General features: G+C 33.2%; 4 protein-coding genes, 1 long non-coding RNA gene, 4 other non-coding genes and 1 pseudogene across 9 annotated transcripts; 7 read left to right on the top strand and 3 right to left on the bottom strand.

The window, feature by feature from the left end:
• The first annotated feature begins 38,888 nt into the window (after window positions 1-38,888).
• On the top strand, window positions 38,889-50,972 carry LOC143057198 (uncharacterized). The gene is made up of 4 exons (XM_076230455.1): window positions 38,889-39,183; window positions 42,984-43,071; window positions 44,728-44,965; window positions 50,273-50,972. Exons 1-4 carry the CDS (start codon window positions 39,113-39,115, stop codon window positions 50,902-50,904), a joined length of 1,029 nt encoding a protein of 342 aa, XP_076086570.1. The 5' UTR covers window positions 38,889-39,112; the 3' UTR covers window positions 50,905-50,972.
• Window positions 50,973-62,495: 11,523 nt separating this feature from the next.
• Window positions 62,496-83,951, bottom strand: LOC143057742 (alkaline phosphatase, tissue-nonspecific isozyme-like). Its single transcript, XM_076231124.1, has 10 exons — window positions 83,679-83,951; window positions 80,080-80,300; window positions 73,657-73,831; window positions 72,268-72,437; window positions 70,406-70,516; window positions 67,067-67,169; window positions 66,040-66,180; window positions 65,493-65,684; window positions 65,046-65,183; window positions 62,496-63,132 (listed from the first exon to the last, which is right to left on the bottom strand). Exons 1-10 carry the CDS (start codon window positions 83,752-83,754, stop codon window positions 62,849-62,851), a joined length of 1,611 nt encoding a protein of 536 aa, XP_076087239.1. The 5' UTR covers window positions 83,755-83,951; the 3' UTR covers window positions 62,496-62,848.
• Window positions 83,952-98,314: 14,363 nt separating this feature from the next.
• LOC143057196 (large ribosomal subunit protein uL29m-like) lies at window positions 98,315-110,456 on the bottom strand. The gene is made up of 5 exons (XM_076230453.1): window positions 110,286-110,456; window positions 106,874-106,974; window positions 104,498-104,558; window positions 100,332-100,428; window positions 98,315-98,735 (listed from the first exon to the last, which is right to left on the bottom strand). The coding sequence occupies exons 1-5, from the start codon at window positions 110,423-110,425 to the stop codon at window positions 98,334-98,336; spliced, it is 801 nt and encodes a 266-aa protein (XP_076086568.1). The 5' UTR covers window positions 110,426-110,456; the 3' UTR covers window positions 98,315-98,333.
• A 46-nt stretch (window positions 110,457-110,502) lies between these two features.
• LOC143057197 (prohibitin-2-like) lies at window positions 110,503-123,324 on the top strand. The gene is made up of 7 exons (XM_076230454.1): window positions 110,503-110,699; window positions 112,905-113,066; window positions 114,493-114,617; window positions 115,366-115,555; window positions 118,757-118,860; window positions 121,094-121,171; window positions 122,924-123,324. The coding sequence occupies exons 1-7, from the start codon at window positions 110,570-110,572 to the stop codon at window positions 123,029-123,031; spliced, it is 897 nt and encodes a 298-aa protein (XP_076086569.1). The 5' UTR covers window positions 110,503-110,569; the 3' UTR covers window positions 123,032-123,324.
• Window positions 119,299-119,585, top strand: LOC143057970 (small nucleolar RNA U85). The gene has a single exon (XR_012972894.1). It is a non-coding gene; the product is annotated as a small nucleolar RNA U85 (small nucleolar RNA).
• On the top strand, window positions 120,620-120,906 carry LOC143057968 (small nucleolar RNA U85). Its single transcript, XR_012972892.1, has one exon. It is a non-coding gene; the product is annotated as a small nucleolar RNA U85 (small nucleolar RNA).
• Window positions 123,325-131,592: 8,268 nt separating the features above from the next.
• On the top strand, window positions 131,593-131,879 carry LOC143057969 (small nucleolar RNA U85). The gene has a single exon (XR_012972893.1). It is a non-coding gene; the product is annotated as a small nucleolar RNA U85 (small nucleolar RNA).
• A 1,034-nt stretch (window positions 131,880-132,913) lies between these two features.
• LOC143057967 (small nucleolar RNA U85) lies at window positions 132,914-133,200 on the top strand. The gene has a single exon (XR_012972891.1). It is a non-coding gene; the product is annotated as a small nucleolar RNA U85 (small nucleolar RNA).
• A 134-nt stretch (window positions 133,201-133,334) lies between these two features.
• On the top strand, window positions 133,335-135,622 carry LOC143056111 (uncharacterized). Its single transcript, XR_012972246.1, has 2 exons — window positions 133,335-133,465; window positions 135,222-135,622. It is a non-coding gene; the product is annotated as an uncharacterized LOC143056111 (long non-coding RNA).
• A 5,847-nt stretch (window positions 135,623-141,469) lies between these two features.
• On the bottom strand, window positions 141,470-143,132 carry LOC143057400 (uncharacterized; annotated as a pseudogene).
• Between the last annotated feature and the right edge of the window lie 1,047 nt (window positions 143,133-144,179).

Raw genomic sequence — 144,179 nt, 5'->3', positions numbered from 1 at the left:
TGAGTATTAAAATAGCCTTTGTATTGGGTTTATATGAACATCAAGATTATGTAATGTATGTAATATAGGCTGTTTTCTGTATGACAGTCCGTATTTGCATGTCCCTACCATACATTGGTCCGGCAATTATTGTAATGTTTTTTTCCAACTTTTTATCGCACGAACTTTGTGATTGGATTTTACGAAAAAATTAGGCGAAAGACACCCATTTTTTATTTGATCATTAGGAAGATTTATGAAAACAGTTTCTAAAAAGGTATCACTCAAAGGCATTGAAATTCTTGTTTGATCAAATTTTGAGGGGACATGTGACATGTCCACCCCCCTTTTTGCAATATTTTATGGTAAATAAATGCAGAATGTTGCCATGGATACACATAAAAGGAATTAATTTTCACTCTTTTAACTTTTGAAAATCAAATCTATGGAATATACTGATTATATACATATGCACATGTACAACACAAACAGTCAGATTAATGTAATAGAAATCCAGGAATAGGAGATGATAAAACATTTTGTGGCTCATTTTTAATTTTATTTTCTAACTGTGGAGTGCTACCAAATCCCTAACCACAGAACCGAAATCGGGAACGTTACGGTATTTCCGTTTCCTTTATTAACATGTTTGAGGTAAGAAAATAATACATACAGACTTCGTCCCCATTCACAGGATATGCCTGCCTCATATTATGGTTAGGGACATTTTTTCCGGAACTTTATATAAATAAAAGGAGAATAGGATATAGCAATTATCGTTATTAAGTGATGAAAACATCAGGTTACTCAATGAAATATGACTTATAGTAGAGGGGGCATTAAGTTTTGCTAGCCTTGTCCGTGTGTATGTCCGTACGTCAAGAAATTAGTTTTCGTTCTTTTATCTCGAGTTTGCCTCAACAAAATGTTATGAAACTTATACACAATCCGTATTACAACAAAATACATATCACATTTGATTTTGATGGAGTCATTTATACCATTCTAGGGTTATGCGCCTTAACAAATAAAAAAAAAAAAAAAATTCGTTTCTGTTTTCTTACCTAAGTTTGCCCGACACCAAAATCAAGACATATACAAAATAAATTTGCAACAAAGAAACAGCGTCTAAGACTTTATTGCTGTTCTTCATCTTGACAAATACAGTGAGATCTTCAACACAGAGAAATCATTCTCGTCTCAATAAAAGTTGCAAGACAGCCCTAGCACCGGTTTGAGCAGAATTGTTTGCTAAAGTCAATATCGTCACAGTTGTACGTGGCATAGAAGACACACAGATTTGAGGCAATACGAACAATTTAAGGTAGATTCATGGTATACCGCCATCTTGGATTGAACAATCACAGTAAAAAATCGGTCTAGTTATTTGCCTAAATCTGCAAATTTGAACAGATTTGCAATTTGATGGTTAGACTGTTTAATAAATATAAAGAAAACTTGGCAATTTATTGTATAATTCAAAATAATTAACCAAATATCATTTTATTTTGCTTTTTGAATCATTTTTTTCAAATGAGCCATTTCAGGGAAGATAACTCTTTTAGTAAAAAATTTATACTGGACAGATAGGGAATTTTTTTCTTTTAACTTGTAGCAAGAAAACAAGTTCGGTGACACCATTTTTTCTTTTTATTTTCTTAAAACATATGGCAAAACCTATCTTTTCACAATTTATTTCAAAATTTTATCTCATAGATTATTTTTTATGCACACAATTGTGTTTTTCCATGAACAATCTAACCAAATTTAGGCAATTTTCAACGACTCATAGCTTGAAAAATAGCACGGTGACCCCTACTTTTTATTATATTTTTGAAAAGAGCATATTAAAATCTTCATTCTGGCTAAGTATAAGAAAATTCTGTCTCAAAAAAGATTTACTTATGATCTACCTTAATTAATATGAACAGCTGACAAAGAAAGACTAACAAATCTGTCATAGATTGCCCGACAATTTTACTTATACATTAATATAAAATGAGACACATTTAAAGTGAAATACAGGGTAAGTTACTAGAGGTTGTATATATATATATATAATCCCTCAAAAATGAAGTTTTATATGGTATGTATATATGATTAACCAAGTGTGTTCCGTCCTGCCTGTCGATTTGTCCATAGATCTGTAAAGTACTAGTAGTTACATTATGTAGGTGGTCTTTTTTACCGAGCACAGAAAAAAAATCCACCATACATGTCATTTTTACCGCACTGAAGTACGTCCATTATTCATTTTTCAATATTCAAAATTTAATAATGAATAATGGAATAGTTCACTATTCACTATTCAATGTAAATAAAATAGTTTAGGTTTCATTATTCAAGTTGGAGCAGTGAATAGTGAAATAAAAATAAAAAATAAAAATAACTTACACTATAGCTAAGTTCCGTATTTCTAAATTCGTCATTTTGGTGTTATCAAACGAACATTCAAATTATTATAAGAAAAAAAGAAAAACACTCTGTAAATCTTTTATTTTATTTATTTATTTAGTTCAGGAGGATAAACTAAATGGCTTTTCCTTAACTATTTTTAACAGAAATTAAAATTGAGAATGGAAATAGGGAATGTGCCAAAGAGACAACAACCCGACCATAGAAAAAAAAACAACAGCAGAAGGTCACCAACAGGTCTTCAATGTAGCGGGAAATTCCCGCACCCGGAGGCGTCCTTTAGTTGGCCCCTAAACAAATATATACTAGTTCAGTGATAATGAACGCCATACTAATTCCATGTATCGACAACCTTAATAATACCAAAACATATATATCAAAATACTCAACGTTGTTTTTTTTTATTTCCCCTGGACCTTTGCTATTTTTCATCTTCTGATTAAAGATATAACAAGTTGATTGTGCAGCAATGACCATTAGAGGGATTACGGTGGACCTAAATACCAAAACACGCGTGAAAAATTAAGAAATAGCCAATTTTGAATAATGAAATGGATATTTTGAATAATGAAATGGACTGCTGTGACCCTTCAGCCCGTTATTGCAGATAAACCTTATACCTCATTCGAAAACTTACTAAGAATGGAACAAAAGGTATATAGTCATTATGTTTTGCAACGCATATTAGAGGAGTACCGACGGACATTTAAGTATGTGCCTGTCCCAAGTCAGGAGCCTGTAATTCAGGGGTTGTCGTTTGTTTATGTGTTACATATTTGTTTTTCGTTCATTTTTTTACATAAATAAGGCCGTTAGTTTTCTCGTTTGAATTGTTTTACATTGTCTAATCGGGACCTATTATAGCTGACTATGCGGTATGGGCTTTGCTCATTGTTGAAGGCCGCACGGTGACCTATAGTTGTTACTGTCTGTGTCTTTTTGGTCTTTTGTGGATAGTTGTCTCATTGGCAATCATGCCTCATCTTCTTTTTTATATATTAATATCGAAATACGCGTGAACATTGAGAACTAGCTTATTTGGAATAATGGAACGGACTGCTGCAACCCGTCAGCTCCTAATTCAGGAAAAAAAATATACACCAGATTAAAGCTTATTGATAGAGGAATACATTGAGAATAAACGATATGTGCCGCAATGACAATTAGCTGGATTGCGGAGGCCTAAATACAAAAATTAAGAAATAGCAAATTTTTAATACTGAAATGGATATTTTGAATAATGACATAAACAGCTGTGACCCTTCAGCCCGTAAGTACAGATAAACCTTAGCTTATACCTCACTCGAATGCTTATTAAGAATGGAACAAAAGGTATATAGTCAATATGTTCCGCAACGCATATTAGAGGAGTACCGACGGACTTAATATCGAAACACGCGTGAACATTGAGAAATAGCTTAATTTCAATAATGGAATAGCCTACTGCAAATCGTTTTATGAGCCCTTCAAGCTGTCGTTAATTCTCGTTGACCTCGAATTTAAGCCCTTATATAAGTTGAATATTTGTCTTTATACTTATAGAATTTTATCAATAAAACGACATCAAATATTCATCAAAGATGTAATTTAATATATGATATATAAAACAAAAACAAATACCGATCACTCCATGACATTTAGAAATATAAATAGAAATATTTATGAAAAGCCAAAAAAGAAATGTACAGTGAAAACCTATCGCTTACGACCGCTTAAATGATGTTTGAGACCCCTCGGTCTTTCAATGTCCTACATTTGACGAAATAATAGACTCTGTAATATATAAAACTTATACCAAATGGATGTAGATACACACGTGATTAAAAAGGAACTTGGGTTCTGGGTATTGTATTCATGTTAAAGAGCAACTTTGAACCTCTGTGGGGGCCAGACGTGCCCGGATCTCGGAAAAATATCTAAGTGGGAAATAGCCTAGGTCAATACCTTTGAAATGAGCTAGGTCCGGTTCAGAACTTTGATGTAGGGATATGCCGAGTAGAACCGAATGTGTGGTTAATACGGAAAATTACGTTAAGGGTCACCTTTGAACCGAGCTCTGTGGTGGCCAGACGGGCCCGGATCCCCAAGAAATATTTCAGTGGGAAATAGCTTATGTCAATACCTTTGAAAGGGATTGACACAAGCTATTTCTCACTTAAATATTTTTCTGGGATCCGGGACCGTCTGATCACGATATTGAAATAAAAACAAAATACGGTAACAGAAACCAAATAAGGAAATCAATTTCGAATAAGGAAAAAGAAACCGAATAAGGAAACAAAAATGAAAAAAGGAAATGAAAATCAAATAAGTAAATAGAAACCGAAAAAGGAAATGAAAAAGGAAAAAGTAACCGAATAAGGAAATGAAAATCGAATAAGGAAAAAGAAACCGAATAAGGAAATGAAAATCGAATAAGGAAATAGAAACCGAATAAGGAAAAAGAAACTGAATAAGGAAATGAAAATCGAATAAGGAAAAAGTAACCGAATAAGGAAATGAAAATCGAATAAGGAAATAGAAACCGAATAAGGAAAAAGAAACCAAATAAGGAAATGAAAATTAAATAAGTAAATAGAAACCGAATAAGGAAATGAAAATCGAAAAAGGAAATAGAAAACGAATAAGGAAACGAAAAAAATGAGGGAAAAAAAATTTGAGGAAAAAAATTTTGAGGAAAAAAAAATTTGAGGAAAAAAAATTTTTGAGGAAAAAAAATTTGTGAAAAAAAATTTGAAAAAAAAAATTTTTAAGGGAAAAAAAATTTGTGAAAAAAAATTTTGAGGTGAAAAAAAAATCTGTTTGGACTCGTAATATTTTTCAAAATTTGAATATCGAAAAAGGAAAAAGGCAACCGAATAAGGAAATGAAAATCGAATAAGAAAATAGAAACTGAATAAGGAAATGAAATTTGAAAAAGGAAAAAGAAACCGTATAAGGAAATGAAAATCGAATAAGGAAATAGAAACAGAATAAGGAAAAAGAAACGGAATAAGGAAATGAAAATTGAAAAAGGAAATAGACACCGAATAAGGAAATGAAAATCGAAAAAGGAAATAGAAAACGAATAAGGAAATGAAAATCAAAAAAGGAAATAGAAACCGAAGAAGGAAATGAAAATCGAATAAGAAAATAGAAACTGAATAAGGAAATGAAAATTGAAAAAGGAAAAAGAAACCGAATAAGGAAATGAAAATCGAATAAGGAAAAAGAAACTGTATAAGGAAATGAAAATCGAAAAAGGAAATAGAAAACGAATAAGGAAATGAAAATCAAAAAAGGAAATAGAAACCGAAGAAGGAAATGAAAATCGAATATGGAAATAGAAACCGAATAAAGAAAAAGAAACTGAATAAAGAAATGAAAATCAAAAAAGGAAATAGAAACCGAATGAGGAAATAAAAATCGAAAATCGAAAAACGAAATAGAAAACGAATAAGGAAACGAAAAAAATGAGGAAAAAAAAAAATTCAGGAAAATATTTTTGAGGAAAATTTTTGGACTGGTAATATTTTTCAAAATTTGAATATCGAAAAAGGAAAAAGGAAAAAGGAAACAACTTGTGTCTGGTCAATACTTAACTGATTCTAATGTTTATAAAGTGTGATAATCTACGACGGTAAAACTACTTTTTTGACTGTAAAACCAGAAACAAAATCGTCAACTTTATATAAAAAATGAAATATAAATACCTCTAAGATTAAAAAATGTTTTGGTAGAGAAAAAAATTACAATAAAAAAAATTATTCCGGGTACTAGGCTTGAACTTATCACTGTTAATATCACACTCATTTCTTTCGGTGCCAACGACTAGACGATCACGGCAATGAACAGCTTACATGTTTCACTTCAAAGTTGACATAATTATATATTGTACATTTGTAGCAAGAGCAATTCTGATTGGGTTTCAGAATGCGTACCACAAATAATACTAGTTTATTGACTGATTGACGATGGATGCCAAATGTAATAACGTTAAAAAAACTTCGCAAAAAAATCAAAAATTGATATTATGTTCATTCTGTATAAAAATGCTCAAATTCATAGATATTAAAGTTTTATTCCGCTAGATAAGCGATCACCATCGATTTTAAATTAAGAGTATCAATTCTCTGCGTTCGGCCATTTTGTATTCTTTCCCGATTTATAACAACGATATGTCTATAAACCACAAAGGAACAAAACTACAGTAACCGATGTAATCGTAATTGCGTGTCGATATCTTGTCAATCGTACGGTTGTTTTATCCGACTCACTAACTTCTTATTTTTTAAATTACCATGGTCTGTTGTTTTTAAACTGTAAATATTGGAATTAGATAAAAAGTCAAAGTTGAAATCATATATAAGTGTTCCGTGAAAATTGTTTTCGAAAATCTAATTTGATCATAATTCTTTAAAGTAATAAACTTTTTTCAAATACATTCTGATCTTCCCTCATCTGATCACCAGCATGGCTGAAGGTATTACTTCCAAAGGTATTGTGAGGGGTGTGAGGTGACACGTCCAGGTATTCAAGCGATTTCCTGTCGGGCTTGTAAGTTCATGCATCGTTTCACTTCTGCAGGTATTAATCAGTGTACACGGCCGATAACTTATAACTTTCCATTTTGAACTATCAGATGCATAATAAACAGCTCTGTCTTACTTGTCATTACTAAACTCATACGCTTGTTTATAAATAACATGTATGGTGTAAAGAATATTATTCATAAAAATATAAATAATACCCAAAAAATAAGATTTGATGAAATTAAAATCTATTTAAATATTTTTTCCAAGGGTGAATTTGGGAAAATGTAAAATATACTCATTGTCAATAGTGAAGGACAGATTGGAACATACCAGAAATATTGATTTAAAAAAATGTACGCACTTGTCGACGATTCGTTTATACGACTGGGTAGAAAGTTACGGAACTATAGCGCAATTTAAAATATAAACATGTATAATACATTGAACATAAGAAAAAAAACATATATTTTGAATAAATTGGGGTAAAAGTAAGAAGAAGAAGAAGAAGAGGAAGAAGAAGAAGAAGAAGAAGAAGAAGAAGAAGAAGAAGAAGAAGAAGAAGAAGAAGAAGAAGAAGAAGAAGAAGAAGAAGAAGAAGAAGAAGAAGAAGAAGAAGAAGAAGAAGAAGAAGAAAAAGAGGAAGAGAACCAATTTGATTTAAATACAGGTTGATGTATAACTTGCTTTTGTTCCTCGAAGTTGTGGACATAGTAAAATCACAGATTTATTTTTCAATAAGATTGTTCTCGAACAAAGGAAGGAATTCGTCATCACAATTGTTATATATGCCACTGGACGAACACTAATCATCCCCAAGGGATGTGAATATTTTGCTGGGAAACTATTGAGTATCAAAGTTTCAAAAAAATTAACTTTATTTCGGGATTTATTTTCTTTCTTGGTATTCAATTACAGAAAAAAGAATAAATTACTTGTCCGCTAAATAGGGGTATTCTTGTCAGATAAAAGACTTTTAGTTATTAAAAAATAGGGAAATATGACATTAAATTGGTTCTGTCTTTTTTTTTAAACATCGTTAAAAAGTTGTGTGTCAAAGGTGAACGCCACAAGAACCCTGTAATACTAGTACGAGACGGTAAAGCATGTAAACGTTCCTTCTCAATAATATGGTTGTATTGGTAATCTTTTCATACAAATTGACAACTCATGGTCCGATATGCATGTAATATTTGCCACATGACGCCCATAAGTCTTTCTACCATCATCATCTTATTCTTTGATATTGCTGTAAACATGGATGGTTCACACCCAAACAAAATGGGAGTAATGTACCTTGAGATTTTCTCCGTGTTATACACTTGTGAAACTTAATATATAGACGAAATTTCTGTATAGAAATGAATCTACATCTCACAAACAGGATTTTCAAATAACGATTTTGAGTTATCACCTTACAAACGAATGTAGGACAGAAAGTCACAAGACAAAAAGTCAAAGACAAAAAGTCACGGACAAAAAGTCACAGGACAAAAAGTCACAATTCATTTTTTTCTGAATATTTTCTTTGAATAAAAAACACTTATTTCTATAAAAATATTTTTGTATTTTTCTGGAACTATTGTATATAAACCAACTTTGTAAACAAAGTTTATCCAAAAAATATCAAAGATGATCAAATAATTGTTAAAAAAACAAAATGCCAACGTGGCTTTGCACTTAAATGGCTTCATGGTGCCAAGAAATATACCCTTTGCATGATGAAAATTAAATAAATCCTCATTTTTCAAGTATAATGACACATTTCCTAAACTTAAATATGAACATTTGTATAAAAAAGCAAATATTTCTCTTATATATTCAAATAATTGTCAACAAACTTTTGTGACTTTTTGTCCTGTGACTTTTTGTACTACCAAATTTGTGACTATGTCCTGCGACGTTTTGTCCTTTGACTTTCTGTCCGTTTACCTTACAAACCAATATAAACGTATAGCAAGATATGACCATGAAGGAATTTAGTTTTTGTCAGACGCAAGAACTCATCACTATCATAAACGTATACGTATATATGCATGCAGTTTCAAATATCAAGAACAAGCGGTCGATGTCGATAGTCCGTTTTCTAACTGTTCAGAGTTAGACATGTCACTTGTCCATTCTTGGAAGCCTTCATATTCCCCGTCCAACGATGGGAACTCTTTCTGGTTGTGTTGACTATAAATGCTTGTATGGTAATTCTGTCGTTTATCTGTACAAGTGGTTGCATTTCCTCTCCTTTCCCAACAAACAAACTAACGAAACGCTTCTAGTCTGCTTTCACTGGAGCTCATCCTCAATGGCGCTTATAAGTCAGGAAACTCAAGAACAACGATGCAGGGACGAACTATTCTAAATTCGTCAATATCAGTTATGCATAACTAAAATATAAGTTTTATTACAACTACTGTATTGCTTATTTGGATTAATGACGGCTATCATGTTCAACATTGCACAAATATTATCATAGAATTTTTTTTTAAAATGTACAAAAATCCTCAAAAAAAATAATGCCTAGAAGTAGCTTAGATAATTGGTATTTTTTTCACAAAAAGTTCTTGTAAATAATTGTCAAATGAATTTAATTATGTAAGAATGAAATGTTAAAAAGAAACTAAAAAAAAAGTCATGCATGTTGTATGTTGTATTTTTTTTAATTAAAAACTTCAAAATTGCGATAGTTTTATCAGCATTTAAACACAGCCAGATTTGAATGCAAGTAAAGAAATTCCGGTAGAGTCAATGATATCAAACAGATGTACACTGGTATATCAAATTGGGTAATATTGCATTAAGTTTTGATTAAAGATTAAAACTACTATTTTTTACTTCATATTTGAATCTTTACGCCAATTGCCGCTAAGAAAGTAATCAAAAATTGTTTCCTTTTATTTTATACACTTTCGAAATTACGAATCTGAATTTTATTTTATACACTTTCGAAATTACGAATCTGAATTTTATTTTCAATTAATTTACACAATTTAATTATTGTATCTTTATTCTCATCGTGTATTAAATCTTAGTGTATTAAATATCAGCATACTCTTTCTAATCCTTTCTGTTTATCCTTTCCAAATAACAACATTCATACCTGTGTACGCTTGAACTCACACCTGCGGCTAAATAGCTACAAGGTAAACGAATTGACCTCAAGCCGAGAAATCTACAGTGACATTTACAAAATAATATACACACTCTGCTCACACATTAGTTGCATTGAAATGATTATCAAAACAATACCGGTAAATAGAACTGAAATATTTTCAGTTCAATATCAGTAAAAATGTTCAATAAATATTTTATGAAAAAATCTCAACAATAATAAAAGAAATTTATTCAAAAACATTTACTAGAGATAATTTTTTAGGAGTTTTATTCAATCAATACAAAACGGTATATGCATATTCATTTTCGTTCATTCTTATATTGTGGTTAATAACTACGACCATTCGTCAGCTGTGCGCTTTTAATTACGTATATTGTCGATAAGCTATAAGAGTTAAACAGATTTTATTTTTTCTCAGAATTCAACAAATCGGGCTAAAACGTCACGACCCACTCGAGAATTCAACCAAAAAATTTACAAATACTTGATTTTCTCCGTTATTAGAAGGAATATAAATTTAAAACTTTGCAAATGTGTTTTTATGTTAAGATGAACATAATAAGATGATAAGTAAAAAATCGCGGAATTTCCCTTTAAAATAATCTAAACATTAGGAAAGGGAATCAGTTTACACAACATTTATATGTAATTGTTCAATAAAGACCATTCGTTGCATGTTTTCATCACCAACAGGAGTATTGTGATGTCGTATTTTTACTTCATTTAGAATAAATACAATATTTATAGAGCGCATTATATAATAACAAAAATTACTCTAAGCGCTTCACATTTAAAAATATATAAATACAAAAATACATAAATCATAGATTACAAAGCACTATCTTAAAAGAATCAAACAAGCATATAAAAATTTATAAGATACTTAAAAAAGATAAAACAGAAATAAAAGAAATGAAAAATGCATGTACCCTAAAATATACAAAACTGTCTAAAACTTATGCAGTCAATTAAAAGTATATAAAATCTACAAGAAATCCTTAAAAGCAGTCCGAAATAAATGAGTCTTGAGTTGCTTTTTAAAACCATCTAAAGAATTTACACTCCGTAAAGACGATGGCAAATTGTTCCAGAGTGTAGGCGCAGCCATGTCAAAACGCCTCTCACCGTAGCTTTTTGTTCGAACGTCATTTGGAGGATGTAGAAGCATACTATTTTCCGACCTGAGGGATCTACGTGGCTTGTATGGAGTAATTAAATTTTGAAGGTAACTAGGAGCCTTGCCATGCTGTGCTTTGTAAACATATAAAAGAAGTTTATATTGGCAACGGTAATGTATGGGTAGCCAGTGTAATGATATTAAAACAGGCGTAATTGAGTCAAATTTCCTTTTTCGTGTTATCAAACGCGCTGCTGTGTTTTGGACCCGTTGCAATTTACTGATAATGTTGGTGTTAGTACCGTACAACAATGCATTGCCATAGTCCAGCCTTGATGTAACTAGGGAGCACACTAGTGTTTTACAGGCTTCAACTGAAATTAAAGCTCGAATTCTACCAATATTCCGAATTTGGTAAAAACAAGCCTTAGTGATCGCACTGGCTTGATGTTCCATACTGATGGTTTTATCAAAGTACATTACCAGATTTTTCACACAAGAAACGTCGCTTAACACTGTTCCATCAAATGTCAGACGAAAATCTGAAAGATGCTTCAATTGATGTTTTGGTGCAAAAATTATTAATTCTGTCTTGTCTTCATTAAGTTTCAGCTTGTTGGCACTCATCCAATCACCAATATCAGACAAACATTTTTCTAGGCTTTTTGACAGATCGCACCAGTCTCCTTTCGGTCTTACGATTTGATAAACCTGAGTATCGTCTGCGTACGAATGGTATGACATTCCGTGGCGCCTACAAATTTCGCCTACTGGTTTTACAAAAATACAATATAGTTTCGGCCCCAAGACCGAGCCCTGCGATACACCAAAATCAAGTTTGATATCGTCAGATTGTACTGATCCTATAGCAACACGTTGAGTCCTGTTTATAAGATACGATTGTAACCATAGCAAAGCATCTCCGGTAACGCCAAAAGAATATTCCAAACGATCAAAAAGAATATGATGGTCGATGGTATCAAAACCGGCCGAAAGATCGAGCATAAGCAAAACGGCACAACAGTTATTATCTAATGCATAGGCAATATCGTGATGAACACGTAAGAGAACAGTCTCCGTGGAATGACATGTACGGTAGGCTGACTGAACACTATCATGTAGAGAATGTGAACTCATGTGATTTTCCAGTCGAATGTCGACAACCTTTTCCAGTGTCTTTGAAATGAAAGGTAAGTTGGAGACTGGTTGGTAGTTTTTGAGGACCTCTTTATCTAGATTTGGTTTCTTAAGTAATGGTCTCACAACAGCTTGTTTGAACGACAGGGGTACACATTGTTCTGATAGCGATCTGTTGACTATATTTGTGATTGACGGCAACAAATGATCCACACAAGGCTTAAGAAGTTTTGTTGGTAACGGATCAAGTTCGCAAGACTTTGTTGGAGCAGCCAAGATGATTTTACGAAGTTCGTCATTTGAAACTGGCGATAACGATCTTAATGGTTCACCTTCGAATTTTATATCAGCTCTCATTGTATCACGGTTGTAATTTGATGCATCATTCTTAGCCGTGAGATTGTCACGAATGGCACTTATTTTTCCAACAAAAAATTCACAAAATTTGTCAGCCAGAACTTTTTCATCTTTATGCGAAGGTAGTATGATTTCTCGCCTATTGCCCATTAAGTCATTTGTCAAACGATGCAATTGCTTTTGATCATGTTCTATATCGGATATTTTTGTTGAAAAATAGTCCTTCTTGGATTTAAGGAAAAGCTTGCTTGCTTTCAGACAGGTATCTTGAAATATTTCAATAAAGAACTTAAATGCATTTACTCGTTTAGGTACGTATCATAGATACATGGTAGATCTAACAAATTTGACTTGCTAATATATATATGGAAGTGTTTAACGACCTTGACTTGCTATACAGCCCTCGCACGGTCGGAACGACTTGCTAATGCAGTTGCTAAATACTATATAAGTAAATATTAAAGGTTTCTAAATGTTGGTAATTAAATTTTTTTAACTTTCCAAAAAAAGATTTATGATTATATGTCTTTTTTAATAAATTATAAATACTAATTGAAATCTAATAAATATATAAAATTTGTTATGATTAAACATTGAATGAAAGAATTATTTACAAATATAAAATCTGGTATTAAAAAGGGGAGATAAAAACAAATTTAAGTTACATTGAACTTATATTAAGTTAAATTTAAATGTGAACTGTGTGGATCTAATCATTTCCAGCTATTAGAGAACAGAAAAGACAAAATACAAGATTATTTTGATAAAATTCCGTTGATTCGTTGTCAGATCATACAACAGATAGTTGTTTTACTAGAAATGGGTTAAGCTAGAGAATTGATAAGAAGTAGTGAATTCGAAAACGATAATCAACTCGCGACTAAAGTCGCTCGTTGATTATCGTTTACGAATCCACTACTTCTTATCAATTCTCTACTACAGATTGATTAAAACAAATATAGATACATAGAGAGCGTGAAGGCTATATCACAAATAATCATCTATCACTCAACAAATCGTGATTCAGTGATAAAATTGAGGCAAGTTTTAGAAAATATATAAAAAGTAAAATCACAAAAATACTGAACTTAGAGGAAGATTAATTGGGAAAGTCCATAATCACATGGAAAAATCAAATAACAAAACGCATCAAAAACGAATGGACAAAAACTGTCATATTCCTGACTTGGTAAACCATATAATTTCTATCAATAAGTTTCTATAAAATGGAAAAAGAGATGTGATTGAAAGTACTGCTACACTTCGAATTTATTAATGCTGTTATTATTTAAAAAGACCTTGACAAATTCTGATTCAAGTTACACTCCATTTCGTACAAGGAAAATAGCCTTAGGACAAATTGTTAAAAAAGTATCAATAAACATCTGTTTTGTTAAATATTTCATACAAAGTTTTTTTGATTTCTTGAGGCATTCATTATTAACAAAAAGTGAGCAAAGTTTAACATCATTTCATCATAATGTATTGATCTAAAATATATTTAGGATTTTTTAATTATTTCAATTTTTTGAAATTTATAATACCAACATACTTATTTGTGATATTATATATTGTTATTACCAATGTTATTTCAACTGATCGGGTGGAGCTTACTTTTTAATTTGCATTAGGACAGTCTATTTGAAGATGTGTGTGATAAGGATGATTGCCGTTATAATAATTATTGATTTATAATCACCTATCAGTGTCATCAAAGGAATTTACAAAAGAATGACTGGACACTTCAGTGATGAATTTATCATAAAACACCTATCTATAGATGGACTGGTTTATTATGAGCGAACCGGTTAAACCCCGCCCAGTCAAGTGAAATAAATTGAGTAATATATATATCATATACTATTTTATTGTTTAAGGACTAACGGTTGCTATAATTGCTTACATCCACTTCATTTGAACGTCGGTGTCTCATTGTCAATCATACCACATCTCCTTATTTTCATATTTTGTAACGTGCTTATTTTTTTTTAAATATTTAAGTATATAATGTAACCATGGACATAGTTGCAAAAGCGTTTTGATTGTTTTAAAATGTTCGTAACAATAGATTTGAAATTATGACCGAATGGTTGTGGGGTAATTATCATAAAAGTACCAAAAGCATTTTTTTTTATTCTGCAAGCACCGTATAATAATCTTGATGATAAAAAAGTATGAAAATATGGTATGGTTGCAAATTAGGTAAATATCCGCTCAAACCAAAATGAAGAAGAATTTTCTTATCTTAAAGAAAGACTTGAAACATTAAACACGGACTAAAAACACTGAATATATAAAAAAGAAGATGTGGTATTATTGCCAATGAGACAACTCACCTCAAGAGACCAAAATGACACATAAATTAGCAACTATAGGTCACCGTACGGCCTTCAACAATGAGCAAAGCCCATACCGCATAGTCAGCTATAAAAGGCCCCGAAATGACAATGTAAAACATTCCAAACGAGACAACTAACAGCCTTATTTATATAAAAAAAAATGACCGAAAAACAAATATGTAATACATAAACAAACGACAACCACTGAATAACAGGCTTCTGACTTGGGACAGGCACATACATACATAATGTGGCGGATTTATATAAGTTTTTCTTGTTTCCGAATGCCAGCATTTATATTGTATAATTATATTTCGTGCACTTTTTGAAAAATAAAATATTGTTTACACTAATGTGGCGGGGTTGAACATGTTAGCGGGATCCCAACCCTCCCCTAACCTGGGACAGTGGTATAACAGTACAACATAAGATAGACATATAAAAATCAGTTGAAAAGGGCTTAACTCATCAGATGGACAAAAATACAAGTGGACGTGGCCGGGTACTTGTACATCCCAACAACAAATTGACACTAGGAACAGACCCGAGAATACATGCAGTTAACTGACAGCTTGTTCAAAGCCACTAACAACTTATAAATAAATCATGCATTTAAGACTAAATTATCAATCCGCACACATCCAACATTTGATGGATTTAGTGTAAAGACGTCACACACAGTCAGAGAAAAACATGACCTTGTGCAATGCCAAGATACAGGTATCTACAGATTGTAGATCCATGAATGTATATATATATACATATATAACATACTAGTAATATTTGTTTGCTTTTAATTTACTGATAACAAAATCAATATTTATACCAATAAAAACAATATTCAATAATCTTATTACAGTGTTGAATTGGTAACCTTTTAGAATAAGTTTATTCAAAGGAGCGATAAGTTTACCAGGATCATTTCTAAATTTCCGGGGACGGTTAACAACATTTCCGTAAAAATGAGGATGTGCTATCCCGTTTGAAATAAGTTTTCTACAGGTACAACCAAACTTCAAAACCAAATCTTTATATCTATGAAAAATTTAATAAAGGTTTTAAGTAATTTATTGTAACGATATCTCTGGTTTAATAATTTGCCAGTAATAGACATGTTCACCATAAGCCGATACCGAAACCGATACCGAAACCCAAACCCAAAACAGTAGTGTTAAAGATATATGTTTATATGTTTAATTAATGCAACCCTATTATTCTATTATATTGTGTGAAATTTGAATACACTAGATAGAGTATTACTTCAAGTCAACAATTTAAATGGAATCTACTAGTATCTAAAAAGCAAAGTGAAATTCAACGAGTATTAAATATTAAACATAATAACGAAAGTAATATACAATTAAGAATGAAAATGCACACATGAGAGTATAAGAGCGGTACATTTGAACAAATGGTTTGATGTTTGATGCTAGCAAAGCATTAAAATTAATGATGACATGGCCTTCAGCTGAAGAATTGGATTCTATGAAGGGTGATTGGTCAGAATTGGAAGAGGTAATGGATCTATTAATGGCACCTCCCAAAGAATAAATCGCCCAACCAAAAAAGTTTTTTTTTATAGTGGTTATTGTCGTATACGCAATATTAATACACAAGTCATAATAGACATAGGAAAGAAAACAAAATACATCAAACCTGGTTTCCTAGGTCATAACAATGACGCAAAGACTAACACATTGATGGATGCGATCGGTCCACACGAGATATTTCCGTCTCCTACTGATTGCTACTTACTTGAAGATGCCATACATGCCATATATCCATCTGAACATCGTAATACACCAGTATATTCTATAATGCAGTTACCCAATCAAAATGCAAAAATCAGCTTTCAACGCAAATGTTTCAATGAAAAGATTCGTGCAAGAAGAGTTTATGTAGAACTAGAACATTCCATAAGACGAATACAAATTTATAAAATAATAGGTTCTCTTTATAATCAACAAAGTCGGAACGATTCTGCATCTTTTGTAAAACTATGTGCAGCCATTACTAAACGACGATACCTGCTTCAGAAATAATTGTTAATCATAAATGAATTGCATCAACATCTTAAATTGTATATAACTTGCATTTCTGTATTCAATAATGGTTGAATTTAAGTTTGTTCTTTTTCTTTTCATAAATTCATGTGAATTGATGAATTGAAGTACATAGTTATTATAGGTTCAAGGCTTATAATATGATAGAGTTAAAAAAATATATAAAGTTGAAGAGCATTGAGGACCCAAAATTCAAAACGAATTGTGCAAAATACGGCTTAGTATTTCAAATTATTCATGCTTTTTGATTAATACTCCATCTAGTGTATTCAAATTACATACAATACAATGGAGTTAAAGGGTTGAGTTAATTAACATTTTGAACATGTACCATTTACTTCACTACTATTTTTGGTTTCGGTATCGCTTTCGGTTTCGGTATCGGCTTATGGTGAACATGTCTAATACATAGAATACGTTCGTTAATATCAAAAACGTCACAACAGACACGGTCATAGCGAACGAGCTGTGCATGTTAATGAATAGAAATACTGTTTGATTTAAAAAAACGGAACGAGACTTACCTTTGTTAAGACTGTTATTGAATGACATTACAAAAAGTACCAACTGTGCCAAGTTGTAATTATATAAGTTTGTTAGAGTACAAATATGTGTATACTGTATTATATTTAATCATTGAAATACAGACATTTAAATTGATGAATTAAATAGACAATGATTGCATATTTCTAACTGTTAATGGCTCAGACGATTTGATCGACTGGAAGTTCAAAGTTTTAACATCAACAATGGTCAACCATTTAGGATCTGTAAATATTATATGAATATGAATGAAACTGTCAACGGACAACAAGAGCAGTTGCAAAGGGCCAAGTGAGCTTTTCTCGTTCGTCACTTGGCTTCCATGGTTCGTCGTCTGTCGTCCATCGTCGTTAACTTTTACAAAAATCTTCTCCTCTGAAACTGCTGTGTCAAATTTAACAAAACGTTGCCGCTATCATCATTGAAGTATTTAGTTTTAAAAATGTGTGCAGTGACCCGGTCAATTAACCAAGATGGCCACCATGGCTAAAAATAGAACATAGAGGTAAAATGTAGATTTTCCTCATATCTCTGAAACCAAAGCAATTAAGCAAATCTGGCATGGTGTAAACATGTTCATCAGGTAAAGATCTATCTGCCCTAATATTTTTAGATGAATCGTACAACCTGTTGTTGGGTTGTTGCCCCTGAATTGGTAATTTAAAGGAATTTTTGCCGTTTTGGGTTATTTTCTTGAATATCATTATAGATAAAGATAAACTGCGAACATCAATAATGTCCAGCAAAGTAAGATCTACAAATAAGTCAACATGACCCAAATGGTCAGTTGACCTCTTAATGAGTTTGCCTTTTATAGTCAATGTTTAACAATTTTTCATAAATTTTTGTAATCTTTTACAAAAATCTTCTCCCCTGAATCTATTGAGACAAATGTAACCAATATGTCCACAATCATAATCGCCTTAAATTACACCTGAAAATATATATTGTAATATTTTAAAGGATAAACATGTGTACTCAGTTTATGTGTCGGTTCTATTCCTTCCACAATATATTTATCATCATGCCTCTGTGTCCAATAGTTAACCTGCATAGTCGCATTTCACATCTTCGCTTTAGGCGTCCGTATATTGTTTCCGTCATTGGACTTCCGTTTGAGACAGTTCAAAATTACACAGGAGTTTGATATATTTACAAACAAACCTAATTCCTAACTTGATTGCATACAATGTTTTGAGTACCTGATCTACAGGAATCGATATCAAATATTTCTTCTGTCACTAGAAAAGTTAACATTCTGATTGCTTTTGACCCGTGGAACCGGTGTATAATCACGTTTTATTTAAGAAATTATTCATACAAGCAATAGATTTGTCACATGGCCTGGGTCGTTATATTGGAACTTTATCCCGATCGTAAGCAAGAGATAAACTTGACAAATATGACGACGCAGGCCTTGTGAAAACGAAAACAAACCATGGAATGCATGAATTATCTTTATTCGAATATGGTAAAGTGTCCAACTGAAAACGCTGACGCCATTGCAAATCGCGTTGTGACGTCGTCGATTTATATGGGGACGAAGTCCCCAATTACGGTAGAAAAATAAAAAAAAAATCTAAAAAAATCCGGAAAACTAATGAACTCAAAATCGTTAACTTTTTTTTCAGACTTTTTTAAATCCCCGCATCTGCGCAGAAATCTACTTCCGTTTCCGGTCTTGTTTGCATGAGACTTTGAATAAAATATATATTTATCAGTCTAAGAAAGGAACTAAATACATAATTCATTTTTAAAAAATTGTTTGTTATGAAAACAACGTTAACTGATAACAGCGTTTCTTTGTTTACATTGAATATGACTTCGTCCCCATTCTCAGGAAATGCCTGACTCATATTATGGTGACGAAGTCCCTTATTACAGTAGAGAAATAAAAAAAAAAAAAAACTGAAAAATTTCCCGAAATTTTCATTGTACTAATGAACTCAAAATCGTTCAAAGTTTTTTTGTCGCTTTTTTTAATTCCTGCATTTTCGCAGAACGCAGAAATCTACTTCCTTCTTCCGGTCTAGTTGTCGTGATACTTTGAATAGTCAAGTAAAATATAGGAATTCAAGGAACACAATACCGATATTTCATTTTTAATAATTCTTTGTCTTTGATATGAAAAAAACGTTACCTGATGACAGCGTTTCTTTGTTTACATTGAATACGACGTCAAAACTTAAATAACGTCACAACTAAATTCCTAACAACAGAACCAAAATCGGAAACGTTATGGTATTTCCGTTTTTTTTTTTAAACATGTTTGAATAAAAAAAAATCATCCAGACTTCGTCCCCATTCACAGGTAATGCCTGCCTCATATTAGTAGTTGTGGTATTTTGAGTATTTTATTATGGTTTTATTCATATCACGTGTTCTCCACCTAAGAATTTTCTTATAGAGAATCTAAATGAAGGACAAACATTGACTTCTACTTAAAGTGCCATTCATAAAATAAACCTGACAATATTAGTTTGTTTTCAAACACCATCGGACATCGATGGAAACACTTATTACAGACATAGAAACGTTAGACGATGGAAGAAATATAATGATCGACAATTCGTCAAACACACGTCTTGTTTTAAGTAGCCAAAAAAAGGTGAATCAATAAAATTATTCAACTAAAGGATATTTGTTTCGGTGTTGCAGTCATAAACACTACAACGATTGCTGCAATGTTAGTAAAAAAAGAAGAAAACTGCTATCGTCGACACCGAGGTAAAGTGTTATCCTCTCTCTGATAAAGTGTTGTCCTCTCTCTGGTAAAGTGTTATCCTCTCTCTGGTAAAGTGTTGTTCTCTCTCTGGTAAAGTGTTGTCCTCTCTCTGGTAAAGTGTTGTCCTCTCTCTGGTAAAGTGTTATCCTCTCTCTGGTAAAGTGTTGTCCTCTCTCTGGTAAAGTATTGTCCTCTCTCTGGTAAAGTGTTGTCCTCTCTCTGGTAAAGTATTATCCTCTCTCTGGTAAAGTGTTGTCCTCTCTATGGTAAAGTGTGGTCCTCTCTCTTGTAAAGTGTTATCCTCTCTCTGGTAAAGTGTTATCCTCTCTCTAGTAAAGTGATATCCTCTCTCTGGGAAAGTGTTATCTTCTCTTTGGTAAAGTGTTGCCCTCTATCTGGTAAAGTGTTATCTTCTCTCTGGTAAAGTATTTTATCCTGATTTAGAGTAATTTCTCGCAATTTGATTGGCTGATATTGTCCTAATAAATTTCAGTACAATTTTTTATTACGTCAATAGGAATTATCTCCCTTATTTATTACGTCAATTGGGATTATCTCCCTTTTACCATTGACCTAATAAAAAAATAAGTTGCTTCATAGTCCTAATATTTTATTTTTTCACAGTTTTAGATTAAATATCTAAAATATAATTGGTTGATATTGTCCTTACATTGAATTTAAATATAATAATATGCAATATAACAAAATCAGGATAAATTCGTTACACAGTGTTCAATTGTCCTAATACGGAATATATCGGGTCAATAAAATTCATATCGGGTTTGGCTTCGCCTCACCCGATATGAATTTTATTGACCCGATACATTCTCGTATTAGGACAATTACACACTGTGTAACTAATAATCCTCTCTCTGGTAAAGTGTTATCGTGCTATCTTCTCTCTGGTAAAGTGCTACCTTCTCTCTGGTAAAGTGTTATCGTGTTATCTTCTCTCTGGTAAAGTGCTATCTTCTCTCTGGTAAAGTGTTATCCTCTATCTGGTAAAATCTTAAAGCGTTATCCTCTATCTGGTAAAGTGTAATCTTCTCTCTGGTAAAGTGTTATCTTCTCTTTGGTAAAGTGTTATCCTCTATCTGGTAAAGTGTTATCTTCTCTCTTGTTAAGTGTTATCCTCTCTCTGGTAAAGTGTTATCCTCTATCTGGTAAAGTGTTATCTTCTCTCTTGTTAAGTGTTATCCTCTCTCTGGTAAAGTGTTGCCCTCTATCTGGTAAAGTGTTATCCTCTATCTGGTAAAGTGTTATCCACTATCTGGTAAAGTGTTATCTTCTCTCTGGTAAAGTGTGATCTTCTCTCTTGTTAAGTGTTATCCTCTCTCTGTTAAAGTGTTATCCTCTATCTGGTAAAGTATTATCTTCTCTCTGGTAAAGTGTTATCTTCTCTCTAGTAAAGTGTTATTGTTATCTTCTGTATGGTAAAGTGTTATCCACTATCTGGTAAAGTGTTATCCTCTCTCTGGTAAAGTGTTATCCTCTATCTGGCAAAGTGTTATCCTCTCTCTGGTAAAGTGTTATCCTCTCTCTGGTAAAGTGTATTCTCTCTCTGGAAAAGTGTTATCCTCTCCTCTATCTGGTAAAGTGTTATCCTCTATCTGGTAAAGTGTTATCTTCTCTCTGGTAAAGTGTTAGTGTTATCTTCTGTCTGGTAAAGTGTTATCCTCTGTCTGGTAAAGTGTTATCCTCTCTCTGGTAAAGTGTTATCCTCTATCTGGTAAAGTGTTATCCTCTCTCTGGTAAAGTGGTATCCTCTCTCTCTGGTAAAGTGTTATCTTCTCTTTGGTAAAGTGTTATCCTCTATCTGGTAAAGTGTTATCTTCTCTCTTGTTAAGTGTTATCCTCTCTCTGGTAAAGTGTTATCCTCTATCTGGTAAAGTGTTATCTTCTCTCTTGTTAAGTGTTATCCTCTCTCTGGTAAAGTGTTGCCCTCTATCTGGTAAAGTGTTATCCTCTATCTGGTAAAGTGTTATCCACTATCTGGTAAAGTGTTATCTTCTCTCTGGTAAAGTGTGATCTTCTCTCTTGTTAAGTGTTATCCTCTCTCTGTTAAAGTGTTATCCTCTATCTGGTAAAGTATTATCTTCTCTCTGGTAAAGTGTTATCTTCTCTCTAGTAAAGTGTTATTGTTATCTTCTGTCTGGTAAAGTGTTATCCACTATCTGGTAAAGTGTTATCCTCTCTCTGGTAAAGTGTTATCCTCTATCTGGCAAAGTGTTATCCTCTCTCTGGTAAAGTGTTATCCTCTCTCTGGTAAAGTGTATTCTCTCTCTGGAAAAGTGTTATCCTCTCCTCTATCTGGTAAAGTGTTATCCTCTATCTGGTAAAGTGTTATCTTCTCTCTGGTAAAGTGTTATCTTCTCTCTGGTAAAGTGTTAGTGTTATCTTCTGTCTGGTAAAGTGTTATCCTCTGTCTGGTAAAGTGTTATCCTCTCTCTGGTAAAGTGTTATCCTCTATCTGGTAAAGTGTTATCCTCTCTCTGGTAAAGTGGTATCCTCTCTCTCTGGTAAAGTGTTATCCTCTCTCTGGTAAAGTGTATTCTCTCTCTGGAAAAGTGTTATCCTCTCTTTGGTAAAGTGTTATCTTCTCTCTGGTAAAGTGTTATCTTCTATCTGGTAAAGTGTTATCCTCTCTCTCTGGTAAAGTGTTGTCCACTCTCTGGTAAAGTGTTATCTTCTCTCTGGGAAAGTGTTATTCTCTCTCTGGTAAAGTGTTGCCCTAAATGTGGAAATCTGATTAAGCGGAATATTGTTGCGTACAAATCACAAGGTTTATTCCATATTGATAAAATATTAGTAGGTTTTTTTATATGAATGGGATTTTGAATAAACAAGCATATTCACCTGCGGAAAAAGGATATTCACCGCGCAAAACGTCGCGTGCTTTTACGTGTATAATTTTGGTAAAAAACGTTTGATGTACAATTGGTTTTGGTAAATATTTTTCATTACATTCATTTCTCTCGGAATATGGAATAAAACATTAACTGTCTTTTGTTTCGGTAAATATGTGGTTTAATTGACTTTTATCAAGGTTTATCAAGCAAAAGCTAGGAATCAAGCAGTATAAGATACCAACATGACCTTGTGTAACAAAACAAACTCAGAATTAATCAAATAAGAGGCAAAAAAATCGCGATACAGAAAACTAAAGTTTGAGCAACATGACGTTGTAAGAAGGGCAAACTACCTACTCCATTTGTCCAGTTTTCAACCAAAATAAAGTTGCTTGGGTGATTATAGTATAGGGTGATTAAGGCGCATCACGTCAATTAAGCTCGAATTAAAACAGCTGAAAAGCCAAATTAAACATAAAGTTGAATATCACTGACAGCAAAATAAATCGAACAAATTCAAATTGTAGCATATACATTTAAGGTTATCTTACTGTGGGTAGAAACCCGTAAGTCTTGAATATTTAAAAAACAGAAAAGTTACAGAAAATGCTCGTATCACTGAATTTCAAATCAACCCATTATAGAAAAAGAATGATCATAGTATGATTAACTGAAAACTTAGAATTGATCATGTAAATTGGTGATTTAGAACAGTACGTTGATTTCAGTTTTCACAGATATGAACCTTAACTTTTGTACAGATAATACAATTTCATTAAGTTAAGTCATACGAAACAGTGAAAAATAATTCACCCATCCATGACAATCTTCAGAAGTTTTTTTTCCTTTCGGGTAAAACCAAAGACTTAAAAATTGGTGTTGTCTGTCCGTTAACCACGTGGCATGTAGGAGTAAGAGCATAGACTAGTCCGAATAATGTTTCCGAGAATGTTAGCATGTCATCCGGCAGACTTCTCATCCTCAATATACAACTGATTTGCGACTAAACGTTAACAAGCCATGCATCCATCTTCCTTATTATTCGAAGGAATCGAAACCAAACTCCCCTTCTAAGATGGAAATGACTTTTGGATATTATCCAATAACTCGAAAATTGTATGCTAGTGCCCAGCCTTTTAATCAACACGTGCATGCATGTATCACCCTCTTCCATGATATCATGGGTAATAGAAATGTTCTTACACAAGCAAAAGAGTCATGTAAGAGTCATGTAAGTATGAAAATTAGAATACTAGTATGTGACATGATTGCCAATTGAACAACTCTTCACCAGAGACAAAATGACGTAAAAGAGTACCATACGGTCTTCAACATTGGGCAAACTCCATATTGTAAAGCTAGTTGTAAAAGGCCTTAGTTTAATTTTATACAAATTACAAGTAATTACTGTTATTTAAGTCAATGGATGCGTGAACATGACTTCATTCAGTTTGTTCGTAAATTGTCCAAGTATACATATCCATAATTCGGACTTTATTTTAAGTTTGAGAGTGAACCGGTCGGAAATACTCGGTAAACAAACTTCTTCTATAATGAACTCCCTGATAAACGCACATTAAATATTTTGGTCATTCGATTTTCCATTGATGAGGCCAAAAACATATATATTCTCTTTTCCTGTCTTCTTGCAGAACAAAACAGGATATGCATAGGTTGGAAGGTAGGTGAAATTATATACTTTTTAAGATATATTTCACATAGATCAAGAAAACGTTTTGGACTTTAACGGTGCTTGGCCAAAATATATTGACTATTACTATAGTTTACCTGAAATATCTTTAAACTGTATTATCACTATCATGCGCTTTGTACTTTAAGTGTTGACTAGGGTATATAAATATGACTAGTTTGACTTCTACCAGTCGGCAGACGTTAGGGAAAAACAATTTTATAAACAAATACAGATTTATCTAGAGGATAATGTTTCTGATCTTGCTGTGTATGCAAACAAAAGGAAATGTTGTTTAATTGTCATTGAGATAGCTATCCAACAAAATAGTTGAATAGATCTACGAATATGAAAACCCAATACCATTTAGTAAGCTATGGATGGATGATTTATAAAAATAAATAAATGTGAAACAATTCGAAACTGATAAAAGCTTACAGATTTAAAAGATATGTCCTTGCTTGGTAAAGACGTTTGCACAGAAAGACATATTCATATCCCCTTATCAAGCTTCATATGCAAACATTGATAAGGCCTTTTTGCAAATGATATTCCATACATTGACTTGCCGAGACAACCTCCTTTATTCTCCTAATCCAGGATCCGCACCTGGGGCCGTGGCCCGTATGCATAAAGCTACTTAAGTTAAGATTTCCCTTAGTAAACACTCAAGTTAAGGAAACTCCGCCCTTTTTATCTAAGTGGTATGCATAAAAAATCTTAAACTAAGTATTTCCTAAGTAAAATCTTAGTTGTTTTAAGTCACGCCCACAAAACTTAAGTGGTATGCATAAAACTCCTTATACTAATGAAACGCCTAAGATAACACTTAAGTCTAAGGTACCTATAGAGCTACCTTAAATTTTCAAAAATAGTTAAAAATTAGTCGAAAGTTTGCGTTTTTGGTAGAACATTATTATGTTACCTACAAATTGATTGATTAATATATATATCAGTAATAAACTAATTATTCGTTTATTTATTGCTAAATAATAAGTAAATATTAAAGATCATCGTTATTTTCACGTATAATCAACAAATCAAGAAATAACAGTGGGTAGTTATATATACTATTTTCTAATCTCGATGTTATGTATACCGAAAAGTACTGAGTGCTCCACACATGTATTTCATGGTACTTTTTTTCTTTTGTTTACTTTGTACGTGCACGGTTTTTTTTTTTTTTAAATTATTAAAATACACCGCACGGTATCAATTTTAACCGTTAGTTAAAAACCGAATCAAGGAATGAAGAGAGCATGCATAACCACACTTTATATATGTGTGTGGGTGGTTTCTGTTTTGCCGGGTGGATGGGGTGGGGGGGGGGGGGGGGGGGGGGTGCGTCATTTGAACTTTCAATTCAGTTTTATTCTAAAGATGTAGGGCATACCCTAATTTTTTGTTCACTTACCGGGACAAAATCGAAAAGTTTTAAGACCTACCCAGAGGTGGATTTCTTTCATAAAGGGGGGGGGGGGGGGATATGAAACAATTAGATTGATTGTTTGGAATCACTGTTACGGCAGTCAGAAGTCCCCAAGGAATTCGTCGGTTATATAAGGTATTTGTGATACCTTACTCGTTTTAAATTATTTTTTCATATTACCTTATATATTCAGAGAGATATATTGCGGTTCGAAAATATTTCTAAGTTCGTTAAGATGTGGAGAATATACTTACTGTAATAATTTGTTTTAGTTAAGATTGTAGAACTTTTGAAATATACCCTAGTTTGTATATGGATTTCTGGAAAACAATCTACCCTCCCCCTTTTGTTGTTGTAAAAGGGAAGTGATAAAAATGTTAATTTCACATCAAAATAGATTTTTTTAAACTATAAGCAAATGTAGGCAAGGGTTCTGGACAGGGAGATGGCAGCGCATAATAAGCTCAACGATAAGTGAACATTTTATTGAAAAAAAGTGTTTTGTAAAATTATTTGTTAGCACATGCATGCTTACAATGCTGTACTCAGTCTTGTGCTACGCCACTGATTTAACCTTGATCATGTTTTGTTAGAGTTGAAAACATATTTTTGTCTCCAGAAAATATTACACCCATGAAAGATAATTAAAGATTAAGTAGAGGAAAGTTTTGGATTACCAATGCTCACCCGTCAAAGCATCAACCATAAAAAGCGTTGTCTTATAAATATGCGCCAATTGTTCATCATTAAACTACGTTACGTTCTATTGAATTGTTTTACATGCCTATATCAATTTAACCCCAGCTCTTTAAAATAAAAGCATGTATTGATCAATAAATTAAGATAATCATAACAAACTTTTACACGGATGAGTACATGTGATGAGCTAATATTTATCATACGGTAACTAGAGAAAGGTCCCGATTTAAGTATTCCTTAGTTAAGTGAATACTTAAGTAAGTTTATGCATACCATTTAAGAATTTGACTTAACTAAGGAAATTCTTAGTGAAATCTAAGTTTAAGGAATACTTAAGTTAAGATGTTTTATGCATACGGCCCCAGGGTCTTTAACGAGTAGGATTTACTCTCCTTTTTATGTTTATGATCTTATAATTGTATTCGCCGGAAGCGTTTAAAGTATTTTGTGGCGTATTGTTGTTGTTCTATTCCGTTACCCTAGTCTCTATATTTTTCTGTTTTCTGTTTTGTGTACGTCTGTTGGTCCGTTGTCAGTTTATTTGGACTAATGAGTTCGAATGTTTCTTTTGTTTATTCCTCCTCTATTTTAGCATGCTTGCATTAAGCTATAGTAATTTGACCACAGTTACATATTTATTTACTTGACCTATATAAGGCACAGTTTATATTAATTTCACCTACATAGTAAATCAAGATATATAATCGGATTATAACTAATCCATGCATATGTTCAAAAACAAAACATTAGTCTGGTCATACATAAATCACTATTAACAATAAATCTTGGATTAAAAACATTTACAACCTATAATTGATATTTTATTTATTTAATTTTATAGTACAAAACACATAACAAGGTAAGAAAAACATGTTATTATTCAAACTTCTCTTTTAATAATATTTTGATATGAGCGTCACTGATGAGTCTTATGTAGACGAACCGCGCGTCTGGCGTACTAAATTATAAGCCTGGTACCTTTGAAAACTATTTAATGACTTTTAATTTTGGGTTATTTGTCGGACCCTTTTGTAGTCTGGAAAGAGGAGGAATCCTTCATTTCTGTGCTCTTTATATTTTAAGGTAAATTTACTTTGGTCCTCAATATTTCTATTTTATCTTAGCACCATTATTCACCATTCTTTATCATCTTGTCCTATTTTTCTCTATTTCTCGTTTATTTTGTTCATTTCTCTGTAGTACTGGTTTACTATTCACTATTCTGTTTATCCCATCCAGATCTTCGTGTTGTACTTCCGGTTGCAGAACAGAATGTCAAATTTTGATCTAGATAAGGATTTACAAAATAGAGAAATTCAGTGAATGGGAGAAAAATATAAAGAATGAAGAAAAATGGACCAAAAGAGTAAAGAAGTCTTATTAGATAATAACGGGGTGCTAAAATATATATATATAAAAAAGAGAATTTTGGACAAAACATATAATGATTTGGACATAATAGCCGAAAAAAATTAAAGTATACACAAATGAGGGACACTCATCCTCATTCTCATATATATATATATAAATCCAAAACATAAATAAAAACTAGTATCTCAATTGTTTGTTAAACAATTGAAAGGTCTTTCCTGTAAAAGTGATGTTTTCGTAATGTACTTTGTACGATCTTTCGTTTGATATACGACAAGCATACCTTCTGAAACTTTTCGCTTTTTACACTTAATAACCTCATCCTCCTACATTTTTAAGATCGGAAGTATAGATATGTAACACAGGGTAGATGAGCTTTCATTTGATATGCGACAACACCATGTTCTTGAAAGTTTGATTTTTGCACTTAATAACCCTATCCAACTAATTTTTGGAGGTCGGGAATTTGATATTTCAAATGTACACATCATGACCTTTCATTTGATATACAACAACCCTACCTTAAAAGGACATTTATGTTTTGCACTCAATGACCCCATCTAACCCATTTTTGGGAGACGTCAATTCGAAATTTGAAATGCACGCTTTATGTTCTTTCATTTGATATGCGACAACCTTACAATCTGAGAAATTTGAATGTTTGCACTAAATGACCCCACCCGTCCTCCTGGGATGAAAAGGGGGATTAAAATTTTCATTTTTAAGTAGAGTACATTTAGACCTTTAATTTGATATATCAGATGACCCCATTTGACAAAGTGCAAAAAATTATGCAATATCAACTATATAAATAGAAGTTATGAAACTTACAAAGTCGATGCAAAACTTGAAAATTTCAAATTGAATTTTTGGCGTTTTTTTTCCATGGAATGTTTTTGGTATTTGGTCAAACATAGAACTATGTTAACCTCTTCAATTTCTTAAACATTTTAAGAGGTACGCTCTTGTTGATTCAGAAATACATGCCTCCGCTCGCAAAACTTCAAACTGCATTATCTCTACAGCAACAATAGATATCTCAAATCTGTTAAATGATAAATGAACTACAGTTGAAGGACAACATTATAGAAAAAGAATTGGGACAATTTCAAAGTTCACCAAGGTCACAATTAATCATCAAATATATGATGCAATACCAAACTTAAGAACCGGAAGTCGTAGAGACACGGGACTAGCACCATTCAACTCAGGACTACTTGACCATTCAAATATCACAAGGTCAAGGTCATAGTATACTGTGAAGGTCAAGGTGAAATTCCATCATGACCTGACATTGACCTCAAATTGAAGGTCTTGAATAACTGATCATCTTTGCAGTTTATAGTATGTTGATATCTGTTACCTTTTAAAAGATATACACAAAATACTAAAATTTTAAGAATCATCCCGTTGTAACTTTTGAATAGACGGTCGGACCTTTATGGGCTTATAATATAAAATGTAGAGCTCGTCGAGAGGAACATTTTATACGCTGTATGTTTTCAGCAAAGTCTTATCGTTTTCCTAATATGTAAGCTTGAAATTGCAGCGTAATTTTATTTTGCACTCGGTGACCTTTGACCTTGGTTACATATTGAAGGTCACATGAATTAAGGGCATACGATACAGTTTTGAACCTGTATTTACAAGTTGATGAAAATTTGCATATAGGCTATTTTTTACCTCATTAAATCAAATATGTAGTAAAAAATATACCTTCATGTGCTACTTTTTGAGTAAAATGAGTTCGAAATTTTGTATATTTGCTCAAAATTCAGATTTGTGTCCGTATTTTCTTTTTCGAAAGAAAGACATAACTTTTTGGTTTTAAAAGATACACACAAAATGGTTTTTGTTAAATAATCGGTAATTTCTGTATTTTATAAGTATCATTAAAAATTATGCAATTTTTATTCCGAAATAACTCTATATTTATCAAATGTTCATGAATAGAGGAAAAAACGTCATTTTTTGCTGAATGTTTATCAAAATTAAAAAAATTGCGCTATTTACAGTTTTATAAAATTTGGGTCACATAATCTCCTTGCAAAATGAAACAAATTGCTGTTTTAAAAAATAGGGGTCCATGCACTCGTTTTCAAATTAAATCAGTTTGAATGATAAAACTCAGTCGAAAAATGCATCTTTTCCCGATAAGTCAGAGTTTGACGTCGCGAAAATAACATTTTACGTTAGCAACGTCATTACCTTCCCTGTAACTGTATCGTATGCCCTTAAGGTAACACGATACCGAATGACGTTACGCCATGAGTTATCGTTCCTGACGTTATCGAATAACGTTCACACATATATGCCAATGCAGCGGGTTTTGTGTGACATTTTTAACGGTAACTTTCCCTAGATGCAGAGTGCCGAGAGTTTTGATGCAATACGTAGCGGTTATTTGACATAGATTGTTTTATCGTTTTCCGGCAATCATTCTGCTCATTGTTAATCTTTAAAAAGTATTACTTTACTTTTTAAATATTCTGTTTCTTTGATATTTAAGCATCTACACGCTTTATCTATATATGTTCTTATGCATAACAGACACAGTTTTATCACTTTATTTTTATTCTTGGTATAGATATAGGAAGATGTGATGTGAGTGCCAATGAGACAACTCTCCATCCAAAAAACAATTTATAAAAGTAAACCTTGGTTTATTTTTGCAATAAGTACTTATTCATGATTCACGCCGTATCCCCATGAAATTTTGTTTTGAAAGTAGAAATCTAATTCATAGAAGCTTAGGATGATGTGTGAAAAAAACGGGGAATTTTACAACTATTAATTCGTTTTAAAATGGTCATCAAAAACACCGCTCGGACAAAATTGAAATTTATTTGGACGAGAATACGGATATAATTAGGGGGGAAAGCACAATACAAGCAGACGTTGAAAATCATACAGAAAATAGTTTGTTTGTATGGAATGTAAAAAAGTGGTTATTTAGCCGAATAACTTTTCCTGTGTTCCATGTGTAAACAGTCTCTGAAATTCATTGGTCTGTACAGAGTAAATTCGATATAGTTTTGGAAATATTTTAAAATACAGCGCCAGCTTTGTAATCGTATAAACCACGTCTACTCAGGACGGACAGCAACATCGGAATGAAGCATTAGAAAGTTAACGAAGGCTGAGAAATACAATGGCACTTGATTCGGCAGAAATAAAATAACAAAATTCAGGTTCCGTTACAGTCAAAATAAAGCCAGCCCCGAGTATCCACTTGCGTCTACAAACGCAAGTTGATAGTTGGAGCTGGCTGTAGTCAGACAGGTTCCGTGTTCCCTGATTCCGTTATAATTTTTTTCTCGAAATTTACATGCAAACGACTTTTTATTATTCAAACGGCAAGAGACTGTATAAAAGCTAGATCTTGAAATCATTTAGATTTTATATTCGTGTTAATTTACGCTTGCATGGGTATTCGGTGTTTTTTTAGTTTTGTGTTGGAAGTAATGTACATGTACAAGTTGGGAGACAAAACGACTGAAAGAAAATTAACAAAGTTACCTTTTAGGGCTCTGCAGGCCATACTGCTCGCATAATAGGCGTCGGAAAAGGCCCGGAAAGTTTCTTTCTTAAAATTATATAAAAAGTATATATATACATGTATAGCGTCAGTTTAAATTTTCCCGACCATCATCGCGGATGCCCTGCAGTCTCTATTGCAAAACCTACCTATTGTATTTATTGTTAACTTGTTCTCGTCCTGAACATGCATGAACTATTTCCACTAGACGTTAACCAACCAATAATCAAAGCAATCAATCCTACAATTTTCCCCCGTCACTTGGAACTTTATTTGGTAAAATTTAAATCATTGCCTCTATTTCTTTTCAAAAAATTCGACAAAGTTTAAACGCAGACCGCGAGAAAGACCAAAATTGAACAGTTACGCAAAACTAAATATCTACGTTGCCGCTTGCTCATTTTGGAAGTGGGGTAACATGAGACTTTATTTGTAAAAGTACAATTACAAATAAAAAAAAATTGTGTACATGTACATGTTATTTGTACAAAAGTTGGCTGATAGAATGATAAATGGAGATATGTGATATGCAATTTATAAGATAGCAACAGCTGGGCATTAATTAATTGACATCAACACCTTGAAGACATCAAGAAAATCGTGACTAATGCTAATTGGAATAGTATCTTTACACTTCTTATTTGTAGTTTTAGTAAAAGTTGGAAAATTTTGAGTATGTGTAGTATAATTGTCACAGTAACATTTCAGTCTCATGGTAAATATTAGTTTAAGTCTTAAAACTTTTGCTCTTCTCTAGAAAATCCAAACCATTATGAAATATTATATAAGGAGATGCGGTTAAATTTCCAATTAGTCAAGTTTCCACCAAAGACGAAATGACGGAAATGCTATCCTTCTTACATTGCTACTACATTTCAGATCTCCAAATTACCATTCAATTATATGAACTGCATATTCAAAAATATGCATTGTCACCAAATTGCTTATAGAGCACGTATCATCATATTGTTTTACATTTGTCCGTTCGACCGTTAATCCCGCACTTAGTATATAGAGTTAATTCGGCTAATTATTTAAAACTACAGTAGTTTTGCTTCAGCTTTAAAACTATGTACCTGGTGTTACTACTCATATTATAGGTGCGCATATCGTCTGGAGTTTCTTTTTTGTTTCATGACAGGCTGCTGGATTAGGCATTTTGATAAAAATACAAAGGCACACAGAGTACAGACTCCGGCTTACATCTGATACAGGTTGAATTTCAAGCTGGAACTTTTAAATTTCGCAGTTGTTTTACTTATATAAAGAATGCATATATGATCTCAAGATTTGTTATGTAAATAATTTTTCACAAATGACAGAATGTTGAAATTTGTGAAATTTTGCATACAGTTTGCTAACCCGAATAATTCAGTCCCTCCCCGTAATCGATCTCTCCTACTTACGTAATGTAGTAAGCGGAATATAACGACTGAATTATTCGGGTTAACAGTTTGCAAGTTTGTCTGACTTGCTGAGCAAACAAGTAACACATTTACACAACGCAGAGTACACTATACTACATGTATTGTATGTACCAAGTCAAGAATATGACAGCTGTTTATCATTCTTTTGATGTTTTTCAGCTTTTGATTTCGTCATTTGATAAGGGATTTTTTCGTTTTGATTTTTTCTTGGAGTTTTGTTATTTTATTTTTTGGAATGTGTATTTTATCATGATCATTATTTTTCCTCATAATTTCCACAAAATCTTTCTTGACTGGTGCATCAAATGTGTCTTTTATAAACAACTGTTTTCAAAATTGTATTGTATCGTCCCGAACATGCATGAACTATTTGCCACTGAACGTTAAACAACCATCAAACCGAGCAATTAAAAAACTGTTAAATGAATCAATTTTTTTAAAATACTATATTTCTGCATCACGGGATGCAGTGATGATACCACCATTGTCTAATATGATGGAGTTAAAAATCAGTAATTCGGATGAATCTCACGTGAAATGTTTCATTTAATTTTCACGTAAACTTAACAAAAATCTGAAGGTATTTTTTATGGTTTTAATCAAATTTTAGAACAAAGATATTATTTAAATAATTTTATTTCAAATATTTACGTGAATTTAACGTGTACAAAATTCCGGTGATTTATGCATGAACTATTATCATAAGATTCACATGGAACCTGTTCACGCAACTTTAAAGTCATGATATGCTCGTTTGATGTGAAAATCGGACGATATTGATATTTTAAAATTCATATGAGTGAAATTCCATGTGCAGGACGAAATAAAATTATATCTGATTCAGTAGAATTTTATATTGCATTACTAGGAACTTTACGACAGTCGACAGGGGAAATGAAAATAAAAAATACTCTTCAGATCCCGACACATATTTTTTTCTCCATTTCTGAGAAGGAATAACGTTATATTCCGTACACCATAACGTCACACGTTTTTGGTCAAATTATAGGCCTATCGATCAACTTTGAAGCCATTTATTTCAAAAACAAGGATGGTGACATATGTGTTTCTATACGTGTATGGATTCACTATGCAATCCTTGATATTATGTTAGTTTTTTTGTTTTTCTCCGTATATAAGAAAATAGCCATCCATTCGAAAATCTAAAAAGGTAAGCCGAAAACAAGCCATTTCCCCTATATACCTAAGTAAATTTGTCGCCAAAATTGACGTTTTTCTATGAAAATTACAAAAAAACAAAAATGGTGACCCCCATTTTTTATTACATATTCCGATGTAACTCGATTCAAAGTACACGTATGCCAAAAAATTTTGAAATCGGGAGATATGCCATTCGGTATCGTGTTACCTTAAAGATTATTGGTGAAGGTTCAAGGTCTCTATGACTTCCGGTTCTGAAAATAGAATTTTTCAAAAATTATTTATAATTTTTAAAGGGAAATAACTCCTTATAAGAGTAAGTAACAAATTAATTGTTTATGTTTATAAACATTGCCATCTGTTCTTGTACATGCTGTCATTTTCAATTACATTCTATCTCTAATACTTTTTGAGAAAAATGCAAATATAAAAAATTGCTATAAGGGGATATTATAACTCTCAAAGGGGATGATGAAATCCTATGCAGCCTCATGTGGTAATACATCATGATGAGATCTACCTTTTGTCCATATAAGGTCATGATATCTTTTAAAACATTAAAGGGGGGCCATGTTGAAAAAAATCAATAAAAGGGAGATAACTTCTAAAGGGGATGATGAAATCCTACAAAAGTTCATCTGGTAAAAGTTCATGATGAGGTCTATCGATGGTCCATACTTGGTCTTGATAACTTCAACTTGACAGAAAGGGGAGGAGGCCCTGTCAAATAAATGTTGGAAGAAAAAAAAGAAAAAGAAAAAGAAAAGAAAAAAAAACATTAGAAAAACAATAAGGTCTTTCCCATGTAGGGGAAAGACCTTTATTAAACAACAGTGTTATGCATACGCCATGGATTTTTTGTGTGTTTAATAATGATTATATGCAATTTTACATATACATTAAATTTACAAACGTAGTTGAGAAGGTTTAACTATTAAATCTAATTTGATTTAAATATTTAAACGCACAACAAAACGAAGTAAGACATTCTCATAAAAGCCCAGCTAAAGGGGAAACAAATAGAACAAAATATTTCAAAATATTACATAATTGGGTTGACAGGTCTATTTCATCGATGAAATTGATTTGAACATCAACCATTTTTCAAGGGGGTGGTAAAGTGTTATTTTCGTGCAACGTGTTTTGCCATTTTTATTTCACGTGCAGCCGTGAAAAAGGTTCGTTATTCACCGTGTTTCGTGAAATCGGTAAAAAGATCAACGTGCAAGAAATTTTCAATTGTTCGTTCATCGTGAAATGGCAATTTTTTTCGCGATCTTCCGTGCAGATACCCCACTTTAAGCCCCTCATTTAATAATTGAATTTGTTTTTAAAATCAAACAGTATTGTTCCGAATTTCAAAATTAAAAATTAATATGCATACTAAAATAGTACCACTAAAGTGTTGATGTCTTTGTATATGAAGTCATATATAATATATTTAATACTCATAAAAGACCGGCCAAAGAGAAAAATAAATAGAACAATAATTATCAAAATATTACAAAATTGGGATGACAGCTCCATTACATCGGTGAAATTCGTCTTCTGTAAATGAATATCAATTATAAATTAAATAACTGATTTTGTTTAAAATCAAACAGTTATGTTCCAAATGTCAAAATTGATTTGCATATATATTCTTTAAAGTCCTGTATATAAATGTTAATATCTTTAAATATGAATTGATATATAAAGGGATTTAATTGTCATGGATGACACAGGCGTTGATGTAAACACACTTGTGTTCGTGTGGTTGTTATGTGCACAACTATTCCTATTATATTAACATCGGACACTTAAATAAGACACTTGAACTAGAATAAGCATGTAGATGAGTGCAAATTATGTTTAATTGAACTACCAACGGTATTTAGATATCAGAAGATGTGGCATTGGTGCCAATGAGACAACTCTTCACCCACGTCACAATTTATGAAAGTATTTATTTATTTTGAGTGCTTGCTTTCTGTTGTTTATATGTTTTTAAGGGGTTCGGGTTTTTTGGGGGGTGGAAGGTAGAATATAGGTATCAAAGGATTGAAATATAATACGCCAGACGCGCGTTTCGTCTTCATAAAACTCATCAGTGACTCTCAGATCTAAAAAGTTATAAAGCCACAAGTACAAAGTTGAAACGGCATTGAGGACCCAAAATTCAAAATAGTTGTGCAAAATTCGGCTAAGGTAATCTCTTCTTGGGATAAAAAAAAAATCCTTATTTTTTCGAGAAATTCAAAGTTTTGTAAACAGGAAATTTTCAAAAATTACCATATAAATGATATTCATGTCAACATCGAAGTGCTGACTATTGAGCTGGTGATACCCTCGGGGACGAAACGTACACCAGCAGTGTCATCGACCCAGTGGTGTAAATACATCAATACTTTTGCATAGGTACCAGTATGTCTGTACTGAAAATGTGTAGTACTGGAAATTTACTTTTAATGTTTATTTCTATTTTATTACTTAAGATATATTGTAATATTCAAGGACCTGTAATTTACAGTACTTGATTTGTACAACATTTTTTTGGTACAGAAATAATACCAATAGTGATCACAATATTCCATGTTTGAATATCATAACTGAAATTTGAAATAGACAAACTTTCAAAATGCTGAAAATGTAACGGTGTAACCAATAATGTGTGGTTCTTAAATTTTAAGTTCAAATCAAGTACTGTAAAATACAGGTACATAAATATTACAATAATTTTAAAGTAACAAAATAGTACTGAATATTAAAAGTAGATTTCCAGTACTACAGATTTTGGGTACAGAAATAGTACCTATGCAAAAGTAGCTGTGTAGTTATCAAAGGTACCAGGATTATAATTTAAGCGCCAGACGCGCGTTTTGTCTTCATAAGACTGTGGATATGAGCGGAATGAAAATATCATGAACATCAAGGCTAAGAGTAGAAGAACAAACAGTCCACAACATACCGCGTCATAACAGAGTGTCTAAACATTTAGGAGGAGTCCACAACATACCGCGTCATAACAGAGTGTCTAAACATTTAGGAGCAGTCCACAACATACCGCGTCATAACAGAGTGTCTAAACATTTAGGAGCAGTCCACAACATACCGCGTCATAACAGAGTGTCTAAACATTTAGGAGCAGTCCACAACATACCGCGTCATAACAGAGTGTCTAAACATTTAGGAGCAGTCCACAACATACCGCGTCATAACAGAGTGTCTAAACATTTAGGAGCAGTCCACAACATACCGCGTCATAACAGAGTGTCTAAACATTTAGGAGCAGTCCACAACATACCGCGTCATAACAGACTGTCTAAAGATTTAGGAGCAGTCCACAACATACCGCGTCATAACAGAGTGTCTAAACAGGAGGAATAAAGAAAATAGGATCAGAAGATAATTATGAAAATGTACTGATCCTTGTAGGTGTTGCATAAATACATTTAAGCGCTTTTAAAACACTTTAGTGCTGCCGACACCACTGAAACCGGCACTAGCGACCATCTTGAACTTATTGCAAGATGTAAACGTTTCTCATGTGTTGAAGGTCTCGCTGTTACTCTGAGATAAATAACAGCAATTAAAGTACTAGGCCCGCATGTATAAAGCTACTTCTGAGTGGACGGACTTTTCTACATGTCAAACGAAAAACTAGTACTCCTAGATTCCTTAACTTCAGAGGTTTAATTTATACAGCCCCTGTTTGTTTGATTTGGGTGTTGTCTAGTTTGAGTCAGGATTTTTCTAATTAAGTGATGATTTGTACCTCTTTCGATCATTACTGAAAAATTATTTATATTAACCTTGATATTTGAATTTGTAGAAAATTAAGTATAACTTGTAAACATGATAATAATAAAAATTATTTCCATTATCAAAAATTACGTCAATGTATTTTTATCCTTGGGTTGCTTTCAAGATTTATGTGTGGGACTTCTTATTTATTCTTGAGCATGTTGCATTACGACTGATTCTGCATGTTAACTTATATTTCCTTTAAAATTATTTCTCAATATACTGCAGTGCTTAAACAACTATTTTCATTCATTTCAGGTTCACATATGAAAGAATTAAAAAGTTCTCCAATAACAATTAACATAAAAAAAATCAAATTAAAACAATTTAAGTAAGTTCGTCACAATAACATACCAAATCTAATCTAACAATATTCAGGTTATTATTGGGCAACACTTCGTGAATTTAGAGAATACATAAACGTCGTTCTATGTAATGCTTTACAAATGAAATTAACCTTTGGAGGGGGTTAACCTTTGGAGGGGGTTAACCTTCAATTAGGCTTAATTATTGGCACTTATTTTCTACCTTTATAGCATATATATAACGAAATTCATCATTTTACATCATAATAACAAATTTAATTTGGTAATCTAATATAAATTTGAATTTATTGATGAGGAATACTTTTCTCTTATATTATTTTAAATTTCAGTCCGAGAGTTTGAAATGAATATCGTAAATCAACAATGGATAAAGAAATTAAAAATTAAATACCACCGTGATGTGTATTGAGACGTTCTTACCTGTAATCAGTTTATAATCAGCGATACATTTCATTTTTGATTGATTTACGTGACGGGGCAGTTGTAATTAAATGGTCAAATACATTTCAATTGTGGAGCTTATAAAAGTAAAGATTTTGACATAATGTTACTTTTAAACATGGAGAAAGATGGGGATAAAAATTCCTCACCAAGGAAACATATTCATAACGCCAGGTATAGACCCTAATTTTATTTTCAATAGTTAATGCATCCCTTTTAGTTGCATACATAATAATGGTATGAAAAGGAAATTCAATTGTTTTACTGGGTATTTTTAGCTGCCGAGGAGACACTTTTAAAATGTTTTTGGGCCATCGAATATTTAAAAATTTCCGGTGCAGTAATGATAAATTGTCAATTACAAATGTCCGTCAGGTGAAGAATTTTTGAATAGTTCTGATTTTTTTTTTAAATTTCTATATTTTGTGAGAAAAATAATGTTGCCTCTATACTTTGCTTAAAACTTTAAAATTAAAAAAAATCATTTTCCTACTGCCTTTTCAAAACTTTGACAGTGATATACCTGATAAATCAAAATTTCACAAACTAAAAATTTGAAACTAAAAAATGTTATTCTTGGATTATAATATTTAAATATTTTACAAACTCAATGCCATTTCAAAATTCGAAATGTTTAGGCGTTAACGATACATGAACAGCTGCCAGTTGCATTACATATCTTACATGTTTCAGAAGTATTCTTTAAAAATACGATGCTACAGCCGATGACAAAAAGAATACAAGTTCGAAAATAGAAACAAAAAGATATTTGAAATTTGAAAACGTGAAATTTGTTGTCAATGAAAAATCTCTATAATAATGAAAATTAGACTCAAATTTCCAACATAAAAGTTTCGATTGCATGACTATTTTGTGATATTTCATTTTTCTTACATTCATTTTTTTTAGGTTAGTTCTTAAACTATAAAAGGTTTTTTTTTGTTGCCAGCACCCTTTTCTTTTCAACTGTTTCTTAAATTCCATAATAAAAAGAAAATGTACTTTTTTGATAAATACAACAGATATATCAAAGACCACCACATGTACTTAAAAAAAGAATGAACTACTAGTATGTTTTAAGGTCTCTATGCTCGCAAATGTTAACAAAACCTATTAAAGGTATCAGAGAATTTTTTAAGAAAAAGGCAGAATCTGTTAAAATATAAACAACCCCTACCATCATCTCGTTTCACTCATTTAAAGAATTAAGTATATTAAATGTGAGATCGGGAAGTACTAAAAAACAAAACAAAAACCTCATCAAAAGCTTTTGATCTGGTACGCTAGACGGGCGAATCATCTACATAAGACTCGTGGAACATGTTGTATACAAACGCTTAAATATAACTTATATTTCATCTATATAATTTAAAGTGAATAGTCTTAGATACTATTATATAATAGGTCATATTATATAAAAGGTTGAACCACAATTATAAAGGACATGTATTATATCTATGGTTTTACATTCATATTTCTGTACTCCGTTTAAGAATATCATTGAAATCTATTGTAAAATACATTAGATTACCCTCCCTTTTATAGAAACAAAGGTTTTGAAAAATTGTCCTTCGAAAAATATGTATGGATTTAAAAGAGTAATTGCGTTAAACTTTTGTATTATTTAGATTAACACAATTATTTTGTACAATTCTAGATAATACGTGCATGGTATATAGTATAAATCAAAGTTGGCATACATAAATTAAGTGTATTGAGTGTGTTGATGGATCTTCTGGTCATAACTGACACCACAGCAACCATCTGCAAGGTACAACCACAAAAAACATGCATGTGTACTCTGTTTTAATAAAGAAGTAGGGGGAAGACTGGTAGGCTCTGAGTTAAATAATGAGGCCTTTCAGAGGGACATGCATGCATGAGGACTGTAACGTAGGAACTTTCCCGTTTAAAACTAGTTTTGTGTATTTCTCTGACTATTTCTGACATTTTTAATCTAAATCCATTGTGTGTTTTATGTGTATTGATTGATATTTTAAAATATATATATACATGACTTTTGAATTTGTCGTTGTTGGCCTTGAACTAGCTTTCAGTAACTACGAATACTCTCATATCTGTAATTATAGTGTCATTTTTGTTGTTATGGATGGACAAGTACATTACCACATCCGATCTGTGTTTGTTTATGTTTGATTTTTTTCTACATTGTATTGATCTGGGATGTGTTTATCGAAGCAGTCTTGGGATTAGGACGTGTCCTAAGATCAAGTTAGGACATATCTTAAGTCCTAAGTGGGTTTATCAAGCCTGTTGCAATTTCGGAAAATCTTAGTAATTGTTCTAACTTTAGGATACCAATTTAGGTGTCTAAAGATGGTATTAGGATAGTATTAACTTTAGGATATATCTAGAATGGTTATTTTTAAAACAAATATGGTCTGTATTGGTTGCATTTACTTTATCCTAGTTTCCGTCCTACGAACTTCTTAGGACCATCTTAAGAAAATTTCGATAAACGATGTAAGTCTTTTTCTACTGTTTTTATAGTTTGTTCTTATATTTGTTGTTACACCACTGTCCCAGGCTTTGCACGATCACCGATATATTTAGACACATTCGTCATAAAAACTTATTTTGGAGGCGACTAAACACTCAAATTTATAGTGTTATTTGAAAAGTGCATGCGATATTTGTCAGTAGACGCTTATTTACCATCGATCGAATTAAATTTTGAAAGCTTTTCACAATGATCACAATTATTTTGACAATCGTGATAAAAACTAAATTTGGACACACAACTTATCATTCGAATATATATATATATATATAGTGTTAAACATGCAAACTCTAATTTTGAATGAAATACTTGTCACTGGGCGCCTTTTTGCCAATTGATCGATTTCATTTATGAAGGCTTGACACTAGTTTCACGATCACAAGAATTTAACAATAAATTAATAAAAACTAATTGATTCGGACGCAATTTAACAATTGAAATTCTAAACTTAAAAGCACCTGCTTAATTAGTAAGAATTTAAATTTTTTAAGATTTTAGATTAAACTAATTCGAAATGTAAACATGAACTCGTTATAAAAATATCTTATTGTAGTTTATTCAGATTTGTGAAGAAATAAATGTAAAGGTATTCAATTTTAAAATTTTAATTGGACATTAAATAAAACATTTAAAAATTCAAAATGTTGTTTACATTATTCATAAAAAGAGAAAATATTTCACAAACTAATATTTATATTAGAGATAAAGTACGGTAGTCAATTAAGTGCATCTTAAACATGTATATGAATGAGCAGTACAGGCATGACCTCACAATGAACTCCATATGCAGTTTTCAATCGTCATCTTATTTGAGCCGTAGTTTTGGAGATTGGAATGTTTCGTCTTACAATAAACTAGATCGGAGTAGATTCACAAGTATATATGGTATCAAATATACAAATTGTCAATAAAGACGTTTACGCATGCTCACTATACTATACAGGACTGTGCTGCGTCGTAAAGAACTCGACCTTCTGCAAATGAATATCAATTCATCTTCTAACTGATTTCGAGACGAGAAATCTCAGTTCAATTTCAGTATATTTTTTAAAAAGGATGATGTAGAATGATTGCCAATGAGACAACTCTCCACAAGAGACCAAATTACACGGAAATTAACAACTTTAGGTTACCGTACGGTCTTCAACAAGTTGCACAAGTTCTACTTCCTATCCGACGCATCTCAGTCATTCGAAATTTCTAATTCAAAATACAAATGAGTTTTTGTTTTCTATGATATGTATGGACAGTTAAGTTGAACATACAGTTATCCTGAATACGAACATATTTATTTAAGAAGTTCTGCTGTCGAAGGAGAACTAGAAATATTTTGACTTGCAAATATTCGCTGATGGGTGGTCCCGGTTTCAATGTCTCCTAGACAACAGAAATGCAAGAAAACGTAGAGCTGATTTTTAAAGAGTTTACTCCCTTTAAACATTTTTTTTAACAGATACCAGTTATGTAGAAGTGATTGTAAACATATTATGGACGCTTGGACTGAAACTAATATGGAGTCTCCAAAAGCATGTTTTAACAGAGTAAGTCGATAATCATATATTTTGGAGGGAACTGTTCGGAAACATGACAACTGTACTTTTAAGCATACTTTCTATAAAAAGTGTTTGTGAAGAAACCGGCTTTTCAATGAGATCTTTATCATGCCTCTCTTTTCGCAATATTTTTTCTCGTGATTCTGCTAGGGATAAAACAGTTTTTAAACGATTTCAGGATATTTCAGCTGTTACGTTATCTATAAAATCGTTATATAAACCTTATATAACTCCACTTTTGAAAAAAATGGAGATAGCAATGTCTTTGATATCTAATTGCGATGGTTTTTCTCCCTTACAACTATAATAAAGATTTCTATTCCCTAAGAGTTTGGGTTTTTTTGTCAAAATTACACCAAGTCTTGTTCTTTCTCCATACTCCCGTGGAATATGATAACGTATTTATTTAGTTACTTCTGAGAAAGGTTTTATATCTCCTCTAGTTTTGAAGGATTTTTAGTGCTGTTCTTTGTAAATTATTGTTGTCAAAATTAATCTCGATGTACTGTGCTTAAATTAGTTGCATCGTTTGAACTCAGTCTCTGAGCAACATTTATCAAATCCAGTAGTAGTATAGAGTAAGGTATAATGTACCGTTGAAAAAATCATGGTCTATCTCCAATAGAAATTTAGGGATACCTTTTCAGAACAACATTGTTTATACCGGATTGTTTTGTCTAAGACAAGTGCATGCTCAATATGCCTTAGTTGCTTAATTGTCTATTGCAAAAAAAACAAAAACAAAAAAAATCGAACAAAGAGTAAATCTGCATGCACGCAAATATAATTCCTATATAACTTTAACGTGTCAGTCAAATATGTATGTGCTTTTAATCTTTAGATTTAATATCCCAACAGTTAGAAACATGAGAAATATATCATTTTAAGATTCACAAGACGAAATTTACTATCATCAGCTTTTTGTTTCTTTTTGAGTCGACAAGCTAAAATGTCTCAGTGATATTGTTGGCTTTTTTCAAAACTACCTCTACCCTTTTTTATTGGGAAAATATGCGTAATTTTCATCAAATTGGGAAATTTAGAATAAACCATGAATTTGACTGAAACTTCAATTTACAGACCTCTTTCAAGAGTCAAACCATGCTTCGAAATAAGACCCCTTTTTGTCAGTGATGATACATAAATAGACTCTCAAATCTGCACATATAATCATTTTAAGCATGAAAAATGTATAAATGAGTGTTTTCCAGTTCGTATTCATGCACAATCACTTCTTAGACTGTACTGTTTGGGAAAAAAGTTGTCCTTTTTGGGAATAATTTTAAGCCATTTTTTTCAAATTGGGATTCTACTCCAGGGGGGAAAGCCTTTATTCTCCACTTATTTAAGGCAAACAATATCACTGTGTCTGTTTCGTCCAATTCACATGTGTTTCTATTTCTGTATATAAATTAAATTAAACAATTCTGCAAGTTCCTTTTTTCTGCACTGTTGGTGACATTGTTGTATAATGTACACGGGACTATAAATTCTAGACAGACATTTTGTTGTATTTCAGCAAATCATCAATAATCCAATAAAATCTATTAAAATATTTGTGAATAAAAAGATTTCGTCATATGTAAATGTATTTTCTTTATAACTAATTCAATAGATTTGTTTTATTAATTTTTATACTTGTAGTTACGAAAAGTGGTTGACTTGAAACGAACTTCTAGTGACAGTGCTGTTCAAGATTTAAATAAAGCTTCGCATGTGCCGATTCCATACGGAAAAGCACCTTACAGATCCCGAAAAGCAAATAAGATTTTACAGAAAAATCAGTCCACAAGACCGGTTCCCAGAGGAACATGGATACCAGGTGTTAATGACGAAGATATCGTCAAACCAACACATTTTATGCCATCTGAAGCACCGCCATGTGAGTTTTACTAATTATTCATATTTATTCTGTAAAGTTTCAAAACTAAATGCTTTTTTTTCCTGCAAAATATAATTATAGTTGCTTGCATCTTCAGTTTGTTGGTCTGTGGTGATCAATTGTTATCATACATCTCCTTTTTTTATACAGTGTAAATTATGCCAATAAATTAATTTCCAACTATGTAGCGATTTCAAATATATAGTAATGTCGGTTTTCATCAATCGAAGTTGATACCAGTTATTACCATATGATGGACATACACATGTATGTGTTGCTGCAATGACTAGGTCTACCAGTTTAAAGATCTCTAACGAAGAATATACAAAAAGGCTGGGGAAGGCAACCAATCAAAAACATACGCGAAAGAAAGACAAACAACAAGAAAGAAAGAAAAGGCATAAAACAAAACTTAACCATGATATAATGAAGCAATTTTCGAATATTCAAATTATATATTTCCTTCAATTTCTCAATGTCCCCTGATTAAAAATTATTTAACCATATGTATATATACCGTGATTATATCAAATAAGGTATTAATACTACTTCAGAAATAATCAATAAGTCTTGTATCTCACTGGTATTAAAGAGATAATAGTAACTGCAATTACGATTATCCCAATATGGCGACGGTAGATATAGGTAAAATCTTTACACTCATTTTTCTTAAATGTAGCATGCTTTTGTCAATAGTTACTCAGCTGCAAGGTTTATCTATACCATTACATCATATTTGAATCGTAACGGTGCACTGGAATCGTCTGAGCGCTTTGAAAATTGCCGTTTAAAAATACGGTATGATAATCGTAACTCTATGGTATTTTTCTTCTTTGATAATCGTAATTTTCTTTATCGGATAATAGTAACTGAAACATAATAAATGTGTCTTTCAGCATTTCAATGGTATTTTGTGTGTTAAAAATGCAAATGTCAAGTTTAACGATGACATAAACGCATATAAAAATAAATGAAGAAACTTACAGGTTAATATCTAGGACAAATTTACCTATATATATATACAGTCATGGGACTAAAGTGAGTTCCCAGTAAAAAAAGTCCTATCATTTCAACTTGTACATATCTATTTATAACTGACAACAATATGCATAACCTTTTAGTTTAAACATATTTTACTTGCAAAAGTAGCAAAAGGGATTGGACACAAGTTATAACAACATTAGAGACGTCCTCTCCCAATATAAATATAAACACAAAGTACATTAGATAATGGCGAAAAAAAACACAACATAGTAGTAATGCATGTAATACATACTTCAAACAAAAATTAGAAATAAAAAGAAAAAAGAAAAAAAAATACAATATATATAATAAGGAATAATAATGAAACAACTAGACTGAAGTGAAAGGTTGTAAAGTAGAAATTTAGAATGTTAATTGACTGCTTTAAATCTTTGTGTTATTCTGATATAAGATTGTACGGACTCAAAATGTCTTTGTTTTGCTGAAAAGAAAGGTCACCGTCACCAGCTAAAAGAAGCTCAATGGATATAGCATAACTTTCTAATTTTGAAAACAGTATTTCTCTGGCTTCGTTGTGAAGAGCGCACTGTAAAAAAAATAGTGTATACTATCCTCAACAGGGTGGCCACAGCTGCATGCGGGACTGGGTTTAATATTAACACGATGTAAATCTGAATTTAAAGAACTGCACATATTTCTCAAACGTGTATGAATGATATTAATTTTCTATCCCCACAACTAAAATAGGAAGGTGGCTGTATCAATTTGGACTTCATCTTTTGTTTAAAAATATTTATGTTTTGGACGTACGTATGTCGGGGGGAAGGCTATTCCATTCAAAAGTAGTGGATGGGAAAAAGGATTTTCTAGTTATGTCTAGTCTATAACCGTGTACTACATAATTATTACTGTTTCGCAAATCGTAGTTAGATACTTGACCAACAAGCGGGGGCATTAAATCACAGAGATAATCAGGGGCAGTCTCATTATGTATAGAATAGAACATATTGAGCATTCTGGATTTTCTTCTGTTCACAAGCAATTGCCAGCCAGTTTCAAAATATATAGCTTCCCGACTAGCAAACACGGGCAACCCAGTTACTACTAACCTCCCTGCTTCTAACTGAACATGTTCTAAATTGTCGGCTTCTTGTTGAGTACAACCATCCCATAACTCACATGCATATACGGGTCTTATAAAAGTTAAATATATACGAGCAAGATAATTTCTATTCAATACATATTTCAATTTTTTTAAGAACATTTAATCTCGTGCTTGCACACTTTAAAATATTTTCTATATGTGTATGGAATTTATCATTGGAATCAAAAGTAATCCCTAAGTGTTTATGACAGGAGACAAATTCTACTAATTGGTTTTGAAATTCTATTTCAATATCATCTGGTGAAGTATGGCAGGAGAATATCATAGCCTTTGTCTTATTAGGGTTAAAGTTAATAAGCCAATCTTTAGACCATACTGAAATTTGTTCTAAATCGCTGTTTAAGACATCCTCTATAGTGTAAGGGTTATTGCTGAAATAAGAAAGAGATGTATCATCAGCAAACAATCGAGTTAGACTTGTCAAATTATCAGCTATGTCATTTACATAAATAAGAAATAGTAGGGGACCTAATACAGAGCCTTGCGGAACTCCTGCATTAGTATTATCAAAAGGCGAATAGGCATTTGAAACGAAAACGCTTTGTTTTCTATTTGAAATATAACTTTCAAACCATTTATACAGATTTCCATCAATACCATACGCTTTTAGTTTTATTAAGAGGCCACTATGCCATACCCTATCAAAAGCTTTCGAGGTATCACATAATATAAGAGATGTTATACAGCGATCATCAAGTGACATGCATATCCTATAATAAATTTCTATTAGCTGGTGAACCTTTTGATATATACATGTACCTGTTAAAGATACGGAAAATGAAGCAGCTGTCGAGACAGCTATTGTGGTAAGTAGATATTTTGATTTTTTTCAAAGTTTCAATGTTGTGTGCGCGTTTAAGTCCGTTTTTGTTTGTTTTTTTTAGGGGGGAGGGGGAGGGGGGATTAGCTATATCCCATATCCCAAAAGTGCAATCCTTTCAATTCATTGCTCAAAATGAAAGTCACGTATACCACATTTTCATATGTCATATATATGTTTTGCCTCCACTATCACGTTTATATTAAAATTCTGCGCGAAATGAACAAAAGTTTCCGTCAATAACTTTATAACTGCATTATCGGATTTAACAGTTGATACCTTTATCGGTAGATATGAGTGTTCATATTTCCCTTTTCCTTATAATTCAATAAATATAGCCGTCCATTTTCCCCCCTTTGATTCCCTTTTTTCTATTTTATACTGATATAATATATGATTTTAAAAATTTACTTCAAATGTTTTGATCAAATACCCATGTATTTTAGGACGTTTCTTTAAACAGTGTGGATGGTAAAGGATCTAAATAGTTACAGTTTATTGTTACTATTGTTTATTGTTACTTTTGTTTATTGTTACTTTTGTTTATAGTTACTTTTGTTTTTTGTTTTTTTTAGCCTTACCTATAGTCTTAATACGAAGCACTTGACGGACTGAAAAAAACACACACAAATATGTATATTGATAAATTACATGAGAAGGCATAACATGTACATCATCACAGTCGGAACTTTTTTAATTATTAAGATTTTTATAGATTTTACAACAATTATTTTGTGCTTCAGAAAAATACATGACAATTAGGTTAGGCTAATTTTTGTTTTCATTTAATAGAAAATAACTTATTGTATGGCAAGTATGCAAATACAAAAATGTTCCTTGTTTAGTACCTTCAATATTTGTCTCTACAATATCTTCCATGCATATGTATGCATCATACTTTTCATATACCGAGTATTTATGAATTTTTGAATTAGTTTGTTTCTAATATTGCGGAATATGCGTTATTTTATTCTCCACTTTGCAGTCATTCTTTGAAGAAGTATTCCTTGTAAGACAATTTAAAGCCACATCAACTTCAATTCTTCATTTTCGGGCTTTTGGCCAAACTATAAGAGAACACAAATCCATATTTGTCAAAGAACTCCACGTTACTTAATTTCATAATACACAAAAAATCCCAACCTTTCTCTATTCTTATATAGCATTAAATGTTTAAAGGATGTCATATTGTTATAATTCAAAATTAAATTTGTGTTGTTTATAGTTATTTTCTGAGATATCGAAATTTCAGTGACAGTCATGAAGTAGCTAAAATGCCAAAAAAATATGGTATGATTAACAACGAGACAACTTTCCACAAGAGACCAACATGACTCAGATATTAACAAAAATAGGTCACCGTACGGCCTTCAACAATGAGCAAAGCCCATACGGCATAGACAGCTATAAAAGGCTCCGAAATGACAATGTAAAACACTTTAGACGAGAAAACTAACGGCATTATTTATTAAAAAAACTGAATTTTATGATATACTAGTATGTAGATATAGGAAGATGTGGTGTGAGCGCCAATGAGACATGCAACTCTCTATCCAAATAACAATTTATAAAAAGGTAAACCATTATAGGTCAATGTACGGCCTTCAACATGGAGCCTTGGCTCACACCGAACAACAAGCTATAAAGGGCCCCAAAATTACTAGTGTAAAAAAACAATAGCATAACATCACAACATAGAAAAACACACGTTAAAATATCAATTGGCAGACTTAACTCAATCAAAAAACATAAATTAATACACATATGTAGCTGTTTTCCTAAGAACTGTTAATAATATATGCATAAAAAGAAATGTCATAAGATGTTGGAACGTTTCGTAAATAATTCATCGACATAACTTCATTATATGCTATTAGATATATGTTTTAAGTGTCAATATCAATAAAACACTTTCCAGTTACGATTATCTTTCCATTTTTAAATACCATAATTACGATTATCTTTTTTTCCGAGTTACGATTATCATCCCGAATTTTTCGACGGCAATTTTCAAAGCGCTTAGACTAATCCAGTGCACCTTTACGATTCAAATATGATGTACTGGTATAGATAAACCTTGCAGCTGAGTAACTAGTGACAAAAGCATGCTACATTTAAGAATAATGAGTGTAAAGATTTTACCTATATCTACCGTCGCCATATTGGGATAATCGTAATTGCAGTTACTATTATCTCTTTAATACCAGTGTATCTGTCTACCACCCTTGCTTTTCATTTCAATAAACGAGGTAGTATGAACAACATGGAAAAATGATAAAAAAAAATAGGACAGGTTCGTATTGAACTATGATTTAAAAGTCACGTGTTTTATTTTCAGCCACAATGAGGCAACACCAACGGCGTGTTCTATCTGCTAGTTCTTGTCCAAAAAGTTTGTGTTCATCATTCAACAGTCGATTCATGCTTCCGGGGTATACTTCTACATCAGATTCATCAAGCGAGGAACCAATCACAGTTAAAGACGATACTGAAATACACATCCGCAATCCAAAACCATCAAATATCCGAAAGTCCAAGTCAATGTATGTTGGAACTTGCAAACTGATTCAAGTGAGCGAGTGTAAAGAAACACGTTTCAGCACACTGCTTCGTAGGATACCAGTTAACCCAAATAATAGTGCAAAAGAATTGAATCGAGTACCAGTTTTTGATCCCGAGGAACTGGATTCTTCGATCAATAATTCTATGGACCCTGGGTTACCAGGTATGTGCGACGTTACGCCTCGGCCTTTGTCGAAAGGTCAGAAAAGTTGTACGTGTTGTAGTCTATGTGAAATTATGTCTCCTAGATTAATTGATTTCAATCCAAATTCAAAAATACAGAATTGTTCATGTGAGACATGTCTGTTTAACTCCAAAGGACGAACCGGATTAGTGCAATATAAACATGGTGACGTCATAAAGACGTTTAATTGGTTAGAACGAAATGGCAAAGAAACAGAATTGTGAATGTGATTTCATGGGATCCAATTTTATCATACATTTTCTAAATTCCTGTTGTAGGATAAAATAAAAAAACTAAAATATATAAATCTCTATTTGCATTATTTAAGGTGAGTATTAGGCAGCAACCATTTGATTTTCTGGGGGGGGGGGGGGGGGGGGCTATGTTTTTTTTTGGAAAAAAAAGTTTGTTTCCAGGTTTTGGTGAAAAAAAAAATTTGTTTTGGACCCTGAGTAAAAAAAATTGTTTGTTTCACCCTCAGCTGCCACTATATGTAATGCTAAAATTGAAAGAAAAAAATTGTCTTCGGTTTGTCGCTAAAAAAATAGATTGTTCTTCGCCGAAGACGAAAAAAAAAGTTTGCACAGAAAAAAAAACCATAGCCCCCCCCCCCCCCCCCAGAAAATCAAATGGTTGCTGCCTTAGGCCTTTGAATATTTAGTTTCCTAATAGAACTAATCATGAATCACAAGTCGATTTAAAACATACATTTATGTACGAGGCTGAAAACTTATTCAACTATCATTATGAAATATAGCATTTTTTCCATTACAAAAAAGGGATTTTAGTAACGTAAATATCGAACTACAAGTTTGATTAAAAAATGGGGAAGGTAGAGAATGTTACATTGAATATCTTACCTAAACTCTTTAACAGCGTTGACATCGCGACGCAGAACTACTTTACTAGGCACCATTTTGGTATTCGGTGGCGAGACTTGATAACACATTTTGAAACATTGATGCACACGAAAAGATTGCCAATTCTCAAATGTCTGACGTTGTATCGACATCTCATATTATAGAAAATCAACACAATTGAAATTTAATCATAAATATTGAACTCCTAGCTTAATTATTAATAAATGTGGAATGCGTAATAGGACACAAGATGATGCCCCGCTTGCAAATAACATTGTAAAGGGACATCTGTAACTCAAGAACTCTAAGAGAGTGATGCTACCCAAGTTTGTACTTGATCTGAGTATTGAGGTAATGAGAATTTTTTTAAGTTTCATAACATTTGGTTGAGGCTAACTAAAGTTAGAGAACATTTTCCATTTGTAAAGGGGCATAACTCTAGAATGATAAAAGTGAAACCACAAAAATTCAAATTTGTATGTTTTTTATGATAATAAGCAGTGTGTGTAAGTTTCATAACATGTGGTTGAGTTAGAAACCAATTGTGGGACGTATGGAGGGGAAGTACGGACGTACGGATCGACGGACAAGGGATAAACTGAATGCCAACTCAACTACGGCGGGGGCACAAAAACATATAAATACGAATAACAAAAGAATTTCTTGCAAGGATAAACGGGTATTAATGGTAACGTTTGGTACTATTTAATTTGTGATAACTTCACCTTTAAAAGAAAAGATGAGTTCGGTTCTGTTTGAACTTAAAGACAATAAGTTGATGTACAGATGCCGTGCACGCATCAGTTCAATTTCTCGAATTCCGGATGTTGGTTGGTGTCCTGAGCTAATTCAGGGTATGATTTATTGATGATTTTCCATTATCTGTACCTTCGGGCTGAAAAAATCAATTTAAGAGAACCTGCATATAACGACTGAATGATTCGAGTTAGCGAAATGTTTCAGGCTTTTTATAAAAGCAACAGTAGTATACCGCTGTTCGCAAGTCATGAATCGATTGAGAGAAAAAAAATTCGTGTTACAAACTAAAACCAAGGGAAACAAATCTACTATAAGAGGAAAACAAGGGAAACAACTCTACTATAAGAGGAAAAAAAGGGAAACAACTCTACTATAAGAGGAAACCAAGGGAAACAAATCTACTATAAGAGGAAAACAAGGGAAACAACTCTACTATAAGAGGAAAAAAGGGAAACAACTCTACAATAAGAGGAAAAAAAGGGAAACAACTCTACTATAAGAGGAAACCAAGGGAAACAAATCTACTATAAGAGGAAACCAAGGGAAACAACTCTACTATAAGAGGAAACCAAGGGAAACAACTCTACTATAAGAGGAAAACAAGGGAAACAACTCTACTATAAGAGGAAACCAAGGGAAACAACTCTACTATAAGAGGAAAACAAGGGAAACAAATCTACTATAAGAGGAAAACAAGGGAAACAACTCTACTATAAGAGGAAACCAAGGGAAACAACTCTACTATAAGAGGAAACCAAGGGAAACAACTCTACTATAAGAGGAAACCAAGGGAAACAACTCTACTATAAGAGGAAACCAAGGGAAACAACTCTACTATAAGAGGAAAACAAGGGAAACAAATCTACTATAAGAGGAAACCAAGGGAAACAACTCTACTATAAGAGGAAACCAAGGGAAACAAATTTACTATAAGAGGAAACCAAGGGAAACAACTCTACTATAAGAGGAAACCAAGGGAAACAACTCTACTATAAGAGGAAACCAAGGGAAACAACTCTACTATAAAAGGGAACCAAGGGAAACAACTCTACTATAAGAGGGAACCAAGGGAAACAACTCTACTATAAGAGGAAACCAAGGGAAACAACTCTACTATAAGAGGAATCCAAGGGAAACAACTCTACTATAAGAGGAAACCAAGGGAAACAACTCTACTATAAGAGGAATCCATGGGAAACAACTCTACTATAAGAGGAATCCAAGGGAAACAACTCTACTATAAGAGGAAAACAAGGGAAACAACTCTACTATAAGAGGAATCCAAGGGAAACAACTCTACTATAAGAGGAATCCAAGGGAAACAACTCTACTATAAGAGGAATCCAAGGGAAACAACTCTACTATAAGAGGAAAACAAGGGAAACAACTCTACTATAAGAGGAAAACAAGGGAAACAACTCTACTATGAGAGGAATCCAAGGGAAACAACTCTACTATGAGAGGAAAACAAGGGAAACAACTCTACTATGAGAGGAAAACAAGGGAAACAAATCTACTATGAGAGGAAAACAAGGGAAACAAATCTACTATGAGAGGAAAACAAGGGAAACAACTCTACTATAAGAGGAAAACAAGGGAAACAACTCTACTATAAGAGGAATCCAAGGGAAACAACTCTACTATAAGAGGAATCCAAGGGAAACAACTCTACTATAAGAGGAAAACAAGGGAAACAACTCTACTATAAGAGGAAAACAAGTGAAACAACTCTACTATAAGAGGAAAACAAGGGAAACAACTCTACTATAAAAGGAAACCAAGGGAAACAACTACTATAAGAGGAATCCAAGGGAAACAACTCTACTATAAGAGGGAAACAACTCTTCTATAAGAGGAAACCAAGGAAAACAAATCTACTATAAGAGGAAAACAAGGGAAACAACTCTACTATAAGAGGAAAACAAGGGAAACAAATCTACTATAAGAGGAAAACAAGGGAAACAACTCTACTATAAGAGGAAAACAAGGGAAACAACTCTACTATAAGAGGAAAACAAGGGAAACAACTCTACTATAAGAGGAAAACAAGGGAAACAAATCTACTATAAGAGGAAACCAAGGGAAACAACTCTACTATAAGAGGAAAACAAGGGAAACAAATCTACTATAAGAGGAAAACAAGGGAAACAACTCTACTATAAGAGGAAACCAAGGGAAACAACTCTACTATAAGAGGAAACCAAGGGAAACAACTCTACTATAAGAGGAAAACAAGGGAAACAAATCTACTATAAGAGGAAACCAAGGGAAACAACTCTACTATAAGAGGAAACCAAGGGAAACAACTCTACTATAAGAGGAATCCAAGGGAAACAACTCTACTATAAGAGGAAACCAAGGGAAACAACTCTACAATAAGAGGAAAACAAGGGAAACAACTCTACTATAAGAGGAATCCAAGGGAAACAACTCACCTATAAGAGGAATCCAAGGGAAACAACTCTACTATAAGAGGAATCCAAGCGAAACAACTCTACTATAAGAGGAAAACAAGGGAAACAAATCTACTATAAGAGGAAAACAAGGGAAACAACTCTACTATAAGAGGAAAACAAGGGAAACAACTCTACTATAAGAGGAATCCAAGGGAAACAACTCTACTATAAGAGGAAAACAAGGGAAACAACTCTACTATGAGAGGAAAACAAGGGAAACAAATCTACTGTAAGAGGAAAACAAGGGAAACAAATCTACTATGAGAGGAAAACAAGGGAAACAACTCTACTATAAGAGGAAAACAAGGGAAACAACTCTACTATAAGAGGAATCCAAGGGAAACAACTCTACTATAAGAGGAATCCAAGGGAAACAACTCTACTATAAGAGGAAAACAAGGGAAACAACTCTACTATAAGAGGAAAACAAGGGAAACAACTCTACTATAAGAGGAAAACAAGGGAAAAACTCTACTATAAGAGGAAAACAAGGGAAACAACTCTACTATAAAAGGAAACCAAGGGAAACAACTCTACTATAAGAGGAATCCAAGGGAAACAACTCTACTATAAGAGGGAAACAACTCTACTATAAGAGGAAACCAAGGAAAACAAATCTACTATAAGAGGAAAACAAGGGAAACAACTCTACTATAAGAGGAAAACAAGGGAAACAACTCTACTATAAGAGGAAAACAAGGGAAACAACTCTACTATAAGAGGAAAACAAGGGAAACAACTCTACTATAAGAGGAAAACAAGGGAAACAAATCTACTATAAGAGGAAACCAAGGGAAACAACTCTACTATAAGAGGAAACCAAGGGAAACAAATCTACTATAAGAGGAAAACAAGGGAAACAACTCTACTATAAGAGGAAACCAAGGGAAACAACTCTACTATAAGAGGAAAACAAGGGAAACAACTCTACTATAAGAGGAAAACAAGGGAAACAAATCTACTATAAGAGGAAACCAAGGGAAACAACTCTACTATAAGAGGAAAACAAGGGAAACAACTCTACTATAAGAGGAAAACAAGGGAAACAACTCTACTATAAGAGGAAAGGAAAACAAGGGAAACAACTCTACTATAAGAGGAAAACAAGGGAAACAAATCTACTATAAGAGGAAAACAAGGGAAACAAATCTACTATAAGAGGAAAACAAGGGAAACAACTCTACTATAAGAGGAAAACAAGGGAAACAACTCTACTATAAGAGGAAACCAAGGGAAACAACTCTACTATAAGAGAAAAACAACGAAACAACATAAACTAAACGACAAAGTAACACACTTTTTGAAAAATGCTGGTTTTTTTCCAGTTTGAATACTTATTTTGCTTGGGAAAAAATCTTTTACCTTCTTTAGAAAATATTAGCAGGTTTAGTAGCTATCTTCTTTAGATGAGACGTTTATACCAGAAATGAATATTTGACATGTGTAGGGTTTTATCATGAGTGAAAATGTTACAAATTTCACACAAAAATATTTGAACTATTTACCATATACTTAGTGCTTTTTAATTTTTAATGATATTAAGAATTGGTTTGATAGCATTTTCAAAGGTTTTGATTCACATGCGTATGAAAATTTTGAGCATGCGCAAACTATTTGTAGACATAAAGAGAGATTTTCTTCGAGGGCACACTGACGTAAATCGTAGTTTTTCTAACAGACGAGGATTCAGATTTGGTAAACATATCTTGGTCGTACTATCATTCCTCTAAAAAAACTCTACTGTTCAAGTAAGTGTAACTTCTAGGATGCCACTGTTTGAAAACAAGTCCCTTCAGTTGCAATGATGAAACATTCGATGGATCAGGTGGAAAAAAATGGTTAACTTTCTAAATCCCGGGCAAACAGCAATTATTTATACTGGAGACCAACCAATTTTTGGTATTGTCTTAGAAAATTAAGTAAGAATGGTCAGATATGTACGGCCCGTGTAAAATAAATGTATCGTCATGTTTGGTGGATTGTACATGGAAATGGCTTGATTTTAAATTCTGTGTGATATATTGCGTGATAGTGGATGGATATGTGTCCTCACTGAAGTCGATATTGCAACACCAAGAAAGGCAGATTGTTTTCATGTATGTCAAATGTACCTAGACTAGACCCGGCCCATGCATCAGACAACTGCATATGTTTTGCTTAAATTGTTAATGTCAGCTTATGAAAATGTAAACGCATAAATTAAGGTGTTGACTCTGTCACGTCTATGATTTGATAGACTGGTGTAAGGAAAGAGAGTCATTTTGACAACAGCTTAATTTCGAGTATTAAATTATGAATAAAGAACTTCTTGTGCTTTCAGTAGTACGCTCATTTCATGATTCAGACTTTCCAAACAGTCCATTTGAAGTACGTTTTCTAATATCACAATTGATGGATGGTATCTTGATCAGAAATCAGTAGACTGGTAGATGAATTCGAAAGTTCTAGTGGTTTGAGTCATTCTACAACAGATGAACGATATCATAAAGACTCTACGAAAACAAAATAGGATTTCTTCGAAAAGCTTGAAAGGCTTTCTGAAATGATGAACGAGTTTGGAATAAAATTGAAAATAATAATATGTAAGTGAAAAGTAACAAATATTGCAGTTATGGGTGAACTGGGCAGATATCCTCTATTTTTGGAGGTTTTTATTAAATATGTTTAAATACTATATTCGTTTAAAAAATCTGATGATGTATTATTAAAAGAGGCGTTCAACATCTCAAAGTCTCTACATGATGAGCAGAAAAAGAGCTGGTATACAAGTATTCAAACTTTAATTAAATACTTTAACATCAATAAAAATTATGCACTTAATTTAAAGACAAAGAAAAAAAACCAAACTATTTCTGAAAAAGATGCAATAAAAATATGATTTAATATGGCAAACTGAGCTTAATAATGATTTCGGAGGCAATAAACTCTATGGGAACAAGCTAAGAACTTATAGACTTTTTCAAAGCAGATTTTGCTTAGAAAATTACCTTTTGCAGGGAAATTTTAAATAAAGAAATGTCCGTATCAGTGCTGCTCACGATTAGATTGAGAGGGGAAGATACAAAAATCTGACAGTGTCAGAACTTATCTGTAAATTGTGTGGTACTGATGTTGAGGATGAAATTCGTTTTCGTCTTCAGTGCCACAAACTTTCAAATATTCGTCTCAACTTTTAAAATGAAATAAAACAACGGTTTAAAAATTTTAGTGGTTTAGAAATTAAATTTATCCTCTTATAGGAAAGTTTTCTTAAATGACATATAGATATAGTAATACCCAGTGAACCCCTTCTTTACCTAGTTATATTATCAACACTGTGCTTGTTGTATTCTTCTGCTTGTCTTTTTTTGGGGGGTAATATTGTGTCTTAATCATATTGAATCACTTGTAATCATTAGTATATAATTAATGTTGATTGTTCTGCTCCTTGTGGGCGCTTTGATTAGCAATAAAATATTTGTTAGTTTGTTTGTGTAAAAGAGACAACAACTCGACCAAAGAGTAGATAACAGCAGAAGGCCACCAATGAGTTTTCAATGCAAAGAGAAATTTCCGCACCCAAAGTTGGAAATTCATTTCTAGAAGAGTCACCAAATTTGTAGAAACAATTCTTTAAAGGAAATTGTTGATTCAAAAGCAGGTAAGACATGTTTTTTGTCCAAACAATACGAAGATATTTTAAAGCAAATGCAAAACAAAGGAGATTCTGCTTTTTATAACCAGATAAAAAAGAACAACTTCCTACTATAGCAGTAAAATGAAACTGGAAACGTCTTTTTCAGAAACAAAGCTCGATAACCTGAAGTGATTGCGATTTCCTTTCTATACTTTCATTTCTTGTCAAAGTAGACGGTTTGACTTGGAAGATTTCTTTAGCTATGGAAAACAAACTACTCTTGTCCCAAGATGTCACTTTGAACAGAAGTATTAAATCCCAGAAATTTTTGATAGATTTTTGAAGGAATAAAGACGTTCGTTTAGTATAAAGACAGACAGGGCCATCATAGAAGCATTTGTTTGCATCATGTATTGCAACATCAACATTGCTATCAACGATTTGAATGAGGAAGCAGTGGCCTTATGATACTATTCCGCATACCAGTGGTTCTCCTCCGGAGCACATCATAAGAGATGCATATCAATGTCGACATTTTTGGCGCATTAGACAGGTCGTAAGTCATGAACACTGGGATTTGATGAAAGAAAACAATCAATGGCATTTGGAAACAAACTAGAGGCTCTTAAGAGCCTGTGTCGCTCACCTTGGTCTATGTGCATATTAAACAGAGGACACAGATGGATTCATGACAAAATTGTGTTTTGGTGATGGGGATGTGTTTGAAGTTCTTACTTTACTGAACGTTCTTGCTACTTCCAATTATCTATATCTATAATAAACTTGGCCCATTAGTAACAGGAAATTATTTTGTAAAAATTTATAAAAATTTACCAAATTTATGAAATTGTTAAAAATTGACTAGAAAGGGCAACAACTCATAAAGGGGTCAACTGTCAATTTTGGTCATGTTGACTTATTTGTAGATCTTACTTTGCTGAACAGTATTGCTGTTTACAATTAATCTCTATCTATAATAATATGCAAGATAATAACCAAAAAAGGCAAAATTTCCATAAAATTATTAATTCAGGGGCAGCAATCCAACAACCGGTTGTTCAATTAATCTGAAAATTTCAGGGCAGATAGATCTTGACTTGGTAAACAATTTTACCACGTGTCAGATTTGCTCTAAATGTTTTGGTTTCAGAGTTATAAGCAAAAATCAGCATTTTACCCTCCATGTTCTAATTTTAGCCAAAGTGGCCATCTTGATGGGTTTGCCGGGTCACCCCAATGATGATTGTGGCAAAGTTTGGTTTATTTGGCCCAGTAGTTTCAGAGAAGATTTTTGTAAAAGTTAACGACGACGGACGTCGGACCAAGTGAGGAGAAAAGCTCACTTGGCCCAGTGGGCCAGGTGAGCTAAAAACGGACTTCTTGAGCTGTGGTTGCATCCTCGTTTCAGGAACTTTTGAAATGCGGATGTAAGAAATCCAGCTGTGTTGGTAACTAGAAATGCTACCGTGTTTGCCTTCCTTGTACGAGTTGGTGTATTGACAATGTCAGATAATTATAAGATAAGCAACCTGTCTTTCTAATCAAACTAGGCATTTAAACTTAATAAAGTTAGTGATATCTTTTATTAAGTTGATGGAAAAGATAAAAATTGACATATTCAACGTTTTTGTCGCCATTTTGGAAGCGGAAGTCACTTTTTTTCTTCTTTATGTATTGTTTTATTTTACTTTAGGAGCTGTAATTCAAAATTTACATTGGTTTATACCCTAAACACAGCTTTCAAATGATTTGCGAAATGTTTCCAATTGGATATGACGCCATATGCAAAATGAGCGGGCCATTTTGAAGAAATGGAAACAAAATTATAGCAGCTAATTTTTTTTAAGTATCATTTCAACTTCCCAATTATCAATTTCCCATTTCTCAGCAGTAACATACCCTCTGCCCCTTCGTATGGTGTTTACATATCACAATTGATACGTTATTCACGTGCTTGTTCACACTATACGGACTTCATATACAGGAGTGTGCTCCTTACGCAGAAACTGCTCCAACAAAGTTATGAGGAGGACAGATTAAAATTGACACTCCGTAAATTTTATGGACACCATCACGAATTGGTGGATCCATATGATGTCTCTTTAACCAAACTAGCTAAGGACATTTTTACCACATGGTAGATTGTGGTTTGTCATTATGTCGTCTAATCTTTTAATTACCAAACGTGACTTATTCCCGATTGTGACTGTTTTGCTGAATGTGAATTCTCATTACTATAAGACGTGTTTCTGTACTTGTTTATCCCAAATTCATGTATTTAGTTTACATGTTTAATGTTATATTTGTAATTCTCATCGGATTTTGTCAAATGTGTTGACGTCTTTTTATTATATTTAGGTGTTACGGATAGAAAAATTAATCACCGCCTTTATTAATTATATTAAATTTTGTACGATTATTTACGTTTGAAGTTGGATTCATAACAAACTGGACATATATATATTACAGTTAATTGCTATTAATAAGTATTGCAATATGCATTTTGTTTAAATTAATTATCAGTATTTAGTTCTGATATAATCTTAAATCAATCCTAATTCTATCTCACTTTGATAGTTTTTCATATGTGACGTCATGCTGTTTCTAAATTTCATAAATTCAAATGTGGCATAACGTTTGTACCTTTTCGCCATCGTATGTGACGTCACATTTTTGTAATTACGTTGACGCCTGGACTGATTCGGATGTGTCTATTCTGTGTTAAACTTTAATAGCATTATGTATTCGGGTTTAGTTTTCTGTAATTAGTTAATACTTCAGTTTCATTATGTATATCTCTTTCATATTCATTTGTTAAAATTTACTGTTTGCAATAGCATGAATTGTTCTATATAATAAGGATGTTCTTATCCCGGGCATAAAAACAATGCCGTATTTGGCGAAACATTTTCAACTTTTTATCTCCAGTGCTGTACAACTTTGTACTTTTTTCACTTTCGATCTTTTATATCTGGGCGTCACTTGTAAGTCCTGTGTGGACAAGGCGCGTTTTTTGGCGTATTCAATTTTAAACCTGATGCTTTTTGTTATCTATTAATCATGTTTTTCTTTGTCTAATATGTTCTCCTATTTATTTGTATTGTAGTCCTGTAATATTATGTTATCATTTCAATGTTATATTTAACTTTGCCATTAAAGTGCGAGGTTTGGGATGCCACAAAACCAGGTTCAACCCACCACTTTTATTCTCCTTTAAAAGTGTCCTGTACCAAGTCAGGAAGATGGCCATTGTTATATTATTGTTCGTTTCTGTGTGTGTTGCATTTTAACGTTGAGTCGTTTGTGTTTTCTCTTATTTTTGAGATATTGAGATCAGACGTGGCACGGTACTTGTCTATCCCAAATTTATGTATTTGGTTGCCTTGTTATATTTGTTATTCTCGTGGTGTTTTGTCTGATGCTTGGTCCGTTTCTGTGTGTGTTACGTTTCGGTGTTATGTCGTTGTTCTCCTCTTATATTTAATGCGTTTCCCTCGGTTTTAGTTTGTTACCCCGATTTTGTTTTTTTGTCCCTGGATTTATGAGTTTTGAACAGCGGTATACTACTGTTGCCTTTATTTAGTCATCCTTTATTCCAAATTTAATCCTTGTATCACGATTTGCACAATTATTTCCATAATATCTCCCACTAAACATTCAGGACAGAGAAATACACAAAAAAACAATACAATAGTACATTTTGACATGCTAATAGTTATCAAAGGTACCAAGATTATAGTTTATACGCTAGGCCCGTGTTTCATCAATAGAAAGATTCAGTGACCTCAGATCAAAATAGGCAGAAAGCCAAACAAGTATAAAGTTAAATAGCATTGATAACCACAAATTCAAAAAAGTTGTGCCAAATACGGCTAAGGTTATCTATGCCTGGGATAAGAAAATCCTTAGTATTTAGAATACTTTATACTTTCGTTTGCAAACATTAAGATTTATAAATTACAATGACCGCTCTTAAATTAACAAAGACAGACGTCAAAACCAGCGAACTCTGTTAGATCAAATGTTGTCTGAGGAAGTGAAAACCATAGTTTAGTATAGGATCATAGTTTATAAACTGTTAACATTTAAACACAATGGTGTTATACATTTCAAAGAAAAAACACTCACCATAACTTAATATTTATTAATTTTACTACAAATTATTAGATGTGGTTTACACGTGGATGCTCATTTCCGAAATTGTTTTGTATGTTTTCATTTTCCCAGCTTTCAATTCGTTTACAGCCTTTATCCCAAATCCCGACTGTACGACCCCAAATATCCCAAACCCCGACTCCCCTCCCTATAAAGCGTGTCATCCTTCTCCTTTTAGTTGTAAATTTTACATATTTCATCAAAATCATGGTAAAAGAGGAATGGAACAGAAAATGTTTTATAATACATCATAACAATACAACACGAAATGCTGATTTTGAGACCAATGACGCATGCAGTCGTTCAATAATACTTTTTTTCCTCATAAAAATATAGCATAAAATAAACAATTAACTAATAACAACAAAATAAAACATGAATTGAAGAAATTATTATGTAATGATGATGCAGTGTTTGTTTGCCTACAGTGATCTTTGTTTTGACCAACGCAAGATGCATATGCCATCACATGGGCTACATAATGTTGTTCTTGTACACCATGTATAAGATGTGCCATTGGTCCCTTTGCATAAATGGCGACGTCTTCACCTCCATGGGTTTCGGATTTTAAAGGAACTCCACTGTTTTGGACATAATCTTTATCATCTGAAAGAAAAGGCAAAATAATAACTATTTTGAAGCAACGCCATTGTTTAAAAATAAATTAAAACTGAAATTGCGATGATTCTTCGGAAGAACAATTTTTTCCATTTGATATAAATAGGAGGAATTTTAATAAAACTCTAGTGACCTGTTTGATCATATTCGTTCTTTTCGGCCATATGACTTGGTAAATGTATACTCACTTTTGTTATTAGCCGTTGAAAAATTTATGAGATAAAATCCATATGGATACAATATAACAAAATCCAAGTCATGATATCTGTACCATTAAAGTCCATTATATCAAATCTTCTTATTTTTATGTAGTTAAAGTTGATGCTAACAAATGGAATCAAGCGGCATAAAATATTAATGTTTATGTCTGATCCATTTGATTTTGTAAGCAATGAAATATGTAGAAATCAACAAAAAATGTCATATCTAGAAGCTAAGCCTAAATACTCTATAAGCCTACATTTTCGTTAGTTTTTTTATGAAGAATACGTTATAGTAGTCTAGAGCTTTAGCAAAGAAGTGTAAGAAAGTTAAAACTATTCTTCAACTGCACATTTTTGTCATTTTGATGATGTCCTTAGAAAAACTATGTCCATCTGAACAACTTTTGATTCAGGGGTATATTCTTTTCCGTCAGGTGGTAGGACATTTCAGCACTCAATCGAGAACGAGCAACTATTTAAAGAAAATCAATCTTACAATTTGTGCACTTAGCGGGGAAATCAACTGTTCTGGATAAATTTTCGTGTAAATAAAACGAAAAACAGTTTATTGTTTCCACATATTGCACCGATTGTACGCTTGATTTTCCTTTAACGAGAACGAGGATGTCCTACTACCGAGTCGGAAACCTCACAGAAAATCATATACTCCGGAGTCAAAAGTCGGTCATATGCAAAATAGATTTATTAATTAATTCAACAGTTTACAAACTATGTTGATTGCGTGTATCCCCGGATTTGTTCTAACATGAGCAACACGACGGGCACCACATGTGGAGAAGGACCTGCTTATCCTTCCGTAGCCCTAGTTTTCGGTGGGGTTTGTGTTGACCACTCTTTAGTATTCTATGTTGTGTGTTTTATGTCCTGTTGTTTGTATGTTTGTATGCTTGTCTTTTTCTTTTTCTTTTTTTAGCTTTCTCTCTCTTGGGTTTTGTTGTTTGTCCCTTAATGCAGATTTTCGTCGAATTTTAAGTATTATGTTGAGCAGCACAACAGGTGCAACTTATGAAAAAAAAACTGCATACACGGAACACCTAAGATCTTTTTTGTCCGTGTTGATTATTACTTTATTTGTTATGTCATCTTGTCAACGGTTGTATTATGCTTTTTACTTTCAAATATTTTGGCTTCGAGCACCACTGAAGAGACACCAATTGTCGAATGGTCATCCGATGCTGTGAAACTGATAAATCTTCATGCTCTGTTTATTTTTGTCTGTTCAAGTTCAATGATGCTGGTCAATATCTTTATCTTTTCTGAAGTGGTTCCGGACTGTTGCTTATCTTTTTGAATATTTTGTGTTATCTGTAACCTTCTTTCGTTCAGATCATGAACAACATGACGTGTGTCTCATGTGAGCATGATCGGTTTTCCCTTCCAAAGCATTTGAGATATCCTGCAGTTTTTAACGAGGTTCGTGTGGTTCAGTCTTTAGTTTTCTATGTGTTGTTTCGTGTCCTGTTGTTTGTCCGTTTGTCATTTTCTTTTTTTTCAAAGCCATGGCTTTTTCTGTTTATTTACGACTTATGAGTTTGAATGTCCCTTTGATATCTTTTGCCTTTCTTTTTTATTAAATTGTAGGCAGAGTAAGATAAATGAACATTGCTTCCTAACTATGCACATTATCAAATCATGATGATTAGCGACATACTATTTGCTGACTAAATATTTACTTACGTAAATTGTCTACTTCCTCTAAAGGGTCAGTTCTTCCTGCTCCTGACGTGTTGAATCCTGGTCCATTAGCATACAATAGTGTAGTATAAGCTTTGCCGTCTAACGGATACCATTGACGAAAAAGAGGGTCTACTACACCTGAAATCCGAAATTAAAAAGTAATGTTCTAACATAAAAACTTGTGTATATAACAAAGTATTTTAAAAAGGACTGTTTTGGTTCCCCTCTTTCTAATGTGGAAGGATCATATGAAATGCTCCAACAATAGCAATATTATACATTTTGTTTTACTTTGCCTTAAAATTTACAAACAATATTCCTAGCTAGCTGAAGAAATACGAAATTAATAGTTACATGCAACAGCTATTAAAAAAATAAAAATTCAATTCACACAATTAACAGCTGCAAAAATTTTCATTTAAAGTCAACAATTGCAAATAAATTTACCTAGTATGTCATTGCCTCGTTTTGGATATCCTGCAATATTGAACACATGAGAGTGGTCAGCAGTGACGACAATCAATGTTTCTTCCTCGTCAGTTAGCGCTACAGCTTCTCTAACGGCGTCCTCCAAGCTTAACGTCTCGTACAAGGCTTTCTTAGCTTTTCCATCATGATGCCCATGATCAATACGACCTCCTAATATAAAGCACATTGTTCATTCATGCATTTTATAAAGTGTTCGTAAGAAATGTATGTCCTAAATTAATTAGAGTCGAAGAATGTAAGAGTGTAATAAAATATAAGAAATTGTTGAAGAGAAACGCTCTTCAGTTGACAATTTTCATTTGATTTAAACAACTAAAAAAAAGTCGGATTGTCAATGCAATGGATAGCAGTGAGAAGTTGTTTTTAAAAATAAATGAACATAAAGGGTAAAATTTCGAAAATAATTTCTTCTTTACATATCCAAACACTGTTGAATAACTGCCTGATTTGGATCTTTTAGGAGCGAGACGTATATTTAATTGATAAACATATTTACTATATATACCTTCTACCATTAGAAAGAATCCATTTTCGTTTTTTCTGAGTATTTGAATTGCCTTCCTGACTAACTCCGGCAATGAAGGTTCTCCTTTTTCACTTTGGTCCCTTTCTAATTCATAGTCTAAATGGTCTTGCTGGAAAAGTCCTAAAACAGAAATAAAACAAAACGATTGAGTAATTCGTTTAATGTGTTACTATTATTTTGAAAGAACAACATTTATTTGTGTATTTAGTATGATACAGTGCAAAATTTAAATAAATGGCAAGCATATACTATCATATTATTTTTTATAGTATCGTGTTGCTGTGTGGTTTTTTAAATTCAATATTGGCTAGATGTATACGGGTTGATATCTCACAAAAAATGTAACCCTGCTGCATTTTACGGCTGTTCATTTATTTGTCTCAGAGTTTAGTGGGACGTTTAGTTTGACGTCCATTTTCGCTTAATTGGTTTACATTTTTAAGGGATCAGCTGAATCCTGTCATCTGATATGGGATTTTCTTGCTGTGTTGAAGACCTATTGGTGGCATTCAGCAGTTGTCTGGTCTTTGATCAGTTTGTCTCTTTGAAACATTCCTTTTTTCATTCTTAAATAGTACAATGAATCTTTGTCTTTGATTTAGGGATGTCAGGGGCATGCCACTGTACAAACTGGTGTATGTTAACATGTCTTTATATTGTACTAGTTAAAGGTAATATATAGAATGTAAAAAAAATGTATACGTTTTTGCTATTTTCGATTAGCATTAAAAGAAAACATTTTCGTTTATTTCATGAAACTAATTATAAAAATTCGTATATCAAAATAAAACTTATATAAAGTGAACAGTGAGCGAGGAAAATTCTAATTTGTGGTTTTGTTTTCTGGGAACGTTTCATTAACAGTCTTTGCATACGTATATAATATTACCCTTTATGTTAAAATAAATGAATGTAGGTGAGAACGTATGATTATTTTTAGAATGTGTTCGTTGTTTGTATGCGTATTAAATGTTTTATTGTTGAAAGCATTTTTAATTTGCCTTACCTAGTAAATAATCTGTTTTTGATGGATCTATAGCGTTGAAATCCGAGTTGTTCCAAACATATTTGTAAGAAGCACCTCTTTCCTCTTTGTCTAATTTCCACATCTGATAAAATAAAAACCAGAATCGTTATATATACTATTAAACGAGAAGACCGCATTTTGTGAGTCGCTTCTTTTCCTTTCACGATAAATTAATCATCATGCCTCTATGTTCTATAAGTAACATGCATAGTCGCATTTGTCATCCATTCTTATGATTATTCAGATTGAGTTATTTTTGGTGAAAAACGACAAAATGTGTCATACCACCAATTAAAAGTCCCTATCTGTTCAACCAAATTTTGCAATTTTCACAGCTTTCTAAATAGTTTACCTTAAGTTTAACTTCATAGAAACTAGGTATATCCTGAATCCTACAGGTGTCACCTTTCTGCATGCCAATTTTCAACATACATTCAAAATCATATAAGAAAGAAGAGAGCTTCCGAAAGGAGGTACCACTAAAAATAACCCCTGGTTTTCTGGAAATCTTAAATTAGTATACTATGGAGCGCATTAATCCTCAATTTTTAATGCAAACTCATAGACAGGTAAATTTTGGCTTAAAATGGTCTTAATATATTTCTCTTTCAACAAAACTTTCATTTCTGCAAATTTGTTGGTTAGTTTAGGTGAACAATGACATCAAATGCACTATTTTTTGTCCGAGTAGGCCTACTTTCTAAATTTGAGGGAGTAACTGGTGGTATGACACCAAAAGGAGTCCGGATATTGATTCCGTCATCAGACTGACTTTTAGTCATAAGAAAGACTCAATCGTAACTACTCGGCCATTCTCGCTATGCAGTACAATTTCTTCGTGCAACCAGAAAGGCCGAGTAGTTCCGATTGAGGAAAGACTTCCGGTTTGAAACATGCACACAAGTACAACCAATCGTATGATAGATAACAAAACTGAAAAATAAATAAGCCAATCAGAGCATTCTTCATATCATGATGTTAAGGTCGCAAGAACCACAACTATTATACCTCCTTATAGTGGACAATTATTTTTCGCATTTATCAACAAGTAAACTACGATTTTACTACTTTAATATATAGAGACTCTCTGTATTCTGTCTACTGTTTTCTTTGAAATGTTTACTATTTAAGGAATCATACCAGTTGCATATATATATTAAAATAAGTAAAACATGTGGCCATAGTACTAGGATGCCACATCGGCACTATATTTTCTTAGTTTCGAGTTGATTGGACTTCAACTTCATCAAAAACTACCCCGACCACAAACTTTAACCTGAAGCGGGACAGCCAGACAGACGAACGAACGAACGAACGAACGCACGCATTCACAGACTAGAAAACATAATGCCCATAAATGGGACATAAAAATGTATTGTTAAAAGTGAAAGTACTGATTTAGCAAAAATGAAAGTAGGGTAAAGATTAGAGGGATCAGGCCCCCTTCGACCACCCCTCAAATTACCCTCAGTCGGTCTTAGTCATTTATACAAGATTCATATCCTACCATTGACATGTTAATAAGGCTCTCAAAAGGAAAAACACTGATGGATTGTCCTAGAAGCATACTTTATTAGACTAATAATGGTCTATATATAAGCAGTTACATTTATTTCATGTTTGAAGCGGTGCAAATTTTTACTTTTACCAAAAGATGCATTTTAGCAAAGGAGAAAAATAATTGTGGTCCGATGCCAAAAACACGAAAATAATTGAATTTAACAGAAAGGAAACAAATATCAGACTTTGGAAAAAGGGAGAGGGCTTTTGATACCTTTTATGAAATTCTCCATACATAATATATTTTACAAAAAAATCATCCCAAAACAGTTTACAAGCTGTATATGCCCGCGATTTTTCGGTTGAGTTCTAATTGAAATGAATCTATAAAACTCTTATTTGAAACATCAAACAACAAATCGCACATGATTGAATTAAAATCGCATGTCAATTCAAAATCGAGTGTAAGTGAAATTGACAGTCTCTTAAGGCATGGGGCCCTTTTTAAAAAATACTAATATCGCACGATGGCAGGATAAGAGCACGGACACTATGAATAAATAAACTCATCAATTATGCCACGATAGAAATTGTGCACGCTAGAAGCACGGCTCGTCATCCTACAAAATTCCTAAAGGTTTTGCCAAATACAGATATGATCAGCTGAGGTAAGCTATGTCTGTGGTAGAAAATCCTTGGTAATTCGAACATTTCAAGTTTTGTAAACAACTTATTAGTATAATCATATCAATAATAATTCCTGTCAACACAGAAGTGCTGATTACTAGCCTGTGGATATTCTCGGGAGAATATATAGTTATATTAGGCTTATTATGTGATACGCCAATCGTGCGTTTCGTCTACACAAGACTCATTAGTGACCCTCAGATCAAAATAGGCTGAAAATCAAGAATTTGTGCCCAATACGGCTAAGGTAATCTATAAAGGCAACAGTGGTATACCGCTGTTCGAAACTCGTAAATTGATAAAAAAAAAAAAAAATCTGGTTTACAAACTAAAACTGAGGGAAACGCATTAAATATAAGAGAACAACGACACAACATTAAAATGTAACACACACAGAAACAAACTAAGCATTAGACAAAATCCGATGAGAATAACAAATATAACTATGTCTGGAGAAAAGAAAATCCTTAGTATTTCGAATAATTCGTACTTTTGCAAACAGTTTTGATTACTAAAAATGACCATACAATTGATATCCATTTCAACACGGTCACCGAAGTGCTGACTTCAGGACTGGTGTTACCCTCGGGAACGAAAAGTTCACCAGCAGTGGCATCGACCCAGTGGTGTTAGTAGTTATCTAAGGTACCAGCTTATAACTTGATATGCCAGACGCGCGTTTCGTCTACATTAGACTCATCAGTGACGCTCAAACAAAACGTTCCAAAACGTTTTGCCAATTACAGCTAAATGAATATTAGTTGAAATGTAAAAAAAAGATTCATTTCATCTCAAAAAGGGGTATTCGTGTCACAATTCAATCAAAATGTCGCCGCAATATAATATACCCTTCAAATTCACAAATGATCGGACATAGTATGTTGTCAACTGATAAGAGAAGAATCACATATCATTCTTTGCGCGGTTAATGGCAGTGGCGGATCCAGAGGGGGGGTTCCGGGGGTCCGCACCCCCCCTTTATTTTGGCCGATCAATGCATTTGAATCGGGACATATGTTTGCACCCCCCTGCACCCCCCCTTTGCCCTGGGCTAGCACCCCCCCTTTCGAAAATTCCTGCATCCGCCACTGAATGGGATGCAACTCAAATATTTATCTGAACAATACAAACCTGTATTAGATCTAAACCGTCGCGTCTGCCTTTTGCACTGTTGACCTTTTTTGTTTCAGGGTCAACAGACGTGTTTGTCATGAAATACTGTCTACCGCCTCCAAGTATAACCTAAAATGTTTAAATGTCTGTTTAAAACAAATAAATTAAATAAATGCTGAGTATTCACCTCATCTGATTTTCTTTTTGTTAAAACATATTTAACATTAAATCAAATACAAAAAAAACCCATTGCAAATCAAGACAATAATAACAGATTTCTTTTGAATAATGACGAAAACACAACAATAAACGTACTAATATAAATTATGATACACGGACCGAAGCTACAAACAAATGCATGTAAACAATTTAATAGCTTAACACATGACACACAATGCGTATTAACGAACATTTTTGTTTTAAAATAAGTATCCGTTTTAAAGTTAACATGTACTTAAAGAGCAATCAGTGAGAATGAAACAAACATTAAGATTTGATATGAATGGTTGCTTATAAATCATCTATGTGGGATTTCAGAGGTGTACTGAAGGTGGAAGTAGAATTTGAGTAAATTGACACAAATACAGCACAAACAGACGCAAAAGTACTCATCACAGAGAAACATACAAACAAACAAATAATATAATAGTCGACACAACATGCAAACAGTAGAACAACAACGAACATCATCATCAACGACAGACACCACAGGACATCGCAAAAAGTGACACACTTACGTAACAATTATATTAACAATATCAGTCCAAACAATTAGCATGATAATGATGGTATTGAAAGGCAATTTTAGATCATCAGACTAGTTTACTATGAGTAAATATTGTCAACTTATCTGCCCAATAGATTGTTCTACTATGAGTAAATATACTCTTTATACCTGCATATCAGACTGGACTACTGTGAGTAAATATACTCTATTTACCTGCATATCAGACTGGACTACTGTGAGTAAATATACTCTATTTACCTGCATATCAGACTGGTCTACTGTGAGTAAATATACTCTATTTACCTGCATATCAGACTGGTCTACTGTGAGTAAATATACTTTATCATATACTTATCATTGATATAATAGCATCATCAGTGACGCTCGTATCAAAACATTTATAAAGCCAAACAAGTACGAAAATTCCAACAACAAAAAATTGTGCCAAATACGGTTAAGGTAATCTATGCCTAAGAAGCCAAAATTTCCCACCCGGGCTGATAACCCATATCAGGTGCATCTCGTGCACAAAACCCATAATAGTGCCTCTCATGCAAGTTACTTCCGGTGTTTCCTGTATCGGTTGTTTACTTTTCCATTGTGACGTCAGATATTCTTTATGACGACGTCAAAATTTACGGGAACTTTTGTTGGGATAGTTTAGTACTTGCAAACAAATGCCATTGACAATTATGAATCATTTTATAGTACAACAAACATGGAGTTATAATGATTATAAAACTCTTCCAAATTTTCAACAAACATGGAGTTATAATGATTATAAAACTCTTCCAAATTTTCAATGTTTCAAAATGCCTCTATAGGAAATGTTACTATACATATATATGGAGGGTAGTGATGCTGTTGTTGGACAATTATAGTATGTATATATGTGATTCATAATTTAACTTCTTTATAAGTTTTTGACTGTTTTAGTTATTGCATTTGTTTATTTGCCTTACATAAAACTATTGTCGGAAGTATATGATAAAGCGATTAATACATGGCCTTTTCCATATCAACCTGGGTATCTATCATCTCTCGATCCATATCAGCACCTCGGCTCCGTCTCGGGATGATACCCAGGCTGATATATGTAAAAGGCCATCTATTAACCTGCATATCAGTCTGAGAGTTGTTATGAACTACTTACCTGCATATCAGACTGGTCTACTATAAGTTGGTATGCTATATCTTTGCACTCGCCATGATTAGCTGGTAATTTGATGTCACTCTCCCATTCTCTCTGTGGTGCATGAGCGTATGCTGCTGCTGGAGTAGCATGTGTGACACGTGTAGATGTCACTATTCCTGTACTTTTACCTACAATACGAGCAATGATTTAATAATTTCGAGCTAACAACAAAACTAAGACAAACACAATAGTTTCCGTTCGCCTTCTTTAAAGATGAACCAAGCGTGCAGTTTAATATGATGCTGCAGAATACCAATAACAAAAGGAAAGTAGACATTTTAAACAAATTTTAGTGATTGTCATATAGTAGAAGACTCTTGGTATTTACGAATGGCGTAGAAAAAGAAGCTGTTCAATAATCCTCGTTACAATTACAAAGGATAGCTAACATAATAAATAAATGTGTCAGAAATTATGCGATTTATTATTTCAACTGGTTCGATTCAGAACTTAAAATTTCTTTTGGCTACTTGATATCAATATTTTGTAAAAATCTAGTTTATGGGATGATGTCACATGCACTTGTTTGTATCCACGGGAAGGCAAGGTCGACTATCCATGTGTAATCGACCTTCCCATTGATAGACTTGCTTGTATCCACAGGAAGGCAAGGTCGACTATTCATATGTAATCGACCTTCCCATGGATAGACTTACTTGTATACACGGGAAGGCAAGGTCGACTATTCATATGTAATCGACCTTCCCATGGATAGACTTACTTGTATACACGGGAAGGCAAGGTCGACTATTCATATGTAATCGACCTTCCCATGGATAGACTTGCTTGTATCCACAGGAAGGCAAGGTCGACTATTCATATGTTATCAACCTTCCAATGGATAGACTTGCTTGCTTTATCCACAGGAAGGGAAGGTCGACTATACATATGTAATCGACCTTCCCATGGATAGACTTACTTGTATAGACGGGAAGGCAACTTTGAAGGTCGAATATTCATATGTAATCGACCTTCCCATGGATAGACTTGCTTGTATCCACGGGAAGGCAAGGTCGACTATCCATATGTAATCGACCTTCCTATAGATAGACTTGCTTGTATCCACAGGAAGGAAAGGTTGACTATTCATATGTATTCGACCTTCCGATGGATAAACTTGCTTGCTTTATCCACAGAAAGGCAAGGTCGACTATTCATATGTAATCGACCTTCCCATTGATTGAAACAAGTGCCTGTGGATGATGTTTATACGTCTACATTTACCGATTCAAATGGCATTAAATCTACCAAGTAAATATATAACGTATATTTGCATTACAAAAACTAAGAATAAATGCAATGGTATTCAAAAAGTGTACAGTTTATCCAAAAACAAAATAAACAAACCAGCATTTTTTGACCAATTGACCATGCCATCAACTTTTGCATTTTTAATTGAAGAACAATTTGCGTATTTGGCTCTTCCATCGACACCTATTGTATAGTAGTTTGCTTTAATTCCCGCCATAAGGGCAGTGGCTGTTGCACCCGAGTCTGATGTCTGTTTGTCTATGTTATAAGTCTGCAATTATAAAAATAATCAATTTACAGTGTTAACTATTACAAGTTTATATACTATCAACCGTTAAACGGGATTCATAGATATACATTTCTAGTTTTGGGTTTTATAATTAATATTTTGTGAAGAACCACTCTTTCAGACAATACACTGAAGATGACAATATCAAAATGCTGCACCTTTTGATCTACAATATATTTGTTAAGTTCAGAGGATTAATATATATCAACAGACAGTTGGTAATCCAATGAGTTCTAACTATATGTACCCATAATGGCACATTTGTGTTGTACAATGTACTCGTGAGAAGCAGGATTTATTCAGAACCTTATGAAAGCCAAAATAGAAAAACACCTTCCGAAATTCTTAAATTTGACTATCAGATATATTGATGATGTCACAACACTGAATTGTCCATATTTCAGACAATACTTACATCTCATACATCCCAGTCAACTTGAAATTAAGGATACTACTGATATTAGAAGAACTGCTTCATACCTTGATCTTTTCCTTAATATTGACACAGATGGACGACTTCACACTAAAATCTATGACGAACGGAACTATTTCAACTTTCCAATTATATCAATTTTCCATTTCTCAGCAGTAACATACCCTGTGTCTATTCCTATTGTGTTTACATATCTATGTTGATACGTTATGCTCGATCGTGCATGTTCACACTATACGGACTTCATAAACAGGAGTGTGTTCAACTGCTCCAACAGAGTTATGAGGAAGAAAGATTAAAAACGACACTCATGGACATCATCGCCAATTGGTGGATCTATACGATGTGTTTGTGTCTAAACTAACTAACGATATTTTTCCCACTTATTAGATTGTGGTCTACCATCTAAATCTACGTCATCCGCTGTGCTAAGTACCGAACGTGACCTCTTCCCGAAAATAAATCTTTTGCCGAGTGTGAATTCGCAAGTTGCTATTAGACGTGTCTCTGTATTTATGCACCTAACATTCATGTATTTAATTATCATGTTTCTTTTGTAAGTCTGGTTAGATATTGTGTTATGTCTTATCGCTATATATATATGTGGTTTGAATTATATTTTTTATTTTCTATATGTTTGTAAAAGTGAAGATAATCAATCAGCTAGTTAATTTATGTGATATTTAGTTTAAAGCAACAATATGCACAGGATTTATTTGTTTTCACACAGTTTTGATTTAGAAGAAAAACCGACATGGTTAGAAAATACAAATTATTACAACATACCAAGCTCCATCCCAATTTTATATTCTATTTTTTTTTTTAAATTGACCTGTGGTCAAATAAACGTCACACAGTACGTCACGTTTTGTGGCGTTGATACATTCGTGTGGTGCACATGGTGCACAGTTCATTATTATATTGTGTTGTACTGTCGTAAATTCATTGGAGGTGGTGTCCGTTGTTATTCTGTGGTTAAAATGTTGTAATGTTTTTTTATATTATTTATTCATGTACCGCTATTTCTCTCCCCCGAGTGAGTTCATTTGTACTACATTCTATAGTCACGTAATGGTGTCTTTATAGCGGTATTTTTTTACATCGTCATATAAGAGGAAAGTTTGGCTACCCATAGAAACCAGGTACAATCCATTACCACTTCTGTTGTTACACCTTATAGTCGATGTGTTTCCCTCGATTTTGGTTTGTTACCCGGATTTGTTATTGCTTAATCGATTTATGACTATTGAACAGTGGTATACTACTGTTGCCTTTATCTATAAATGATTTATGGATGCTAACAGGTGCGGATCCAGAAAAGGGGAGGGAGTCTGGCAAACAAACATTAAGTGATTCTTGTAACAAATATGTCATGCATTTATCATATATATATATATGAAGCATCGTAACTTGATTAGGCCCTTGGCCCCTGCAGACCCCTAAATCTGCCCGTGGCTAAACAACGAGCTAATATAACATGCTTTAATATTCAGAATGATATATTCCTTTACTTGGGAATGGAAATCACGATCTCCATGCAAACATGCTACAACTTGACCCCCTAAGTAGTTGCAAAAGATGAAAGATGAACTTGTCCACAAGGAGAAATGTGTCTCTAAATTTCAAACCTCTATTGATTTGATGTTGTATAAAAATTTTCAAGTTATCAATTCCAAACAAGCCATTCGAAATTTTAAAAAATAAAAAGGCGGTGACATTCTGTGAGGAAACTCAAAAGATTTTCTTTGCCTCACATAAGATAAGAGATATAAGATCGAATACACAGCAATTGTTCAAAATGTAATTTTCTTTAAAAAAAAGATTTGTTTCTTCAAAGTGCAAAAATGCAGACACTATTCATGAAAAATATCTCACATGTCGTGATGTTGAACTCTTTTTGTGTAAATAATAATATATCTTCCGCAATACCATCCGTATTCGTTTTGTATACATTTATCTTCCGTAACACCTGCTGTATTTGTTTTGTAAATAGATAGATGTGAAACACAGTATCAATTAACAAACTGTATCAATAGTATCAATATACAAAATACATTGTCGTTTATCATACGACTCTAGAGCCACTGAATTTATAAGTTAAACTACTTTTACGTATACAAAACACATGCACTTAAATTTCCTACATGTATACCTTAATGTTATAACAAGAATGTGTCCCCAGTACACGAATGCCCCACTCGCACTATCATTTTCTATGTTCAGTGGACCGTGAAATTGGGATAAACCCTCTAATTTGGCATTAAAATTAAAAAAATTATATCATAGGGAACATGTATACTAAGTTTGAAGTCGATTGGACTTCAACTTCATCAAAAACTACCTTGACCAAAAACTTTAACCTGAAGCGGGACGAACGGACGGACGGACGGTACAACGAACGGACGCACAGACCAGAAAACATAATGCCCCTCTTCTATCGTAGGTGGGGCATAAAAACTTACAAAAACATCACAGCCATTATTGTACTCAGTAATTCCAAGATCTTCAAAACTGCACGCACACACAATGTGTTGAACAGAGAACTGTTCTGTTTAGTTGCAAGTTGATGCAAACTATAATCTAGAGCTTGTGTAGCATACCTGTTATCTATAAATTCATGATAAACTACCTCGACCAAAAACTTTCACCTGAGAAAGAGCTGTTTCGCACAATCTCATTTTCATGTTCAATGAACCATGAAATGTGGACCAAAACCTAAATTTGTAGTAGTTTTTAGAAATTCCCATTCATAATGACTATATGTATGCAAAGTTACAAATGGTTGCAACTATAACTTCATGATAAACAACCTCGACCAAAAACTTTAACCTGAGAAAGAGCTGTTTCACACAATCTCATTTTCATGTTCAATGAACCATGAAATGTGGACCAAAACCTAAATTTGTAGTACTTTTTAGAAATTTCCAATCATAATGACTATGTATGCAAAGTTACAAATGGATGCAACTATAACTTCATGATAAACAACCTCGACCAAAAACTTTAACCTGAGAAAGAGCTGTTTCACACAATCTCATTTTCATGTTCAATGAACCATGAAATGTGGACCAAAACCTAAATTTGTAGTAGTTTTTAGAAATTCCCAATCATAATGACTATGTATGCAAAGTTACAAATGGATGCAACTATAACTTCATGATAAACAACCTCGACCAAAAACTTTAACCTGAGAAAGAGCTGTTTCACACAATCTCATTTTCATGTTCAATGAACCATGAAATATGGACCAAAACCTAAATTTGTAGTAGTTTTTAGAAATTCCCAATCATAATGACTATGTATGCAAAGTTACAAATGGATGCAACTATAACTTCATGATAAACAACCTCGACCAAAAACTTTAACCTGAGAAAGAGCTGTTTCACACAATCTCATTTTCATGTTCAATGAACCATGAAATGTGGACCAAAACCTAAATTTGTAGTAGTTTTTAGAAATTCCCAATCATAATGACTATGTATGCAAAGTTACAAATGGATGCAACTATAACTTCATGATAAACAACCTCGACCAAAAACTTTAACCTGAGAAAGAGCTGTTTCACACAATCTCATTTTCATGTTCAATGAACCATGAAATGTGGACCAAAACCTAAATTTGTAGTAGTTTTTAGAAATTCCCAATCATAATGACTATGTATGCAAAGTTACAAATGGATGCAACTATAACTTCATGATAAACTACCTGGACCAAAAACTTTAACCTGACGGACGGACGGACGAACGGAGGCACAGACCAGAAAACATAATGTCCCTACTACTATCGTAGGCGGGGCATAAAAAGTATATAGGAACATTTTTCAGGGACAAGTGCCTGTAATACAAAATGTTGTGATGGTTATTCGGTTGTTTGATGTAAAACGAGTGCATTTCATAGATAAAACAAGAATGTGTCCACAGTACACGGATGCCCCACTCACACTATCATTTTCTATGTTTAAAGGACTGTGAAATTGGAATAAATTCTCTAATTTGGCATTAAAATTAGAATGATCTTATCAAAGGGAACATGTATACTAAGTTTCAAGTTGATTGGACTTCTACTTTATCAAAAACTACCTTGACCAAAAACTTTAACCTGAAATTTGCACTATCATTTTCTATGTTCAGTGAACCGTAAAATTGGGGTCAAAACTCTAATTTGGCATTTAAATTAGAAAGATCATATCATAGGGCACATGTATACTAAGTTTCAAGTTGATTGGACTTCAACTTCATCAAAAACTACCTTGACCAAAAACTTTAACCTGAAGCCAAAAACTTTAACCTGAAATTTGCACTATCATTTTCTATGTTCAGTGAACCGTAAAATTGGGGTCAAAACTCTAATTTGGCATTTAAATTAGAAAGATCATATCATAGGGCACATGTATACTAAGTTTCAAGTTGATTGGACTTCAAATTCATCAAAAACTACCTTGACCAAAAACTTTAACCTGAAATTTGCACTATCATTTTCTATGTTCAGTGAACCGTAAAATTGGGGTCAAAACTCTAATTTGGCATTTAAATTAGAAAGATCATATCATAGGGCACATGTATACTAAGTTTCAAGTTGATTGGACTTCAACTTCATCAAAAACTACCTTGACCAAAAACTTTAACCTGAAGCCAAAAACTTTAACCTGAAATTTGCACTATCATTTTCTATGTTCAGTGAACCGTAAAATTGGGGTCAAAACTCTAATTTGGCATTTAAATTAGAAAGATCATATCATAGGGCACATGTATACTAAGTTTCAAGTTGATTGGACTTCAACTTCATCAAAAACTACCTTGACCAAAAACTTTAACCTGAAGCCAAAAACTTTAACCTGAAATTTGCACTATCATTTTCTATCAGTGAACCGTAAAATTGGGGTCAAAACTCTAATTTGGCATTTAAATTAGAAAGATCATATCATAAGGAACATGTGTACTAAGTTTCAAGTTGATTGGACTTCAACTTCATCAAAAACTACCTTGACCAAAAACTTTAACCTGAAGCGGGACAGACGGACGAACGAACAGACGAACGAACAGACGGACGGACGAACGGACGCACAGACCAGAAAACATAATGCCCCTCTACTATCGTAGGTGGGGCATAAAAAAATAGACGCGGATGAACCATGAACATAAATGTCAAGCTCTAGAATGCCTCGAGTTTCCAAATTTGTGAATACATTTCTCAGGGACTATAAACAATTGGACATCAACAACAAACCCCCAATTGGCAGAAAAAAAAACTATTATTTCTAAAACAGACAAGCAGTAGTGAAGTTCCTGACTTTAAACCCACATCTGATTTTTCTGCTTTAAATATATTTCAGAAATGAAAACGGTTTATCAAAATTATAAAGGTTAGTAGTTTATTCAAATGAAATTTTTGTCATTTTTATGCATGCCCCACCTACGATAGTAGAGGGGCATTATGTTTTCTGGTCTGTGCGTCCGTTCGTCCGTCCGTTCGTTCGTCCGTTCGTCCGTCTGTCCCGCTTCAGGTTAAAGTTTTTGGTCGAGGTAGTTTTTGATGAAGTTGAAGTCCAATCGACTTCAAACTTGGTACACATGTTCCCTATGATATGATCTTTCTAATTTTAATGAAAAAATTAGAGATTTTACCCCAATTTCACGGTCCACTGAACATAGAAAATGATAGTGCGAGTGGGGCATTCGTGTACTGAGGACACATTCTTGTTTATCATTTTTTAGAGAGTGCATGATCATGATCTCACTTATTACAATAAGTACCATATTAAAGTCAACATTTTCAGTGACATATCAACTAAATTTACCTTGGAAAGTGCGACATGTGGAAATTTTTCAAATTCTAAAATAGTTTCCTCTCCGGGTCGACCTTGTTTCTGACCACGCAGTATCCTGGCTGCTGTAACAGTTGACACGCCCATCCCATCACCAATGAACAAAATGACATTCTTAGCCACATTTGTGTTGAGTTTGCGATTCAGGGCATTCTTTAAAATCTCTTGAGATTCTTTCCTCCATACGTATGCTTCTGTAGAAAAGAAAACGTGCGTAATTAAAATTTTGATATTTGATTTATAAATTGATAAATGGACATGATATGAATCCGTCTCTTGTGTTCTATACCCCAAGGGAAGTGAAATATAGATTTTTTTACAATCTGGTCTTTTCTCGTTAAAAAGTTATACATGCTGACTGACCACTGTGACTGATGTCCATTTGGCTTAATAGTATTTCTAAAAATACAAAGGCCAAATCCTGTTGAAATAAGGACGTTAAATTATGTGTCACATCTAGTCTGAATAGGGAGGTTAACTTTGTAGAGCGTCAATCATTCTTCAAGTGAAATGACGCTAGAAAAAATGGCGTTGATGAGTCTTTATGTGATAAGTGTACGGTTAAACTTCTGTCAGTACACCAAATTATCTTTCTCCCATTGCCATCTAGTCTTTCAAACAGCAAACCTCGGATGATCCGCCACATTTCTTAGTGTGCAGGTGCAGAACCAGTATTTTGAAAGGGGACCGAACAAGACAACATGAGGAGTTTGACTATATATATATGAATTAACCATCATAACTAGCTCCACAAGGGTCTCTATTTAATATACTTCAGGTGTTTGGGGAACGGAACCTCCGGATCGAGGAGCATCGAATCAGCGGTCCTTTCATTCGGCTGAAACTACGTTTACTTTTAATTAACTAGTATTGTTAATTTGGGTTCGACTTCAATACGCTTAAGCTGAACCCTCTATACTATATTAATAAATCAGTAAAAGCAAATATATACCTATGGAGTGATACGAATTACTCAGTTAAAACTAAATTGGCCTAATGACCCCATCCCTCCTCATTTTTCCCGTTTTGTTCTAATCGGTCTATTTTGGTTCTAAACATCGACATGCGAAAATTAAATGTTTCGATCTACAAATAAACATGCCAAACCCTACTTAATTAACCTGGAGGTGTAATGTATCGATCTTCAGAAATACAACTCCACTTACTCAACCTTAGTGAGTAATAAATCCTTTTTCGGTCTACAAATTGACTTCCGTCCATCCCATCTTTTTTAGTTGCAAGTCAAGTGTTAAGCGGGTATTTTTTTTAATGTTATTTTACATCTTTTGCTAAAATATAATGGAAATGAATAAGAGGATGTCGTCACATTCTTGTGGAGCAGAAACTTGTATTCCTTTCCCAAGAGCATCTTAGTGAAATCTCGGATATCTCGTATATAGTTGGCATCAACCCTCTATCGAAAATGGCATGTTTGCGCCTGTCCCAAGTCAGGGACCTCTAACCTTTGTTAGTCTTGTATGTTTTTCTAATTTTTAATATAGTTCATTTATATGTTTTGGAGTTAAGTATGATGTCCATTTTCACTGAACTAGTACACATTTTTATTTAGGGGCCAGCTGAGGCCCACCTTTGGGTGCGGGATATTCTCGCTGCATTGAAGACCCATTGCATGATGGCCTTCGGCTGTTACTAGTTTCGATCTGCTCTTTGGTCGGGTTGTTGTCTCTTTGACATATTCCCTATTTCCATTAACAATTTTATGATTGGAATTTAACGCAAACTACAGAATATCTTTCAACTGCATTGGAGATAGTTATATTCCGTAGACATGCGGTGCTACATAGAAATAAACAGTCCAATATCGGAAAGCTGAAATCATATCTTTTCGTAAATAGTAGTTCTCATGAGTATAAGCATTGTCTTTGATGGATTTTGAGCTAATATTGAGGTTTGAAGTAAGCTGGCTTCACATTTAAGTTTAATTGTGTGTTCTCTCTAAACTTGCTATGTGGTATCTCAGGAATGTAAAGTTGGCTGATGTTTCTATTTAACTAGATCTAGATTGGGTTGTTTTCTTTTTGTGACTGTCAATGCAATTTTAGGGGTTGGATCTCCATTTCTAAACTTTGTGTCTATTTTTCCTGTTCATACAAATGTATATGTTCAAATAAGAAGTGTGGTATGATTGTCAATGAGGTATAACTCTAAAACAAAAAATGACACAGAAATTAAAATTAGGTGACTTTCTAGTTCTTCTATTAAGCGTATATGGAACATGTCGTTATCAGTTTATGAGTGATCAGATTTATACGCTTTATCAAAAATATCCTTTTTTGGTGAGTAAGACATATTAACTACTACTTCTTTCGGTCTACCGTGAAATCGACGTATCGCCATCCCATTTGTCTTTATTCACATTCTTAAGTGTTGAGGTACTTTTTTTTCATTTAATTTTAATTTAATTTAGATACCGACCATTCATCTTTCTTGTTTGGGTGGAAAAGGGGGGGTGTTAGGGGTATACTTTTATTTTTACTAATGACAACTTTGAGACTTTCATTTGAATAAAAAATAAAAGTTGCCGTTATCCCTAATCTTGGAGGAAAGCAAAAGTTTTTTTTCCATTCATTTCCCATCTGAATCAGTATCATAATTAAACAATAATAGTGTGATATGTTTGACATTTTTCATTTCGAGGCTGATTAGCTTATTTTGCGGTTGGATGTCATACGGTGATCATTTCTTCAATTCTTTTCAAATCAACATGTGTACATATAGTTGTCGACTTCTAAACCATTTGGTCCCTGTTTGGGAGTTGTCTTATCGGGCTAATCATCGATCAAACCGCATCTTCTCATTCATAAATTAATATTTTTTTACCCCCCCCCCTTTTTTCCCCAGTTTCGTCCGTCTTACACTAAAAGTAGCCTGGGATCCTGGTCCAATGCTAAACAGTAGAATGGCACAAAGAGCAGGTACGGTCAATATGTCGGACTACATCAATAGAGACATGACGGTTAAAATCTAGTAATTCACTTAATTATTGTCACTTTTCAGGTCGAAATTAAATCGGTTATAACCCGGTTTGTATTTTTAAATTTGATTCCAATAATCATGATAATCATTAATTTAGGCCAAGTATAGGTAAACGTTAGAATGATTCGTGACATATTTAAAGTATTAACGTGACCAATAAGTTAAATAGATGACATACATTTTCAAACCTGCATGATCTAAATTGATAATTCCGTATAAACAGGATCAAATCCCCGACGTTCCCAATTTTAACCCTCTTTTGTTGTTGGACTGGTTTAATTACATTAACGGGTGTAATTTAGTTATCAGGTTGCGTAATATCATACCTGCAAGGTACCTGTATAGGTGATGAAAGGTCAAAATGTAATTGCAAAACATTAGTCACGTGTTTTTCGAAATATTATAGTAAAATTTCACAATATGAAATAATTTTAAAACAAATATCATGATAAATAACTATTCAAAAACTATTTATTCTCAACAAATATTATAAACGCAAGTTTCACTGTAAACAAATTTAAACTATGATATCAAACAAAATATTAATAAATAAAAATGAAATTTAAAATACCTACCTTGTGTGTAAATATAGTTCCAAAATAGAATAAATATAATCGAGAACAGTACCACGTGTTTATCACATGGAGACATTTTAACATTTAATACTTTTAAATTTAAATTGTCGTGGGTGTGAAAATTCGTTGACCAAACGGTAGTCAAAGCTGACAAAATAAACAAACCCCTTAATCAAGCCCCTGATAAACCCATATCCATTTGATTAAATGATCAATCGGATTAAATCGATATTTATGGGGATCAATAAGAAATTTCCCCTTTTCCAATAATGATGTAAAACAACCAGACTGTGTCATCAGACTAAAAAAAGATATGATTGCAATATTTACTGTGTAACAGAGTTTTCTGGCTTTTCAAGTTCCGACCCCTGCGTTAAAAGAGGATGTGGATGGGGTTTTACAGAATAAAGAGCAAAACCAATAATTATGGGGCATGATGGGGGTTAAGATATTTAGAATAACTGCAAAAAATACAGAATTGGTTAAACATATGGTGTAAATTTAAAATATGGTGATTACGGTCAAGAATAATGTCCAGACTATACATGTATATAGAAGTTTTTACAGAATAACATTTTTATAAAGACAATATATAAATGAGCGAAATAAAATAAAATATTCCTTAACTCATCTACTGTGTAACAGAGAGTCTGAAATGAAGGACAGACCCTCATCTCAGTACCGTGTAACAGAGTTTTGTCACAATGAAGGACAGATCCTCATCTACTGTGTAACAGAGTTTTGTCACAATGAATGACAGACCCTCATCTACTGTGTAACAGACTTTTGTCACAATGAAGGACAGATCCTCATCTACTGTGTAACAGAGTTTTGTCACAATGAATGACAGACCCTCATCTACTGTGTAACAGACTTTTGTCACAATGAAGGACAGATCCTCATCTACTGTGTAACAGAGTTTTGTCACAATGAATGACAGACCCTCATCTACTGTGTAACAGACTTTTGTCACAATGAAGGACAGACCCTCATCTACTGTGAAACAGAATTTTGTCACTATGAAGGACTGATCCTCATCTACTGTGTAACAGAGTTTTGTCACAATGAAGGACAGATCCTCATCTACTGTGTAACAGACTTTTGTCACAATGAAGGACAGACCCTCATCTACTGTGTAACAGAGTTTTGTCACAATGAATGACAGACCCTCATCTACTGTGTAACAGACTTTGTCACAATGAAGGACAGACCCTCATCTACTGTGAAACAGAATTTTGTCACTATGAAGGACAGATCCTCATCTACTGTGTAACAGAGTTTTGTCACAATGAAGGACAGATCCTCATCTACTGTGTAACAGACTTTTGTCACAATGAAGGACAGACCCTCATCTACTGTGTAACAGACTTCTGTCACAATGAAGGACAGACCCTCATCTACTGTGTAACAGACTTTTGTCACAATGAAGGACAGACTCTCATCTACTGTGTAACAGACTTCTGTCACAATGAAGGACAGACCCTCATCTACTGTGTAACAGACTTTTGTCACAATGAAGGACAGACCCTCATCTACTGTGTAACAGACTTTTGTCACAATGAAGGACAGACTCTCATCTACTGTGTAACAGACTTCTGTCACAATGAAGGACAGACCCTCATCTACTGTGTAACAGACTTTTGTCACAATGAAGGACAGACTCTCATCTACTGTGTAACAGACTTTTGTCACAATGAAGGACAGACTCTCATCTACTGTGTAACAGACTTTTGTCACAATGAAGGACAGACTCTCATCTACTGTGTAACAGACTTTTGTCACAATGAAGGACAGACTTGTAACAGACTTTTGTCACATTTGCCTATTGTTTGAATATATATCCGGGGGATTCCCGCCTGTATTAAAACATTTCAACTCAATCAAAGGATTTCTGAAAAGAATTTCAGATGTTTATCTTTTTATTTTTCCCCCTCTTCTCGTCGTTGGTAATTACTAATTACTGTGAATTTAAATTACATTATGTTGAAATAGGATATGCAAAACTTTCAAAATGCCATAAAATGAAGGTTAACAGATACGAACGTCTCGTCATTGAAAGTGAAACAAAGGTAAATAATTTGATTGACTGATTCGATCCACAAAAAAATAATTCTTATAAAGGTAAAAACGACGATAAACATACATTTTAAATCTTTAATACAAAATTTAACAGACCTATAAAAATCCAATTGCACGAGTTGCTTAATCTATTTATATCTGTGTTTATGTTTACATCGCTTAAATATATGGTCATAGAAGGTCAACTCGATAATTAATTATAGATGGCGTCTTGGCTAAATTTCACACGAAACGAAGCTACATCTTATTGAGACCATGTCCTGTAAATTGTTTATTTTATACTTTTGATAGTTTGGGGAAATGTTTTACGTTGCTATAAATAAAATATGAGAATTTGAGTCAAATCGGTGAACATGAATTTGGCAGCTAATGCCCCTTTAACGAAATCAGAGATCTATACATTAATTAGATTGGTATTTCATGCATATTCAAATTATTTTTATTTTTTTCATGTCGAAACCATTCACAGCAGACTATACGGTATAAGTTGTTCCTCATCGTTGAAGGACTTACGGTTTGCCTATAATTACTTACATTAACTTTAATTCAACATTGGTGGATAGCTCAGTCTCATTGGCATTCATACCACATCCCTTTACTTTTATATTAAATGTAATATGTACTTTGTAGTGTTCACATGTAAACACAGACGTTGTTTATATGGCAAGCCAAAGTGGACAAAAAGAGCTATTTTCTAATATTAAAAAAAATCATTTTCTAATATTAAAAAATCATTTTCTAATATTAAAAAATCATTTTCTAATATTACAAAATCATTTTCTAATATTACAAAATCATTTTTTAATATTAAAAAATCATTTTCTAATATTAAAAAAAAAAACACAATTTATCAATATTAAAAAATGATTTTCTAATATTAAAAAATGATTTCTTAATATTAAGAAATGAATTTCTAATATTAAAAAATCATTTATTAATATTAGAAATTCCTTTTTTAATATTAGAAATTCTGTTTTTAATATTAGAAAATCGAAAGTAATTTCTTATATAAGAAATTCATTTTCTAATATTAATAAATGATTTTTTTTAATATTAGAAATTCATTTTTTAATATTAAGAAATCATTTTTTAATATTAGAAAATCATTTTTTAATATTAGAAAATCATTTTTTTAATATTAAGAAATCATTTTCTAATATTAGAAAATCATTTTTTAATATTAAAAATTAAAATCTTCATCATCAAACAGTTTTGACTTGTTTGTTTTATATTCAATAACCCCTCACTGTTTACAAACAGAATTAAGACAATAATGTCCGAATGAACTGAAACAGATTTTGCTAAATGATACAAATGACAATAAATTTAAATGCCAAATATCATTGACCTAACATTAGCTGTTCATCTTAAACCGATCTAGTGAACTACTAGGGGACATTTTAGTGCCGACATTAAAACCCATTTTAGCGCAGGATTAATTCCTTCATCTGTTTTATTAGCCCATTTTAGCCAAAACTTACCTGGTTGAATAATACTCGCCTCACTATCACCATGAACAGTAATTTTTACTGGTTTAATGTTTAAGCTGTTTATATGTTCATCATGGAAACACAATAAGAGATGTGTCGAATTCGCCGATTATCTGACAGAATACTATGTAACTGAAGATTCTATGTTCCCACTTAATCTTTGGGCAGAAATTCCGTGTAATTCTTAGCAAACAATTAAGGGACAGAAACGTTCCATGCCCATTATAATAAGCAATTTTATAGTTGTCACCCAGCTATTCGCGTTTTCTTGATAATTATCAAATTGCAAACAACAACATATATAAAGATACGAAGTATAATAGACGAATTTGCACCACAATCTAGACAAGATAAAGAGAAAGAACCGTTCCTAATGCAATTATATGTACAGTATTGAACAGGGGTATATCCAGAGCCCATTAAACGTACGTTCTCTAAGTTTTTGGTCGAGGTAGTTTTTGATGAAGTTGAAGTCCAATCGACTTGAAACTTAGTAAACATGTTCCCTGTGATATGATATTTCTAATTTTAATGCCAAATTAAGATTTTATCCCATTTTCACGGTCCACTGAACATAGAAAATGATAGTGCGGATGGGGAATCCGTGTACTGGGGACACATTCGGATTTATATATTTTGTTAGAATGGGTTAAAAATGTTTCTCTTTAAATTGGGCATTGACAATTTTAATTTTCGATCGCTTGAATGGGTTTAAAATCTGGCCCTAAAATGGGTTTTACTTTGGCGCTTAAATGTCCATTTTTTCCGCTAAAATGTCCTCCGCCGAATAGTTCCCCCTAAACTGAACTAATTACAAGATCTTACAAGCTAATACATTTAAAATAAGCAAAAGTTTCAAATTCAGTAGACATGACTGAGGGGGTAGGGCCAAATAATCAAGCTCCATTTTTGAAGGACATTTTATACCTAAAAAATTGTATGTAATGGATGTATTAAAGTCTTCGAACTATTGGCTGAAAGGAAAGGAAACAGCAAATTCATTTTAGTGGAAAATTATACAGTTACGCTGGTAGGAATCTGATCCCAACTAGTTTTGTAGGCAGATTCAGTTTACCGTGACGGAAGATGACCTTAAATGGCAGGGCTTTGAGAGAGCAGAGAGCAACTTTTTATCCAATTGCTTAACAGAAAGGGGTCGCCCCGATATTTCGGCTCCCATTAGTCCGACACCCCATTGGTCCGACACCCCAATAGTCCAACTTGTGAATGGAGGTTTACAGAACAAGAGAATAATGGCAAAAGTATAAAGAATAGAAAAATGGGCCAAAAAATGAGGTGCTGAAATAGTAAATTTATATTATGGAGGGAGTAATGGACAAAATGTACAAAGAATAGGAAAAATGGATGCAATTATACCCCCTTCCCTCCCGCCCTAATTCAGGCACTCATTTGTAGAATCGTTGACGAGTTATTTGAACTACTCTTTCTTTTGAGTATATTACAGAAACAGATAATATTAAATAGGAAATGTCATCAGCAGGGCAGTCTCTCATCATAAAGAATAATGTTCACGTAATTAGGTTTCGGATACAATCAAATTAAACTGTAAAAAGTGCCATATTTACCATACAGAAAGACTATTATTTCCATTCATCTATACTATACATACGAACTTTAAGATCGAAAACTTAAAAACAAAAAAAAGAAACAAAAAAGAGAGCTATCGAATTGTTAATTAAGGAATGACTGAAATATTTTTTCTGTCTATGAAGAAATAACATAAAAAATTTGGTGCACACTGAATAACGCGCGTAGCGGGTTATTTAACAGTGTGCACCACATTTTTAATGTTATTTCGAATAGACAGAAAAAATATTACAGTCATTTCTTATAATGATTTAATTCTAAAATCCATTTTAAACCGTGGATAACCATGAAAAAACGTTGATGACGTCACGGTCACATGACTAAATTATGTCTATTGGCTGATAACAAAATAACGTCAGCCAATCAGAAGACGCGTTACATCAAAAATTAGATTATTTAATAATACATGTAATTACATGAGACATTTGTTAGATGTATGTTTCATTATAATACGTTATTCTGATTGGCTAAACTGCAATCTCGCGGTATTCTTTAAACAACTTTATTGACACAATAAAATTTACCACTCATGATGACACGAGGTCCCACAATAAAGTGCATAGTTTAATTAAATACAAAATCAAAATTGCTTTCGCGCTTCATACAAAATGCATTTCGCTCAACGCTTTTACACCCCAATGAAGTTACAAAAAGAAGCATTCATTTCTTAAATAAACTCGAACATTGGCGAGTTTAAGTTTATAACATCGATATATAAAGTAAAATTGTTCAATCGGTGATAATTTTTCTATGTAAAAAAGACTTTTGTAAGTTTTAAACTTCGATAAAAATGGACAAAATGTGCTGTAAGAATGAACTTGAACATTCTAAGTTCGATATCATTCTGGTGGTACATTTCATTCATTTGCATCGAAGTTTCCACCTTAATAAAGCCACTGGACATAATACAAAAAAATAACTACCAATCATTTAAAAATAGCCATGTGTATGTTCTATTTAAATAAGCGATATGTCATCATCATATATATGTAATTGCAGATTCATGATACAACAAAATTTGTTTCTGTATTAAAGTATTTTCATTTTAGGTGTTCTTTTATCTCTTAAACACAACTTATGGGTAGGACTCAAGCAAACAGGTCCGACTCCTCTTGACACTGTCACACGAATGTACCTGTATTCATTTTTTCTATTTACTAGCATATTTGCTGTTGTCGTAAACTCGTACTCACACAGGTTCCTTACGGAGAACGCGCCAAACTTTACAAAGTTCTATTTGGTTTACCAGTTTTCCCACTATACATATCTTAAGAGCTGAATGTGTTAACTTTAAATAATTCACTATTGAATTAAGTACAAACACAGTTGCTTAAAGTCAAACCAAACTTATGTTCTTCTCACAATAATTCTGTACACTGAACCAAGCATACAAATCGAGTTAAAAGCATAATTGAAGCCTGAACTTTTTTAATTCTCTACTTTGGGTGAGATACAAATTAAGCTGCGTATCATCATTTTAGTTATTTGACAAAACTTCACAAATGTAATTGAGAATGGAAATGGGGAATGTGTCAAAGAGACAAAAACCCAAAAAAATGCAGAAAACAGCCAAAGACCCACAATGGGTCATCTTAAAAAAAAAACTGCCCCCGGAGGAGGTCTTCAGTTTGCCCCTAAACGTAAATGTGTACTAGTTCAGTGAAAATGGACGTCATGTTTAACTTCAAAACATTTTTATAATTGGACTAAAATTAATATATATATATATATATATTTAATGAAGCCCAGGTGGTCGTGTGGTCTAGCGGGACGGTTACAGTGCAGGCGATTTGGTGTCACGATATATATATCAGTAGCATGGGTTCGAATCCCGGCGAGGGAAGAACAAAAAATTTGCGAAAGCAAATTTACAGATCTAACATTGTTGGGTTGATGTTTAGACGAGTATATATATATATGAAACTATCAAAGGCCAGAGGCTCCCGACTTGGGGTAGGCCATAAATGCGGTGAAGTTAAACGTGTATATTTAGTAAACATGCCTTTGTTGATCTTGCGTGTTTTTTTTTTTTAATTTCAGTTCATCTATGTTATAACGACAACAGACAATAAATGCCGGAGATAAATAAACTATTGTAAAAAAACAAAGAGGAAACATAACCATACAGCTGTTACACGTTTACTAATATTCTGAAATGAAAAGGCTATGTTTTGCACTGACCGCAACTCTAGATACGAAAGGTAAAACGGCACGTTGCAACTCCCAAGGTATTTTCAAAATCATCCAATCCCATAGCTGTATTTGAAATTCCGCGAAATGTAATGTCACGTGCGGACAAATAGTCTCACACTGGTCCAATAGGTTAAATAGTTCAACGCTTGCAATTTGAAAAATAGTCAAAATAATGTGTACTTATTTCATATAGAAAATGATAACTGAGTTATAACAAATCCAACTATTTTTACTATTCACTTTACAAAAAATGTACATATCCACCAACCAACTTGATAAACTGCAAAATCAATCTGTTCTTAGTCATTCGATGGAAGGTCCAGTGAGTTTTTGATTTTTAAATACATGTATATACAATTCAAGTGGGAAGAGACATTTGGTAATTTTGGTCTTCTTCTGACTGGCAGTAAACCCTTGCCAAAGTTGGACGTCCGTTTGGTTGTGCGGGATGTATAATTTTCAACAAATATCAGAGATGTGACGTTGTATCCAACGTCCCTGCAGGTTAAGAACATGGCACCTACTCTTTGAGGGGCCTTCTGTGGCCTCTTGTCTGAGCCTATTGAAAGGCAAAATATTGTCTGTATTCAATATAATTACTTTCATTGTCTAGTGGCAGTCCAAGTTTTGTTGACCTTTTTCATCCCGGATGGTAACTGTTACAGAACCTACCTAGTGTATTTATTGTTAAATTTTTCTCGTCTTGAATATGCATGTAATATTTTGCCACCGGAAATTGAGTACAATTACAATATTGTAAGTACTTTATGAATTCATGTATGTTATTATTATTTTAAGGACTCTCAGGAAGATCAACTTTAAGTAATTGGATTAACCTTTTGAAATAATATTATTTATTTAAAATATTGCTCAATTATTCCGTGTCGGACTATTGGTGTGTCGGACTAATGGGGTGTCGGACCAATAAGATGTCGGACAAATGGGGTGTCAGGGTAGTAGGGTGTCGGAATAATGGGGCTGCCCCAACAGAAATAAAGTGATAAAACTACTCAGTCACATACAAATATCGGAGATATGAAAAATAATAAACAGCTGCGCCATGAGCACATGATACGCCCGTCGTCTTGTGTGCAATAATCATAAATAGTTTCTGAGATACAGCATGGCATGTGGAAACACACCTTTTTAACAAAAAACTTAATAATATCTCTAAAATAAAAATATCCAGGGTTAAATAGATGTGGATGCGAAAAATTTCAAGGCCCATTTTATGCAGAAAATGATATTTTTCGGATGATTTTTTTCCTGTATGCATGTGTACTCATCTAGAATCAGACACACATGCATAAATGTTTGTTTAATTTCAAAATACCCACCAATATTTGGCTAAATGTTTGTTTAATTTCAAAATACCCACCAAATTTCAAAATACCCACCAATATTTTGGTGGGTATTTTGAAATTAAACAAACATTTAGCCAGTGTCTGATTCTAGATGAGTACACATGCATACAGGAAAAAAATCATCCAAGTTTTTCGAAAAAGATTTTATTGTTTTCTCGAAATTACCTTCATTTAATTCAGAAATATTTGATGAAAGAGTTTCACACCGAATCTTATATTTGACATCTCAAAAACAGACCCATTACAGCGGCACTTATTCACACCGAATCTTATATTTGACATCTCAAAAACGGACCCATTACAGCGGCACTTATTTGTTTATGGAACTTCGAAATATAGGAAGCGGAATTTGATCCAACCCATGGGTTGTTTGATTACTTGTCTTAACGCGTTATACAGGGGTCATGGAAATATCGGGCGTCCGTCCTGTCTTGTTAATGTGTGTACAATTCTTGCAAGATTTGTGTAATACTTATATCAGAAATGTCTTGGACACTAACTAAAATAAGTCTTAATTAAATATTTTTTAACAAATTATGCCCCGTGCATGAAACATAAAATGATAATGGAAATCCTATTCCGTTTGCTAGATGAAGCTTTTATTTCTCTTGAGCATGTTGAGATATTAAAATAAAGGTAAAGAAAAAAGTGCTTTTTTAGTTATTACCCTTGTATCTTGGATATATAAAATATGTGCAATGCGGGGACATTGAAACTCTGTTATTTTATTGAAAATAAAATTAAATATTTGAACATTGATAGAAATGGGTATTTATCACACTCCATTACAGTAAATACTAGTAGAGTTTTATATCGTCGTCTTTCATGTCACAGGAAACGATATCGGGATATGATTGTTTAGTTGTTTACTAGTAATCTTGCTATGTCATCGCTTTGCTTGGCTCAATTTTAGACCAAACAATTCTGCAGGTCTGTGCATCATCACCATCTGCGCTTGCCGCAGCCGACTGCGCGCTACGACGTAAACTTTTACGAAAAAGTAAAAAGCACTTTTCGGCAATTTGTCCATCTTGTTTACATAAACAAAACGATCCTAAAAGAAAAACCACGCATCTGATAATCATTTCCTTCGTATTCTTTATTTTATTTATTGTGTCAATAAAGGAGCTATTGTTTGATTTTGATGGGGATGGATGGGGGATTAACCTGGTTGCAAATGTTTGCCCTTTCTATTTGTTATCTCTGTCCTGGCTTTTTATTTTTCCTTCTATTCGGTCCTGCCTTTTCTTATTTAATTTATCCTGACTTTTTTTTACATAAATTGACATCCTTCCTTCTTTTTTTTTTAACTTTAACCCCCCGTCCTGTCTATTTTTTTTTACAAATTTCATCCTGATGTCCTGTCCCGCTAGAGCTTGTTTGTGGGTGTTTACTCTTGTCTATGTCTACAAGGTAGAGCCCGCACATGCACTTGTCTCAGATTCCACCCCTCCCCTATGTACCTTGATATAACACAGTGGTCTATGAAGGTATATAGGAAAACGTTTCTGAGACAAGTGCATGTGCTACAAGGTCGTTTGTTATTTTGTAAAACATGATGAGTCTAGCTTCTTTTTTTCTTGTTGACAGACTTTTCCATCCTAATTTCGTAATCATAATGCTGTCACTTGACCTGTTTCTATGTCTGCTGGTTACAAATCGTGTAGCACGTCTTTGTACTTTTTTCCCAATTTTATCAATGTGGTAATGCTAGTACGGGTTCCATGTCGTGACGTATTCCATTTGCGGTCTTACGAATATTTTATAGGCATGCTCTTTACATGCTTTAACTAATGTGGAGGTTTCGATGGAAAGAACCGAGGTATCGGCTGGCTTTTCCTGTGATGTTGTTACATGTAATATGCTCTAGATAATTTGCAATGGTGTAGCCTATAGGTATTTTGTAGATGTTTCATGTCCCATAGTATGTCCGTGAGTTTGTAGTACCGCTTGATTGGATTTGTTTTTGTTATTGTGAGGACGCTGCGTTTTTCAGGGTGGAACTCCATTTTCCAAACATTTTTCCATTTCGGCAGTTTGTCTAGGACTTCTTGTAGTTCGTGGCAGTCGTTGTCCGAGGTCGTCTGATGAAGTGGTTAAGTAGACAACAGCATCATCCGCAAACAGTCTCGCTGTTTATTGTGGACCTTCAGCGTATAAGTAAAAACAAAGAAACTGGGGTCCTAGGACTGATCCTTGGATACTTTAGATTCTAGTTTCATTCTGTCTAATGTTTCGCATTCCAATAAAAATGAACACACGGTTGTATCATGTTGTTCAAATAATGAAATATCCACCAGTATCATCTATATTGTTTCAATGCCCATGGAGACAACACCAAAGAAATAAACTTTGGAAATGCGTACTAAATTCCATGAAAGATAAATATTTAATGACGTCATAAAACGCTATTACTTTTCATTCAGACGCTTTGAAAAATGATTTTCTAATATTAAAAAATGATTTTCTAATATTAAAAAATGATTTTCTAATATTAAAAAATGATTTTTCTAATATTAAAAAATGATTTTCTAATATTAAATAATGATTTTCTAATATTATTTTCTAATATTAGAAAATGATTTTCTAATATTAGAAAATGATTTCTTAATATTAGAAAATGATTTCTTAATATTAGAAAATGATTTCTTAATATTAAAAAATAGCTCTTTTTGTCCACTTTGGCTTGCCATATGTTTAACAATATTGTGAAGTTCCAATTCTATGTTTTTCCATTTTGCAGTCTGAGTCACACAGAGGATTACATATTTATATATTTGACGTTTGCTTACAAGGTCACAAGGGCAATACAAGGTCAATGTTTAGTTGTATGGATTTTTCGTTGTATACAATAGCCGGTATCGTAACTGTTATTAAATTGCAAAAAGTTATTATTTTTCCCCGATTCTCAAAGACTGATCAACATGATCAAATAGTTCACCTCGTCCCTAAAGTTTAATAATCAATGAAAGGATGCACGTCATCAGTATTCTAATATTACAAAGTTCGCTCCTAAAATAGGACAATAAACAATTGCAAAAGATGAGGATTTCAACTGTTCCTTTTTAAGTGAAATTCATTTTGTTACTATAATCAGCCGAAATGAATACCCCTTTGGTATTGAAGAAATGAGTTTGGGCATATAATACATATATATGTGAAAAATAGCCATTTGAATCATTATTGATTCAAAAATGCAGGTCAGAGTGACCTAATTATATTTGATGCTTCTGTACTACCCTAGTTGAAAAAACTCCCACAAAGTAACATAATAGTAGGAAAATGGGTAACTAAAATTCGTAAGGGTTCAGTGGAACCCAGTGTCTCGCTTATTTTTGCTGTTCATCGCAGCCTTAACAAAAACGACGATAAAATAAAAATAAAAATATTCCTCTTATTACTATTTTTTCATTGAAAGATGCTTCTGTCCAAGTTTGGTTATAATCCAGGATAGATTATGAATCTAATAAATGTTTTAAAAACTTTAACTGCAGTCTGTATGGAAGGTTAACTGAAAGAAAAACTTAGTCCATTTATAAGTAAAATACGGAAAAACAGAAATAAAATTTTAACTAAATTTCCTTCTAAATACTAGCTTTTGATCATAAACAAGCTCAATTTATAAGTGAAAAAACCAGAAAAAACGGATTTTTTTACAATATTTCACGACTTCTTGATACTATCTTATGATCATAAACAAGCTTCTGTCCAAGTTTGTTACAAATCCAGGATAGTTCAAGAAAGTTATTAAAACTTTTAAAAACTTTAACCACAAAGTAAATGTCATATTTCCTGGCAGAAAAACTTAGTCCTATTTATAAGTAAAATACGGAAAAACAGGATTAAAAAAAAAAAAAAAAAACTTCTGGATACTATCTTATGATCATAAACAAGCTTCTGTCCTAGTTTGGTACAATTCCATGATAGTGTAAGAAAGTTATTAAAATTTCAAAAACTTTAACCACAAACTGAATATTTGTGGACGCCGCCCCCGCCGCCGGAATGTAGGATCGCTATGTCTCGCTTTTTCGACAAAGTCGAAGGCTCGACAAAAAGGTAGTTCAGAACGGCTTTTTAATTGATAGCTGCTTTACATGCAGAAGATAACATGCCGATGAATTTTGATTATACCAAATTAGTACAAACCATTATGAACTCTGGTGGATAGTTGTTTCATTGGCAATCATACCACATCTTCTTAATTTTTATAATGCTTTGTAAAGGAAAGATAGTACAAAAGAAATAGGAACGAAACAGATATTGCATAACGGTCAACCAACTTGTGATGACGTCCATTAAATATATGAAGGGATGATTTCAACTTCACCCTTTGGAAAATTTTGTTTAATACTTTCCTTGTGAGCAGCAACGCATGTATTGGTAGATTCCTCCGTTATTGGAGCACCCTTGAAAGCTGCGAAAGTACAGTGGAATCTGTGTACACTTCCGTTCGGGATTAACGAAGATGTGTCACTAAAGTACATGTATTTACAACAATATTTACAAGGACAATCCCCACACAAACACAAAGAGAGTTCAAGTGTAACCAGGGAGCATGATTGTGTAACCAGGGATCATGATTCTACATACAAAATCATCTTTGTCTCCATCGATTGAAAAGAAAGGAAATGCATATATGACGTCTTGTCACAAAAGGACGAATAAAAGTACAGACAAACTCCCCATTCAATATGTACCCATTGCTGCAAGAGATACAGAATATAACTTGGTTCCTGACACCTGGCACAAAAAATAGAAAGGTAAGTAGGTAAAATATTTAATATGGACATTATTATGTTTGTAGGGAAATATTTTCGGACTTTGTGTAGGAGCTATTTAACAAATAAACAAAACAAAAATGGGGAATGTGTCCAAGGGAGACAGATGATGCCCCTGCTTGCATATCATATAGTTATAATGGGATATAACTGAGGAACAGTAAAAGTTACATTACCCAAACTTGTACTTGATCTGAGTTTTGTGGTAAGTTTCATAACATTTGAGTGTGGCCAACTTAAAATCGGCAACTGAAAATTCAGTAATTTTTCCATTTGTAAAGAGGCATAACTCTAGACAAATAAAAGTGACACCGCCAAAATTTAAGCTTGATCTGTACTTTGTGGTAATAAGCATTGTGTATAAGTATCATAGCATTCAGTTAAGGCTACCTAGACCATCTCTGTGATGTATGATCATACATACATGTACAGATGGGTTAGAGTAGAACTATTTTCTATGTCAGAGCATAAAAATGTCCTTTTTTACATAGGTAACCCAAAAATGTCTATAAAGCGTATTTGGGTAGCCATGCAAATTAAGGGGGTATAAATCCAATTTTTTTTTAAATATAGGATTATCTATTAAATGAACTTTATCAAATACTTAATAGAAAAATAAAATAAAAAAATGGGGTCACCTATTATTCAAGCTCACATGTATGATTTTCCTTCGAAATAAGCATGCATTTTTGTTGAGGGTACTTTTTTTCTGTTGAACCAATAGGAGTAAAAGAGGTAATATGGAAATAAAAAGGAACTAAATAACAGAAATCGCTTATATATTACACTGATGAGTTGAAAAGGATATTTCAATTTTAATGCAAGAAAATGGCACCTAAGGGAGATAATTTGGAGCTTTTTCAATGATATAAACATTTTAAAAGTTAACTTGGGCCAAAACAAAATGATTTCTTGGGATTGATTTTTGTACCTTATCATAAAGTAACGGCTAATAGTGTAAAAATTAAATTTGCAATGAAAAAAATTGTTTAAATTTTTGCCTAGATGGAAAACACAATTATTCTATGTGATTTTATAATTAATATATATATAATGATTTATGACTTTTGAAACAGAAACACCACCTTCATGAAGGTGTTCAACATATATCAAAATTCAGTAACTTTTTTTAATTTTAATTGTTTAATCATATACATTGTAACTAGAAAACTTTTTGGCCTCTTCTTGCTTTTTCTCCCAACCTAATTCTAACTCTTCTTGTGTAAGGTGTGGGAATTTCTTCTTCAGCCTCTCCTGATATTTTCGCTTCGTCTTTTTCAATTGTTGTTCTTCTCCTAATTGTTTCTCATTGTATAATTTCAAATATTTCATCATCCACTTCTCAAATTTTGGATGAAGTAATTGGTACTCAGGATTTTCAGACTTTGGAACCAAATGCTCTTTTTCTGTTCGGTCTTCTATCATTCCTAGAAAGTTCATGACCTTTCTAACCTTTGGATCCCCTGTTTCACCCGTCTCCAACATATTAATTGCCCGCTCTCTTTCTTGAATAACTTCCACTATGTTCCTCATGGATTCATCAACCTGGAAATAGTTTTTTTAAACTTAAAAATTATGTTCTGATACAAAAATAAGAAGATGTGGTATGAATACACAAGAGACAACTATCAAAAAGATTTCAAATAAAGTTGATTTAAGCAATTAAAAGTCACAATACAGCTGTCAACAATGACAAAAACCAATACCATAAAGTCTGCTAATAGAGGCCCCAACATGCAAAAAGATTAAAACAAATTAAAAACCAAAAATAAAATGCTTCACTGAGGGCAGCCTGATACGACCACAGAAGTTGAACCCTGAAAAGTTGGGCCAAATTTGGACACAGCTTGATACTGTCTGAATTTGGATTGTGATCAAGTTTTTGACATAATATAGGTTTCTGACACAAAATAAATGTGGTCAAAGATCCTACAAATCTATTGTGCAATACTGTGCATTTGAAGAATTCGTCTTGAAACTCTTCAAAAATTTGAAATTTGAAAATATTTGAAAAAAAAATTAATTTATCCCTTAAAGAACTTGTTAACAAAAAAATCATCCATACCTTATTGAAACCCCACTTAATGCAATTACCCCAATACTCAATCCCAGTCCCCCCCCCCTTTGTAGTATGGGACCTTGTAGAATAATTTCAGAGAGATCCATACACTTAAACACAAGTTATTGTCTGGAAACTAGAAAAATGTTTCTTTTTGGCCCTTTTTGGCCCCTAATTCCTACATGTTTTGGGCAATTAACATCAAACTCAATCCCACACTTTCCTTTGTTATATGGAACCTTTTGGCACAATGTCAGAGAGATCCATACACTTACACACAAGTTATTGTCCCAAAACAAGAAAAGTGCTTGTTTTTGGCCTTTAAATCCTTAACTGTTAGCCCAATAAACCTTTAAATTAATCCCAACCTCCTACTTGTGGTATTAAACATTGTGGTACAATTTTAGAGCAATTGAAATACTAATACAAAAGTTATTGTCTTGAAACTAAATAAATGCTTGTTTGGGGTCCCTTTTAGGTCCCTAATTCTTAAACGGTTGGGACCATCATCCCCAAAATCAATCCCAATCTTCCTTTTGTGGTATTGAACTTTCTTCAAAAGTTTAATCGAGATCCATTTTCTTAAACTTCAGTTATTGTCGGAAAACCAGTGTGTTTTCCGACGACGAGGCAGACGACAACATCATACATTATATGATCCCAAATTTTTTCTTGTGGTTCAATGTATAAAAATCATTTTATGGCCATCCATCTTTTTTAATTTGAGCCCAATGATAAATCTTAAGTAAACAAATGCATGTCTGGTGTACCAGGTTGCAAGCCAGCTGACAAATGTCTTGTATATTCCTAAAACTGCAGTCACACTAGGTCACGGTCGAACATAGATCTGTGAAAAAATGCAAATTTTGACAATCATAGTGCAATTTTTTAGATCGCAGTAAGGTCGTATCATGGTTGTGGTGAGGTCTTCAAGATTGTGATGAGCGTGGCAAATTTTGAACATGTTCAAAACAATGGTGGTTTGGTTGTTGATGTTGTAGAAGTGTAGTTAGAGAGCATTAAGTTTGTGGTAAAATCACAAAGGTCATGATTGTAGGTGAGCATAAAAATGAAATAAATACCTTCCACTTTCTTTCAGGATTAGGAACTGTGAGCACCTCATCATCATATATCTGTTCCATAGTAAACAACATATTTCTCTCTTTTAGTAAGACATACCTGAAATAGAAGAATTATATTGTACCCAGTAAATCAATTCATGTAATTATAAATCTGTGGATTCATTATTATTCGAAAAATTGTTTGATGTTGCCTACCTAGTTTAGTAAACAGCAGCCTACTGGAAACCTACCTAGTATAGTAAACAGCAGCTTCTGGAAACCTACCTAGTTTAGTAAACAGCAGCCTACTGGAAACCTACCTAGTTTAGTAAACAGCAGCCTACTGGAAACCTACCTAGTTTAGTAAACTGTAGCCTACTGGAAACCTACCTAGTTTAGTAAACAGCAGCCTACTGGAAACCTACCTATTATAGTAAACAGCAGCCTACTGGAAACCTTCCTAGTTTAGTATACAGCAGCCTACTGGAAACCTACCTACTTTAGTAAACAGCAGCCTACTGGCATGGAAACCTACCTAGTTTAGTAAACAGCAGCCTACTGGAAACCTACCTAGTATAGTGAAGAGCAGCCTACTGGAAACCTACCTAGTTTAGTAAACAGAAGCCTACTGGAAACCTACCTAATTTAGTAAACAGCAGCCTACTGGAAACCTTCCTAGTTTAGTATACAGCAGCCTACTGGAAACCTACCTAGTTTAGTAAACAGCAGCCTTCTGGAAACCTACCTAGTTTAGTAAACAGCAGCCTACTGGAAACCTACCTAGTATAGTAAAGAGCAGCCTACTGGAAACCTACCTAATTTAGTAAACAGCAGCCTACTAGAAACCTACCTAGTATAGTAAACAGCAGCCTACTGGAAACCTATCTAGTTTAGTAAACAGCAGATTACTGGAAACCTACCTAGTTTAGTATACAGCAGCCTACTGGAAACCTACCTAGTTTAGTAAACAGCAGCCTACTGGAAACCTACCTAGTTTAGTAAACAGCAGCCTACTGGAAACCTATCTAGTTTAGTATACTGCAGCCTACTGGAAACCTACCTAGTTTAGTAAACAGCAGCCTTCTGGAAACCTACCTAGTTTAGTAAACAGCAGCCTACTGGAAACCTACCTAGTTTAGTATACAACAGCCTACTGGAAACCTACCTTGTTTAGTAAACAGCAGCCTACTAGAAACCTACCTAGTATAGTAAACAGCAGCCTACTGGAAACCTACCTAGTTTAGTATACAACAGCCTACTGGAAACCTACCTAGTTTAGTAAACAGCAGCCTTCTGGAAACCTACCTAGTTTAGTAAACAGCAGCCTACTGGAAACCTACCTAGTATAGTGAAGAGCAGCCTACTGGAAACCTACCTAGTTTAGTAAACAGCAGCCTACTGGAAACCTACCTAGTTTAGTAAACAGCAGCCTACTTTAAACCTACCTAGTTTAGTAAACAGCAGCCTACTGGAAGCCTACCTAGTTTAGTAAACAGCAGCCTAATGGAAACCTACCTAGTATAGTAAACAGCAGATTAATGGAAACCTACCTAGTTTAGTAAACAGCAGCCTACTGGAAACCTACCTAGTTTAGTAAACAGCAGCCTACTGGAAACCTACCTAGTTTAGTAAACAACAGCCTACTGGAAACCTACCTAGTTTAGTAAACAGCAGCCTACTGGAAACCTACCTAGTTTAGTAAACAGCAGCCTACTGGAAACCTACCTAGTTTAGTAAACAGCAGCCTACTGGAAATCTACCTAGTTTAGTAAACAGCAGCCTACTGGAAGCCTACCTAGTTTAGTAAACAGCAGTCTAATGGAAACCTACCTAGTATAGTAAACAGCAGATTAATGGAAACCTACCTAGTTTAGTAAACAGCAGCCTACTGGAAACCTACCTAGTTTAGTAAACAGCAGCCTACTGGAAACCTACCTAGTTTAGTAAACAACAGCCTACTGGAAACCTACCTAGTTTAGTAAACAGCAGCCTACTGGAAACCTACCTAGTTTAGTAAACAGCAGCCTACTGGAAACCTACCTAGTTTAGTAAACAGCAGCCTACTGGAAATCTACCTAGTTTAGTAAACAGTAGCCTACTGGAAACCTACCTAGTTTAGTAAACAGCAGCCTACTGGAAACCTACCTAGTTAAGTAAACAGCAGCCTACTGGAAACCTACCTAGTTTAGTAAACAGTAGCCTACTGGAAACCTACCTAGTTTAGTAAACAGCAGCCTACTGGAAACCTACCTATGATAGTAAACAGCAGCCTACTGGAAACCTTCCTATTTTGGTATACAGCAGCCTACTGGAAACCTACCTATTATAGTAAACAGCAGCCTACTGGCATGGAAACCTACCTAGTTTAGTAAACAGCAGCCTACTGGAAACCTACCTAGTTTAGTATACAACAGCCTACTGGAAACCTACCTAGTTTAGTAAACATCAGCCTACTGGAAACCTATCTAGTTTAGTAAACAGCAGCCTACTGGAAACCTTCCTAGTTTAGTATACAGCAGCCTACTGGAAACCTACCTAGTTAAGTAAACAGCAGCCTTCTGGAAACCTACCTAGTTTAGTAAACAGCAGCCTACTGGAAACCTACCTAGTTTAGTAAACAGAAGCCTACTGGAAACCTACCTAGTTTAGTAAACAGCAGCCTACTGGAAACCTACCTAGTTTAGTAAACAGCAGCCTACTGGAAACCTACCTAGTTTAGTAAACAGCAGCCTTCTGGAAACCTACCTAGTTTAGTAAACAGCAGCCTACTGGAAACCTACCTAGTATAGTGAAGAGCAGCCTACTGGAAACCTACCTAGTATAGTAAACAGCAGCCTACTGGAAACCTATCTAGTTTAGTATACAACAGCCTACTGAAAACCTACCTAGTTTAGTAAACAGCAGCCTTCTGGAAACCTACCTAGTTTAGTAAACAGCAGTCTACTGGAAACCTACCTAGTATAGTGAAGAGCAGCCTACTGGAAACCTACCTAGTTTAGTAAACAGCAGCCTACTGGAAACCTACCTAGTATAGTAAACAGCAGCCTAATGGAAACCTATCTAGTTTAGTAAACAGCAGCCTACTGGAAGCCTACCTAGTTTAGTAAACAGCAGCCTAATGGAAACCTACCTAGTATAGTAAACAGCAGCCTAATGGAAACCTACCTAGTTTAGTAAACAACAGCCTACTGGAAACCTACCTAGTTTAGTAAACAGAAGCCTACTGGAAACCTGCCTAGTTTAGTAAACAGCAGCCTACTGGAAACCTGCCTAGTTTAGTAAACAGCAGCCTACTGGAAACCTACCTAGTTTAGTAAACAACAGCCTACTGGAAACCTACCTAGTTTAGTAAACAGCAGCCTACTGGAAACCTACCTAGTTTAGTAAACAGCAGCCTACTGGAAACCTACCTAGTTTAGTAAACAGCAGCCTACTGGAAACCTACCTCGTTTAGTAAACAGCAGCCTACTGGAAACCTACCTCGTTTAGTAAACAGCAGCCTACTGGAAACCTACCTCGTTTAGTAAACAGCAGCCTACTGGAAACCTACCTCGTTTAGTAAACAGCAGCCTACTGGAAACCTACCTCGTTTAGTAAACAGCAGCCTACTGGAAACCTACCTCGTTTAGTAAACAGCAGCCTACTGGAAACCTACCTCGTTTAGTAAACAGCAGCCTACTGGAAACCTACCTCGTTTAGTAAACAGCAGCCTACTGGAAACCTACCTCGTTTAGTAAACAGCAGCCTACTGGAAACCTACCTCGTTTAATAAACAGCAGCCTACTGGAAACCTACCTAGTTTAGTAAACAGCAGCCTACTGGAAACCTACCTAGTTTAGTAAACAGAGGCCTACTGGAAAATTATTGATGACACAAATCATCTCAAATTTTTTCCTGCTCTTACATTGTTTTTATGTCTAAATCTTTGTTGTACGTCAGAGAAAAAAGTTTTACCTAGCTTTCCAACCCAAGAAGGCATGAGTACCCAATTTCAAACACATTTATTTTACGGGTGGCTCTCTCACATGTTGTACAAATACTTATGATTCATTGGATATCAAATATCCTGTAGATATCTAAGAAAATAAAGATAATCCTCAATCCACGAAATTGGTACCCATTCAAAAATAAATGAATAAACAGTAAGGAAGTAGATGTATGAATATGTATGATTGAATTTTACACACCATAATTTATGTAAATCATCATTGCTCTTAATCCTTAATTCATCAACATTCCATGGTCGACCTGTAAAAGAAAGTGATTAACATAGAACTTAATCTGTGTAATAAAATTAATTTTAATTTCTATGGTATAAAAATTGGAAGATATGGTATAATTGCTAATCCGACCGTGCAAGGGCTGTATAGCCAGTCAAGGTCGATAAAAACTTCCATTGTTTCAAATTGCTAATGAGACAACTCTTATCCAGGGACTACATGGTTTGGTTATAACTTAAAAACTGTTTTACTGTCCTTTATTTGTTTGAGTTGAAACATTTTGAATAGTCAGATGATAAAATTTTGAAATCTTGTTTTTTTTTTTAAAGAGATGTTCATTGATTCAGTTGTTTAACTTCATCAATATTTCTATTTGGTTATAACTTCAAATTTCTACAACTGTCAAAACAATGTTATGGAACTTAAAACTATTTTACTGCCCTTCTTTTTTTTAAGAAACAATTGGTTAAATAGTTTTCATTTTCTCTGTCCAGTCACAACTGGCAAATATTTCATGCATATTTCCAAGATCTATAAAACAATTGATTTAATTGGCAAGTTCTGCTTTAGGGAGTCAATTAGGATGAAAACTGGCAAATTAAGACACCAAAGAGAAAAAGAGAACACTTTAGAACATTATAAAATATTTTGCTGATTTTTGTTTATTTACAGGAGAGAGGCAGAGGATAGCAAAGTGATACTTATCAGTTGAAGACAAACTTAGTCTGAGTTTAGAGGTAATAAGCATTATATACACATTTCATTAAATTTAGTTGAGACGAACTTAAGTTAAGAGAACAGAAACAAAAAAATTCTTCAATTTTTCCACTTGTAAAGGGGCATAACCCTAGAATGGTAATCAAGGTGATTGTAATCACTGAATGTTAAAGATTGCTTTAATTTTATCAGTTGGTAGTAAAAGTGAATATTGCATTTTATATTGTATATATATATAGCACAAGTACACACCCGTGATATCGCGGGTCCGTGACTGAATTAAAGTTTATAACTATGCCTAAGCCTTATTTTAGTAATTGGTATTGTCATCTGATAAAGTCATGTCGATTATAAGATACAAAGTTTTCTAAGCTTTCAAATCTTTCTGTTTGAACCCGTCGACCTGGAACTTATCAATTATTGGTAATATTAATTATTAGGAAAACAAAAGGTCCTGGCTATCCAGGAATGGAGTATTTTTTAATCAACAGCATTGTCCTATATTAGTTATCTTAGAAAGTCTTGCTGATTGCGGAATAAAACTACAATAGGGAACAATTTGACAATGATTGAATTTAGTAGTGTCAGCCCTTTGATTATGACCCTTGTATATAGCAAAATCCTGATCAATACACCGTTTGGTGGTGCGCCTGTCAAATGCGGAACGTACAGATAAGGTAATAGCTAACAGGTGAATATACTATTGGTATCGGTATCGGATTCGACCCGAAACTTGTTAATTATTGGCAATATTAATTATGTGGAAAACAAAAGGGTCTGGAGTGGTGTAATTTTTAATCTGCACCATTGTCCTATATTAGTTTTATATAGAGTTGAAATCTTTGATTTGTCGTTTTTACCCAATGACAGCTGACAAATTGGACCTCGTAATTTTAGTATTATAGATTGATTTTAGGCGATTCAACAACCATTCTGAACAAAGAAAGATAACTCCAATTTATTGTCTTGAAACTACAAAAATGCTTGTTTTTGGTCATTTGTTCCTAGACTATTTTCTCCATAACCCTTAAAATATATCCCAACCTTCTACTGATGGTATTGTGGTACAATTTCAGAACAATTGAAATACTTATGGACAACTTATTGTCTTGACACTAGATAATGCTTGTTTTGGCCCCCTTTGGGCCCCTTATTCCTAAACCTTAGGGACCATAACCCCCCAAAATCAATACCAAACTTCCTTTTGTGGTTATGAACATTGTATTAAAATTTTATTGATTTTTATTTACTTATACTAAAGGTATTATCCCCAAACCATCCGTCTTCGGACGACGCTGACCCATACGACGCTGACAATGACGACGTGATACCAATATACGACCGGTCATATAATAAAAAATATATATTTCTGTGTCATTTGGTCTCTTGTGGAGAGTTGTCTCATTGGTAATCAAACCATGTCTTCTTTTTTGTAAAAGGAATACAAAAAGACAAACAACAGGCTACAAATCAAAACATACAATGACACAGAAATCTCAATACTGAATTTTTTTTTGCCCATACTTTTATTTCCATAATCTCACTAATATTTCTACTCTATGATCGGTTTTCATTTCACTGGGAAAACATAGTAATTCTTGCAACATATGTAATAAACAAAGTAACCTGTTTTAATTTCTTTCTCTTTCCAGTTAGCCCTGTCATCGAAAAATTCCATTAAATCATAATTCTTGCTTGATGTATGAAAACTGGAACATGCTATACACCTAAAATAATATAACATGTACAAATTGTGTTATTCAATATAAAAGAAAAATTAGATCTGACATTCAAAGGTACTACAGATTAGCCCTATTCCTGATATGGTTTGGTTAGACTTAGTGTAAACAATACATGTATTTTTATTCAGAAACATAAATAAATATGTACATAAATACAATACATGGATTGGAAAGTCATTTATACAAATTCCTCTCCCTTTGGTTCAGTGGCGGATCCAGGGGGAGGGTTCCGGCAATAGATTCCCCCCTTTTTTTCTGACGATCAATGCATTTGAATTGAGACATATAGTTGGAACCCCCTTTATCCTGAGTTAGGAACATCTCCAACCCCTTCCCACCCCTCTGTTATAAATGGCTGGAGCTGCTTCTGTGATTGATATCACAATCAACTGAACTGAAATAAAGGATATTTGCTCCTATTGTTTTTAAATGTTCGCCAGATGGGTCAATATCCCTAACATGCCTAATGTACCTCCAATTGAGGACCACAAAAGTTATGTGTAAACAAAAAATATCTGTGTAGTAATATTTGACATGTTTCTATTTTAAGCAAATGACTGAGCTTAATCCTCTTTGTCTTGATTCGGACAGTAGAGTACCATAGAATAAATAGCTTCGCCGAGTAAAGCTGGATACGACCGAAAATGTCAAACCCTGAACAGTTGGGGCAAACATGGACACAAAATTCACGATTGATACAGGTCTGAATTTGGATTGTAATTAAATATTTGACACAGAACTTAGAATTCTGCCTAAGGAAAATCTATAATATTGTGCATATTGACACAGATATCCAGAATCGTCTGAAATAATCCATGTAGTGCCATTGCAAAAAAATCACTGCTAACCACTACTTTTCTTTTCATATTTTTTTTACAGTTTATAAAGCCAAATTTGAAAAATCCTGTAAAATCCTTGTTCTTTTTCACAAATGTCTACCAGAGACTTAATTCCTGCCAAATTTTCAATAGCTTATAATTATATCTAAAAAACAAGCACACAGACCTTTAATTGTTTTCAGCTTTTCTATATACTTTTAATTCATTAATCATGTTTATAAAAGTCTTTTTAAAGCTTGTTATTTTAAAATAGAGTAGCAAACATCCTTAACTATACATAATCTTCAATGGTATATATCATGTATATATCATTTGTAGTAAAGAGGCTATCTACTCAAAATTATTTTTTATTATGGAATTAGCAAAATTTCTTGTGCTTGAAATTTTTAATAAATTCCATGTTTATTCTGTACTTTAACCGCCACAACACTTTCTATTTTACAAGGAAGATAGCCCATTTTCAATAGAATGTACTGTGTGGGGCACAACACTATCTATACAAAATAAATTTTATTGAAAGTGTTATGCACTGCTCAAAACATTAAAGAGGGTACCTTCATGACTAATAATGGTAAAACAAAATTGCCAAATGACCTTAACAGTAATTTTTGGTGCATGATGATAAAATTTACACTTTCTTAAAGGTTCATCATAACCTTTTGGCTAAAATGGCTGTATTTACACCACCAATTTTACTCTGAGTACAGAAAAACCTGTGCACCTGCTAAAGTTTTAAGGCATGGCTGGACCCAGATAATTAAATTTTAAATGCATTTTATTGTTCAGAAAGTTTTCTGAATTTTGCCATTCATATTTTTTCATTCCTGCAGAAGGTGCAAAAATAAACTAAGTTGGGAAAACGTTTGAGAAGCTCCCCTCGAATAATCGATGTTGTGAGTAGTATTGATTTAAATGGACAATAGACACCTGTAAACAATAGGCGATTTATACTGTGTAACTGAGTGGACCGTATCAAATGAAACTTGTGTGTTAGTTTATCATGTTTATTTTGCTATCTTCTGCAGACTGGGAAAAAATGCACGTCAAAATCCAGGTAAGTCATTAATTTTCTGAAACATAGACTTCATATAACGTTTATATAACTAGGTCCAGCCATGCCTTAAAACTTTCCAAGATGCATCAGTTTGTCTGTTCTCATAGTAAATTTTTGGGCGATATTAAAATCGATGGATTTTTATGAATCAATTTGTTTTTTTCTCCAAAAATGACGGTAACGATAACTATTTCAGTGAGACCTCTGATGAATCATGATAAAGATATTTTGACAAATAACAGTAAAATTCTAACCAATTTGACGCTAACGGTAGCCGAAAATGACTGTTTGACGACTTACGGTAAAGGGCATTATACTTTCTCATTAAACAATGTTATATTTTTCTTCAATGACAAATGTAAAGGTCATTTTGAAGTGACGTCATATATCAAATTACGTCACTGTTAGACATCCGGGTCTGTTCGCGCCCATTCATATTCGCAGCCACTCATGTTCGTCCCCTTTCACTTTCGCACCCTACATGTGCGCACCCAAAGTCTGTTCGCTACCTACATATTCGCGCCCAATTTTAATTGGTTTTGTGTTTATTAACTTTGTAATCAAGTTTTGGCAAGTGTATTCTTATAAGTATATCTGTTGTCATTGTCTTAAAATAAAGTGAGACAGCATTTTTTTTTGTATTGAATAAATCTTAATCAGGTTTTGATAGTGTATTGTTAAAAAAATTAAAAAAATCCTTTCTAAATAAAGTGGGATTCTTCCCACGTTTATTTCATGTTGAATAGCTCTTAATCATGTTTTGGTTAGTGTATTGCCATAACTTTGTTTCATTGACTTGTTACAAAATAAAGTGAGATTCTGAATACGTTTTTTTTTTGTGTGTGTTGAATAAATTTTATCATGTTTTGGTTATAAGAGTGTATAGCTACATTTTATTGTTTAATTGTTTCAGATCAAAGGGACCAAGCTGTTAAAAACAATTATCTTTTGTGTTTTTCTTTTAAAATCTTCAATGTTTTACCCATACCAAGCTATGTATATACATTTAGTATTTACACCAAAGCAATTTAAAACAACAATCATGATTTTCCAATTATTCAACTTGAATTTGAATTAAAATTGGGCGCGAACGGAACTTGGGTGCGAACGTGGAAGGTGCAAACGTGTAAGGTGTGAAAGTGTATTGGGCGCGAATGGACCTGATAGTGATACATTGTACCTGAAATCACAGACGTCAAGCTGTCTTACTTGCTGGCACACAAAATGCAACCTTGAAAATTGGCAGAACAACTAAGAACGGATTGACATGGCGATTTGTTGCCAAAGGAGGCTTTTCCAAGAAGATTGCTGAAGATCTGTACACACAACACAACTGAACTGCAGTTTGGATGTCAACTGAAATGATTTATTATTTATAAAAGTGTTTTAGAAATTATTCATACTTGTCATCACATATAGTCGGCCTCTTGTGTTGAACATTAAAAGCTGAGGTAGGATGAAGACTAACACCGGGTAATGATGTCTTAATTAATTGCCTAGTTGCATTACTAAGTGTTCTGATGTTTATAAATGTCAATGACATTTTTCATTTCTTTTTTCGTCAATGTCAAACAAACGCTTAACTATATTTACGTTCTCTTAATCACTCTCGCGATTTAGATGACACGAGATTTTACACCACATGTTCTGAAAGTCAAGATACCGGCTAATAAAAGAAAATCTGACCATGGATCCTAAAAAAATGGGAGAAGCTCTTGGCCGCATGAAAGGCGGTGGAGGCAAATTTGCAGGAGCTGGTTTAGGCCTCTTAGCAGCCGCTGGGGGCTTATTTGGAATTGCAAATTCATTTTACACTGGTTAGAAATGTTACATCAGAAAAGGGTCACCTTATAATAATTTCAGTTATGTAAACAAATAAAATTGTCTCTCTATTTTACACTGCGATAATGTCACATTTAACTACTATTGTCAAAATGATAGAAACATCATAGACAACGACAACTAGTTGGCAAACTGGCATAGTTGTCAACGAACTCAAACTTTTATCTTCCACATGCATGCACATGCAATTATACACTTAAGGTTCATGTGGACCCTATGCCATGGCAAAAATGGCCGTATTGTCACCTCAAAATTTACTCTGAGTACAGACAAACCTGTGTATCTGTAAAAAAATTCAGGCATAGCATGCCCTATATAAAAATGGCTACAGAGCTCCAGATAAGAGGGGGGATAGGACCTTTATCGGGACTCTTGGATCGGGTGTTTTTAAGCTCGGGATTTCGGGATTGACTCTTTCGGGATCCGGGAATCCTTTTTTTCGGATTTCGGGATGTCGGGATTTGCTTTATTTAAATTCGGGACCTCGGGATTTCGTTTTTTCAAGTCCGGGATTTCGGGATCAAGACCCCTCCTATCCCCCCTCAGATAAGAATTCACAAATTGGGGTTTTTACCCACCATTTTTTTATGTAATTGGGTGATGGTATCGGGATCGTTCGCCCTGATTACATGTTTGCCCTAGGTTCGTTCGCACTGAGTTTGTTCGCCCTGGTAATCCCTTCGCCCTGGGTTCGTTCGCCCTATTTTCATTTATGATCATCAATATGTATATGTTACATTAATGAAAGAAATATATATTTATATATATTAAAATTTATATCTATTAAAAGATAAAAACAGAATATTAATTAAATAAAATTATTGGCTTCATTGTTACACTTTATTTTATAATTACTTTTAATTACTGTTGAATTTTGATTGCTGATTAGGTTACATAATAATTTGAAATCTTTGATATCACTGAGTGATTGGTATATGAATTGTCTTTGATGGATTAATAATGAAAATAACATTTTTCTCAAATAAAATAGTCAGCTTTGATGGGATAAAACACTGATGTACAAATTGTTAAGCATGAAAAGGAAATTATTTTCGCAGCTTGGCTTCTTTGATCTCAAGTGTGTTTTTACAAATTTGTTATATATGGAAGTGGATTATGGAACCGGTGCACATACAGATACTAACTTAGTTCTCAATACCTTGAAGTCACAATATCTTGTAGTCCTAAAATTTACAGGAACTTATAACCTAGTAGCAGCTAGCTGTAGACAACATAATACATCGTAAATATTCAATTAAGGAGGCTCGAGGGTATAAAAATTTCAAAAAAAAATTAAACATTTGTTTTTCATTACAAATTTTATTCATTACCTTTTGTAGTTGTTACTTTATCATATGGTACAAAAATCATTCAAAACAATCAATTTGTGTTGGCCCCAGATGACTTTTAAAATGTATACATCATTGAAAAAGTTCCAAATTATCTCCCTTTGGTGGAAATATGCCATTTTTTGGCTTTAAAATTGAAATATCTTTTTTAACTCATCAGTGACCTATACTTTTTAATATAATTTCCATCATCCAAGATGGCTGCCTGCGGGGGGCTTAGTTTAACATAGGACCCTATGCGAAATGCAAACAAAAGTCTTCTTCTAGAGAACCACTGAATTGAATGAAACCAAACATAGCATAAATGTTCCTTTCCTAATTTATATAATGAGGTGCTGGCCAAGTGTTGTTACTTTGTAGCCAAATTTTATCTTTTTTATATGATTTCAAAAACCCAAGTAGAGTCAGGTGAGTGATACAGGCTCTTGAGGGCCTCTAGTTTTGTACATGTTATACAGGTGCTTACCTGAATATCCATGCTTCTTTGTTGATTGTTTACAAGGGTGACAATCGGTAAACTTTTGCTTAAAACACAACCCTTAATTAGCTGTCATATTTTCACAATATCACTGACCGTGTGAAATAGTTTTTTGACGATTATACAAAATGGATCAGTAAAAAAATATTAATTTGTGCACAGAAGACTAAGATAAAGATTATTACTCGTTTCATATGACTTCAGTTTAACATTTCTGTATAGCTTACAATTAATTTTAGGCAGAATATTTTTTTATTCAAAACAGTGCTGATGTATTTTGTATAAACTTCAGTGCATTTTGTTAAAGAAAATTACTGACACAAATGTAACATCTTTCTTCTTTTCTATATCAGTTGATGGAGGTCATAGGTCAATCATTTTTAGCAGAATCGGTGGAGTACAGAAACAAATCTATCCAGAAGGATTACACTTTAGAGTACCATGGTTTCATTATCCCATTATATATGATATCAGAGCAAAGCCAAAGAAGCTAACTTCACCAACAGGAAGTAAAGGTAAGGATGCCAAGTAAGGTAGACAGGGCACCAGACTGAAGTTAATGAGAGAACCGAATTAAAAGAAAAAAAATGGTAGGGTGCACATGTAACAGGGAACATCATGGAAAGACTTCTGAAATACTTTCTTTTGGTTTAAAGGTTATGTGTCATGAAAAAGCACAGCAGAAAAACTCATATTGATCTAAACTCACATTTTAGACAACATTGTTAAATCTTAGGTTGTCTAATGTTTTGATGTTAGACCAACAGTATACATGGTATAAAAATGATAATAAAAATTTTGCTATTTTTTTATTATTTTTTTTTAATTGATGACATATCACTTCTTTGAATTAAACCAATCAATGTTGATTAGTTCATTATAAGTTGGCGAAATCAACATTACTTTATATCCTCTCACTCAAAATTAAAAAAGGCCACTTTAAAACATTTAAACAGCATCATGGCAAGGAAGCTCAAATTATTACCATGATGCTGTAGAAAACTAAAATCATTTGAGTTGGAGGAAAGTTTTAAAAATTGGTAGTAATCACTGAATTACATTTATGGCCATAAAGAAGGCTTTAGAAATGACTTTAATCAATAGTTTATATCTGCCAAGGGCGAATTTAGGAATGAAATAGATAAAAGAAGATTTGGTATGAGTGCCAATGAGACAACTCTCCATCCAAGTCACAATTTTTAAAAGTAAACCATTATAGGTCAAAGTACGGCCTTCAACACGGAGCCTAGGCTCTCACTGAACAGCAAACTATAAAAGGCCCAAAAATTACTAGTGTAAAACCATTCAAACTGGAAAGCAAAGGGTCTAATCAATGTCTAAAAAATTTACTAGTGTAAAACCATTCAAACAGGAAAACCAACAGTCTAATCAATGTCTACATGACTAGTGTAAAACCATTCAAACAGGAAAGCCAACAGTCTAATCAATGTCTACATGACTTGTGTAAAACCATTCAAACAGGAAAGCCAACAGTTTAATCAATGTCTACATGACTTGTGTAAAACCATTCAAACAGGAAAGCCAACAGTCTAATCAATGTCTACATGACTTGTGTAAAACCATTCAAACAGGAAAACCAACAGTCAAATCAATGTCTACATGACTTGTGTAAAACCATTCAAACAGGAAAACCAACAGTCAAATCAATGTCTACATGACTTGTGTAAAACCATTCAAACAGGAAAGCCAACAGTCAAATCAATGTCTACATGACTTGTGTAAAACCATTCAAACAGGAAAACCAACAGTCAAATCAATGTCTACATGACTTGTGTAAAACCATTCAAACAGGAAAACCAACAGTCAAATCAATGTCTACATGACTTGTGTAAAACCATTCAAACAGGAAAACCAACAGTCTAATCTATGTCTACATGTGAAAAATATAGCACCATTTTAAAAAGATTAAAATTATTTTAGATTTACAGATGGTGAACATAACTTTAAGAGTTTTATACAGACCAGACCAGAAATTCCTGCCAGAAATCTATAGGCAACTGGGTTTGGACTATGATGAAAGAGTATTGCCATCAATTTGTAATGAAGTAAGCTGAAACATGCCCATGATTGAACATTTAAAATTTTTAAATTGAAAGCTCAATTTAATAACACATGATTAATTATAAGATATATTTTATGGGGTTAATGGAACTCTGTTCTGATTAAAATGGGTAAAAAAACACACGAGGTTGATTAATCCTTAAGTTCGATCACATTAACTCTTTTAATTAATATGCTTTTCCAAAATTATTCAAGAAGCAGCATTTGGTGACCTTTAAGAAAATTGTCAAAACATTAGAAATTATCATTTTTTCATGGGTGATTTACTGGATATAGTATGTAAATCTGGAGTAGACTTGGTAATTTTGTGAAAATGCAAAAAAAGATGTTGACAGACAACATTTTTAAAAGCTGCAGACAGGAAAAGGGTGTTGCGTTTCTTAAGCCTTGATATGTATGACTTAAAAAGTTTTGTTACTCAAATAATTTTGACATGCAGAGAGCCTGGCGATCTCTTATTCAATAGATCATAATCAGTAGTACCCACAATGTGATTTAGCTAATAATAGTTTTTCTCTCAACGGTTTTAGTTTTATATGCTTTTTCAAAAGTGTTCTTTAAAGAAGTTGTTAGCAAAAAACTAACCTACTTGTCAAATTCTTGCTTTAGATTTGCATATTTTTAGTAATCAATTCAATATTTAGAGAAAATGAAGTTAGAATTTAGATGGATGTAATAATTGTATTTTGCAAAAAGGTATGATTCTTGACATTGTTTGTGATGGTTTTCCAGGTTTTAAAATCAGTTGTAGCTAAATTCAACGCTTCACAATTAATCACACAGCGCCAACAAGTCAGTTTACTAATCAGACGAGAATTAAAAGAGAGAGCACAGGACTTTTACATGATCTTAGATGATGTATCAATCACAGAACTAAGTTTTGGTAAAGAATACACCGCTGCTGTAGAATCTAAACAGGTAGGTAAACACAATAAATGGAGAAAACTCAAGTCCTTAGAATCAATAACTGTAGTTATCTCCCATTTATTAAAAGAATCCTACAAAACAAAGGGGAGATAATTCAAGTCATTAGAACCATTTAAATGCAGTGAGGGCTATTCCAGAAAAAAAATGTATGGAGGGGTTGGAAGGCACTTTTTGTCAGTACCCGCCACCCAGACAATTGTAATTGAGACTTACAGTGCATTATAGTGTGAAAAGTTGCTCTGATACCCATCACCCATGTATTATTAATATAATGTGCCTTCCAACCCCAACCCCCCATACATTTTTTTCTGGAATAGCCCTTATCTCCAAATTATGACAAAAAACAGACAAATTCACTCCTGTGAATTGCATACTTACTAGCTATTTTCTATCAACTTGGTTTTATTTTAAGGTTAATTTTGCAGAAAAAAATCAAAATATGTATAAATACTAAAAAGAAAAGGGAGACATCTTTACTTCTTATAACTAAATGAATACTGTTATCTCCAATTTGAAAAAAACAAACATAGCAAATCCACTCTTGTGATTTTCATCTTTGTTTATTTCTTCTTGTATAAATGGGTTTGTACATAAACTTTATGAAATTCCGTGTAGATTAAAGGAGTAGGTCAAGTAAGATCCCTTTTTGGCCCCAAAACATAGCAATTTTACAAAATTATTAAAATGTAAACTTTTAGTTATTTATTTGAAAGTAAAATCCTTCTGCTACATAAATATGGGCTTAAATGAAAGTGGCTACATTTGTGTTCATTTTTAATATTGGAATGAAAGTTGTATTTGATGATAATACATAACATACAGTATAAAGGTTGAGGATGACCATGGATGTGGCCACTTTCATTTTTGACAAAAACCATCTGAAAAGTGGCTTTTTTGGGCATATTTGATAGATTTTTCATATTTAAGCTTGAAACTGAGCATTTTTAATGACTAACGTGAGGGTAACCAAATTGCACAGAGTACCCAAATTACACCTATTTAGCAAAAATAGCAACGGAAATCTTCCCAGATTTTATAGAGACTAAACAATTTGTATTTTTATGATTTGATACTATGCACAACATAGGTAAAAATATTTAGATATACACAAAACGTTCACAGTATTTATCAACAGGTGGACTGTTTACTGAAAAAGCAAAATGTACGGAAACGTCGCTCATCAAAACGTCATCTTTTTAAAATCAGCAAGTACAATATGTTACAAGTATCCATTTCGTAAAAAATGAAGAGTAAGCATGGACTTATATCCAATTGTTCAGAATATTTTAAGAAATAACAAAAGCTCGATTTTCAGACTATTGACGATGCGAATTTAAGCATGGATGTGTACTCCTCATTACAGAATCATTGATGGTTTGGAGGTTATTTCAGACCAATTTTTCTATGATTCCAAATGAATTCAAAATTAAATTGGTGAAACCATATAGTAAATAATGATACATCTACAAAATAAACACATACTGAAAACTTTTGTGTGAATCATATATAAACGTAGGTTAAAAAACTGTCAAAATAGGTGCAATTTGGGTACCCTCACGTTAGATCAGTTAAAACGTTCATGTTAACTAATTGAATCAACTGAAATAGACACTTAAGTGTTTAAAAAGTGTCCAAAATCTTTTCATCAGATAAACCTGAAATTTGAGGCCAAAACCGGCCTTGCTTAAATTGAGGTGAACATATGATTTTGCAGAATTGTTCTTCAGTTGCCGTTAAACTTCAAAAATTCATAATGTTTCAAGTTACATAAGCATGTTTGGAACTTGCCTATACAATTACCTTGTGAGCATGCATTTTTTTCAAGCCCAGCACAATACATACATGTGATTCTTCCGGTGGGAGTTAAAATCTCCCGCTTTTCAGACCCTCTTCCGTCCCTCCCGTTAAAATTTGAAATCTTCCGCTTTTTGAAAATGTCAATCTCGAAAAAATTTCCGTAGACATTTCTGTTTACAAAACAGATAGGACAGGGAAAAAGTCCGAGAAACTCTAAATTGATATGGAAAAAGTCCGAGAAAAACGGGAGTTTCCTGTAATGGAATTTGTGTCAAAAAGGTAAATACTAAAATAGGAAAATAGCCTCAAGTAATCAATGAAGGTGTTAAGGATTATAGACTGTATATACAACTATAAAAGATGATTGGCATTTACCTAGTAATCAACTAGCTAGTTAAATATACATGTCTGGATGATTAAAAGTGATACTGACAATGGAACAGTTGTATAAACATTGACTTTATAAATTGTGATGCTGTTGAAAACATGGAACACACTTAGTTTATACTGAACCTCAAAGACAATAAAATCAACTCAAATATGATATTTATGTCTTGTCTTCTATCTAGGCCAATGGAATACCTATATAAGTGTGTTTGTCTTATAATTTGACAAAAAACAAACTGTATCATGTTATCACCAAATACATGTACCCCAGAATAATATTAAAGAAGACACAGTATCTAGTCAAATTTAAAAATGATGCAAGTCCAGTGCCAAGGGTCAAGACAATGCTTACTACACTTCATGCAAAGCTGACTATGGGGCCCTAATTACTTGACCAAAAATATGGAGACAGCTACCCACCAGAAAGCCCACAACTCTATCAATTCAACACCTTCTTTTACAAACATGTTCAGTAGTGGTACTAAAGTTGACAATGTGGCTAAAGCAGAGGTACTTTTTGCCAACTATGTATGATGGATGATCACTTTATCTTTGAACTATATATGATGGCTGATCACTTTAACTTTGAACTATCATATGATGAATAAATATTTGACCCCCCTCTTATCTTCTATTTTACTGAGTATAAATGGCTATGCAGGTGCTTGAAGGTATGAAATCATTGGGTTTTTTTAACAAAAAAGGAAGATATGCAGTTTAAACACACACAAAAAAACCATTGCGTACGTCGATAAAAAATCTCCAGTTATGAGGCCCAAACTCCAGCTGAAAATTTCCAAATCTCCAGTTGTGGCTTGACAACTCTGTCACATGTATGACAATATTTCTATGTGAAAAAAAATTGACATTTTTTAATATGCTGAAATTTGAAAACTAAAGTTTGTACTAACACACACTAGAATTCTCCAATGGTATATTTGCTTCATTATGTTACTTTGTTCCCTAATCTTTGGATTATTTATTGATTTTTTTCATGCACTGTTTTAGGTAGCACAACAAGAGGCTCAGAGAGCTCAGTTCGTCGTAGAGAAAGCCAAACAAGAAAGACAACAGAAAGTTGTACAAGCCTCTGGAGAAGCTGAAGCAGCTAAACTTATATCCTTTATTATTATAAATTTATTGTGTCACATGGTTCTATCTAGGTCATTACTAAATGATATTTTGTCTGAGATAGCTTATTTGTAAATATAAAAGAATGAATATGTGGTATGATTGCCAATGAGACAACTTCACACAAGAGATCGAGTGACATGGAAATTAACATTTTGGGTCACTATACAGCCTTCAACAATGAGTAAAACTTATACTGCATAGTTAGCTAAAAATAGTGCTGTTCTGCTTCTTTTTTGGCAATTCAGTATAGATTGTTTTACACAGGTTTCTCTTGGGACTGCTTTTAAACAAAGAAAGTATTATACTGGATGAGTCTGAATTAGAGCTGGTCCAGGTGTCCTTGCTGTGGACTTGTATCCACAAATCAAAATATCTATTGAAAAAAGAAAAACCATTGTATTCTAAACCTGTGGTAACTTTGGCAAGTGATGAAAACTGCCCATGTAAGAGGTCGTTGACTGCTTTTCTAAACCAGAGTAAAATCATTGTCTGAAATCTTGGTGGACATATCTTAGTTTGTATGTCTGCTGTAAGGCCGGACATATACAGGGGGCGCTGTCATTCAATATGGCTGACTCAAGACATAGTCTGCTGTGGATGATGGAGCACAAAGTTGGGGGCAGGATTGTTATGGGATGCATTGTGGGAAGGGTGTTTATACAAGCAGTCAATGGTCTATGAGTTCTATCTTTAGTAATCTGATGCCAAAAGTTACACAGTTACCCTTTATACCCAATGTGTCTGGTTCCTAGTTTGTTACATAGTTCTACCCTGCTTACATTCAAGGGTATTCGATCAAAATCAAATATTAATATAGATTCCTACATAGGTACTAGTGGATACCAGATTTATCCAATGAGATGGTTAAAGTTGTCTTATTTTTTAATTTTAGCCTTGGCCAGATTGTATAATGTGATAATCCACATGTAACTATGTAAGAATCATGTTTCTCTAATTATTGTTTCATGCACCATGTGTTTCAGGGGAAACTGAAGAAATACTGTGGATTCATTTATTTTCAGTGGTTCCAATTTTCTTGGATTGAGGAAAACTTGCATATTTGATTTCGTGGTGTTTCAAAAGTCTGCTTAAACTCGTATACACAATTTGTAATTTGTTGGACATTTGAATTTGTGGTTATAGGGTTACCTCAATATCCACGAAAATTGATATCCAACGAATAATAATGAATCCACAATACTGGTTGTTTGTTTGTGGGTCCATCTGTCTGTCCAGTTTTGTTAGTGCTCTCACTTCAACAAATCTTGCAAGATTTTTATGAAAATTATATCATAGGTTTATATCAGCAATGTCTCATATAAGTTCTAAAATCAGTGTTGATCAATTATTTCTAAAAGTGTTATGCCACTTAGAAACATTAATTATATGGAAAATTGCATTTTTAGTCCTCTACAGTTTTTGCCTGATTTATGAAACTTATATTATAGGTTTATATAAGCTTGGACAACTTTATTACTATAAATTTATATATACAACTTTGAAAATTAATCCGAATTTGAAATTTAAGCTAAAAAAGAGGGCCATTTTAGGACCTTACCAACCATACTCCTTTGCGGAATATGGAAGGCACTTATTAAATTATTAATTTTTGATAAATGAAAATCCCCTTTAAGTGCCTTCCATATTCCTATATTCTTATTTAATATTGACTCACAAGCATACTATTAATTGTCTTAAAGTATTCAACCATCGTACCTGTTTTCAGTCACCATAGTAATCAGGCAAATGATGAAAACTGCTTATTTAGGAGGCCATTGACTGCTTTATCAAACCAGAGTAAAATCATTGTCTGAAATCTTGGTGGACATATTTTAGTTTGTATGTCTGCTGTAAGGCCAGACATATACAGGGGGCGCTGTCATTCAATATGGCTGACTCAAGACATAGTCTGCTGTGGATGATGGAGCACAAAGCTGGGGGCAGGGATTGTTATGGGATGCATTGTGGGAAGGGTTCTTTACAAGCAGTCAATGGTAAATGATTTCTATCTTTAGTAATCTGATGCCAAATGGGATATAGTGTAAATCATATTTTTATGGGTACCAATGTAGGGACGTTTTTAGGTTATCATTTAATGAAGAATTAATTTTTCAACCTTCACCTATCAAAATAGGGTACCTTTATGTAGCCAAATAAAAATTGTTAAAATACCAACAATCAATCATTATAAGACTGCTTTCCTTAACTTGCATACATTGGTGAAGCTATTTCAATAAATCCTGGATACTTGAAGTTAAGAAAAATCAGAGCATCACAGAGTATATCTAGAACGGTAACTAAAAATATTATATAGTATCATTTAGAGTTATATTTGAATAGTCCAGTATGATCGACTGATTAATAATTATGAAGTAATTTGCATTTCAAATTAGTTATGCGTTAATTTGTATTTAACCAAAAAATAAAGAAAAGCTATATCTAGTCTCAAAGGACATAATTCTTATTCTGGATATATATATATACTGAGCACTGACCCAGGGATATACATAATGGATTTTAAGATATACTTTCCACATAAATCCACATGTATCGAAATCTATTTGCAAACGCTATGCTGATTTTATTAACCGGATTTTTGTGACAAAAATGTCGGTTATTGATTTGGGGATGTACGGCGGGGGGGGGGGGGGGGCAATCAAATGTTGTCCGTGCATTAACTCATGAACCGTTCAACCAAAGCTTTTAAAATTTTAATATGTTGTTACTGACAACTAATTATATAAATGAAGGTCAAGTTCAATAATGGCGATTTACCGTTCAGGAGTTATGGTTCTTGAAAGATTGAAAAATGGAGTTTCCAGTCGTGTCCGTGCATTTACGCATGAACTGTTCTACCAAAGCTTCCCAAATTTTAATATGTTGTTACCGATGACAAAATGGAGGTTAAGATTAATAATGACGATTTTGACTTTTACTGTTCAGGAGTTATAGTTCTTGAAAGATCGTAAAATGGTGTTTCCATTCACGTTGTTGCATTTACTAATGAACCATTCAATCTAAGCTTTTCAAATTTTAATATGTTGATACTGACTACAAAATGGAGGTCAAATTTGATATTGACGATTTTCACTTTCAGCATTCATCAGTTATGGTTCTTGTGATATTGCCAGGACATAAATAAATGTTAATAAATCCGGTTTGCTGTCGTTGTGACAGCCTCTTGTTGTTTAAAAAATTGCAATTGAAAAAAAAGACTACAGAACTTTTATTTTTATTTGGATGCATAACAAATATAATTACTGCACAAGAGCTCAGAAAAATCTTCTTAATAAAGATAAAATAAAATTCAACAAAAGTCCATTAGTACAAAAAATGTAGTAAGAAATAAGGGTAACAACACAAAGTGATGCTTTATTTTAAAAGAAAAAGACAGTAAGAAACTATGAAAATAAGAACACTGAAAAAGATGTGATATAAATGCCAATGAGACAACTGTCCACCAGAGACCAAATGATGTAAAACAGGGAATCTGCGGCATATTTTTTTTTGTGATTGCAAATCCCCTTTTATTAAAGGGTATTTTGTCATGTTTTATTCTTTAGTTTTCTATGTTGTGTCGTGTGTACTATTGTTTTTCTGTTTGTCTTTTTCATTTTTAGCCATGGCGTTGTCAGTTTATTTTAGATTTATGAGTTTGACTGTCCCTTTGGTATCTTTCGTCCCTCTTTTATATGGGTTCATTGTAAAATAAAATTGAGAATGGAAGTTTGGAATGTGTCAAAAAGCAGTAGACCATAGAGCAGACAACAGCCAAAGGCCACCAATGGGTCTTCAATACAGGGAGAAACTCCTGCACCTAGAGGCGTCCTTCAGCTGGCCCCTAAACAAATATGTATACTAGTTCATTGATAATGGACGTCATACTAAACTCCCAATTATACGCAAGAAACTAAAATTAAAAACCATATAAAACTTTTTATAGTTCAAATTTATACATGTTATAAGCATTATATAAATATAATTTATTTTAATTTTTACATTTTTATTAGAACAATCATTATCATTATTTTGTTTTGTTTTGTAGCTTGCCCAGTCACAGAACCGTGTGTACTTGACTGCCAACAACTTGATGTTAAACATTACTGACAAAGACTTTGATTCTATGCTGGAACAGTATAAAACCAAGAAATAGTGTCTGAACTTTGTAGACTTTGTCTGAACTGTGCTGGAAATTATTATAAAATTTGTAGGACTTGCCTACAACAAACAATGTCAGAGAGATTTAAGAACAAATAAATTCCTCTTTTTTAAAGTTTTGTAAATTGACATCCCTGTAACCACCGTAACAGTGAATTGAACACCTGCTGACCACAAATTAAAAAAGTGGAGGGATTTTTTAGTCAAAATGGTTAGTGATCCAGTGTGTTGAACAAAACTTCAATGAAAATTATGATGTGAATTTTGAAAATAAAGAAAAACCTCTAAGTAACTCAACAAATAAATCTGTGTTTTTTAGTGGATATTTATCATGTTTATAGATTTATTAAATCAAAAATTGTGGAAAAAATTGTTTATCATATTAAACTAGAAAAATAACCACCTATTTATATATATGCAATGCCTACACGTGTAGAAGAGCCTTATATTTTTTGGTCTGTCTGTTCATCCATCCAACATCTGGCAGTTTTTTTGTCAAAGTGGGTTTATGAGGTTTATGATGAAATTATACATGAAAATGTGATAATGCTAGAAGTGAACTGATAATGTAATGGACATAAATACTCAAAGAGTTGGAAAGCTGTTGGTTCATTCTGTGTCTAGAATTGATGTGATTGATATTTGTTAAATTTTCACCTTATTATAAGGTTGGTTGGTTGATTATTATATTTTAATCCCACTTTCAGCATCTTCATGGACTGGATTGCAAGATTTCCTGCCGAAAGCCAATATTTCGAAACTAGCAGCAATGATATAGTAATTAGTATGTTAGAGTACACTAGAGTACAAATGACTTTCCATGGGAAAACTGGCATTCCTTGTCAAAACCAATTGTCCAGAGAGCACCACCCCTCCTCCAAATCATTTAGGAGTAAGATTAAATAATGCTTGGCTTTGATAATCCCATGTTGCTCTGATGTCTAATAGTCTTGTTTAAGAACTTGTGTCTATGAACGGATAGAGCACAGGGTCATATAGAAAACATGGAAATGTCTTCTTAGATTTAGACTTACTGTATGTCTAGAAATTATGATATACAAGTATACAGATCATATATCTTTCAATTCTGTATGCATATGGATACACGAGTATGTCCTATCACCCAAATATTCCTTACAAGGGTTATTAAATGATGGAGCAATCTCAGACTTGGAATAGATGACAGTTAAATGATGGAGCAATCTCAGACTTGGAATAGATGACAGTTAAATGATGGAGCAATCTCAGACTTGGAATAGATGACAGTTAAATGATGGAGCAATCTCAGACTTGGAATAGATGACAGTTAAATGATGGAGCAATCTCAGACTTGGAATAGATGACAGTTAAATGATGGAGCAATCTCAGACTTGGAATAGATGACAGTTAAATGATGGAGCAATCTCAAACTTGGAATAGATGACAGTTAAATGATGGAGCAATCTCAGACTTGGAATAGATGACAGTTAAATGATGGAGCAATCTCAGACTTGGAATAGATGACAGTTAAATGATGGAGCAATCTCAGACTTGGAATAGATGACAGTTAAACGATGGAGCAATCTCAAACTTGAAATAGATGACAGTTAAACGATGAAGCAATCTCAGACTTGGAATAGATGACAGTTAAACGATGGAGCAATCTCAGACTTGGAATAGATGACAGTTAAACGATGGAGCAATCTCAGACTTGAAATAGATGACAGTTAAACGATGAAGCAATCTCAGACTTGAAATAGATGACAGTTAAACGATGGAGCAATCTCAGACTTGGAATAGATGACAGTTAAACGATGGAGCAATCTCAGACTTGGAATAGATGACAGTTAAACGATGGAGCAATCTCAGACTTAGAATAGATGACAGTTAAACGATGGAGCAATCTCAGACTTGGAATAGATGACAGTTAAATGATGGAGCAATCTCAGACTTGGAATAGATGACAGTTAAATGATGGAGCAATCTCAGACTTGGAATAGATGACAGTTGTTGATGGATTCTATGGAGACATTTATTTTTTCATGGTTTGACATTAACCCTCCATGTTTGTGTATATTTGATTTCATGGTTTGACATTAACCCTCCATGTTTGTGTATATTTAATTTCATGGTTTGACATTAACCCTCCTTGTTTGGGTATATTCGATTTCATGAATTTGTCTAAGTTTGGGTTTGTTAATATAGAAGATTTGTATCTCAATGAACTTTTAAAATCCTGGTTCCCTTGTATCCATGGAATTCACAAAATTGGAATTCAACAAATACTAATGAATCCACAGAAGTTGGAAAGCTCGGATGTAAACACTTGTGATTAGTATAAACATATAAATAAGATGTGGTATGATTGCCAATGAGACCAATATTCACCAGAGATACAACAAGTTAGCTGTTGTTTTTAAAGAATCAGCATGATCTTGTCTTGAAACTGTCTACTGTTATTAAAATGGAAATTTTGCTGAAATGCAATAAAGGTCGGATGTGAATACCATTCAATTTATCTTTATAACAACGAATATGATAAACCTATAACTTATAGTGTCTGAAAATGGAACTTTATCACAAAAACAGAATTTGACCTCCAGATATTCAGTCATAAACCTGGTTGAAATAGAACAAAAGAATCGAAGCTCTTTGTTAGAGAAGGCGATAAATGTGTACTGTATTGTTTACAAAATTTTTAAAAGTTAATAGAAACAAACAAAATTACAATTTTCTTCTTAATTACGAGGTGTTTAATTTTAAAAACACCATTTGCATAAGTTTTCAATTTATCTAGTACAGAGTTGAGCAGAACAATTAGATTTCAAGTCGACGACATGGGTATCTTTCAAGCTGGATAAAGAAAATGCATAACCTCTGATTTTTTTGAAAAAATTACCATGGACGGAAAACATATCAATCTATTAGTTCAAAAATTTTCGTGTCTGCCCTTCCATTATGTGACTCAAGAAAAAAATCCAAAAAGGGGGTAACAATGTATCGAAAAGAGAAAATCGCGTGCACCTATTTTATGCGTGCTTCAGTTGAATATTTTGTCTTGATATCGTACAAAGTAAGATTTTTTGATACATCGTCTCGCTTCAGATTCTTTTATTTTTATATATCAAAGCTAAAGATTGACTTTATAACACAAAAAATAACAGTACTAAAAGATGAAATATATAGGTCAAGTGAAATGCCTATCTAATGAGTCACAAAAACAGAGAAAGTGTGTTCGAATAGCTATTTTTTTTACTGAAAGTACTTGACGACAGTCTTTCAAGTTGGATGATGAAAATGCATATCTTTGAAAAAATATAATTTTTTGTGTTTGAAAACTAGGGTTTATAGTCCTAATACACTAAAAAAAATCTAGTCTGCCCTTCCACGAAATTTTTAATTAGAATTTTTTTAAATGTTTATGAATTTTCAAAAATTCCAACTGACAACCGATCAGACGATAGTTTTAAGTTGAATCAATGCAGACAAGATCATTAACCGATGCTCATTAGCTAGTTGATACATTTGTCTTTTAAAATACAACTGACATATCTAAGGATCGTAATGGTGCAATGTGGATAAATTTATCGGTTTCCATGAGCAAAATTGGTAGCGCGTCATCCCTACAATGGCTTCCATTTCTAAGATTGTAAAACTGAACTGGCGTAATAGGGAGGTAATTCTGACGAAGTAGACTCCTGACTGTATTGAAGCAGTCAAGTTCTGATGGATATGTGTACCTCTCAGTTATCAAAGGTACTACTCATTCTTCTCAACAATTTTAATTTACCTTTTATTTATTTTCTGAGAAATAGATCTTATCAGGAAAACTAAACATGACCAGTCAGCTTTATAAATTAGGTTCACAAGGGAGACAAATCCTGTTCAAGAGACGTGTATATCATGCATTAATTCTGTACAGTGAATACAGTCACCTATTGTATCTGAGTCTGTACAGTGAATACCGTCACCTATTGTATCTGAGAAACTTAATTTTGTACAGTGAATACAGTCACCGATTGTATCTGAGTCTGTACAGTGAATACCATCACCGAGGGGGGGGGGGGGGCAAGGGGTTTAGCTGTTATGCTGTTATGGGGCATTTTAATTCTTTGTTATCTGTTATTCTGAAAATATATTTGCTGTTAGCTGTTATTGTCTTATTATTTGTTAGCTGTTATTGGGCTTTTAGTTTTTTTGTCATCTGTTATTGTGATAAATGTATTTGCTGTTAACTGTTATCGAAAATTGGAAGTTAGAATTTTCTGACAGCCACGAACGAACATACTAAATTAGAACAATTCTTAATATGACAAAAAGGAAAACATATGGCCAGGAATATCTGACAAGGATCTCAATTAAGGACTAGGTCCTTGCAACCAATTAACCTTTGATATTATATGGAACATAGATTCAGCTCTTTTCATAATAGAACCAAATACAGTGTACAATGAAAGTTCCCACCATGTACTGGGTTCCGAAGCTGCACATAACTCATTACAAACAAAGATTTATTTCGTCTTCAAGCCATCGTTCCACTACTAAACTATGTATTCTACTTATTAGTAGACTTGGTACATAGAAAATGGAATTCATTACAAAGGATTATACCCGTTATAAGAAATACTGGATTTGTCAAGGACTCGACTTATTTTAATATTTCATTAACTGTTATCTGTTTATATCAATTTTAATTCCTTGTTATCTGTTATAAGCCAAATCAATTTGCTGTTTTGCTGTTATTGGGACCCCCCTTGCCCCCCCCCTAATCACCTATTGTATCTGTGAAACTTAATTTTGTACAGTGAATACAGTCACCTATTGTATCTGAGAAACTTAATTTTGTACAATGAATACAGTCGCCTATTGTATCTGATAAACTTAATTATGTACAGTGAATACAATCACCTAGGCTATTGTATCTAAGTCTGTACAGTGAATACAGTCACCTATTGTATCTGAGTCTGTACAGTGAATACAGTCACCTATTGTATCTAAGTCTGTATAGTGAGTACAGTCACTTAGTGTATCTGAGTAACTTAATTCTGTACAGTGAATAAAGTCACATATTGTATCTGAGAAACTTAAAGCTAGCAATTTTGTAAAAAGAAGAGAAAAGGGTTTAGATACCTTTTATAATATTTTCTTCATACATTTCTATCAATGAAAACAATTAGACAATTGAAAAGAAGGTAATGCCAGAACCCACAATTAACAGCACATATAGAAGAGTACTAGACTGACCAGTCTCGGTCCTGTATGGACCTTCTTCAAATGCAGAACGATTAATTTATATATAAAGTGGCATAAATCGATGTCTCCTTTCTGTCTCTGATAAAGTATTGAAATCTACTAAACTTTAAAAAAAAAAAAAAATGAAATCTTACTAGATCTCTGATTAAACCATGATAGGTCCTTTCAAGATCTCCAATAAAGTGATAAATCTCTATACATCTCGATCTCTGATAAAGTAATGATATCTCTTGTCTAGATCTCTGAGAAAGGATGGTTTATCATGTCTAGATCTCTGAGAAAGTGATGGTATCTCCTGTATAGATCTCTGAGAAAGTGATGGTATATCCTGTTTATATCTTTGATAAAGTAATTATATCTCCTATTTAGATCTCTGATAAAATAATGATATCTCTTGTCTAGATTTCTGAGAAAGTGATGGTATCTCCCGTCTAGATCTATAAGAAAGTAATGCTATCTCCTGTTTAGATCTCTAATAAAGTAATGACATCTCCTATCTAGATCTCTGATAAAGTAATGATATCACATGTCTAGATTTCTGATTAAGTAATGACATCTCTTGTCTAGATCTCTGATTAAAAAAATGATATCACCTGTCTAGATCTCTGATAAAAAAGAATGATATCTCCTGTCTAGATCTCTGATAAAAAAAATGATATCTCCTGTCTAGATCTCAGATAAAGAAATGATATCTCCTGTCTAGATCTCTGATAAAGTAATGATATCTCTTGTCTAGATATCTGATAAAGAAATGGTATTTCCTGTGTAGATCTCTGATAAAGTAATGCTATCTCCAGTCTATATCTCTGATAAAGTAATGACATCTCTTGTCTAGATCTCTGATAAAAAAAAAATGATATCACCTGTTTAGATCTCGGATAAAAAATGATATTTCTTGTCTAGATCTTTGATAAAGTAATGATATCTCCTGTCAAGATCTCTGATAAAGTAATGATATCTCTTGTCTAGATCTCTGATAAAGTAATGGTATTTCCTGTCTAGATCCCTGATAAAGTAATGATATCTCCTGTCTAGATCTCTGAGAAAGTAATGGTATCATCTGTATATATCTTTGATATAGTAATGATATCACTTGTCTAGATCTCAAATAAAGTAATGATATATTCCGTCTAGATCTCTAATAAAGTAATGATATCTCCTGTCTCAGGGTTGGCAAAGTATTAGCCGCCCGGGAATTCCCGGGATGGACAATACTCCCTGAAATGGGTAATGCTGGGCAGTACTGGGCAATATGATTGTTTAAGCTTATTTTAACACAAAATAGTAAAGACTTGTTGTTACAGTAGTTTCATAGTATTATAGCTTAATATACACATTTCATATAGATAACCATTGACAGTAATTTCTAGAAGAATGAAAAATTCAATTTCATTCTCTTCTATGTAGACAGAATACAAGATTTGCACATTTTAGGATACCTATATTGTAAATTACCAAGCATGCATTGTTTCAATAATCCAAACTTTCATTTTATTGCACTGTTTAATCTCTGATAAAATAATGATATCTTCTGTCTAGATCTTTGATAAAGTAATGATATCTCCTGTCTAGATCTCTGATAAAGTAATGATATATCCTGTCTAGATCTCTGATAAAGTAATGGTATTTCCTGTCTAGATCACTGATAAAGTAATGATATCTCCTATCTAGATCTTTGATAAAGTAATGATATCCCCTGTCTAGATCTCTGATAAAGTAATGATATCTCCTATATAGGTCTCTGATAAAGTAATGATGTCTCCTGTCAGGATCTCTGATAAAGAAATGATATCTCCTGTTTAGATCTCTGATAAAATAATGATATCTCCTGCTTATAACTCTGAGAAATTAATGATATCCCCTGTCTAGATCTCTCAGAAAGTAATGATATCTACTGTCTAGATCTCTCATAAAATAAGGAGTTCTCCTGTCTAGATCTCTGATAAAATAATGATATCTCTTGTCTAGATTTCTGATAAAGTAATGATAGATCTCTGATAAAGTGATGATATCTCCTTTTAGATCTCTGATAAAATAATGATACTGCTGTCTAGATCTCTGTTAAAGTAATGGTATCTCCTTTCTAGATCTCTGAGAAGGTAGTGATATCCCCTGTCTAGATTCTTGATTAGGTAAATTCTCCAATTAAGTCATGATATCTTCTTGTGAAAAAATTAATTGTACTGGAACAAAATTCTAACTTTATCCATAACTGTCATGGTGTTAACTATATAAGTCCAAGGACAATATCTCTGCAAAAAAACTGACCGACAGAAAATTCAAATTTTATCTGTAACTTGTCATGATATAACTATTTACTAATTTTCAAATCTCTATCTTCAAGCACAAGCAAAAAAGTGTGGAAAACTGATTTTCCGGACTGATGAATGAACAAACAGACGGAGTGCAATTCTTCGACGGTAGAGAAGTAAAATGCTTATGTTTCAAGTAAAATAGATGCACTTCCAAGCTAACACACCGTGAACATTTGCAATAAAACAGTTATAAGGAAAGGTACTTTCTTCAAGTGATTTATTAAAAGATATTGAATTAAAGCATTGAGTATTTGAATAACAGAAAGAATTTAATTCAATTATATAGAAAATTAGTGTTGTCAACGGTTAACCGGTTTCCGACATTTTTTAATATGCTGAAATTTGAAAACTAAAGTTTGTACTAACACACACTAGAATTCTCCAATGGTATATTTGCTTCATTATGTTACTTTGTTCCCTAATCTTTGGATTATTTATTGATTTTTTTCATGCACTGTTTTAGGTAGCACAACAAGAGGCTCAGAGAGCTCAGTTCGTCGTAGAGAAAGCCAAACAAGAAAGACAACAGAAAGTTGTACAAGCCTCTGGAGAAGCTGAAGCAGCTAAACTTATATCCTTTATTATTATAAATTTATTGTGTCACATGGTTCTATCTAGGTCATTACTAAATGATATTTTGTCTGAGATAGCTTATTTGTAAATATAAAAGAATGAATATGTGGTATGATTGCCAATGAGACAACTTCACACAAGAGATCGAGTGACATGGAAATTAACATTTTGGGTCACTATACAGCCTTCAACAATGAGTAAAACTTATACTGCATAGTTAGCTAAAAATAGTGCTGTTCTGCTTCTTTTTTGGCAATTCAGTATAGATTGTTTTACACAGGTTTCTCTTGGGACTGCTTTTAAACAAAGAAAGTATTATACTGGATGAGTCTGAATTAGAGCTGGTCCAGGTGTCCTTGCTGTGGACTTGTATCCACAAATCAAAATATCTATTGAAAAAAGAAAAACCATTGTATTCTAAACCTGTGGTAACTTTGGCAAGTGATGAAAACTGCCCATGTAAGAGGTCGTTGACTGCTTTTCTAAACCAGAGTAAAATCATTGTCTGAAATCTTGGTGGACATATCTTAGTTTGTATGTCTGCTGTAAGGCCGGACATATACAGGGGGCGCTGTCATTCAATATGGCTGACTCAAGACATAGTCTGCTGTGGATGATGGAGCACAAAGTTGGGGGCAGGATTGTTATGGGATGCATTGTGGGAAGGGTGTTTATACAAGCAGTCAATGGTCTATGAGTTCTATCTTTAGTAATCTGATGCCAAAAGTTACACAGTTACCCTTTATACCCAATGTGTCTGGTTCCTAGTTTGTTACATAGTTCTACCCTGCTTACATTCAAGGGTATTCGATCAAAATCAAATATTAATATAGATTCCTACATAGGTACTAGTGGATACCAGATTTATCCAATGAGATGGTTAAAGTTGTCTTATTTTTTAATTTTAGCCTTGGCCAGATTGTATAATGTGATAATCCACATGTAACTATGTAAGAATCATGTTTCTCTAATTATTGTTTCATGCACCATGTGTTTCAGGGGAAACTGAAGAAATACTGTGGATTCATTTATTTTCAGTGGTTCCAATTTTCTTGGATTGAGGAAAACTTGCATATTTGATTTCGTGGTGTTTCAAAAGTCTGCTTAAACTCGTATACACAATTTGTAATTTGTTGGACATTTGAATTTGTGGTTATAGGGTTACCTCAATATCCACGAAAATTGATATCCAACGAATAATAATGAATCCACAATACTGGTTGTTTGTTTGTGGGTCCATCTGTCTGTCCAGTTTTGTTAGTGCTCTCACTTCAACAAATCTTGCAAGATTTTTATGAAAATTATATCATAGGTTTATATCAGCAATGTCTCATATAAGTTCTAAAATCAGTGTTGATCAATTATTTCTAAAAGTGTTATGCCACTTAGAAACATTAATTATATGGAAAATTGCATTTTTAGTCCTCTACAGTTTTTGCCTGATTTATGAAACTTATATTATAGGTTTATATAAGCTTGGACAACTTTATTACTATAAATTTATATATACAACTTTGAAAATTAATCCGAATTTGAAATTTAAGCTAAAAAAGAGGGCCATTTTAGGACCTTACCAACCATACTCCTTTGCGGAATATGGAAGGCACTTATTAAATTATTAATTTTTGATAAATGAAAATCCCCTTTAAGTGCCTTCCATATTCCTATATTCTTATTTAATATTGACTCACAAGCATACTATTAATTGTCTTAAAGTATTCAACCATCGTACCTGTTTTCAGTCACCATAGTAATCAGGCAAATGATGAAAACTGCTTATTTAGGAGGCCATTGACTGCTTTATCAAACCAGAGTAAAATCATTGTCTGAAATCTTGGTGGACATATTTTAGTTTGTATGTCTGCTGTAAGGCCAGACATATACAGGGGGCGCTGTCATTCAATATGGCTGACTCAAGACATAGTCTGCTGTGGATGATGGAGCACAAAGCTGGGGGCAGGGATTGTTATGGGATGCATTGTGGGAAGGGTTCTTTACAAGCAGTCAATGGTAAATGATTTCTATCTTTAGTAATCTGATGCCAAATGGGATATAGTGTAAATCATATTTTTATGGGTACCAATGTAGGGACGTTTTTAGGTTATCATTTAATGAAGAATTAATTTTTCAACCTTCACCTATCAAAATAGGGTACCTTTATGTAGCCAAATAAAAATTGTTAAAATACCAACAATCAATCATTATAAGACTGCTTTCCTTAACTTGCATACATTGGTGAAGCTATTTCAATAAATCCTGGATACTTGAAGTTAAGAAAAATCAGAGCATCACAGAGTATATCTAGAACGGTAACTAAAAATATTATATAGTATCATTTAGAGTTATATTTGAATAGTCCAGTATGATCGACTGATTAATAATTATGAAGTAATTTGCATTTCAAATTAGTTATGCGTTAATTTGTATTTAACCAAAAAATAAAGAAAAGCTATATCTAGTCTCAAAGGACATAATTCTTATTCTGGATATATATATATACTGAGCACTGACCCAGGGATATACATAATGGATTTTAAGATATACTTTCCACATAAATCCACATGTATCGAAATCTATTTGCAAACGCTATGCTGATTTTATTAACCGGATTTTTGTGACAAAAATGTCGGTTATTGATTTGGGGATGTACGGCGGGGGGGGGGGGGGGGGGGGCAATCAAATGTTGTCCGTGCATTAACTCATGAACCGTTCAACCAAAGCTTTTAAAATTTTAATATGTTGTTACTGACAACTAATTATATAAATGAAGGTCAAGTTCAATAATGGCGATTTACCGTTCAGGAGTTATGGTTCTTGAAAGATTGAAAAATGGAGTTTCCAGTCGTGTCCGTGCATTTACGCATGAACTGTTCTACCAAAGCTTCCCAAATTTTAATATGTTGTTACCGATGACAAAATGGAGGTTAAGATTAATAATGACGATTTTGACTTTTACTGTTCAGGAGTTATAGTTCTTGAAAGATCGTAAAATGGTGTTTCCATTCACGTTGTTGCATTTACTAATGAACCATTCAATCTAAGCTTTTCAAATTTTAATATGTTGATACTGACTACAAAATGGAGGTCAAATTTGATATTGACGATTTTCACTTTCAGCATTCATCAGTTATGGTTCTTGTGATATTGCCAGGACATAAATAAATGTTAATAAATCCGGTTTGCTGTCGTTGTGACAGCCTCTTGTTGTTTAAAAAATTGCAATTGAAAAAAAAGACTACAGAACTTTTATTTTTATTTGGATGCATAACAAATATAATTACTGCACAAGAGCTCAGAAAAATCTTCTTAATAAAGATAAAATAAAATTCAACAAAAGTCCATTAGTACAAAAAATGTAGTAAGAAATAAGGGTAACAACACAAAGTGATGCTTTATTTTAAAAGAAAAAGACAGTAAGAAACTATGAAAATAAGAACACTGAAAAAGATGTGATATAAATGCCAATGAGACAACTGTCCACCAGAGACCAAATGATGTAAAACAGGGAATCTGCGGCATATTTTTTTTTGTGATTGCAAATCCCCTTTTATTAAAGGGTATTTTGTCATGTTTTATTCTTTAGTTTTCTATGTTGTGTCGTGTGTACTATTGTTTTTCTGTTTGTCTTTTTCATTTTTAGCCATGGCGTTGTCAGTTTATTTTAGATTTATGAGTTTGACTGTCCCTTTGGTATCTTTCGTCCCTCTTTTATATGGGTTCATTGTAAAATAAAATTGAGAATGGAAGTTTGGAATGTGTCAAAAAGCAGTAGACCATAGAGCAGACAACAGCCAAAGGCCACCAATGGGTCTTCAATACAGGGAGAAACTCCTGCACCTAGAGGCGTCCTTCAGCTGGCCCCTAAACAAATATGTATACTAGTTCATTGATAATGGACGTCATACTAAACTCCCAATTATACGCAAGAAACTAAAATTAAAAACCATATAAAACTTTTTATAGTTCAAATTTATACATGTTATAAGCATTATATAAATATAATTTATTTTAATTTTTACATTTTTATTAGAACAATCATTATCATTATTTTGTTTTGTTTTGTAGCTTGCCCAGTCACAGAACCGTGTGTACTTGACTGCCAACAACTTGATGTTAAACATTACTGACAAAGACTTTGATTCTATGCTGGAACAGTATAAAACCAAGAAATAGTGTCTGAACTTTGTAGACTTTGTCTGAACTGTGCTGGAAATTATTATAAAATTTGTAGGACTTGCCTACAACAAACAATGTCAGAGAGATTTAAGAACAAATAAATTCCTCTTTTTTAAAGTTTTGTAAATTGACATCCCTGTAACCACCGTAACAGTGAATTGAACACCTGCTGACCACAAATTAAAAAAGTGGAGGGATTTTTTAGTCAAAATGGTTAGTGATCCAGTGTGTTGAACAAAACTTCAATGAAAATTATGATGTGAATTTTGAAAATAAAGAAAAACCTCTAAGTAACTCAACAAATAAATCTGTGTTTTTTAGTGGATATTTATCATGTTTATAGATTTATTAAATCAAAAATTGTGGAAAAAATTGTTTATCATATTAAACTAGAAAAATAACCACCTATTTATATATATGCAATGCCTACACGTGTAGAAGAGCCTTATATTTTTTGGTCTGTCTGTTCATCCATCCAACATCTGGCAGTTTTTTTGTCAAAGTGGGTTTATGAGGTTTATGATGAAATTATACATGAAAATGTGATAATGCTAGAAGTGAACTGATAATGTAATGGACATAAATACTCAAAGAGTTGGAAAGCTGTTGGTTCATTCTGTGTCTAGAATTGATGTGATTGATATTTGTTAAATTTTCACCTTATTATAAGGTTGGTTGGTTGATTATTATATTTTAATCCCACTTTCAGCATCTTCATGGACTGGATTGCAAGATTTCCTGCCGAAAGCCAATATTTCGAAACTAGCAGCAATGATATAGTAATTAGTATGTTAGAGTACACTAGAGTACAAATGACTTTCCATGGGAAAACTGGCATTCCTTGTCAAAACCAATTGTCCAGAGAGCACAACCCCTCCTCCAAATCATTTAGGAGTAAGATTAAATAATGCTTGGCTTTGATAATCCCATGTTGCTCTGATGTCTAATAGTCTTGTTTAAGAACTTGTGTCTATGAACGGATAGAGCACAGGGTCATATAGAAAACATGGAAATGTCTTCTTAGATTTAGACTTACTGTATGTCTAGAAATTATGATATACAAGTATACAGATCATATATCTTTCAATTCTGTATGCATATGGATACACGAGTATGTCCTATCACCCAAATATTCCTTACAAGGGTTATTAAATGATGGAGCAATCTCAGACTTGGAATAGATGACAGTTAAATGATGGAGCAATCTCAGACTTGGAATAGATGACAGTTAAATGATGGAGCAATCTCAGACTTGGAATAGATGACAGTTAAATGATGGAGCAATCTCAGACTTGGAATAGATGACAGTTAAATGATGGAGCAATCTCAGACTTGGAATAGATGACAGTTAAATGATGGAGCAATCTCAGACTTGGAATAGATGACAGTTAAATGATGGAGCAATCTCAAACTTGGAATAGATGACAGTTAAATGATGGAGCAATCTCAGACTTGGAATAGATGACAGTTAAATGATGGAGCAATCTCAGACTTGGAATAGATGACAGTTAAATGATGGAGCAATCTCAGACTTGGAATAGATGACAGTTAAACGATGGAGCAATCTCAAACTTGAAATAGATGACAGTTAAACGATGAAGCAATCTCAGACTTGGAATAGATGACAGTTAAACGATGGAGCAATCTCAGACTTGGAATAGATGACAGTTAAACGATGGAGCAATCTCAGACTTGAAATAGATGACAGTTAAACGATGAAGCAATCTCAGACTTGAAATAGATGACAGTTAAACGATGGAGCAATCTCAGACTTGGAATAGATGACAGTTAAACGATGGAGCAATCTCAGACTTGGAATAGATGACAGTTAAATGATGGAGCAATCTCAGACTTGGAATAGATGACAGTTAAACGATGGAGCAATCTCAAACTTGAAATAGATGACAGTTAAACGATGAAGCAATCTCAGACTTGGAATAGATGACAGTTAAACGATGGAGCAATCTCAGACTTGGAATAGATGACAGTTAAACGATGGAGCAATCTCAGACTTGAAATAGATGACAGTTAAACGATGGAGCAATCTCAGACTTGAAATAGATGACAGTTAAACGATGAAGCAATCTCAGACTTGAAATAGATGACAGTTAAACGATGGAGCAATCTCAGACTTGGAATAGATGACAGTTAAACGATGGAGCAATCTCAGACTTGGAATAGATGACAGTTAAACGATGGAGCAATCTCAGACTTAGAATAGATGACAGTTAAATGATGGAGCAATCTCAGACTTGGAATAGATGACAGTTAAATGATGGAGCAATCTCAGACTTGGAATAGATGACAGTTGTTGATGGATTCTATGGAGACATTTATTTTTTCATGGTTTGACATTAACCCTCCATGTTTGTGTATATTTGATTTCATGGTTTGACATTAACCCTCCATGTTTGTGTATATTTAATTTCATGGTTTGACATTAACCCTCCTTGTTTGGGTATATTCGATTTCATGAATTTGTCTAAGTTTGGGTTTGTTAATATAGAAGATTTGTATCTCAATGAACTTTTAAAATCCTGGTTCCCTTGTATCCATGGAATTCACAAAATTGGAATTCAACAAATACTAATGAATCCACAGAAGTTGGAAAGCTCGGATGTAAACACTTGTGATTAGTATAAACATATAAATAAGATGTGGTATGATTGCCAATGAGACCAATATTCACCAGAGATACAACAAGTTAGCTGTTGTTTTTAAAGAATCAGCATGATCTTGTCTTGAAACTGTCTACTGTTATTAAAATGGAAATTTTGCTGAAATGCAATAAAGGTCGGATGTGAATACCATTCAATTTATCTTTATAACAACGAATATGATAAACCTATAACTTATAGTGTCTGAAAATGGAACTTTATCACAAAAACAGAATTTGACCTCCAGATATTCAGTCATAAACCTGGTTGAAATAGAACAAAAGAATCGAAGCTCTTTGTTAGAGAAGGCGATAAATGTGTACTGTATTGTTTACAAAATTTTTAAAAGTTAATAGAAACAAACAAAATTACAATTTTCTTCTTAATTACGAGGTGTTTAATTTTAAAAACACCATTTGCATAAGTTTTCAATTTATCTAGTACAGAGTTGAGCAGAACAATTAGATTTCAAGTCGACGACATGGGTATCTTTCAAGCTGGATAAAGAAAATGCATAACCTCTGATTTTTTTGAAAAAATTACCATGGACGGAAAACATATCAATCTATTAGTTCAAAAATTTTCGTGTCTGCCCTTCCATTATGTGACTCAAGAAAAAAATCCAAAAAGGGGGTAACAATGTATCGAAAAGAGAAAATCGCGTGCACCTATTTTATGCGTGCTTCAGTTGAATATTTTGTCTTGATATCGTACAAAGTAAGATTTTTTGATACATCGTCTCGCTTCAGATTCTTTTATTTTTATATATCAAAGCTAAAGATTGACTTTATAACACAAAAAATAACAGTACTAAAAGATGAAATATATAGGTCAAGTGAAATGCCTATCTAATGAGTCACAAAAACAGAGAAAGTGTGTTCGAATAGCTATTTTTTTTACTGAAAGTACTTGACGACAGTCTTTCAAGTTGGATGATGAAAATGCATATCTTTGAAAAAATATAATTTTTTGTGTTTGAAAACTAGGGTTTATAGTCCTAATACACTAAAAAAAATCTAGTCTGCCCTTCCACGAAATTTTTAATTAGAATTTTTTTAAATGTTTATGAATTTTCAAAAATTCCAACTGACAACCGATCAGACGATAGTTTTAAGTTGAATCAATGCAGACAAGATCATTAACCGATGCTCATTAGCTAGTTGATACATTTGTCTTTTAAAATACAACTGACATATCTAAGGATCGTAATGGTGCAATGTGGATAAATTTATCGGTTTCCATGAGCAAAATTGGTAGCGCGTCATCCCTACAATGGCTTCCATTTCTAAGATTGTAAAACTGAACTGGCGTAATAGGGAGGTAATTCTGACGAAGTAGACTCCTGACTGTATTGAAGCAGTCAAGTTCTGATGGATATGTGTACCTCTCAGTTATCAAAGGTACTACTCATTCTTCTCAACAATTTTAATTTACCTTTTATTTATTTTCTGAGAAATAGATCTTATCAGGAAAACTAAACATGACCAGTCAGCTTTATAAATTAGGTTCACAAGGGAGACAAATCCTGTTCAAGAGACGTGTATATCATGCATTAATTCTGTACAGTGAATACAGTCACCTATTGTATCTGAGTCTGTACAGTGAATACCGTCACCTATTGTATCTGAGAAACTTAATTTTGTACAGTGAATACAGTCACCGATTGTATCTGAGTCTGTACAGTGAATACCATCACCGAGGGGGGGGGGGGGCAAGGGGTTTAGCTGTTATGCTGTTATGGGGCATTTTAATTCTTTGTTATCTGTTATTCTGAAAATATATTTGCTGTTAGCTGTTATTGTCTTATTATTTGTTAGCTGTTATTGGGCTTTTAGTTTTTTTGTCATCTGTTATTGTGATAAATGTATTTGCTGTTAACTGTTATCGAAAATTGGAAGTTAGAATTTTCTGACAGCCACGAACGAACATACTAAATTAGAACAATTCTTAATATGACAAAAAGGAAAACATATGGCCAGGAATATCTGACAAGGATCTCAATTAAGGACTAGGTCCTTGCAACCAATTAACCTTTGATATTATATGGAACATAGATTCAGCTCTTTTCATAATAGAACCAAATACAGTGTACAATGAAAGTTCCCACCATGTACTGGGTTCCGAAGCTGCACATAACTCATTACAAACAAAGATTTATTTCGTCTTCAAGCCATCGTTCCACTACTAAACTATGTATTCTACTTATTAGTAGACTTGGTACATAGAAAATGGAATTCATTACAAAGGATTATACCCGTTATAAGAAATACTGGATTTGTCAAGGACTCGACTTATTTTAATATTTCATTAACTGTTATCTGTTTATATCAATTTTAATTCCTTGTTATCTGTTATAAGCCAAATCAATTTGCTGTTTTGCTGTTATTGGGACCCCCCTTGCCCCCCCTAATCACCTATTGTATCTGTGAAACTTAATTTTGTACAGTGAATACAGTCACCTATTGTATCTGAGAAACTTAATTTTGTACAATGAATACAGTCGCCTATTGTATCTGATAAACTTAATTATGTACAGTGAATACAATCACCTAGGCTATTGTATCTAAGTCTGTACAGTGAATACAGTCACCTATTGTATCTGAGTCTGTACAGTGAATACAGTCACCTATTGTATCTAAGTCTGTATAGTGAGTACAGTCACTTAGTGTATCTGAGTAACTTAATTCTGTACAGTGAATAAAGTCACATATTGTATCTGAGAAACTTAAAGCTAGCAATTTTGTAAAAAGAAGAGAAAAGGGTTTAGATACCTTTTATAATATTTTCTTCATACATTTCTATCAATGAAAACAATTAGACAATTGAAAAGAAGGTAATGCCAGAACCCACAATTAACAGCACATATAGAAGAGTACTAGACTGACCAGTCTCGGTCCTGTATGGACCTTCTTCAAATGCAGAACGATTAATTTATATATAAAGTGGCATAAATCGATGTCTCCTTTCTGTCTCTGATAAAGTATTGAAATCTACTAAACTTAAAAAAAAAAAAATGAAATCTTACTAGATCTCTGATTAAACCATGATAGGTCCTTTCAAGATCTCCAATAAAGTGATAAATCTCTATACATCTCGATCTCTGATAAAGTAATGATATCTCTTGTCTAGATCTCTGAGAAAGGATGGTTTATCATGTCTAGATCTCTGAGAAAGTGATGGTATCTCCTGTATAGATCTCTGAGAAAGTGATGGTATATCCTGTTTATATCTTTGATAAAGTAATTATATCTCCTATTTAGATCTCTGATAAAATAATGATATCTCTTGTCTAGATTTCTGAGAAAGTGATGGTATCTCCCGTCTAGATCTATAAGAAAGTAATGCTATCTCCTGTTTAGATCTCTAATAAAGTAATGACATCTCCTATCTAGATCTCTGATAAAGTAATGATATCACATGTCTAGATTTCTGATTAAGTAATGACATCTCTTGTCTAGATCTCTGATTAAAAAAATGATATCACCTGTCTAGATCTCTGATAAAAAAGAATGATATCTCCTGTCTAGATCTCTGATAAAAAAAATGATATCTCCTGTCTAGATCTCAGATAAAGAAATGATATCTCCTGTCTAGATCTCTGATAAAGTAATGATATCTCTTGTCTAGATATCTGATAAAGAAATGGTATTTCCTGTGTAGATCTCTGATAAAGTAATGCTATCTCCAGTCTATATCTCTGATAAAGTAATGACATCTCTTGTCTAGATCTCTGATAAAAAAAAAATGATATCACCTGTTTAGATCTCGGATAAAAAATGATATTTCTTGTCTAGATCTTTGATAAAGTAATGATATCTCCTGTCAAGATCTCTGATAAAATAATGATATCTCCTGTCAAGATCTCTGATAAAGTAATGATATCTCTTGTCTAGATCTCTGATAAAGTAATGGTATTTCCTGTCTAGATCCCTGATAAAGTAATGATATCTCCTGTCTAGATCTCTGAGAAAGTAATGGTATCATCTGTATATATCTTTGATATAGTAATGATATCACTTGTCTAGATCTCAAATAAAGTAATGATATATTCCGTCTAGATCTCTAATAAAGTAATGATATCTCCTGTCTCAGGGTTGGCAAAGTATTAGCCGCCCGGGAATTCCCGGGATGGACAATACTCCCTGAAATGGGTAATGCTGGGCAGTACTGGGCAATATGATTGTTTAAGCTTATTTTAACACAAAATAGTAAAGACTTGTTGTTACAGTAGTTTCATAGTATTATAGCTTAATATACACATTTCATATAGATAACCATTGACAGTAATTTCTAGAAGAATGAAAAATTCAATTTCATTCTCTTCTATGTAGACAGAATACAAGATTTGCACATTTTAGGATACCTATATTGTAAATTACCAAGCATGCATTGTTTCAATAATACAAACTTTCATTTTATTGCACTGTTTAATCTCTGATAAAATAATGATATCTTCTGTCTAGATCTTTGATAAAGTAATGATATCTCCTGTCTAGATCTCTGATAAAGTAATGATATATCCTGTCTAGATCTCTGATAAAGTAATGGTATTTCCTGTCTAGATCACTGATAAAGTAATGATATCTCCTATCTAGATCTTTGATAAAGTAATGATATCCCCTGTCTAGATCTCTGATAAAGTAATGATATCTCCTATATAGGTCTCTGATAAAGTAATGATGTCTCCTGTCAGGATCTCTGATAAAGAAATGATATCTCCTGTTTAGATCTCTGATAAAATAATGATATCTCCTGCTTATAACTCTGAGAAATTAATGATATCCCCTGTCTAGATCTCTCAGAAAGTAATGATATCTACTGTCTAGATCTCTCATAAAATAAGGAGTTCTCCTGTCTAGATCTCTGATAAAATAATGATATCTCTTGTCTAGATTTCTGATAAAGTAATGATAGATCTCTGATAAAGTGATGATATCTCCTTTTAGATCTCTGATAAAATAATGATACTGCTGTCTAGATCTCTGTTAAAGTAATGGTATCTCCTTTCTAGATCTCTGAGAAGGTAGTGATATCCCCTGTCTAGATTCTTGATTAGGTAAATTCTCCAATTAAGTCATGATATCTTCTTGTGAAAAAATTAATTGTACTGGAACAAAATTCTAACTTTATCCATAACTGTCATGGTGTTAACTATATAAGTCCAAGGACAATATCTCTGCAAAAAAACTGACCGACAGAAAATTCAAATTTTATCTGTAACTTGTCATGATATAACTATTTACTAATTTTCAAATCTCTATCTTCAAGCACAAGCAAAAAAGTGTGGAAAACTGATTTTCCGGACTGATGAATGAACAAACAGACGGAGTGCAATTCTTCGACGGTAGAGAAGTAAAATGCTTATGTTTCAAGTAAAATAGATGCACTTCCAAGCTAACACACCGTGAACATTTGCAATAAAACAGTTATAAGGAAAGGTACTTTCTTCAAGTGATTTATTAAAAGATATTGAATTAAAGCATTGAGTATTTGAATAACAGAAAGAATTTAATTCAATTATATAGAAAATTAGTGTTGTCAACGGTTAACCGGTTAACCGGTTAATCGGTCGAACGACCGAATACTGAATACCAAAAACGCTAACAGGTTAACCGGACTTTTTTTCAATTTTGATAGATTTTATATAAATTTGTATTGAAATTATTAAAAGGTTAGGTTTTACTTAAAAATGTCGTCGTGGTAATTAATTTGACTGTAAATTGATTACTATTGTTAATCCCATCAACAATGAGTTCTTGTCTCATTGTAGTTTGTGGTTTTATATTTAGATTTTGAATGGATGTAATTGTTTCCGAATTTGTTGAAAGATTTGTATATGTTGAAATAAATGTATATTAACAGTTATTTAAAGTGGTACTAAAGTCACTGTCTAGTATAAGCCATTGACAGTGGCGGATCCAGAAATTTACACAAGTGGGGGCCCACTGACTGACCTAAGAGGGGGCCCGCTCCAGTCACGCATCAATGATTCCCTTTATAAGCAACCAATTTTTTTCCCAAAAAAAAGGGGGGCCCGGGCCCCCTGGCCCCCTAAAACCGCCTCTGATTAAGCTAATTTGGTGTATGTCAAGTTCACTGTGACAAATGGAGCCTTCAGAGAGTGAGATGACCTAGTTTTGGTGCCACGGTTTTTCGTAGTTTAGAGTTGTCGGAGAATCTGTACGCACTT

This window comes from Mytilus galloprovincialis, chromosome 13, assembly GCF_965363235.1.
Source record: "Mytilus galloprovincialis chromosome 13, xbMytGall1.hap1.1, whole genome shotgun sequence".
NCBI classification, from domain to species: Eukaryota; Metazoa; Mollusca; class Bivalvia; order Mytilida; family Mytilidae; genus Mytilus; species Mytilus galloprovincialis.
Note: the sequence above shows the minus strand (reverse complement) of the source record. Positions and strands in the feature narration are given on the sequence as shown.

What these genes read in the sequence shown, in the direction of transcription:
- LOC143057198 (XM_076230455.1), top strand. Translation starts at nt 39,113, where the DNA reads ATGTTACTTTTAAACATGGAGAAAGATGGGGATAAAAATTCCTCACCA. An exon ending in AAACATATTCATAACGCCAG is followed by an intron (nt 39,184 to 42,983) that starts GTATAGACCCTA and finishes TTTTTTTAACAG; the next exon opens with ATACCAGTTATGTAGAAGTG. An exon ending in CAAAAGCATGTTTTAACAGA is followed by an intron (nt 43,072 to 44,727) that starts GTAAGTCGATAA and finishes TTATACTTGTAG; the next exon opens with TTACGAAAAGTGGTTGACTT.
- LOC143057742 (XM_076231124.1), bottom strand. Translation starts at nt 83,754, where the DNA reads ATGTCTCCATGTGATAAACACGTGGTACTGTTCTCGATTATATTTATT. An exon ending in CACATGTCGCACTTTCCAAG is followed by an intron (nt 73,832 to 80,079) that starts GTAAATTTAGTT and finishes TTATAATTGCAG; the next exon opens with ACTTATAACATAGACAAACA. An exon ending in ACGAGGCAATGACATACTAG is followed by an intron (nt 65,184 to 65,492) that starts GTAAATTTATTT and finishes TTCGGATTTCAG; the next exon opens with GTGTAGTAGACCCTCTTTTT.
- LOC143057196 (XM_076230453.1), bottom strand. Translation starts at nt 110,425, where the DNA reads ATGTCATTGACATTTATAAACATCAGAACACTTAGTAATGCAACTAGG. An exon ending in AGAGAAAGAAATTAAAACAG is followed by an intron (nt 104,559 to 106,873) that starts GTTACTTTGTTT and finishes TTTCTTTTACAG; the next exon opens with GTCGACCATGGAATGTTGAT. An exon ending in ATCCTGAAAGAAAGTGGAAG is followed by an intron (nt 98,736 to 100,331) that starts GTATTTATTTCA and finishes AACTATTTCCAG; the next exon opens with GTTGATGAATCCATGAGGAA.
- LOC143057197 (XM_076230454.1), top strand. Translation starts at nt 110,570, where the DNA reads ATGGATCCTAAAAAAATGGGAGAAGCTCTTGGCCGCATGAAAGGCGGT. An exon ending in TGCAAATTCATTTTACACTG is followed by an intron (nt 110,700 to 112,904) that starts GTTAGAAATGTT and finishes TTTCTATATCAG; the next exon opens with TTGATGGAGGTCATAGGTCA. An exon ending in TGTAGAATCTAAACAGGTAG is followed by an intron (nt 115,556 to 118,756) that starts GTAAACACAATA and finishes TGTTTTAGGTAG; the next exon opens with CACAACAAGAGGCTCAGAGA.